This window comes from Phascolarctos cinereus, unplaced genomic scaffold, assembly GCF_003287225.1.
Source record: "Phascolarctos cinereus isolate Bilbo 61053 unplaced genomic scaffold, phaCin_HiC Scaffold_2;HRSCAF=192, whole genome shotgun sequence".
Classification (NCBI taxonomy): Eukaryota; Metazoa; Chordata; class Mammalia; order Diprotodontia; family Phascolarctidae; genus Phascolarctos; species Phascolarctos cinereus.
The window spans coordinates 42,063,868-42,185,763 of NW_027555625.1; the positions used below are offsets into that span (position 1 = coordinate 42,063,868).

General features: G+C 46.7%; 1 protein-coding gene and 1 pseudogene across 8 annotated transcripts; both read left to right on the forward strand.

Annotated features, from left to right (window-relative positions):
• Positions 1 to 10,799: 10,799 nt before the first annotated feature.
• Positions 10,800 to 11,105, forward strand: LOC110192432 (cystatin-B pseudogene; annotated as a pseudogene).
• Positions 11,106 to 49,311: 38,206 nt separating this feature from the next.
• NDRG4 (NDRG family member 4) lies at positions 49,312 to 121,472 on the forward strand. Of its 8 annotated transcripts, none has more exons than XM_020963622.2 (17): positions 49,312 to 49,738; positions 83,190 to 83,281; positions 89,295 to 89,396; positions 105,886 to 105,991; positions 107,275 to 107,395; positions 107,782 to 107,844; positions 108,133 to 108,193; positions 108,677 to 108,763; positions 108,873 to 108,929; positions 110,176 to 110,279; positions 112,219 to 112,275; positions 112,376 to 112,427; positions 113,812 to 113,859; positions 114,454 to 114,489; positions 114,725 to 114,776; positions 116,578 to 116,616; positions 118,344 to 121,472. In XM_020963622.2, the coding sequence occupies exons 2-17, from the start codon at positions 83,213 to 83,215 to the stop codon at positions 118,496 to 118,498; spliced, it is 1,209 nt and encodes a 402-aa protein (XP_020819281.1). In that variant the 5' UTR covers positions 49,312 to 49,738; positions 83,190 to 83,212; the 3' UTR covers positions 118,499 to 121,472. The 8 variants fall into 8 exon arrangements, with proteins under 8 accessions (XP_020819281.1, XP_020819278.1, XP_078005467.1 ...); XM_020963619.2 differs by lacking the exon at positions 49,312 to 49,738 and adding an exon at positions 50,303 to 50,751; XM_078149341.1 differs by lacking the exon at positions 49,312 to 49,738 and adding an exon at positions 79,172 to 79,342.
• The last annotated feature ends 424 nt before the right edge of the window (positions 121,473 to 121,896 follow it).

Here is a 121,896-nt window from a genome sequence, read left to right on the forward strand (position 1 = left end):
ACTCTGTGTCTCCCGGCTTCGGTTTTTCTCTTTTGTAAAATGAGGGAGTTGAACTAGGTGACTGCTTAGGGCCCCTCCCAGCTCAAAGCCCATGAGGCTAAGTCACACTTCTCTCTGTAACATGAGGATGCTTCTTCCTGCCTGCCAGGGTGGCTATGGAGAGGAACCAACTAACTTCAGTAAAGGGTTTTAATCTGCTCTGGGCACTGACTGCGTAATAATTTATTAGCTTTGTTTCGCTTCTCTTCATCTCATCTTTCCTTAGAAAGTCATTCACGCCACTGTCCCGGTTGCCCTTGGGGGGAGCTCTCCAAAGTGGATTAGCATCGATAGCTTCAGGGACTCGTCCTCAGTTTGGGCTGACAGCCAGCAATGCTTCCTACTTCAAACCTAGCTTTCAGAACCTGGCAGCGAACTTGCATTTCTCACATTTCCATCACCCTCCCACTCCAGTTCAAGCAAGCAGACCAAGTGAGTCTTTACCTGGGAGGGCTCCTCACACTGTCAAAACCAAGTCCTTTAACATGCAAATACAAATTGATAATGAGTATGCTGGTAAGAGTTGGATGGTGTTTTCTTTCTGTGAGAGCTGCCTCTTGAAAGACAGCCTAGTGGCTTGGTGTTACTGGGACTTGCTTTTCTTTCAGGAGGAGGAATTGTTATTGTGAGCTATGAATGTAATTCAATTCAACAATTACCTAGTCTGTGCCTGACGCTGTCCTTGGCACTGAGAATAGAAAGACAGCCCCTGCCCCAGTTCACATTTTCCTAGGCGGAAACAAGAGATACGCAGATAAATAAATAAATACAAAATGCAGGAAAAGTCTGAATGCATAGATACTTGCAAAAAAAAAAGGCTTTGTGCAAAATGATTGGCTGGTAACACACCAATGCAAAGCAGAGATTTTCCCATGGAAGTGTATTCAGAGACAATAGGTCATCTGTTGCCATCCGGCTGAACCTCTCACAGTGCCTTGTCTGCCAGGTCCCTTCAGACCCCGAGATTTTGTGATTCTGCGTCATGGCCAATAGGAAAACAAAAAAATCTCCCATAGGCTGAAAGGACTCCCCTAGCAGCAGGTGCCAGATTTTCATCGTAGCACCTAACTCTCGATTGTATTTGCGGGCCAGGCCATTAGAAGAGGCATTAACATCTGCTTTGCCACTGCACCCTAAGAACCTGGGACTTTTCCATCTGACTCGCAGTGGAAACTTTCCATATGTGTTGTCTCCCCTATTCGAATGTGAACTCCTTTAGAGCAGGAACTATCTTATATTTTTATGTGTATATTCAGCTTTGCATAAAGTAAGCTGCTTAGTAAATGCTTTACTCATTCATTCAGGACTCTAGAAATTGGTTGACAACTATTTTCCTTAAGGTTCTAGGGGTAGCCCTGAGGGGCTGGGGTCTCTAGTACTCTACCTCCTAAGTCCCCACCAGTATGCTCATTGATTAACCACCAATGGCACTAATTGGCTTCTAACAATGGTATTTATTAAGGGACTATAATAAGAACACATCTTCAAACTAGGGGTACATAATCCCCTTGTACATTCAAGCTCCTGGGGAGAGTAGGCTCACATTTATAGTAAATTTGTAGTAAATTTATAGTAAAATGATGATACTAGCAAATGTGGTAAAGGGTACCTCACAGCTCCTGGCTACTGGATGCTTTTTTTCCCTCTTCTTTATAGAGTTTGCATGATGCTACCCATTGCACAGTGCCTGGTACATAGTAGGCTCTTAATAGTTGAGTGACTAACTGACTCCCTTTAGGTATAGCTCTCTGCCGGGCCTTTTGTAGGGTCCACTTTTCTCCATCACAAGGGGTCTGGATCCCTGAAGCTGCCACCATCTTTTGGTGACATTCTCCATCTATCTGCTGGTTCTTTCTCTATGGCTGGCCACTGCAACCAGCTTTGATGGACTCTACTACCAACTGCAGTTGCCAGTGGGGGAGGGAAAGAGGAGAAAGAAAATGATTTCCTCTCAGAGGCTTGCCTGGAATTCCTCCACCTCTGAATTGGCTTGTCAGTGACAGATGAACCTTGTAATTCCGTGAACTAACTTTCTGTGTTATACAAAGACTCAAAGGTGTCTCCAAATCTTTCAATCAATCATGAGCTATCTTCTGTGAGGCGTCATCCACCTTTATCAAATGATCAAGGCACCTTATTCCTCTTAAATTAATTAAGGACTTGTTCAAACCTAGATTATAGTTTTGGTTGTTGGATTAATTAATTGATGGAGCCTGTCATGGCTTTCTGTAGTTACATTAATTAGGGTGGGCGTTCCCCACCTCTACATCATTTTAGAAAGGTTATAAAACTCTATTCTCAGTGCTGGGACTCAGGAACAAGGATCACACCTGCATTTTCGACTTCTTCCATGGTGTAACAAGAGGCCACACCGGTCCTTCACGATGGCAGACTCAGGATGTTTTGGATGCTACCCATGGTCCTGTGAAGAGCATAAATGTTCAGAAACAGGCAGGACCTCAGAGGGCATTTGGTCTAATTGATACCAGAATAAGAATCCCCTTTACAACAAATAAATATCCAGTCTTCATTGGAACACTCCCAGTGAGGGGAGAGACATTGCCTCCAGGTCCTTCACTCACCGCTAATTGTAGAAAGCTTTTCCTGATATCAAGCCTGTCCTCTTTGCATCTGTCCACGCATTGCTCCCAGTTCTTTACTCTGGGTCCAAGAAGATAAAAACTAATCCTTCTTCCATGTGACAGCTGTCCAAATATTTGAGGATGGCTGTTATACCTCTGGGACAGCTCGCTGGATAGAGCACTGGCCCTAGAGTCAGGAAGACTCATCTTCCTGAAGTCCTATCAAGCCTCAGAAACTTCCTAGCTGTGTGACCCTGGGAAAGTCACTCAACTCTTTTTGCCTTGATTTCCTCATCTGTAAAGTGAGCTGGAGAAGGAAATGAATGGCAAACCACTCCAGTATCTTTGCCAAGAAAACCCCAAATGGGGTCTTAAAGAGTTGGATACACAACAAGATCCCTTTCCCCCTCTCCAGTCTTCTTTTTTCCCAGCTAAAAATCCCCAGGCCCTTCACCATCCTAGGTGTCCTCTTTTAGAGACCTCTCCAGTTTATCAATGTCCTTGCTAAAATGTGATCCCCAGAGCTTAACACAGTAGTGTTTCAGCTGTGCTACACCCCCCTCTTTTTTTCAACAGAGGAGGAAGCTGATTATTTAACACATAACATAACCAAAGCTACTGCATAGTGCTTGGGTAACAAAGGAGCTGGTGTATTTCCCCACCCCCAGAAAGAGGCTGGAGAGCCTTCTTCTTAAAAGGCATGATGACATGTAATGGAAGTTATCAGAGACAGTACTCAAAGTAACAAGAAGTGCATTACTCAAGATTCATGGAGCTAATGGCATGGTCAGATCAGAAGAGCACTAGATCTGGAGTAAGGAGACCTGTTATTAGCTTTCAGTTACTTTTTCTTTCTTAGCCTCAGCTTCCTTATCTGTAAAAGAGGGGTAATATTGTTTACACTACCTACCTCCCAGAGGTGCTACAAGGAAAGTATTTTGTTTGAGTTGAGTAGCACTGGAGAGAGAGAGAGAGAGACTGAGGCAGAGGCAAAGATTAGAGACAGAACTATTACACAGGAGCTTTGTCAGTCAATCGATCAATGAAGAAGTTTGTATCAGGCATCTACTATGTTAAAGGCTGATGAGGCAAACACAAAAAGTAAATAATCCTATCCTCTGGCCCTGGATTCAGGAGGACCTGAGTTCAAATCCAGTCTCAGACACATAACACTTACTAGCTCTGTGATCCTGGGCAAGTTACTTAACCCCATTGCCTAGACAAAACAAAACAAAACAAAACAAAAAAATAGTTTATCCTAAGGGAGCTTATACGATACTTGGGCAACAGGGCTGATTGTAACATGCAAACAGATAAATACATACAAGGTAGTTCAAGGGAGAAAACACTAACAAGGAAGGTCTGGGAAGGTTTTGTGGAAAAGGTGGCATCAGAACTGAGCCTTGAGGGAAGATCAGGGTGGTGACAGGCAGAGGAGAGAAGGAAGTGCATTTGGGAGAGAGACAGACAGACAGAGACAAAGAGACAGACACAGAGACAGAGAGACAGAGACAGAGACAAAGACAGAGACACACACACAAATAGACAGACAGAGGGAGACAGAGACAGAGAGATAGAGAGACAGAGACAGAAAGAGACAGACAGACAGAGAAACACTGAGACTAAAAGTTGCCATGTTTTCTTGAAGGAATGGTGAGTAGATGAGTTTAGTTGGAACTTAAGAGACTCTGAAGTGGGATAATATGAAATAAAGCTAGAGAGTATCTAGAGCCATCTAGAGGATGGGGCCCCTCTGGAAACTGGCCATCATCCATTTGTGATGATTTGGCAACTAGACTATTTGGTTAATCCCAAACATCCGACCCTTCTGGATGACTGAAAGCTTCCACTATCTCTCCTTATCTAGCGCCTCTCTTTTCTGGAGAGCTCAATGCACTGGATGTACCACAGTATCTCATCCATCCCCATAAGCTTGTTGTCATTTGATGGGAGGACAGAAAGTTTGGCAGGGAATATTTTTTGCCTTTCCTTATAACCCCAGCAGTTAGAACAGTACTTGGTACATAGTAATTTTGTTGACTGACTGACTTGAATGCCTGGTCTCCTTTGGACAGATGGAAAGATGGGGACCCAGAGAAGGGGAAGGTCATTAACAGAGCCTCGGTCTCCTGATGTGTTTTCTAGCTTGTACCCTGAGGCCCAAAGGACACTGTTCTCATAATCATAGCTCATGATGGGCTCTTTGTGGGAGACAGGACATGCATGACCCAGCCCCATTCTTCTCTCCTCCCTACCTCCATCCTCCAGCCTAGTTTCTAAAGTAGCATATCTCAGAGGAGCCAAGTTCTAGGGCAGTGGCAATCATCTCATTAACAGGTCAAGAAAGCAAGCATTCTGTGCCCATTGGAAGGGTGGGGGAAGAAGGCTGCTGGGTTGAAAAGGTAAATTGATAACCCCTGTCTCTAGGGACAAGCAAGCTCAGAGAACATGTCACTCCCCTGGTCTCTGGCTCTCTACATCACATCTCTCCCTAGAAGAATCCTCATAAATCCATTCCCTTCTGGGTGAAGAAAATCACCTTTTGAGTAGCCTCATTGCATTCCATCCACAGACACACTTATTGTTTTGGGAATATCAACTTGTCTGTCCAATGATGAGGAACCTAAAATGACCCCAATTCTTTCCATCCAAAGAAAGTTTTGGCTATTCACATGATGTTAAAAATCACAGAATATCAAAATTAGAAAGGACCTCAGGGAGCCTCTGGTCCCATTTTTATCACTTTACAGAGGGGGAAGCTGAGGACTAATTCCCCCCATGGTTGGGTGATGGAACTGCCTAAGGGCCAGAGCCAGGATCTGGACCCATGTTCTGTTATACAAAAAATAGTCCACTACCTCTTGCTAAGCCTTTTGGAGAAATCTCTTGAGCGGTTCACCTAGGCAAGCTTAAGCTCAGCTTGTGACATTCAGGAGGGGATTCCTGGTCAGGTCTGGATTAGACTGGATGCTCTCTTGGTTGTTGTCCTTGGTGCTGGAAAAAGACCAAAAAACCGACATCACGATGTCCAGGTCAAGTGCAGCGTGTCCGACTGTGGCTGATCAGAACCATATGAGCTTGAGAAGCTCTACCACAGGCTGGGCAGAAATAGCCCACATGAACATGTGGGGTGGAGATGTCTCTAAATCTGCCCATCTCATGTTTCTTCTGAGCTGCTGCAATTCTGCTTGTGGAGCCCAACACCTTCTTTGATGCCGCTGAGCCATGTGCCAATATCCCCTAAGGCCCCTTCCAATTCCAAAATGGCATATTCAGACTCACAAAGTCAGTCCCTCTTTGTTTAGCAGGTTAATGATCATATTAGTTTCTTAGAGAATCTCAACATGTAATGCGGCTAAGGTTCAGAATGTGTGTTTGGTTTTTTTAAAAAAATTTTTATTGCATCATTAAGGTAAGTAGCATATCGTATGGAAAAGAGCACTGAGGGAAATCTCAGATCACAAGACCTTGACCTCAGATTACAAGACCTTGGCCTCAGATCAGAAGACTGATTCCTCTACTGAATAGCTTCAGTGACCTTGGTTGGACAGCTCATCTAAGTCTGAGATTCCCATCTATAAGGTGAGAATAAGAATACCTCCTCTGTTCACTTCCCAGATTTATTGTAAATTACAAATAAGATAATGGATCTGGAAGGGCTTTACAAATTGTATCATGCTATGCAAATGTATTGCATTATTAATAATCATAGCTACTACCATTTATAGAGCATTGCAAGGTTTGCAAAGCACTTAACATACATTATCTCACTGGATCTTCACAACAACCCTGGGAGGGAAGTACTTTTATTATCCCAGTTTTACAGATGAGGAAACTGAGGCTGACAGAAGTCAAGTGACTTGCCCAAGGTCACACTGCTAGTAAGTACCTGAGGCAGGACTTGAATTCAGGTCTCCTGACTCCAAGACCAACAGTCTATCTATGAACTTTACCTCTGAGTTGCCTCAACAGAATTTACTTCTTCAATGGAGATGCTTTACTTTTTTATAAAAATTTAAATTTTATTTATTCCTGGACTTAAAAATCAAACAAAATAAGCAATTCCACATACAGTGTAGTACAGTAGAAAATTGTATATGAAACTGTATATGAATTTGTATATAATATTTGTATATGAAATTATATATGAAAACTGTAAAAAAAAACCTTGCTTTTCTTTTTAAGTACATAATAAATTTAACATGTAACTTTCAAAGTTGCCCTGCTTGTCTACAATTCCTTCTGATCTTCCTTCTTTTCTCTTCTTTTTTTTTATGAGGGAGGGGTGAATAGAAGCTTTCCCTAACCCCTTCTCCTTCCACTGAAAGAGACAGAGACAGACAGAGGCAGAGATAGAGAGAGAGAATCAAATTCTTATCACAAATATCATCATGTAAGATCATCATGTAAAGGATGTATAAATATATCCATATTATTTCATAGTAATCCAGACCTCACTTTAGCTGTATAAAACATATAACGTATAACATATGACTTCCACAGGCACATACCTATGATGGAGGCCACATCTGACATCTCAGAATCCCACTCAGAACTAGCCAGAGACTTTCCTCAACCTCAAGGGTCCATGGTGGCTATGGCTGAACATGGCTTGCTTCTTTCTCCTTGTCATGACAGGGCACTCCACTTCTAAAAAATCCAGAAGCAGGTATCAGGCAGGGGGTTGGACTGGTTGACCTCCAAGGCTCTTTCCAACTCTGAGAGTCTGGGGCTCTTGTGATTGTTGGCAATGATGGCTGATGGGAGCTGGGACTAGCAGGCATTGCTCTTTATCCCCATAAAATGGAGGCCCTGCCAAGGCCACATTAGCTGTAATGTGGGAATTAAACTTCAGAGAGGAGAGTGCCTTTGTGTGGCACATCCATGGATTTCTGTCAAGCCATGGCATGGTGAGCTGCCTAAAACAAAGCAGAGCAAGGGGTCAGGCTATTAGGAGAACACAGGGCTCATACTAAATGGTGAAATCCAGAGGTCTTATGGGATTCTTTTGTCCCTTTTTCTTCTACAGGATCAAGCAATGAGACCTTTTGAATTGTGACTTTAATGACTCAAACCGAGAGGAACATGAAAAGTGGAATAAATGAATTAAAAGCTTTAAAAAAAGGTCTTGAATAAGAACCAAATCCATTAAGGAGAAGAATCCCTAATTCATTGGTTTGGTTTGGGGAAAGTTTCTGCTGCCAGGATGGAAAATTACAGGCAGCTCTTTCTGGGAGAGGTGTAGAAATGACACAGGACAATTGGCTGCCTTCCTGCTGAGGCACATGGTACATTGAGAGGCTGCTGGGGAGGGAAGGAGCAAGAGGAGCAATACTCCTTGGGGAGCGTTGGTCAGGAGACCTCAGTGAGGAGAGCAGATGTTCAGGACACGAGGCCACAAGGTGATTCTGAGGGGCTTAGGACCATGGCCACTCCCCTCCCCTCTCTGATTCTGAAAAAGCCTGAGAAGCCCAGGTCAGTCCTTGGGTCACTGGATAAAAGCCCCGGTGAACTCTGGAGGAGTTTGATGAGATGGAAAGAGTGCTGGGTTTTTGGAATCAGAAAACTCGAGTTTAAGTCCCGAGTTGCCTTGACCTTAGGCCAATCTTCTAGACTATATCTATATCTATATCTATATCTATATCTATATCTATATCTATATCTATATCTATATCTATATCTATATCTATATCTATATCTATATCTATATCTATATCTATATCTATATCTATAATCTATATCTATGTCTATATCTGTATATGTATATATATATGTATGTATGTATATAGGCATGTATATACATATGTGTGTCTCTGTATATATGTATATTTGTGTGTGTGTGTGTGTGTGTGTGTGTGTGTGTGTGTGTGTGTGTGTGTATAACATGGGGATTTGAATACTTATAGCACAATATCATGCAGCCAGGTGGCACCATCGTGGATATAGCACCAGGCCTGGAGTCAGGAAGACTCATTTTCCAGAGTTCAAATCTGGCCTCAGACACTTACTATCTGTGTGACCCTGGGCAAGTCACTTAACCCTATTTGCCTCAGTTTCCTTATCTGTAAAATGAGCTGGAGAAGGAAATAGCAAACCGCTGTAGTGTGACTACCTGGAAGATCCCAAATAGGATCACAGAGATCACAGCCAAATGCAGACATGACTAAAATGACTGAAAAAAGCACAATATCAGAGCTAGCCTGCTACTCTTGAGGTGAAGAAGACCTAGTTTCAAGTCCCACCCAGGATACATACTGGCTATGTGACCCCAGACAAGTCATTGAAGCTATCAGAGTCCCAGGTGCTGGGGTTCTGGAGCCAGGAAGAATTGAGTTCAAATCCAGCCTCAGACATTTGCTAACTGTGTTAGCAAGTCACTTAACCTCTGTTTGTCTCAATTTACTGAACTGTAACATGGAGTTAATAATATTACCAACCCCCCAGAGTTAGTGTGATACTCAAATGAGATAATATTTATAATTGTCATGGTACCTGGTACATAATAAGCACTTAACAACTGCTAGCTATTATTACATTATTATTTGAAGAACAGTGGTTGACCTGAAAGGTAGAGGGACCCTCCTCACTGGAAGATCACCAAGCCAATTAAATCACAGCTCCAAACCCAGAATAACACAAAATACTTGTACTACGACCCTTACCAGGTTGTTGGGAGGTTCAAGTGGCACACGCTGCCTACAGAGGGCTTTGTAACTCTGGAGGGCTACAGAAATGTCTGCTATTTAAACTATCTGTCTTCCAAAGATGGCACTGGGGGCACTGGCCATGCCCATGTCCCTGTCAATTTCAGATACAGGTAGCAATAGCCACTTCTGCTCTTCCCAAGTTTGAATAAAGCCACTTTTGTTTTAGAAAGCCATCCCTAAGAAAGCCGCAATCTTTGAACTTCAGGGATTCCAAACTGTATTCCAGAATCCCAATCATACCTGCAAAATGACCCTAAAAATGGAATGAGGTATAATGAAAGGACTAGGACGAGGAGTCGGAAGACCCAAGTTCTAGTCCTGGCTTTAGCAGTGATTCTGCTATGTGACCACTCACCTGCTCTGTGTCTCAGTATTCTTGTCAGCCAAATGCAGATAACAGATAATAATGATAGCTAACACTTATACAGAACTTTAAGGTTTACAATGAGGTGTTGTTGTTTGTTTCCAAGGCAATTTTGATTGCAAAGCAATCAGGGTTAAGTGACTTGCCCAGGATCACACAGCTAGTAAGTGTCAAATGTTGGATTTGAACTCAGGTCTTCCTGACTCCAGGGCCAGCGCTCTATCCACTGTACCACCTAGCTGCCCCTTACAATGAGTTTTATATATGGTATCTCATGTGATCCTCACAATAACCCTATGAGGTAGGTTTTATTATTATCCCCATTTTACAGATGGAGAAACTGGGGATGAGAAAGGTCAGGTGTCTTCTATTCGCATTATTTCAGCCATTTGTATATTGTCTCCCTGCTTCTGCTTACTTCTTCCTACCAAGGTTCACTAGCCACCCCCACCCCACCTCCACCCCAAAAGATTTTGTCATAGAAACAAGGAAGAAGCAAAGGTATACACACACACACACACACACACACACACACACACACACACCCCACTTCTCTCAATTCTTCATGTGTTGCTTCTTAAAGCATAGTAAGATTCTTTCACATTCATGTGCCCCAATCGATTTAGCCTTTCCCCGTTTGATGGGCATCTACATCACTTCCAGTGGCCTTGTAGAAGTAGCATGGATTTTGGAGGCAGAGGACTTGAGCCTAGCTCTCAGCTCACTGCTGCTCACTACAGCTCCCTATGTGACCTTGAGTAAGACATGGAACCTTTATAGGCCTCATCTCCTCTTCTACAAAAGGAAGAATTCGAGCTATGATACCTCTAAGGTCTTTCCCTTATTGGGAGATCAGTGTCACAAGGGTAAGAGCTCTGGAGGCAGAGGAATGAGATTCAAATAAACCTTCTGAGGGGCAGCTCCGTGGCTCCGTGGATAGAGCACTGGCCCTAAAGTCAGGAGGACCTGAGTTCAAATGTGGTCTCAGATCAAACACTTGACACTTACTAGCTGTGTGACCCTGGGCAAGTCACTTAACCCCAATTGCCTTTTAAAAAATGCTTATCAAGATCCCCTCACTGAGTCTTTGCCACCGGACTTGCAAGGATGATGCTCGGAGGAGTTTCAGCCTCCAAACTGGCCACAACTGAGACGCAGCAGATTGCGGACAAGGTAAAGGCACAGCTTGAAGAGAGAAAATAGGAAGTTTCCAGTCTTTAAGACTATGGAGTTTAAAAGTCAAGTGGTTGCTGGAACAGCTACTTTATTAAGGTTCGTGTTGGTGAAAAGGAATCTGTACGTATGCGAGTGTTCCAAAGTCTCCCTCATGAAAACAAGCCATTGGTTCTATCTAGTTATCAAACCAAGAAAACCAAGAATGATAAATGGTCTGTTTTTAATGTGCCATTTTGAATAGTGGCCCTTTGTTCTTTTATATGGGCACATTATATATGGGCAGGTATTAAAATTTGGGACAATCAAAGAAATCTGATATTTAATTTAAAAAAATGCTTATCAAATAAAACTTCCAATGTACACTCTGCGTCCCCCAGTGAATCACTTAAGGTCCCTGGCCTCAGTTTCCTCCTCTGTAAAATGAGGAATTGAACTCGCTGGCTTCCAAGATCCCTTCTAGATCTGTGGGCCTTTGAGGACTCATCTGTTCGAATTGAGATGTGCCCTGATTTACCCTTTACATAAGAAGGTAAAGGTTCATAGGCAGAAACTTCAATTCAGTAAAGAGACAGTAGTTAAAAGCCTACTTAGTGCATGGCCCCATATTAGGGGCTGCCAGGGGGAGGGGGTTGGTTTAGTCCTGCCATTCCAAAGTGCTAGGCAGCAGCAGCAAATACTGTCTTATGTCAAGAGGAGCAGGACCCAATGACAGGATAGAAATGGCCCAAATTTGCCTGTATTGGGGGCACATGAAGGGGTCCACCTTTCAGCTATGATCTCTGCAGAACTTTCCAAATTAAAGGCAATTGGAAACTCAGTTCAGAAACTCACCAAAATACTTCTTTTTCATTTTAAGAGCTGATTCTGAATCAAAGGAAACCTTGGCTGAGGCTAAGCCAGGTACCTGGGATCAAACCAGAACACCTAGAGCCAGAAGAGGGTAGCTAAGTGGCACAGTAGATAGAGTGCTGGGCATGGAGTCAGGAGAATCTGAGTTCAAATCCAGCCTCAGATACTTATTAGCTGTGTGACCCTGGGCAAGTCACTTAACCCTGCCTGCCTCAGTTTCCTCATGTGTAAAATGAGCTGGAGAAGGAAATTGCAAACCACTCCAGTAACTTTGCCAAGAAAACCCCAAATGAGATCACAAAGAATCAGACACAATTAATTGAGTAGGCAAGAAGGCCAGAAAGCCAATTTACTCTCCTTGATTGATGAAAACCCCTCTCATATGATCAAAAGAAAACTCCCTCAGTATGTAGAATTGATGAAGGGGAAGTTAGGAAGGACTCCAAATGGAGGCCAAGATCCCAGGGGATGGGAGATTTCTGGAGAAAAAAGGCCTGACAGAGAGGTGGGAAGGGAGCCCCAACTCTCACTGCTCGGGTTAGCAGAAATATAATAGACATACATCTTCTGAGTTCAAATCCTGCCTCACTCACTTACTCTCTGTGTGACCTTTAATAAGTCACTTTACTTCTCTTAGACTCAGTTTCCTCATTTATAAATTTGGGAGTTGGACACGAGGTCCCTTCCAGCTCTAAATCTCTGGTCCTGCTAGTCCACTGTGGACAATTTTGAAAGTTTTCCTCCCTTTTTCCATCTGCTTTGGCCCTTTGGTTCTCTGTTGGAATAATTCTATGGGATGACAAATGACATTGAGAAAACAGACTTTCTCTTTTGTCCTTCAGGCTCCCATCAGAGGGGCTGTTAAAGAAATCACAAGCCAAGTCATATAAATGTGTGGTTTGTGACTGTCACCCTGAGACCCAGCACGCTGATGTTGTAGCTGAGGCGTTAATAGCACAGATGCACAGGGCTTTGTGACTTACAAAATGTTTTCCTCTTAACAACCAGGGAAATGGGAGTATTACTGTCTCCATTTTAGAGATGAGGAACCTGAGGATGGGGGTGGGGGCCAGAGATGTCTTGTCCAAGGTGACTTGTCCAAGAATGCTAGAGCTTCAATTCAAATCCAGTTCCAGTGATATTAACACTTCCGCCTAGTTCTCTTCAGATTTGGTTTAGTTTCACACCTAGTGACTTCATCCATGTAGGGAACTCCAGGTGTGGAAAGCTCCAGGTGTATAGCTCATATGCCTATCAGCCAACGGTCTGTAATTTATAGCTTTAAGGAGTTTGTTAAGTAACTTACCCAGGGGAGTGTTGCTGTGTGGTACAGGGGATAGAGCACTGCGCTTGGAGTCAGTAAGGAAGACTTGAGTTCAAAGCCTACCTCAGTCACTTATTCACTCTACAACTCTGGACAAGTCACTTAAACCCTCTTAGCCTCAGTTTCCTCATCTGTAAAATGAGGGGGGTTGGCTCTGATGGCCTCTAAGGTACCTTCCAACTCTAAATCTCTCATCTGAGGATCCTGGGTTGGAGATAAGGCTTAAACCTAGGACTTCTTGATTCTAAAGCTAGTCTTCTATCCACTATACCACACTACTTCTCCATGTTTAATCTGTCATGTTATATTTTTTATCCCTTAAAGGGCTACTGGAGGAGAGGCTATCCCCATTCCCTGAACAGGAGACTGAGCAACAGAGGAATGAAGAAACTTGTTCGTTAAGTGGCAAAGCTATCCGTCATTCAAATTTTGACCCGTACTGTCCATCTATGCTCCATTGCTAACCCCAACCAATACATAAGCAGGTCTGGATTGCTTCCAAGGTACCCAAGTGAAGGAGGTGGCCAGATGAGAAATGGGCTGCTGTCCTAAAGGATGCTGGGAAAGTTCCATTGTTGGTACTATGGTACAGGAGTGAAGAAGGTACTTATTATCAACTTAATAAATAAATTAATAAAACAACTTTTGCAGATTGTACTTTCTTTTCAACTCAGTGAAAGTGCATTTAGCATTCTAAAGTTATACATATTCTATATATTCTAAACTTATAACATTTCTTATTTATGTTTATAACAAACATCCAATTCTTTTTTTTACCTGCTTCCTCCTTTCTGCTCTCACAGGCATATTTCTAGAACCTCTTCTGTATGCTGGTTCCATGTGTTCCTCTTAATTCTCCTTATTATTGAGAGATATTGAAAAGTAGAACAGTAAATTAGCCTTTTAGTAATCATCAGAGATTTCAGTCCAATTTTAATTTATTAATATTCTTCTATCATCCCTTTAGAAAAGCAATGAAGAGCCAGATGTCATACCATTAGCAACAAATCAAATTACCAAATATATATAAATAAATGTTACTGCATCACGGCCCTCCATTTTAATGCACTCCATTTGCAAGAACCAGTTCTTATTCCTATTGGCCCCTCTCTTTGATTAGTGAAGTCATGCAAATCCTGCCTAAAAAATCAGATAGCTATGAATACAAGAGGTCCTCCAGATGTGCAATTCATTCCTTCCTTACCTCTACCTCACAGCATCTTTCAAAACATAGCTCAGGTGTCATCTCCTACACATCCTTCTCTTACTTATTAGCATTGTCTTCCCCTTGACCCATGTGGGAGAACTCCCATAGAAACTCCCTCCACTGATAAAGATTGGCCGCTGGTCTATAACTTATAGCCTTAGAGAGTTGCCTGTGACAACGAGAGAGGAAGTGATTTGTCAGTGACCACACAGCTGGTATGTATAGGAGGCAAGATCTGAGCCACATCTTCACGTATATGTCTTGACATTATATAACTTTTCTCTCAGCTACGCTCCAACTTATTCTTGTTCTTCAGAGTTGGGTTTCCAGAGGGTAGTTACTACTTTGGATTCTTGGGGTAACTCAGTGGGACTATACTACTATCATTCACAAGCCTCCATCAGTGTATTCCTAATTAACAATCAGCCACAACACACAATTGGCTTGTGGGGTTTTTTTGTTGTTCTGGTAGTTGTTTAGTTGTTTTCAGCTGTGTCATGGCCCCACTTCGGGTTTTCTTGGCAGAAATACTGGAGTGGTTTGCCATTTCCTTCTTCAGCTCGTTTTACAGATGAGGAAACTGACCCAAACAGGGTTAAGTGACTTGCGCTGGGTCACAAAGCTAGTAAGTATTTGAGGCCAGATTTGAACTAAGGAAGATGAGTCTTCCTGACTTCAGGCTGGCACTCTGTCCACTGTCCCACCTAGCTGCCCTAATTAGCTATTAGCTAAAACATTTACTAAAATGGCATTTGAAAATAGTAGGTATAAAACATTCTCTCCATAAACTTGGGGCTCACCCTCATTTACATGGTGTCTATTGGGAGAGTGGACTCAAACGATAATAATGAGACATATCATAGGACACACATATGGCAAAGTCAATTCACAATTCCTGGTGCTATAAAACCTAGAAGCCCCTCTCCTCTTTACAGAGTCCTCACATTCTACCTTGGTTGTAATGTCTCTCCTGGGTAGGATCCCCCTCCTTGGGTTCTCAGGGTCCACTATTCTACATGGTCCAACTCTCTTGTCTGCTGCTTAACAGTGCTGACTCTTAGTTGACTGTCTCTTCCAAATCCTTGTCTGTTTGGATTGTGTCTCTGCCCCCTGTAGGATGCAGTATCTCCTATTGGTCCAGCAGTTTCCTTTCAGAACTCCCATAGAAACTCCCTCCACTAATGAAGATTGGCCACTGGTCTGTAACTTGCAGTCTAAGAGAGCTGTTAATGGAGAGGTGATGGAGAGGGAGTGAGGGAAAGAAGAGAAAGACATTCCCTTCTCCTTTATTGCAGGGGTTTCCTTCATAGGTAGCTCCCAACTTGCAATATCTCCCATTCTTGAACTCTGGAAATGTCCAGAGCTTAGCTACTTAAATCCCTCAGAAGGGTGGTCAACAGATTTGTTTCCTTCTGGATTCAATCCATACAATGATTCGCTCCAGGAGGTCCATCTATTTTCCTTATCACGTCTCCCCATTGATAACTTCTTTACCACTTTCTTTGCACAATTCTTAATTGGCAATAGGTTGTAGTCTACCCATGCCCACTGTGAATCTCTCCATGTTCCATCAGGTCACTGACAACATTAATTTTTTGGAAAGTATGATATTCCAAGATTTACAGTCATATAGCATCACTGGATGAAGATTAATAATTGTACTTCCACCATTACCTATTTGACCTTGTTCAAATCATTCAACCTAGGCAGCAGGATGGTACAGTGGACAGAATGCTGGACTTGGATTCAGGAAGACCTGGGTTCAAATCTTGCCTCAGACACTTTCAGCTATGTCACCCTTGGTAAGGAATTTAACCTCTCTCAGCCTCTGCTACCTCAAGCCATAAAATAAAGGGTAATTAATAATTCAATTACCTTTAAGCTCTACCAGCTCTAAATCTGTGATCTACAGACCTTTCTGGGTCTCAGTTTCCTTAAATGTAAAATGAGGCATTTGGACTGCTTTGGGTTCAATGTTTCTGCTGTTCAAGTTGTTCAGATCTGCTCCTCTCCATTGTCCAACTCTCTCCTTTGCTACTGGGGGGGTCAAACTCCTTGAAGCTGCTCCTTCCTTGTGAGACTGTCCCTTCCAGCTTTACATCCATGACCCTTTGGTCCCATGACACTATGTATGATCTTAACAAGAAGGGCCTTTGGGCTTATTAAAGTCCAGCTTATTTTCCTAGCTCTCTCTGTCTCTCTCTCTCTCTGTCTCTCTCTCTCTCTGTCTCTCTCTCTCTCTGTCTCTCTGTCTCTCTGTCTCTCTCTCTCTCTCTCTCTCTCTCTCTGTCTCTCTCTCTCTGTCTCTCTCTCTCTGTCTCTCTCTCTCTCTCTCTCTCTCTCTCTCTCTCTCTCTGTCTCTCTCTCTCTCTGTCTCTCTCTCTCTCTGTCTCTCTCCCTCTCTCTCTCTCTGTCTCTCTCTCTCTCTCTGTCTCTCTGTCTCTCTGTCTCTCTGTCTCTCTCTCTTACACGTACTGTAAGTATATCTAGCCATGTCAACATGCATGCATTATGTACCAACAACTACTATAATTTCATGTGTAGTTTTAAATTTATTTTTAACATTCTTTTTTAATTAATTAATTTATTTTTCATTTTCAACATTCACTTTTTATAAGATCTGAGTTCTAAATTTTTCCCCCTTCCTCTCCACCCCCTCCACAAGATAGCATGTAATCTGATACAGGCTATGCATGTACAATCATATTAAACATATTTCCACATTAGTCATGTTGTAAAGAAGAATCAAAACTATAGGGGAAAACCACAAGAAAGAAAAAAGAGAGAGAGCAAATAGTATGCTTCAATCTGCATTCAGACTCCATAGTTCTTTCTCTGGATGTCAATAGCATTTCTATCATGAGTCTTTTGGAATTGTCTTAGGTTATTGCATTGCTGAGAAGAGCTAAGTCTATCAAAGTTGGTCATTGCACAATGTGGCTGTTACTGTGTAAATATTCTGGTTCTGCTCGCTTCGCTCAGCATCAGCTCATGTAAATCTTTCCAGGTTTTTCTGAAATCCTCCTGCTCATCATTTCTTATGGAACAATAGTATTCCATTACATTCATATACCACAACTTGTTCGGCCATTCTCCAATTGATGGGCATCCTCTCAATGACCAATTCTTTGCTACCATAAAAAGAGCTGCTGTAAATATTTTTGTACATCTGGGTCCTTTTCCCATTTTTATGATCTCTTTGGGATATAGACCTAGAAATAATATTGCTGGATCAAAGGGTATACACAGCCCTTTAGGCATAGTTCCAAATTGTTTTCCAGAATGGCTGGATCAGTTCACAACTCCACCAACAATGCATTGGTGTTCCAATTTTCCAACATCTGCTCCAACATTTATCATTTTCCTGTTTAACATTCTTTTGTTTTAATTTTGAGTTCCAAATTCTTTTTCTCCCTCTCTTCCCTCCCCTACCCATTGAAAAGGCAAGCATTTTGATATCAATTGTAGTATAATTCTATTATAGCATATGTATGTATATAAAATTTGGAACCAAAACTTTTTTAAAGAATATTTAAAATAAATAATAAAAAACTATACATAAAATTATAGTAGTTGGTACATATACACAATGCATACATATAGACATATATGGATATACTTGTAGTGTATATGTACTCATGTATATGCATGAGGCAGCTAAGATGGTGCAATGGATAGCATGCTGGGCCTGGAGTCAGGAAGACTCATCTTCTTCATGAATTCGAATCCAGCATCAGACACTTACTAGCAGTGTGACCCTGGGCAAGTCAGTTAACCCTGTTTGCCTCAGTTCTTCCTCTGCAAAATGAGCTGGAGAAGGAAATGGCAAACCACTCCAGTGTCTTTGCCCGGAAATGGGGTCATGAAGAGTCAGGCATCACTGAAATGACTCAACAAGAACAAATACATCACATATAGTGTTAAACTGTGATTCTTAGCCCCCTTTGCCCTCATGTAGCCCCTCTGCTGCCATTGCTACAGAGATGAAAGGGAGTCTACATAGGACTAAGAACCATTTTGTAGGAAAAGGACCCACATGTACAAAAATATTCACAGCAGCTCTTTTTATGGTGGCAAAGAATTGGAAATTGAGAGGCATGGCTGAGCAAGTTGTGGTCTATGAATGTAATGGAATGCTATTTAATAGTTCCATGAGAAATGATGAGCAGGAGGATTTCCAAAAAACCTGGAAAAACTTACATGAACTTATGCTGAGTGAAGTGAGCAGAACCAGGACAACGTTGTACACAATGTTGACTAATACTGACAGCCTTAACACTTCTCAGCAATACAAGGATCTAAGACATCTCCAAAGGCCTCATGATGGAAAATGCTATCCACAGCCAAAGAAAGAACTATGGAGTTTGAAGGCAGATCAAAGCATACTATTTGCTATTTTTTTCTTCTGTTGTGTTTTGTTTCCTCTTTCTGGTAGTTCCTCCTATTGGTTCTAATTCTTCCTTACAACATGACTAATGTGAAAATATGTTTAATAGAAATGTATATAGAGAGCCTATATCAGATTGTGCGCCATCTTGGGGAGGGAGGTGGGGAGGGAGGAAGAGAAAAATATAAAACTGAAAAGCTTATGGAAGTGATTGTTGATAATTCAAAATAAATTAGTAATAATTTTAAAAAGGACCATTTTATACTTGAGTTTGTTTTATGGATTGCCCTGGCCAAAGAAGGCATCACCTAGTGGCAGGTCTACAGGTGATGGATGGGGCCCTCGGAAGGCAGGCATAGTCTGTTCTCTGGATGCACTCAAAGCCTTTCCATTATTTCAAATGAGATAATGAATTCAAAATTCCCTGCAAATGTCTGGCCACTAAATAAATGTCAGTTAATATTGTTGTTGTTATTGTAATTATGGTAATTATTTTAGCACAGTGGAATTGGTCAGAGTTTATTCTCTGTCAGCATAGTGAACTGAAGGTCACCTCCTTGGCATGATGAGGCATTAGAGTAGGACCCTGCACGTGTATGCTGTTCATACCTGTTCACAGAAGGGTCACCTCTATGACATGAGTCATTACAGTAGGACCCTGTGTGTGCATGTGTGTTCACAGGAGGAAATGATACTAGAAAACACCAACAGTGAAACCAGAAGTGACAGGCAGAAGAAGCTTTGAAGACCACCCTCCATTCTTTACAAACAGAATTAGCCAATTATCCAAAAGGAAAAAATGGCACTTATATAGCAGAGTCACATTTCAAAAAAGCTTTTGTTCGAGTGCCTCATAAAATTCCATTTTAAAAATTAATTCGGAGTGGCTAAAATTTGAGCACGGTCACTGCTGCTGGAAACAGACTCATGAAATGTCAAAAACAGAGATCAGGGGAGCAGGATTGAGGTTGGGGAAAGTATCTTGTGGAGAGATGAGGAGGGTTAATGAAGTCTGTATTGCTGGGTATATCCTTCACTGATGAACTGAAAGAAAGAGGAAGAGAAGTGTGTTAATGAAATCCACAGATGAGCCAGATCACAAGGACTGTGACCACCAAGGCTCAGGCAGGCACTCCGGGGACCTTGGGGCAGACAGTTACATTCTGTGATTCATTTGTCAAGAAATAACAAAATAAGGTTTAACCAGCAAAAAACCAAGAGAACAAGTGAGCAACAGACCTCTAGACTGAAACTAGGAAAGGAGTCATTCCATTCAGAATAACTCAGTTTTCATAAATTACCTGAGTGTGGAGCATGGTACAAGAGGGATAAAATTTTTTTTTTTGCTTTTTTTGGTGAGGCAATTAGGATTAAGTGACTTGTACAGGGTCACGCAGTTAGTGAAAGGGATACAATTTAACAGTCATGTCCAGGGCCGTGCTGGAGCTAGCTCAAAGTGGCTCAGAAGAGTTGATGGTTCAATTTTCAGGGTGAGCATTTATACCTCAATTGTTGTTTTCCAATTGTGTTGGACTCTTCATGACCTACTTATGGGTTTTCTTGGCAAAGATACTGGAGTGGTTTGCCATTTCCTTCTCCAGCTCATTTTACAAATGAGGAAACTGAGGCAAACAGGGTGAAGGGACTTGCCCAGGGTCACACAGTTAGTGTGTGTCTGAGGCTGGATTTGAACTCAGGTCTTCTTGACTCCAGGCCCAGTACTCTATCTATTGCAATACCTAGCAGCAAATGCCACAAAAATCAACGGCTGACTCACTGTTTTGTTGATTGCCTAGATTTAAGAAAATGATGGAGAAATGTTAAAATGGCAATTAAATGTGAAAGTGTGTTGTACATATGTTATTTTTTCTTGGAGAGCTGGTTGTGAAATATTTCCCAGCATACACCTGGTCATGCCCCTGTCTCAGGTAGGGAGCTTATGTTGAATCATCTGCATGTGTTATCTTGTGATTATTAAAGTGCTTTTTTTGGTGTTTTTTTTAACATTCACTTAAAAATTTTAAATTCCAAGTTCTCTTCCTCCTTGAAGCCCCTTCCCTACATACTGAGAAGGCAACCAACATGAGGCCCACCGCACATACGAAGAAGGATGTGATTTGTTTAGATACTTAGCCAAGCACAGAGTGGAGTTTGAGACTGGGGGGCCAAATCTTTGTAATATAATAGAAAGGGTACTATATAGAGTTAGGAAGGATTGGGGATCGAATTCCGCCTTTGATACTTACTAGCTTTTCATGACCATCAGGATGAGGATGAGGATGATGAGGATGATGATAGCTAACACTTATATAGCATCTACTCTGTGCCAGGCACTGTTCTAAGCCCTTTACAATTATTGTCTCATTTGACCTTCACAACAACCTTGCGAGGTAGGTAATATATCCCCATTTTACAGATAAAGAAACTGAAGCAGACAGCATTTAAGTGACTTGCCTCGTGTCCCATAGCTAGTAATTATCTGAGGCCAGATCTCCCTGCACTGTGGGGCCCCTAGCTGCCAGTTAACTTCTCCAAACTTCATTTTCACACCTGTAAAATGGGAACAATAATATCTCATACCTCAGAGGGTTGCTATGAGGATTAAAAGAGGTAATTTTGTAAAATGCTCTGTAAGTTCAAGTGCCACCTCTGACCCAGGCCAGCTGAACGACCCTGGGCAAGTCATTAGCCTCTCAGGACTTTAATCCACTCTCTAGAACAGCGATTCTCAAATTGTGGCCCAGAGCCCCCAGGGATTCCTTAAACCTTTTGAGGGGTCCATAAGGTCAAAACTGTATTCATAATAGCACTAAGGTGTTTTGATATCGAATACAGTAAATACCTAATAAGCAGATATAACCTATATAAATGAAACTATTTTCATAATAGTACTAAGATGTTTTAATATCTGATACATTAGATATTTAACATAGTAGATATAACCCACATTAACAAAAGTTCTTTGGGAGGGTTCCTCAATAATTTTTAAATGGTCCTGAGACCAAAAATGTGGGAACCACTGCTCTAAGATGACAAGTTGCCAAGAAGAGGCTGATGTATTGGTAGAGGAAATTTCCACTCCTGGATGTTACTCATACTTATACATTCTAGTCCCTATCCCAATCCTATTGTTAATGAAAACAGATAACTATAATATATGTTAAATAGATGAGAGAAGAGAAAACAAAATGTTATATGAGGTCCTTGGGAGAAAAGTCATTAGCACCTAGGGGAAGGAGGGATTAGCAAAGACTTCCTGGAGGAGGTGTCATCTGTATTGTCCTTGAAAGGATGAGTACAAATTCACCAGGCAGAGCAGGCAGGAGATGAGGAGGTCACTCGAGGTATAAAGAACAGTGTGAGTGAACATAGCTAAGTAGGGAAGTGAAGAGTGCCAAGGCTTAAGAATTCAGAAGCAGAGCCAAATGAACAATGTAGACAATGACTGCAGTAATCAAATAAATAAACATCAAAGGGCAACAATGCGTGGGTCAAAGGCAACGGACAGCTGCCGGCCGAACAACCAAAGCTAAACACGTGATTCTGTCCACGAAAAGCCAGCAAGAGCCCAAAGTGGAAACTGACGGGTGTTTTTGCTTAATTGTTCTGAGGGTCGGAATCTGTCTGCTGAGTAGGATCTGGGGTATCAAAAAACAAATGTGATCGATAGATAGACAGACAGACAGAGAGATAGCTGTGCATATGTACGTATGAATGTTTATTGTATTTGTGTGAACATGTGTATATATGTATGTGTATATGTGCAATATAGAACCCACCTATATGTCACGTATCACATTCATTCATATATAATTGTTCTGAAGGGTTGCAATTTGTTTGGGCTTTGGTAACAAAAAGCAATTGTTTACACATAATATAGAAAACATGTATACATATACATTTGTTTCTTGCTCTATGCTTTCTTCATATATATAATATATGAATGTACGTGTATGTGTGTATGTAACTGTTCTGAAGAGTTGTAATTTGTAAATTGAAGGGTTGTAATGTATATATGTATGTATATATATAAACAATTATTTTTTGTTACCACAGATACTACCCAACAAATATCCAAACAAATTACAACCCTTTAGAACAATTACACACACACACACACACACACACACACACACACACACTCATACATTATCTATATGAAGAAAGCATTAAGCATCTTCAAGGACTAGAAACTACTGACAAGAGGAGAAATGTTCTAGCCTGTTGACTCTGTTTATAAATCCAACATCCTTTTTCTGTGGGGATAACATTAATGAAGGGAGAAGGGACAGCCAATGAATGTGTTGCCCTTGATAATTACAAAGAGTTTTATGCAAGTACAGTGGATAGAATGTTGAACTTGGGTTAAGAAGATCTGAGTTCAAAATTTGTCTCAGATATTTATTTATCTGAGTGATCCTGGGCAAGTCCCTTAACATCTCTAAACCTCAGTTTTCCTTATCTGCAAAATGGGAATAATGATAATGGTCCCCATCTCCCAGGTGAAGCTCAAATAAGGTAATATTTATAAAGTTCTTTCCCAACCCTAAAGTGCTACATGGTGATTCCCATAATGACCCTGTGAGGTAGATAATACAAGTGTTGTTACAGCCATTTCACAGATGAAGAAATCAAACCATGGAGGTTCCTGGAGGTTGTGACTTGTCCAAGGTTACAGGTGTGGTACTGAAGCTCGGGTCTTTGGACTCTAAGCCTAGACTGATTTCTCCTCTGCCTCCCTGTCTCCTGCTCCCTCATTGGAGCAGGCTGGAGCTGTCCTTCTGGTTATCAGGGATGGGATTGGTATTGAATCATCTATCCTTCCTCACCTGGCCCTTCCCCATGCCCCACAACGTGCATTTCTGGGATGGCTGGCCAGGATGGGGTACAGTCCGTGGCTGTCCCTGGGCAAAGCTGACAAGCAGGGTCATAGCCTAAGTGAGGCCACGGCCTCAGCCTCATCACCACGGTTTAACCACGTCAACAGCTCAACAAACACCCATGCATGACCATAGCTGTGCGTTTGTGTGGATGCTGTGGCCTTAGGATTGGTGGTACCCTGGTTTGCTTATCTCTGCTGGGAGGTCCAGTCTGAAGCCTGGCAGTTCTAGAAACTCAATTTGATCAGAAACCTCAAGAGCGACCAGGGCTTAAGTAAGTGACTCATGACACCCAGGCTTCCAGAGACCAATGTATGTTTGAGAATAGCCGCTTATTGCCTCCTCTTTCACGGCAGAGAGGTAGAGGAAGACTAACCCAGATTATGATGGGCTTTGTCAGACAGAGCCACCATATTGGATATTTGCTCATCTTTGTTTTCGCTTGTTACAAGGTAGGGTTCATCCTGGAAAAAGAGTGAAGTAGGACTCTGGTAGAAAGACAAAAGGCATACACACATACATAATTTTATATATATACATTTTTATATGTATATATACATGTATATACATATATATACATATATTTACACATATCATATAATTTTAATTTAGTAATTTAATTAATAATAACATTCAGTTAAATTCATTTAATATAATTTTTTAAAAAGAATGACAATAACAGCTCTGTCATATGGACCAGACACTCATGTAATTCAGTTAGCACAGTCTCTTCCCCAAAGGGGAAAACTCCTTGGGAAGTCAAATGAAAACTTCAAATTTGGTTCAGTTTAATTCAGTAAGCATTTATTAAGTGCCTACTGTGTATAAAGAGGAGAGGAAGGAGTGAATTACAGGCATGAGCTTGGAGGGAGGGGAAGCTTGCAAGAAGGAGCAGCCCCAGGAAATGGAATGTTCTGGGTCAGAAAACAATAAGATAAGTATTCATTGGAATGTAAAGTGCATAGGGTGGTGGTGGTGGTGAAGAAGCCTAAGTCTGGAAAGGTAGGTTAGATTCAGATGATGGATAACTTTGAACAACAAACTGTGGAGTGTGTACTTCATCCTTGAGGCAAAGGGGAGCCATGGATGATTCTTGGTCAGGGGAGGAGTGACATGATCATTGTAATGTAGGAAAAGTGTTCAGATGGCTGTCTGGAAGACGACTAGGAGAGGGGAGGTACTAGAAGAAGGGAGACCAGCTCAGAAGCTATTGAAATGAGAGATGGTGAGGGTCTGAACTGGGGGCTGGCTGTGTAACTGGATGGATGTGAGGGGCACAGAGGTAAAATTGAAAAGATATGGCAACTGACTGAACATGGGGTGAGGTTTAAAGGAGAGTGAAAAGTCAAGGATACTTCTAAGTCTGCAAATGTGGCTGACCTGGATAATGGTAGCCTGATAAAAAAAATAAGGGAATTTGGAAGAGGGGTGCACCGGTTCGGGCTGATCCTTAATGACTCAAAAACCACTTGGTGTGAGAGGGTGGGTGAGATTTATCATTCCCTCCCTCCCTGACCTTGGGCAGGTCCCCTCACCTTTTCAGGGACTGTTTCCTGACGGGATTGAGCTAAATGGTCAATAACACCCCTCCTAATGTTGACGTTCTAGGATTCTGCCTCCGATTATTCTCTTAGTGTTACATCCACTGGTACACTTCAGAGGGTATATTTTCTCCATTAAATTCCTGTACATAAAATGAGTACATGGTGAATCTGGGACAAGAATCCAAGTGTCTTATCAGCTGCTCCCATTTTCCTTCCACTTCCCTGCAAAGCCTTGCAGGAATCATTGAAGAATTCCAACCTCAAAAGCAGAAAAAGGCCCACTTTGTGGCGTTGTAGTGATCTGAGAAGCTGGCAGCAGTGGTCTCAGTCATGTTATATCAACTGCACAATTGAATGTGGATTAGCTCAAACTCAGTTCATTGAAGTTTCATTTTTCTGCTACTTCATCCTCCACTCCCCTTTCCCCAACTAGTGACTTTCAGTTCATTAAGGTTCATCTGTGTACGTACTGGGCACATTTTTGTCTTCTAATATGAAAGAATTTGTATAAACACCACTCTCACTTAACCCTTATACCACCTAAAGAGGGAGTCATTGACCCAAGTGCAAGTTGCAGATGAGTAAATTGAGGCAGAGAGGCATAATGTTCTGTCGGTCTAAATGACATGGTCCATCTTGAGCAGCAGAGTTAGGAATCAAACAAGAAGAATGGTCTCCTCAAGCTTCCAGTCTTCATCACAGGAAAACATGTCTCCTCCATGATCTAGAAGCTTAGGACCAACTTTAGGTGATATCTACACATACAGCTGTTTTGATGGGAGGTCAAGACAATTTTTTTCTTTCTTTCTTTTTTTTTTTAGGCGATTGGTGTTAAGTGACTTGCCCAGGGTCACACAGCTAAGTAAGTGTCAAGTGTTTGGTCTGAGGCTGGATTTGAACTCAGGTCCTCCTGACTTCAGGGCCGGTGCTCTATCCATTGTGCCACCTAGCTGCCCCCGAAGACAATTTTTTTAAAAAAATCTATTAGTAGGGAGCAGATTTCTTTTTTTTTTCTTCAATTTTACAGACATTCATTCAGCCTTTATTGTGCATTGCTCTAGAGGAGACACAGAGTTTATACAAGACAGTCATTGACCTCTTGAAGACTGTAGTCCAAGTCAAAGTCATCACTTAATTCCATGGATTTTTTGGATTGATACGACCATCAAAGCAATCATAGCTCTAGACACAGTCTAGTTGGATACATGCGGCTGTTTGCACTTTCATCAACGATTCAGTAATATCTCAGAAGATTTCAAACACTTGGTTCTTCCAGGATGTGAGGAGATGATATAATCTCAAAAGAGGATTGGGAGACAGGTCTCTAGAGTTAAATTCCTTTCTTCTCCCTGATAGCATGATCTAGCAGAAAGAATAGTGTACTGGGGCAGGGGGAGAGGGGGGTGATCAGAGACTCGGGATTCAGTCTCAGCTCTGCCATTAACTACCTGCGTGACCTTGCAAGTCACTCTCCACAGCAGAGTCTTAGTTTCCATCTCTGTAAAAGGAACTGTTGCAGAGTTTGTGTTTTAGAAGCAACTGGGAGCCCATGAAGGTCATTAAGCATGGGAGTAGTGTGATAAGGTCTGTGCTTTTGGACTAATCTCTCAGACCAGGGGTGTACTGTTAAATGTTTAACAACCAGCTTAGGAGGAAGCACCTATGATATACTTTTAAATTTAATTTATGTTGTTAGCTTTTTCTTTAATAACATTTCCTCCATCATTTTCTTAAGTCTAGACAATTAACAAAGCAAGAAATCGAGCCTTGATTTGTAGCGTTTGCCTTTCCAAGGTGTAAACACTTACACTGAATATTTAACAAGTCTCTCCCCAGTCAGAGTCAGCTTCAGCTGGTACCAGTGTCCCTCTTTCCCAATCTGAATGTAAGATTTCATGACATCCCTTCTGCCTTAGAATCTATTTTCCCATATTGGAAAGGGGAAAAAGCATAGAGGGGCTGTGCCCTCCGGGGCAGTCTGACCCTGGATTCAGAGCTACCATGAATCAAATGCATCTGCCCATTTGGGGAAAGGATTATAACACTACATTATGGGTTGTTTCTCTGCCACAAGGCATTTTCTGATTCAGTCGTTCAGAGTCAATGCAAAAAATTACCATCTGGAACCAAAGGAAGAATTTGAAAGTGTTACTCTATGAATTTAGATACTCCCCACAGGACACCAATTACTGGCTTGGTGGTTTCTACTGAAAGCAGCCGCTAGAGGATTCTTTTGCTCGTCCATCTACTCTAGAACAGACTAGTGTCATAAATCTGCTCTTCTTCTCTCTAAATGTCAGCCCTTTTCTCTGATGTCTCCTTCAGGGAGAAAAGACTCATGGTTGGGTCATAGTATCATGTATTAAGAGCTGAAAAGGACCTTAGAATCATCTAATTCAAATCCCTCATTTTACAGATGAGGAAACTGAGGGTCAAAGAGGTTAAGGGATATGCATAAGGTCCAATAAGAAAGAAGTGGCCAAAGTCCCGGGTCTTCTTATTCCAAATTGAATGTTCTTTCCATTATAGCCTCTGCCTTTCTGCCTTTCTTGTGGATGTGAACTCCTGTGTTCATGTGCCATCTATCCAATGCCATGTGAATGGTTTGGGTGGGGCCATGTGAATCCTTTCACCCACAGTCAGTCAACAAGCATTTAGTCAGCATTTAGTATATGTGTCAGGCACTGTGCTAAGTGGTGGGGATACCAAGAAAGGTAAAAACCCGGTCTCTCTCTCTCCTCAGAGACTATCAAGGTACGTACAGGATAGACAATAAGTAAATGGAAGATACTTTCACAGGGAAGTCATAGTCTCCAAACAAGGCAGCCCGAGGAAAGAAAGCAGGATACACAGAAGTCATAAACTGTACAATAAAACAGCCAAGAGAACTCCATCTTTGGTAGCACCAAGAGCTTGTCTATGGACGATTACCTTAGTGGCTACGGCCATGGTTCCGTCCTTGGATGGCCCAGTCAAGCAGATTACAAGTCACCAGTCACAAGGGAGTGTCTATGGGAGGGACATTCTGCTAGGCAAAAAAAAAAATCAATTTACAGAGTGTCCCTAAAGTCTCAGTGCGATTGTAAGCTACTAAAGCTTAAGTGTGCACCAAGACTTTTAGGACACCCTTTATATGCCTTTATCATCTTCCTTTACTCCAGTCTGTACCTGAGATGTTCTTTTATCATCTTGTTTCCAATATGTGTAATTCCCTCTAAGGTTGCTTTTCATCTATTCTGTATCTGTCTTGTGGATGTAGTTATTTGTATGTTGTCTTTCCACCACCACCCCCCCATTAGAATGTGAACTCCTTGAGGGCAGGGCTTGTTTTCTCCTTTCTTTGTATTTCCAGTGCTTAGAAGAGTGCCTGGCCCATAGTAGTGCTTAGCAATGCTATGTTGACTGACTAGTATCTCATAGCTTATTGGAGAGTTCATCTGTTCATTCAATAGCTTTGCATGAAGTGCCAAGGCTTTACACTAGGCACTTAGAGGCATTGTGGGGCGGTTGGGTTTGAATCCTGGTGGTTCTACCACTCTTTAGCGGGCTGACCCTGGACAGATCCTTGAACCCCTATGGAAAGGCTTCCCTGTCTGGCAAGTGTCAATGATACTTGCTTTATCAGACTTATAGGATCATGATGAGGGTTGGACAAATCACAGAATCAGAAGATGCACAGAGGAGGAGCATTGGGTGAAGACTGAATTCCAACAATTGCCTCCAAGCCAGATCCAATAGGCTTGAAGAAATAGGGGGAGGAATAACCCAGTATCTGAGATAATGCAGGTAGCATACTCGTAACTATAATATTACAAATAGATATCAACTATTATCCCATGAAAGAATCTGAAAATACTTTAGAAGCAATCTCAGCTATTGCCTTTCTTTGAATCCCCAGCCCTTAGCTTACTGTCTGGCACCTAGTAAGTGTTTAACAAATGCTCATTGACTGACTGACACCCAAACTCTTCCGTGTTTGAGGTCATCATCAACCGATCAATGAATCAACATTTATTAAGCACCTATTATGTGCCAGGCTTAGCTGGCATCAGAATATTTAGAATTGGAGAGTTGATCTTAGACATTGTCTAGTCTCCGCATCTTTTTTTTCTGAAGGGAATCAGGGTTAAGTGACTTGCCCAGAGTCACACAGCTAATAAGTATCTGAGGTCAGATTTGAACTCAGGTCCTCCTGACTCCAGGGCTGGTGCTGTATCCACTTTGCCATCTAGCTTCCCCAAGTCCCCTTCTTTTAAAGATGAGGAGGAAACTGAGACCCAGAGGATTAAGTGACTTAGCCAAAGCCACCTGCGTAATAAGTGACAGAAGAAGGATTTGAATCAGGTGTTTTGTTTCCAAATCCAGGGCCCTTTCTGCTTTACGAATATCTTGGGTGCTTCCCTCAAATAAGGGAAGGATGACCCTCATGTGTCAACAAGTTACCTGAATTTCCAGCATTGCAGGCCAGTATCTCTAACCCTAGAAAAGTGAAGTAAAGATAGGTCGTCCCATGAGTCACTGGGTGCATTCTCAGTCGCGAGTGCCCACTATAATTTTGAATACCGTGGCCATCTGCCCCTCCCCCACAAAGAGGACTGAGAGGCAAATCACCTGTGTAACCCTGGACAGCTTACTTCCTCACCATAAGCCTCACCTGCAAAATAAAGGAATTGTATGAAAACAGAGGGTTTTAACCTGGAGCCTGCGGACTTTTTAAAAAAATGCTTTTATGTGTTTTATTTTGTGCATGTAAAAATAATGGTTCTGAGGAGTCTGTAGGTTCACCAGACTGCCCAAGAGGGTCCAAGACAAAGAAAAGATGAGGAACTCAAGGGTCTCTAAGGTAGCTTCCAGCTCTGAAATTACCGTGGTGTGGTTCCAAAATGCTTTGCAAGATGGTGCCCATCCTTGGCATAGAATCTAGAGCCTGGAGGAAGAAGTAAGCCTCTCACCTCTGCCTCTATTCAACTGGGAGAAGTCATGGGGAGGGTGATTCCACAGCCCTTCCAAGAACATTGACAGATCCTTCTCCAAGGTTACACAGTGAGTCAGAGCTAGTACTGATGGCACAACCTAGGGATTCTGCGTCTCCTACCCTTTGGACTTTGCCAGTGTTTCTTCTGCCCAGTCCTACCAGGTGGCTGTCTGCTAATGCTGCTGTCTCCCTGTCACCTTCTGTTTTCTTCAATAAGAGAAACAGTTTGGCCTTGGACGATCTAGCAGGGAGCATCTCTTTCCCCAGCACAGGATGCCCATCTCTAAGTTAGGCCCCAGGAAAACCAAGTCCACAGGAAGCCCACAGGCTGTGCTGCAGAAGATTACGTTAGCCCAGGACAAGGAGAGAGGGCAAGGAGCTGGCTTAGGTGGATTAGGGAGGATGGCCAAAAGAAAGACCTGAAAGAAAATGTCCTTTCTTGTTAATTTGTGGAATAGGCAAGTAAATACCTCAATGGAAAAATACTTCCTAGCTGTATGACCCTGGGTGAGTCACTTTACCTCTGTCTGCCTCAGTTTCCTCATCTGTAAAATGGGGATAATAACAGCCCTTACCTCCTAGTGTTGTTTTGAGGGTCAAATGAGATAATACACGTAAAGTGCTTGGCACAATGCCTGGCATATAGTAAGGACTAAGCAAATGTTGGTTGTTATTACTGTTGTGGTCATCGCTATCTTTATAGAAAGCTGGAAATGCCAAACAAAGCTACAAAGAAATGGTATATTCAAGAGACCCCAGAAAAAAGTAGGAGAGTTCAGAATTGAGTGTGAAAGCCTCAGAATTTTTATAACATTCATGCCTTTGCAGCCTGGTTAGAGACAGAGCTCTCTCTTACACAGATGCATACCCACACCAGTGTGAGATGATCTTCCATTTACACTGTGTATCTCTCATGGATGTCCATGTCTCTCCCGTTAGAATGTAAGCTCCTGCCTTGAGGGCAGGAACCAGGCTTCTGCCTCTTTTTGTAGCTGCAGAACTTAACACGATTCCTGGTATATAGTAAGTGCTTCATAAACGCTTGTGACCTGAGTGGTCATACACATAGCTGTCCACAGAGGCAGCTAGGTGGCATAGTAGAGAGAGCCTTGCACTTGGAGAGTTGAGGTCAAATCTAGCCTCAGGCACTTACTAGCTGTGTTTCCCTGGGTAAGGTTCTCAGCCTCAGTTTCTCCATCTGCAAAATGGGAATGATAATAACACCTCCCATGCAAGGAGTTGTGTGTTGTTGTGAGAATCAAATGAAATGATATAGGCACTTTGCAAACCTTCAAAGAGCTGGGTAAAGTCAGCAATTAATCACAGAGTTTTAGAATTAGGAGAAACTTCATGGGCAGTGTATACAACTCAAACCTGAAAGAATTCGCCACCATGATACAGCCACCCTCCACTTAAAGACCTGCACTGAGGGAAACCCACAGCTTCTTAGGCAACTGTTCCTCTTCTGGAGAGTTCTCATTGCTATCAAGACTAATGCTGGCTTTTTACAGCTGCCACCCATGGCTCCTTGTCATGCCCTCTAGGGCAAGTGGTACAAATCTCATGTCCCTTTGACCGACAATCCTTCTAATGCCTGAAGACAGCTATGGTGTCCTCCCTAAGTATTCTCGTCTAGCTAAACTGCCCAGTTCCTTAAATTAATCCTCACATAGCATATACTGGAGGCCCTTCACATCCTGGGTGCCCTCTTCCTGACACTCCAGCTGGGCAATGTCCTTCCTAAACTGTGGTGGCCAGAACTGAATACAAAACTCCAGGTATGGTCTGATCAGGGCAGAATGCAGTGGGATCATTCCCTTCTGTATTAATGAAAGCTGTTCCTCTCTTAATGAAGACCAGATAAGCTGAACGCTCGCTCTCTCTCTCTCTCTCTCTCTCTCTCTCTCTCTCTCTCTCTCTCTCTCCTCTCTCTCTCTGTCTCTCCCTCTCCCTCTCCCCTCTCCCTCTCCCTCTCCTCTCTCCCTCTCCTCTCTGTCTGTCTCTGTCTGTCTGTCTCTCTCTTCCCCCTACTCCTTCTCTATCTGCATGAATCTCTGATCTTTGTGTTGACAGAATCACAGATTTGAAACTGAAATTGAACCATCAGGCCACACCTGGTATAGTGGGTTCCCCTAGAACACTATAATTCCATTAGATTGTGAAGTCTTTTATGAGGACAGATTGTCTTTTGCCTTTCTTTGCAACCTTCCTCCGATGCTTAGCACAGTGCCTGACCTTAATAGATACTTATTGACTGGCTCACTATAAACACGGGCTAGGGTGTTTTTTCACAGTGGATAAAGTGCCAGACTTGGAGTCAAAAAGACTCAGGAAGACCCAAGTGCAAATTTTTGCCTCAGACACTTACTAGCTGTGTGACCCTGGGCAAGTCATCTAACCTTTCTGTGCCTCAGTTTTCTCACCCCTAAAATAGGTATGCTAATAATAGCACCCTACCTCCCAGAGATGTTTTGAGGGTCAAATGAGATAATATGTAAAATCTGCTTTGCAGATCTTAAATCAGTCTTTAAAGGCAAGCTATTATGATTTTTACCCTCCTGTCTCCAGCATGCAGCACAGTGCCCTGCTCATAAATGTTTGGGGAATCGAATGGGCAGTCATGATGACACTGCCTTTGGGAGGAAGTCTACAAGAGTCTTTGCTTGGAGTGGGGGAACACCTGTGGGCCCTGGAGGAGGCACAGGAAGGCTGAGAGAACCCCATGTCTCCTGGCTTGATTCAGAGTGGGCAGAGTAAAGTCACACCCTTGGGCAGGCAGCATATATGTCACTGCAGGGGACCCATCTGCTCCATAATGTGGGGCCAATTGCAAGGCAGGGAGCTCGCAGAGAGGGCTGGAGGCTTGGAGGATGAGGCTGGTTAAGGATCAGAGAGCTGTGCTTCCTTGTCAGCTGGGCAGATCATCTTCCTCCTTCAGCCCCTGCCTTCCACCCCTGGGTGTCACCGTCGCTGGCCCCTGGGGAGCACAAAGACTCAGTTTTGTTCCTGTTCTTCTCCCTTGGCAGCCACATCCAGGTACCATGGACAGAAGTTCAGAGTTGACATTGCTGAATCAATGGAGAGAGCTCGAGTCTTATGACTAAATCTTGAATCACCTGGAGCCATTTCAGTCCTCTCCTCTCCCGCCCCCACACTGGGAGCCCTTCCCTCCTCCTAAGGAACAACGTCAATGCCAGCCAACATGAGAACTAAATTATGTTTGATCTGCTTCTGACTTTGCCGAGTCATCTCAGAGCCAGAGTCTGGGTTGAATCCCACGGACCTTCAAGTAGCATCTTTATGGCTTATGTGCCCTAAGGGACAGAATCATCTACCTTTAATGCCAAAGGATTTGGGTTTTTATTGCTATCGATTGACCCTCAAGATAATATTGAAGATGGCCAGGGAAATAGAGGCTTGGGCCCAAAACACTCTTGTGTCCTCTGTCTTGCTCTGAGAATCTGATTTCTGAGACTCTCCCCCAGTAAAATAGCTTTGTGCTGTTGCTGAGCAGGATTTTGTTCAGGGCAGGTGGCCAGCGAGGGACTGGAGATTGGAGATGGCCAGGATGAGAGCCTGAAAATACCTAGAGAGGGCTTCATGGAGAGAAGATGGAAAAAGAATCCCCTTCCTGCCCCAAACGTCTCATTCCTTTCCACTTTCAAATCTGGTTTAATGAAACAGAGCAAATAGCAGGCAGCCAAGAGGAAATATGGCTTCTAATCTTGGCTCTGTTACTTATCACCTGTGTGACCTTGGGCAAGTCTCTCTCAGCCTCAGTTTCCCCCTCTGTAAGAGGAGAAGGTTGGACCAGAAGATCTTTAGGGTCCCTTTAAATTCTAAATCTTATGAACCACCACTTAATAGAGCCTTCCCTATTACTGTTGGGGTCACACAGATTCTTCCAGTCACTCACGGATCACAGATCACAATTTCAGTTGTGAAGTAGAGATTGGTTTGGAAGTAGGGGTTGGTACATTCATTCATTTGTTTATTTGTGTGTTTGTATTTCTCGCCCCCCCCCCAACCTAGCACATGGTAGGAGCTTGGAAAAGCTTGTTAAACAGATAATTCCTGGATCCTCGGCTCCACTCAGGTCATTAGCCCCACATGTCCAATCAGGATATGCCAAATCTTGTCATTTCTTTCTCTACAAAGTCCCCAGCAAGCATCCCTTCTTCTTTACTCACACAATCAACACCCTAGTTGTGGCCCTTTCTCTCCAGGATGATTGAAATACTTTATAACTGGTTTTCCCGACTCAAGCCTCTCCCCACTTCAGCCCATTCTCCACACAGCTGCCCAGCCCGTCCCTCTCTTTGTGGCCTTCAGAACCTTGCCTTCCTTGCTGCTGCCTCACCCTGGAACTTCCCTCAATGCCTGGGATCTCCCGGCCCTGAAATAGTCTACTATCCTTTTGGCCTTCTCAGCTAGAATGTTCTTGCATAAGGCCCATTGCCCTAACTCCCACTGGTGGGCTCCTCCTGGAGCCTCCATTTTGTGGAAGAGCCCAGGCTGGTCTGCCCTCCCTTTCCTCTTGGCCCTGTTCCTGACTTTCTAGACTTCAGAATCACATCCGTGCACCTTCTTCTCCCTACCCCAACCTTTTGGCTCCTTTTGATGTCTAGCCTTCCCCCAGGAAGGCTTCTATTTGTATCTTCAGGGCTTAGCACAGTGCCTGGTACATTGTAAGTGCTTAATAATGTTTCCTTCCTTCCTTCCCTCTTTCCCTTCCTCCCTTCCTCCCTCCCTCCCTTCCTTTCCTCCCTTTCTTCCTTCCTTCCCTCCTTCCTTCCTTCCCTCCTTCCCTTCCTCCCTTCCTTCCTTCCTTTCCTACTTTTCTTCCTTCCCTCCTTCCCTTCTTCCCTTTCTTCCTTCCTTCCCTTCCTTCCTTCCTTTCCTCCTCCCTACCTCCCTTCCTTCCCTCCTTTCCTCCCTCCCTCCCTTCATCCCTCCCTCCCTTCCTTCCTTCCTCCTTTCCTTCCTCCCTCCCTCTCTTCCTTCCTTCTTCTTCCCTCCCTCCTTCCCTTCCTTCCTTCCTACCTTCTTTTCTTCCTTCTTCCTCAAAAACATCCTAGTTATGTGACCCTGGCCAAGTTACTTAATCTCTGTCAGCCTTAATTTCTTCAATTATAAAATAAGGATAATAATAGCACCTACCTCACTGGGTTGTTGTGAGAATCAAATGAGATAATCTTTGTGAAGTTATTTGTGCTAGATAAACACTGGCTATTATTATTGTTATACTCTGATACATCTAATAGATGATAGCAAACATTTATATGGCTCATTAAAGTTTGCAAAGTGCTTTGCAAATATTATCTCATTTGATCCTCACAACAACCCTGCAAGGTGGGTGCTATCATATCCGCATTTAACAGTTGAGATAACTGAGGCAGACAGAGGTTAAGTGACTTGCCCAGGGTCACACAGCTAGTAAGTGTCTGAGGCTGGATTTGAGTGAGTATATGAACTAGGAAGTGCATGAGGCAGGATTTGAACTCACATCCTTCTGACTCCAAGGCCAGTGCACCACCTAGCTGCCTCTAATTCTGCCGTCTTAGGCGATAGGTCCTGCCTCCAATGATACAGACTGAAAGCTTGTCCCTGCCTTTTCCTCCCACTAAACTGTGAGCTCCTCCAGGGCAGGGACCGTCTTTGACCTTTCTTTGTGTCCCCAGTGCTTAGCACAGTGTCTCACATATAGTAGCTGCTTAAAAATGCCAGTCGACTGACAGTGATTCTTGTCCACATCCTCCCATAAATCGGCCCCCAATGGAGGAGGAGAAAGATCTATATCTAAAACATTCCAGTTTTCTGGCCATTCTACAGGTATCGATGGAGCACAATGGTTGTCTATTTGTTTTCTGTTACCGATCAATTCATCAACAAGTTTTTATTAAGCATTTACTGGGTGCCAGGCATTATGTGGCCATCCTTTCCTCTCACTACATGACCTTTCCCTTTCCTGGTTGTACATTTCTTTGGTGCTATCCATGGTACTACTTAGGTTTGCATTCCTCTGTTGGTAATCAACTACAACCCACTCACACCCCCCACACATCTCTCCTTCACCCTCTGAGTGGCCCAAAGTTTGATTCTCCAAAGACTGTGGTATTCTGATTTGCAGCCAATGCACAGTCACATGTCTCTGAATGCTAGCGCCTTCCGTCTGAGATTTATCCTGTCTATAGCTTGTTTGTACATAGCTGTTTGCGTGTTGTCTTCCCCATTAGGCTGTAAGCTTCTCGAGGGCAGAGACTTGGGTTTTTGTCAGCATGGTGCCTGACACATAGTAAGCACCTAAAAATGCTTGTTGACTTGTTGATATAGCATCATTGGAAGGATGGATTTTTATGGCAGGGAAAAAGCTAGGGGTCACTAAATGCACCCCATTAGTTTCCTAAGTACATTCTAGGGGCTTCAGCAAGGTATACATACCAATGGACCAACTCTAGGGGTTTCCATTCAACTGCATATCATAGTCAGACCAAAAAGCATTCTTTATCCACTTGTTTTTTGCTGTGTGACTAGTCGAGCTGAACTCTTATGAGTGATTATGGATCTTATTAAGGTAGCTCTCCAATATTCTGGTGTTTGATCTAATCAGTATGATGTCATCTGCCAACAGGAAAATTTGGAAGATTTTCTCATAGCCTAGCAGTTAGAGCACTGGACTTGAAGTCAGAGAGACCTGGATTCAAATTCCATCTCAGCCACTCACTAATGGGACAGCCTTGGGCAAGTCATTTAAGCTTTGTATGCCTCAGTTTCCTCAAATATAAAAGAAGAGGGTTGAACTTGAACTTGAGGCTCAACCTCTTTCATTAGAGGGACCTGGAATCAGGAATACCTAAGTATAAAGTGCTTTGCAAACCTTAAAATGTTTTTAAAATGCTAGCTCTTTTATGATTACTACTATGTCATGAATGCTTTATTCAAGAAAAGAATTGGTGGTCAATAAATATGGTGAATGGTGAATAACAGTGCCAAAAAAACCGAAATCGATTATGTTTTAAGAGATGGGAAATGACTCATTAATGATGTAGAAGTTATTCCTGAATCAGTCATCTGTGCAGAGCCAGAACACTGATTTGTTTGAGCAAAGAAGCCAGAAGAAAGAATAGAAATGAACACGAGGACATGGAGCGCCATTGAAACAATTTGCTGCTGTTGTTGTCAGTCACATCCAACTCTTTGTGACCCTATTTGGGGGTTTTCGTGGCAGAGACACTGGAGAGGTTTGCTGCTTCCTTCTCCAGCTCATCTGACAGATGAGGAAACTGAGGTAAACAAGGTTCGGCGACTTGTCTAGGGGTAACACAACTAGTAAGTGTCTGAGGCCAAATTTGAACTCAGGTCTTCTTGATTCCAAGCCCCGGCACTCTATCTACTGCACCACATAACTGCCCCCTGAAACAACTTTAGCCTGACCTATTCAGAGTATTTATGGAACATAGATGAAGTAAAGGACATAAACACAGACTAAAATAATTCCCTGTAGGGGCAGCTAGGTGGTGTAGTGGGTAGAGAGAGCATCAGCCTTGAAGGCAGGAGGGCCTGAGTTCAAATCTGGCCTCAGACCAAACACTTGACACTTACTAGCTGTGTGACCCTGGGCAAGTCACTTAACCCCAATTGCCTAAAAAAAAATAATAACAATTCCATGTAGAGGTTTAACTGATATAAGTCAATTTTCCTAGTAAAGAGACCAAAAGAGCCTAAAAAACACCAAGGTCAGTAGACATTTGACTTATTTGCCAAGCAGAGAGGTATGGTGGCCAACGATGACAACAGCTTAGAATATAAACTTGTTGGTAAAATCTTAAGAGAATAATGATGGAAGGTTATGGGAAATATCACATACCAGACTGAGAAGCAGTAAAGGAAAAAAAATCAGCTTAAAGTAAGCCTGATGAAAGGTCCAATTAAAAAGAAAGGGCTTTTAAGGACAAAAATGGATGACAAAAAACAGAAGAACAGATAAAATCTGCGAAGACTTTTTTTTATCATCTAGGACAATAAAACCTCCGTTATTGGACTCTAACAACATAGTCCTCAATGTGCTTACACACACACACACACACACACACACACACACGCACACACGCAGTATTGTGTATGTATATATATATACATATTTGCATGTATTTGTGTATGTACAGAGTTCCTTTTTTAAAAAAAATTAATCTATCCTCACTCTCCCTTTGCATTGAACAAATTTTTAAAACCTGAAAAATAAAGCCCTTACTCCATAGCTGTATAGCCCAGCAAAACAAATTCCCACATTGGCCATGTCTGCAATGATGTATCAGTCTAGTTCCTCACCCCTCTCTCTCTTTGGGAGGTAAATGGTATCTTTCATCTTCATTCTTTCGGATTCATGGTTTATGATTATGCTGATTGGAGTTCTCAAGATGTTCAAAGTTATTTTACTGTATGATTTTGTTATCACTGGATAAATTGTTCTCCTAATTCCACTCACTTCCTTCTATGTCCATTCACTAGAGGTTTCATAGTTTCCTCTGAAACTGTCCAATTCATCATTTCTTATGGAACAATAATTGTTCATTACATCCACATAATACCACAGTTTGTTTAGCCATTCTCCAACAGGACATCACTTTAACTTCCTTTTCTTTAAAAATTTAAGTTTTTGTTACATTTTAAGTTCTGAAGTGTCTCCCTCTGTCCCTTCCTCCCCACCCCACACTAGAGGTTACCATTAAACATAGACCTATGTGTGTGCATGTGTGTGTGTGTGCATGTATGTATGTGTGTATATAAAATCATATTATGCATACTTCTGTTTATCAATTCTTTCTCTAGAGGTGGATAGTATCTTCCTTTATTGGTCATTTGTAGTTAATCTAGATGCTTATAATACTCAAAATAACTTAGTTGTTCACAATTATTCTTTGAATAATGTTGTTACTGTATACAATGTTCTGTCAGTCCTGCTCATTTCACTCTTCATTATTTCATGCAAATCTTTCCATGATTTCCTAAAAATCAAACTGCTTTGTCATTTCTTACAGCACAATACTATTCCATCACAATCATATACCACAACTTGTTTAGCCTTTCTCCAGACACCCCTTTTATTTCCAATAGTTTGCTACCACAAAAAGAGCTAATATAACTATTTTCACACATATAGAACTTTTCCCTCTTTCTTTGATTTCTTTAGGGGCACAGGTCTTGTAATGGCACATCTGAGTCAAAGGCTACATATGCACATTTTAGTAACTTTGGGGGCACCATTCTAAACTGCTCCCCATAATAGCTGGATGAAATCCCAACTGCACCAACAGCATCCTGATGTACCTGTTTTCCTACAGCCCTGCCAACATTCATCATGTTCCTCTTTGATTATAGTTGCAAGTCTAATAGGTATGAGGTGGAACCTCAGTGTTACTTTAATTTGCATTTCTGCAGTGATTAATGATTTAGAGCATTTTTCATGTGGTTATTGATAGTATTGATTTCTTCTTTTGAAAATTGCCTACTCATATCCTTTGACCACTTTTCTATTGGGGAATGAAGGGAGACATAGATAGATAGATAGATAGATAGATAGATGGATGTACACACATATATATACATATACATATATGTATATACAAACATACATGTACATACATAGATACATGTATATGTATATGTATCTATATCTATATATCTATATATGGGGCAACTAGGTGGCATGCAGTGGATAGAGTGCCAGGCCTGGAGTCAGGAAGACTCATCTTCCTGAATTCAGATCTAGCCTTAGACATTTACTAGCTGTGTGACCCTAGGTAAGTCACTTAACCCCGCTTGCCTCAGTTTCTTCATCTGTAAAACAAGCTAGAGAAGGAAATGGTAAATCAATCCATTATCTTTGCCAAGAAAACCCCAAAAGGAATCATAAAGAGCTAGACATGACTGAAACAATGACACAACAACAAAATACACATACATGCACACACACATTTATATTTCGTATATATATACACATAGACGGTAACATTCTGAACAAACAAAGGTCCATCTTTTTAATACCAATACTTTGTCAGTGTTGTTGCCTAACTATGAATCATGGGATCCCACAAGGCCTGCAGAAATGAAAATAAGTCTCACACAGAAGGTGATGGAATGGCTCCTGGTAGATGCGAGAGCGTGCTGCCACGTAAAAATATTAGGGAACTTTGAAGAAGAATGGAAGTGAGGGATATTATCGCAGACTGATTAGATAGCAAGAGCAAGGACTTATGGGCATTCTACGTGCTTTCTTCACGTCTTTGATATCTCAAGGGAAAGTGAAGAAGGGCCCCGGCACATTGGGTGGATCCTTTGTAGGAGACTCATGGGAGGTCATGGATAGGAGCCCAGCCATGGGAAGGGTGGGATCTGCACTGTCAGGAGGCACATCCACAACCATGAAATCCTAGATTCACTTGAGACCTCTGTTGTCTGATCCCTAGCAAGTACTACACAGCCAAAGCTCTAAGAACACTCAGGTCCTGGGCCCTGAGTTACTGCTTTACTCTTAATCCTTTCCTGGGCCTGGGAATGTATTAACTCAGGAGATGTAATCTGCAAAATGGCAGCCTGTGATCTCCCTCCATTCAGGCATTTGAAAAGGCTCTTGGCCAAATCACTCAGAGTACAACAGGAAGAGCACAGCAGATTCCGGGAATTACTAAAAGGGAGATCAAGTGTGGTCAAAGAACAGATTGTCTCCCCACCAGGGCAATTCCTTGAGAGACTGTGAAGAGCCCTGGGGCTGATGAGTGTCTATTAAAGAGAACAAGTTCATCATGTACCCGGAGTAATTTATACTTGGAATGGGGCAGCCTGATAAAAGAATGAACTCGCTGTATGGCTTAGCTGAAGTCCAGGGAACCCACCATTCCTGCCCGTCCCCCAGCACCCTCTCAGCCAGAGACCAAGCCTGAGGGGGAAGAGAATGAAGGGACTTCCCAGAGAGTGTCACTTTGTACACACTGACTTAGGGAATGGGGTTAGCTTAGGTACAGGCAGAGAGCACATCTGGAGTTGTGGGCTTTCTTAGAACATTAAATTGTTCGAAACAAGGAAGGTTCTCCACAGGGCCCAAGCCATTCCCTCCTAGTCAAATGGGTGACTGTGGGAGAGATTGATATGTTGGCTTTTTCATCCCAAATTTTCTTCAATGGAGAGAGAATCTCAGGATCAGAGACTTAGGGCTGGAAGGGATGCTAGAGGTCATCTGGTCTGACCCCATCCTTTTACATATGAGGAAACTCACTTGACTTGCCCAAAGTCACATAGTTAATAAGGCACAGGCAAGATTCAAATCCAGTTCTTTTGACTCCAGACCCAACACACTTTCTACTGGCTGTTCTGCCAAGTAGCCTTTCTGACCAGTTCAATCCTCTTCCTTTAGGAGCAGGTAACAACAGGGCATGTGGCTGATTGAACCAGGCATGGGGACGTGGGCACATGTGGTATGGATATCTGTGGTTGTGTGTCCTTCATTCTCAAAGAGGACCATGACATCAGGGAGGTGATGCCATGACTTGCAAGTGAATTGGATTTCAGTGAGGGAGGGCTGTGCAAAGTCACCAGCCTCACTCTCTCCTCTGGAGCCATCTGGGTCCAGTAGCCAGATATATCTAGGGAAGTCTAGAATACCCCTATTCCAAGGGAAACTGTGGTTTCTGTCTTTGTGGAAGAAGATAACCATGACTTGGTGAACACTGCCTGTCTTCCATGCTTATAGCAGTATCTGAGAATGTCAGGACTGAGAATCAAAGGATTGTTGGGGTGACAGCTTTCTCCACGTGCTTGTTGGAGGGGGCAAGTGGAGGGAGATATCCAGGGATGTGCTGGAGCCAGCTCCAACAGCTTCCAGAGTTGATTGTTAAATTTTTAAAGTGGGCATTTACGCCTCAGAAATTGGCTATTGCTACAAATCAGGGCTTGATTTACTATTTTGCTTGTCTAATGTTAATAATGCAAATTAAACTGAAAAGTCTTATACTTCCTTACCTCAATTAGACGTTTACCAGTACACCCCTGTATTGCTCTATAAACATTGCTTAAGCTCATCCAGAGTCAATAGTCAATGAATATTGACTAAGCACCTACTGTGTGCTAATCACTGAAGAAACACCCCAAAAAAGAAAGACAGTGTCTGTCCTCAAGGAGCTTAGAATTTAATGGATATGGCGGAAAGCAACACACAAAAGAAAGCCCAAAAGTGGGGGAAGGGGAGGGGAGGGCCCAAAATGAGTGAAGCCAGGTGGGAAATGAGATGTTAGTCCTATTCTCTTTAAACGGAGAAGTTCATAGCTCCAGGAGGGGCAGAGAGTATTGACCAGGTGGGAGTAACAAGGTTGATTGGATCTTGTAAGATGAGAGATTTCCCTGTGATAAGTTGACTGGGGCCATGGTGGAGAAGGCAGAGAAATCCAAAATGAGGAAAAGCAGTACAGTAGAAGGCTTGGAGACTTAAGTCATCACCAGATCGGAGGCCTGGCAACTGGAGGCTAAAAACAATAACAATAATAGTAAAAACAGGTATTTATATGGTGGGCAGCTAGGTGGCACAGTGGAGAGAACTCTAGGCTCAAAATCAGGAATACCTGAGTGCAAATCTGACCTTGGACATTCACTAGCAACAACAAAAAATATATTCATTATCTCGTTTGAGCCTCATAACATTCCTGGGGATGTTTTCTATTCTGCATTCAAAATACTAGCCTTCTCTCTCTCTCTGTCTCTCTGTCTCTCTCTGTCTCTCTGTCTCTCTCTGTCTCTCCTATTCAACAGTAACCAGGTGGGGCTACATAAAGAACAACTTTCTAACAATTAATCTGCCCTAGAATGGAAAGGGTTAACACAAATTGTGCGCCATCTCTTCACTCCCCATCCCATCACCATCCCTATCACTTTATCTTCAGGTTGAGGCTGGACAGCCATTTACCAAGGATATTGTAGAAGACTTTCATGCTTTGGGTTGGGAGTGGTCCAGGCCTCTGGGTTCCCTTCTAGCCCTAAGAATCTATGAGTATTGTTTAATATATTTCACAATATTGAACTATAGACAAGGCTCTAATGCTAGCCACAGCTGAGTTCTGATGCCCACTGTCATCTCCAGTGTTCTCTCATGATAATAATGATAATAACCAGCATTTATATAGCACTTTAAAGTTTGCAAAGCATTTTATAAATGTGATCTCATTTTATCCTCACAACATCCCCGCGAAATAGGTGCTTTTATTATCCCATTTTATAGATGAGGAAACTGAGCCTGAGAGCGATTACATGATTTGCTCAGTCACAAAACTGGTTAAGTATCTGAGGCAGGATTTGAATTCAGGTCTTCCTGATTCTAAGTCTAGCACTCTATTTGCTGTGCCACAAAGTTGAGTATGATTGTCAATGCCATAGGTCATAGGGGCAGGCAGTGGCATGGAGAGGGAGCAAATGGACCATTCAGACAGTGATGTCCACACTTTCTTTTTTTCTGTTCCCCTTCCATCTCCCTGGGAAGTAGCACAGAGACATGACAGATTCTTATTTATAAAACCCTTTTCACTGGGAAAAGATGACATGGAATTATCTCCATTTTACAGGCATAAAAACCAAAGCACAGGAGTCAACCAATGAGCTCAAATTCCTGCAATAAGTTGAAGATCTAGCAGTATGGCTACTGACTCCCACGGCAAAGTATTTCATGCCCCGTATGAAGTTATTTCTTTGTCTTTGTTTTTTTTTTTTTAATGTATGGCTACATGCCTAAAATATGATCATCCTGAGCGTGGTAGAAAGAATGCTAGACTGGGAGGTAAGGAGACGTGGGTCCTAGACCTGGCTTTACCAACAACTACCCATGTAATCTTGGGCAATCCCCCTTTCTGGGCCTCAGTCTCCTCCTTCGTAGAATGAGAAATGGGCTATATGACTCCTAAGTTCCCAGCCAGCTCTGACATTTGATGGGCACATTCTCTGTGTCTTTTCCATGGTCTCCAAGGGATCTCCCCCTGAAAAGCACAGCCTGACCTCCTGGAAGACACTCACTGCTTAGTCATGATGATGGAGGAGGGGAGGCTGTCAATCACACCGAGAATGACACACAAAAGGGCTGAAACAGGTGCAAAGATGATGCAGGGATGGTTCAAGCAGATGGCTTTGTCACAACTGTGCCTGTACACAGTGATTTGTTTCCATTCTCTGGAGGTGGGGGAGGGGAAGAATAAGCGTTTGGGAGAGAGGAGTAGTTAAGAGTCACTGAGGCCAGAATGTTGGGGGCAAAGGGGTTGGGGAAGGTCAAGGCCTTGAATGGAACAGCAAAAGGTTCAGGGAAAGGAGGATTCAGAGGAGACAGGCAAGGTGATCTAGTGTCAGGCATTCCTGGGTTCAGATCCCACCTCCAACACTTATTATCTGTGTGAACCTAGGCAATTCACCCAACTTTGCCAAGCCTCAGTTTCCCCATCTGTAAAATGAGGGGTTCCACCTCTATGACACTGTGATAGGAAGAGACCTAAAAACGTATAAGAACCATCTTCCTGCCTTCATGCACTTCCAACGTGAGAAGTGATCGTATTTTTAAAGACCTTCAAGACAGGTGTGGAATAGGATATGACACTGTGCTAGCTTCTCAGTGTTCTTTAAGTTTTCATAACTCTTGAATGAGGTCGTTGGACTAGATGTGCTTGAAGACCTCCATATAACTCTAAATCTTTGATTCTGCATCTTAAAAGGGGAGGAGCAGAGAGGGGGCAATTCCTTTAACTGGGACAGAAAAAGAGTGAGAGTCTGCCCTTATCAGGAAGAAAAGGACTAGCTATTGTCATGAGAAGAGAGGTTTTATACATTACAAAACTGAAAGAGGCCAACAAAATTTGGTCAAACATAAGCCAGGAGCAGAAGAGGCTGATCCCAAATTAAGCTGAAGACCGAGAAATAGAAAAGAAAACAACAGTCTTTTACTGTTCCAGATTCTTGTCTGACACACAGATAGATGGATAGATAGACAGATAAACAGACAGACAGAGAGTCAGAAAGACAAAGAGATAGCTAGTTTGACAGAAAGACAGAGACAGAAAGGCAGACAGATAGAAAGACTGATAGACACACAGATAGATAGAGTCAGAAAGACAGAGATAGACAGAAAGGTAGATGGATGGAGAAACAGACAGAAAGACAGAGACAGACAGACAGATGGATGGGTAGACAGACAGTAGGATGACTAGACAGACAGAAAGATAGATGTATGGGTAGAAAGAAACAGAAAGACAGATATACAGAAGGATAGATGGATAGACAGACATATACAGATAGACAAACAAGCAGACAGACAGACAAAAAGACAGACAGTTGGATGGATAGACAAATAGAAAAATAGACATGTGGGTAGACAGACAGAAACAGAAAGAAAGCTAGATGGAGAGAGATAGAAAGACAGATAGACAAATAGACATATATAGACAGACAGACTGATATGCACAAGGACAGACAGAAAGATGACATAAAGAGAGAGATAGATGATGAGAGAGACAGAGAGAAAGAGAGACAGAGATCATATACTAAGCTCTTACCATACGCCAGACACAGGGCTAAGCACTGGGGATACAAATGCAAGCCAGTCATTCTTTGCTCTCAGCGAACTTATATTCTAAAGGAGGAAGATGAGAAGTGTTGGGAAATGGGGGAAGGGAACTGGAAGTTTTCAGGGGTGAGTCCACAGCAGGAAGGATGAGAACAGAAGGCCCAGCATGGAGACAGCTGGTTTGACTAGCTCAGCTGATCAGTACTTAGAGAGGGCTAAGGACACAATTTCTATCCCCTGAAAGTTATCCAGGTAACCACAAAGATTCTGACTCTTCCGAAGTCATACATTCACTTGACTGCACTCCTGACCTTGGAGAGTTAGGTGGAACAGTGGATGGACCACTAGTTCTAGAGTCAGGAAGACCTGAATTCTAATCCTCCATCAGTCACTTACTAGCTGGGTGACCCTGGGCAAATCAACAACATCTCTCAACCTGCCTTCTTCTCTGCAAAATAAAGGAGTTGAACTTGATGGCTCCTAAGGTCCCTTCCAGTTCTAAATCCCATGATGAGTTGGGGGGGGGAATGAAATGACTTACCCAAACCTAACAATGGGTTGGCATTGCATCACCACATTGATTTTTTGTTTTTCACCTGGATAAATAAAAGGCAGAAGCTTGATAGGCATTATTGGCTAACATTTTCATCAAAAGGAGGCGTAGTTCCTTTCTACTGGCAGGATACTTACTGTTTTCCTCTCTTCCCCTTCTAAGCCAAACTTGAGAAAGTTGTCTACACTAGGTGCTTCTGCTTCTTACTTGCTTCTAAACCCTCTTCAAACTGGTTTGTGATCTCAGGTTCTTAATATTTTTGGGTTATAGAGTCCTTTGCCAGTGCAGGGAAATTTTTTTAAATGCCTACAATAAAATGCATAGGATTAAAAAGGAAACCAATTAAACTGAAATAGTCATCAACGTATTAAGAAATAATAAAAACAAGTTCATGGGCTGGAGGTTGAGAACCCCACAACCTGAGCGCCTGTGAGGACCCGTCCAGCTCCAAAGTTGGCCAGCTTCCTCCACTTCATTTTACAGTTTAAGAAATAGAGGCAAGTGGCCTCCAGACATCACCCTTGTGAAGGACAAACTAGAACAGCAATCAGAAGCCAGAGTAGGCTAAGACTTCTGGGGCCAGTGAGTGCTAGCCAACAGCTTGGCCTTCTGACTAGGGCTGTTTTTCCTTTGCTGTTACTTGCCAGTGAAAACAAAACAAAAGCTGCCAAAGGATCTACTCCTCCTCTGCCTCATATTTCAAAGGAGGACGTCCAGGACAACAGAAGAAAAGTCATTAACTTGGACTATTGGAAAGACATCAATTAACAATGGCTTTCTTCCTGCCCAGAGCACTACTACTTACTGAAGCCTCAAAAGTGGGAGACAGTCCAGGTCAGCATTATCAAGTGTCCTCCTTGACTGGGGTGAGTTATTCTAAATCCAAACTATTTCATTGTACCAAAAAGCTCCTTGGCAGTATTCTAGGTGATCTTTTTTAAGTTCCACCTTTGCAGATTGAAGCATACATTTTTACGCTTTATTTTTCTTGTTTGTGTGAGTGTGTTTTCTTTAGCAACATGGCTGATGTGGAAATACGTTTTGCATGACTTCACATGTATAATTGATATCAAGTTGCTTGCCTTCTCAAGGAGGAGGAAGAAAGAGAATTTGGGACTCAAAAAATTTAAATAATATTTTATTTTTTTTTCCAATTACATGTAAAGGAAGTTTTTAACATTCACTTTTATAAGATTTTGAGTTCCAAACTTTTTTCTCCCTCCCTCCCCAGGATGACAAGCATCTGATATAGGTTATACATGTACAATCATATTAAACATATTTCCACATCAGTCGTGTTGTGCAAGAAGAATCAAAACAAAAGGGAAAAACTAAGAAAAAGAAAAAACAAAACAAAAAAAGTGAAAATAGTATGCTTTGATTTGCATTCAGACTCCATTCTTTCTCTGGATGTGAATAATATTTTCCATCATGGGACTCAAAAATTTTTCAAATAAATGTTAAAATTTTTACATGTAATTAATTTGAAAATATTTAATGAAATATATACATATATGTATATATTTTTAAAATTCCACCTTTGAAACCTGCCATTTGGGGGATATCCCAGAGGTCATTAGTGCAAATTTATAACATTCTTCCCAAACCTGTGAGAAGTGGGTGAATTAGCCCAGTCTGCTAGATTATGGGAAAGCAAACAAAGCCGAATTCTACATCTCACAGACACACACTTATAACACAAACGGAATCATTTTCATTATTAGTGTTATTATTCTTCCTTGGAAAACAATTCAGCACAGCAGTCTCTCCAGTGAGCCTGAAGGAACAGTGTGACCTTGCCAACGATGTTTATACAGTACTACAATAAGGATTTTTAAAAGATAAATAAAAGCATGAAATTGCCCAAAGTCACAACCGTAGTAGAGACTCAGATACATAATGAACCTGAAGCGGTTTTTTGCCGGGATGTTAAATAGTCCCATTAATGCCTGGGAAATACTGGGGAGCCTGAAGACTGTGGAAAGAGCTTCTGAATAGAACCCGGGTGTGGGCTAAGAGCCTACCTTTCTCGGCCCTCACGTGGTGTTATTTTTAATGAGAACGCCTGATAAATAAACAGGCAGCATGGCGTGTTTGTTGTGACATTTAAGGGTTGAGCTGATTTCAGGCAGGGAGCGGCGATAGTGGGATCTTGGCACTAACTTCACTATCATTTGGCCAGACAGTGCAATAAACTTCATCGAGGGCCGGGAGCCCGGACGCTGATGGGAAAGCCAGGCCCTGGAAACAAAGACAGCTGTGTTCATTTTGCCCAGAGTTAGCAGAAGGCAGATGGGCGGCCACTCCAGGGAGCTCAAGAGTTAGACCTTCTGCGTTCGGGAGCTGCCTTTTATTTAGGACGACTCCCTGAATGGCTTTACCGATTTCCCTGTCTCCAAATCACAAGAACATCCGTTCTCTGGACGGGGCTTTTCTCAGGCTTTCAGGCAAGCACTGAGTGACACTCGGAAACAGGGTGAGCTCAGGGTAAAAGTGATGATGTGTGAGTGTTTTTCCCCCAGATCATATCTCTATAAAACGACTCCGAGGCCTTGAAACAGCCCCCAGCCCCACCCCTAAGGAGGGCCTTTGGGGATGAGGACACCCCTGAAGGATTCTCTCATCCCCGGAAGAAATAAATCACTGAGGAAAACCCTAATGGCCTGAAACAAAGGCTGAATGGACGTGGGTCCCCTCGGATCCCATCTCTCGCCCCCACCCCTATTCCCTACTCTCTTTTTTTAGGACTTTCCACCCGGCAGGCTACTCCACAGAAAGAAGAGGAGCGGGGGAGGGCAGGATCTGGGGGGGTGGATCCTAAGTCTCCAACCATCCAGTAAGACACATCCACCCCCGCCCACCCTGGGCTTCTAAACAAAGACAGCAGGCGTGGGCGTCCCCCCAGAGGCGATCCGACGGCACCCGCAGGCTGCTCCCCCGGGATCAGAAGGGCGGGCCAGGCTGAGGCAGGGAACAGACTCAGCCCCGAAACGCCCCGATCTGGGACGAGGAAGGGAGACTAGACCCCTCCCCTTGCCGTGTCTAAAGGCAAATATCCCAGCAGTCCCCAGCTCGGGGAGGAGTATGGCCAGGAGGGGAGGGGAATGAAAAAGGGGTGGGAAAGGGGGGGGGGTCTCGGATTTGGGTTCCTGTGACCCAGGGTTGCCCCGCTGGTGGCCGCATTTGATTAGTCCGTAGCCCGGGGAGCCTCCTTCTCCCCTGCCCCCTCCCCACCCTGACGCAGTGGTGCAGCCCCCATTTAAACCGGCCACGTAGCCGCCTCTCTCCCCCAGGCCCCAAGCCTTCCCCGAGCCCGCCTAGCACCGGAGGAGCCAGAGGAGGCTCCGGGAGCCCGACAGCCCCAGGGGCGTCCAGACCAGACCCAGCCCCTGAGCCCTCCACCCCCCGCGGTCAGCTGCGGCCCCCTCACACACCTGGATTGCTCCGCCCTCGCCCCTAACCCTAGGGAAAAAAGGGAGCCTCCGAGAGCGGGGACCAGGGGGCTCCCCTAGTGGGCTGGCACCTGCGAGGAGGAGGAGGGCGGCGGCGGCTAAGGGGCAGTGAGCGGGTAAGTCTGTAGCTGTCCCCTCTTCCCCCAGAATCCCCACTCGGACACCCCGGTTTTCTCCGCCTCTCCTAAGGAAACTCGGCTCCCGGCAGTGAATCCCTCCCCTTCTTCTTGGACCTCGGGAGGAGATGCCCAGCCCTGCCTCGCCCTCCCCGATCTCCCTCCAGCAGCCCCGTATGTTAGCGCCGCCCAGCCAGTAGGCTGGGAGTTTTCCCGCCGCCTCGCGTTTAACTCCGCTTGTCAGCCTGAGGGCTCTAGCCCCTCACCCCGACCCCGCGCGCCCGCCCGCGCCAGCCCGACGGGGCTAGCATCTCCTTAGCTCTCTCTGTTTAGCTGGCCCCAGCCCCGCTCCGCACCCCCTCCCCTGCTATTGTTCTCCTGGAGAGAAGGCACCCATCTGGTTTGGGGGCGGTGGCGACGGGGGCGGGGTGGGGCCGGCGCTAGCTCGGGTTTGCCTGGGTGACATTGCGCGGACGCCACGCGCGGCTGCTCCTCGGGTGCGGACGCCAGGGACAGGACGCACAAGAGAAGTCTCCTCCTTTGTTTCGGGTGGGGAGGGTGCGGGGGTTGGTTTCCTGGGCTGCAGCTGAGGTTGCTTAGTCTTCAACCCCACCCCCCCCCTAGTTCACCCCATTTACGGGGCCAGGTTACAGCCGCCTTTTGTGGGTTCGCATTCTTGCGATTGGCGGATTCTTTTTGGAAAGCCCACGAGGCGGCTACTTATCTGCATTGACTAGTCAGGCAGCCAGCTTCACTCTCTTCTCGCTCGCTCGCGGCGCTCCCGGTTGTACCTGCCGCCTCGCCTCGGGCTGGGCATCGCTGGGCATCTCTGGGCACTTCTGCTCGCTCCCTCCTTCCTCTCTGCCTGGCTGCCCGAGGCGTCTCTCCCTCTCTGTCTTCCGAGACTCCGCTGGCTTTCCTCTGTAGCTTTGCTCCTGACGCTTTTGGGCACCTGTTGTGGGCAGGGAAAGCAAAGATGAAGGTCCTGGGACATAAGATAGAGTTGTTAACAGGTAAATGTTACAGTTCGTGTGTGTGTGTGTGTGTGTGTGTGTGTGTGTGTGTGTGTGTGTGTGTGTGTGTGCGCGCGCGCGCGCTCCACCTCAATTTCTTATTGACCCTAACCGTGGTCTCTTTCAGGGTTTGGGAAAGGTTGTTTATTACTTTCCCATCGAACTTACTAGTTTCACTAGTCCGGTGCCAGCCAAGGTTGGGTTCGTGGCCAGACAAGCCCTGTCCTAGGTGCCGGCTGGCCCTTAGTGTCTAACGGCTAGTGTGCCTTTTTTTGGGGGGGGGGGGAGGCCGGTAGGGGAAGGGAGAAAGTGTGTTATGTTTGCCCTAAGGTTGGGGGCCGTGAGGCAGAGGATGGATTGGGGAAATGAAGGCTGGTAACTAGCGGAAAGATCCTTCACTGATGGCAATTGTATTGAGGAGCCGGTGAGGCAGATTAACTCTATAGTCCCTGAGGACTTGACTTTTTCCAGTTTTCCTTCATCCTCCCTTTTGTATTTATTTAAATTCAATTCGAACGTTAAGTGGCTCCTGCAGGAGAACTTGGGCACAAAAGTGAAAAATGAAATAGGCTGTACCCTGAGGAACCCTACGTTCCAGTATGTGTGCACATAAAAATAACGATAATAATAATAATAATAAACCATACTAACTAGCATTTTATGTCACTTAAAACGTTCTACATTTATCATCTTATTTGATGCTCACAAAAACCCTGGCAGATAGTATTATCCCCACCTTACATATGAGGAAACCGGCACAGAGAAATTAAGTAATTAGCTCAGGATTCCACAAGTAAGTCAGGATTTGAATTTAGGTCTTCCTGACTCCTCAGCCAACATGTCACCAACATGGAAAAGCCAAGATGAATAAGATCCTCAGCTGGCCCCTGGCTAGTCAGATCCCTGAAAAGCAAGGATCCAATGTCTCTGACACTCCAGTTACTGTTAGGATCCTTCACAAGTATATTACCTGTCCCCTCCCTTCCCCTGGAGGCTTCTGGGTTCTGAGCCCTTTCCACAGGTAGCCTTTATCTAGTACTTTAAAAATTTGCAAACGACTTTACAAATATTATTCTGAGCACTATCTTTCTTGGGCAAAAAGTTTCTTCCTGCATAACTGAATCCTAACTAACTCCAGGGAAATAGGATTTGGCTGGCCATGGGAGACAGTGACTTGGTGGGCACCACCAATGACGGAGTTGTTAGGCCCTGGTAATTGAGGACTTCTACACACCACCCTCCAGGAGCCTCCTGGTCCCCTCCCCTAGGTACTCACACAAGTATGCCCACTAGCCCAAGATTTCAAACTCAAGAACCAAGTGGCTGGGCTGGAGAAATCCAAACAAAAAACCTCCAGGACCTTTAGCAGCTCTAGGGATTTTGATCACTGATGCTAGCTAGTCCTTCTATGAGGGCAGAAATAGTAAAGACACTTGTTCTGGTGCCCTTTCTCCTCTTCTCCCTCCCCTCCTCCCCCCAAGGAAGGAGTCTTTGGTTATTGAAATTAAAGGGAGTGTAAACAAGCAAGCTATAAGAATTGGAGAGAGAGGGAACAGAGTTGAACACTGAGAGCCCTGGCAATGCCTGTTCCCTTTTCCCTAGGCTGACCTAGAGAAGATCTCTCTGGCAGAGAAACACCCCCCACCACACACACACACACACACACACACACACACACACACACACACACACACGAAATTCAAAAATGGGAGAAGTTCAAGCAATCCTTTTGAAACAAAAAGAGTTGAAGGAAGGTTCATGAGCAATTTCTCTAGTTTTTAGGTGATCTTCAAAGGCAGGAGGACTGGAAAAGGGGGGCCCTGGGGCTCTCCAAAGATGAGCAAGGCAGCCTTCTTGGAACTGGGGTTGGTGATGGAGAAGGATGTTCTCCCTGGCTACTAATGGTTTAGTTATTGCAGGCTATTCCATTTTCAAGAATTAATACTTTGGAGACTAAATGTCTGCATTGGACTGTAGCAACTGGAGGGAGAAGGACCTTCTGCTTATTTTTAAAACCATTGTACTGGGAGCCAGAGCTCCTGGGTCCTGATTCTACCTTGGGGATCCAAAAAGTACAGCTAGGTCCTGAAGAGTATGAATAATAAATCCCCTGAAGTGTTCACATTATTAGAATTTACACTGCATATTTCCATTGGGCTGGAACCAATTATCGTATTTTACCAAATTGTAACTTCAAATAGTACAAAATTGAATACATTTGACCACTTCAGGGAATTCATTATTCCCAGCCATGGGGACCTAGCTGTATTTCTTTCCTTCCTCCTTAAGGGGGTGGTGGTGGTGGTGAGAAATGTCTCTAAAGTTCATTGTGTACTTGAAGTGAGTATCTTTATGAGATGCAAAGCCTAAAGGAACCCTTCTATGTTGCTGGTTTGGGAGAGGACACACATTGAGGGAGAGACTTTCAAGCCATCAACATTTTACTGAGTGCTGTTCATACCAGGACAAAAGCAAAAATAGTCCTTGCCCTCAAGGGGCTTGCGTTCTAATGGATTGTATATTTGTAGTATAGGAGTAGGAATGATGCTTTTTGGAGTCTGAGGACCTGAGTCTGAATCCTGACTTGGGCACTAAATGTTTGAGTGATGCCAGGCAGCTCACTTAACTTTTCTTGGCCCTTACTTCATTTGTAAAATGAGGAGATGAGATTAGAAGGTCTCTAAGGTCTCTTATGGTTTGAGTGATGTGGCAGAAAGGACACTGGGCCAGAAATCAGGGGGCCTTTGGTTTGAGTTCCAGCTCCGGGTGACCCTGGGCAAGTCATTTTAAATCTCACCTCTGCCTCTTAGCACTTTTGTAACCTTGGCAACCTTTCTGGGCCTCAGTTTCCTCATTTGTAAAATGAGGGGAGTGTCTAGCTGGGCTCTAAGATCCCTCCCAACTCTGATCCTATGAACTCTGAGCCTCAGTTTCCTCATTTGTAAAATGAGAGATAGTAATGTCTGCCTCCCTGGGCTGGTGGACATAAGGTACTTTGTCAGCCTTTCAAATACTACATAATTGGGCTCTTCTTTATTATATACCTTAGGGGATAACTGAATTTTATCTGGTTTTTTATCATATTTGTTGAGAAATGTAATTTAACCCTCAGTTAGTGTTATTATGGGGGCATGCTATGTTATTGTATATGCCATAGAAATTGAAAAGAGTACTGTTGCCTTGGGGACCTGTCAGCTTGAAACTTGGGAGCCCAGGCATGCTCCCTTTCCCTCTCCCTCCCTCCCAGCCCCCTTCTCTCTGTGTGCATATCTCTCTTCCCTTCTCCTTCCTCTCTCTTTCCCCCTTCTCTTTCTTTCTGTCTCTGTCTCTCTCCCCCCCTATTATTCCCTCTCTCACCCTACCTCTCCCTCCCCACTTCCTCTTCCTTCCTATCTCTGTCTCTCTCTGTCAGTCTCTCCCCCTCCCTCCTTCTATTTCCCCTCCCTCTCTCTTATTCTTCCTTTCTCTCCCTGCTCCCTCTCCCCCATCTCTCAATTCCACTCTCCCTATCCCTCTTTCTGTCTCTCCCCCTCTCCTTCCTCCTCTTTATCTCTCTTCCCCCTCTCCTTTTTCCCTCTTTTCTCCCCCATTTTCCCTGCTCTTCCCCCCTTTTGCCCTTTCTCACTCTGTCTCTCTCTTCCCCTTTCCCTTTCCCTCTCTCTTTCCTCCATCTCCCTCCTCTCTATCTCTCTTCCCCCTTTTTTCTCTCTACCTCCCCCTCCCCTTTTTCTCTCCCCCACCCCACTCTTTCTCTCTCTCTATCCATGTTCTAATGGTCTGACCAATCTCTGATTCTTTATCCTCTCAACACTTTTTTTCCCTCCGACATCTCACATTACTGTCCAGAGTCCAATCAGCTCTCTCACTAACCCCTTCCCAGGCTGGTGGCTGGGCACAGTGGACATGTGCCCCACATGGGTTATTTGGGATAAAGTCAGCTAGGAGGTGCAGTGGATAGAGTGCTGGGCCTGGAGTCAGGGAGACCTAAGTTCAAATGTAGCCTCAGACATGTACTAGCTGTGTGGTCTTGGGCAAGTACTTCATTTCTGCCTCCATTTCCATATTTGTAAAATGGGTTATAAGAATAGCACATACCTCCCAGGGTTGTTTTGAGGATAAAATGAGTTAACATTTGTAAAGTGCTTTAAGGAAACAATGAACATGGACTTGGATAGACTCCAAGAGATAGTGGAGGACAGAGGGCCTGGCCTGGCGTACTCTGGCCCTGGGGGTCACGAAAAGTTGAACATGACTGACACCACCACCAAGATAAGCTGGCTCTCCCCTGCTGGCTTTTCTGAATGCCCAGTCCATAGCAGGCAACTGGCCCCAGGTTCAGCTACCATTTCTTTTTTCTTCATCCCTTTAGGGTTGGTAGGGGTCTAAGTGATCATCTGGTCCAACGGCCTGCTTTTATAGTTGAGGAAACTGAATCCCAGTTAGGGAAAGTGATTTGTACTTGGTCTCTGCTGCGGTAAATAGCCAAGGTGAAATTCAAACCCAGGTCCTCTCACCTCCAAACCCAACGCTCTTTCCATTGGATTTTCCTTAGAGTAGGAACCTTCTGGCCTCTACCATCCTAACTATACGCTAACCCTGCAGAGAGTGGGAGACTGAGCCCGCGTTAATAATCCAACTTAGGTTTATTTCTGTGTCCCGTTGAACTTTCCTCAAGACCAGCTCTTGGAGGTAAGACAGCACAACATTATCATTCTAGTTTTGCAGATGAGGAAACTGAGACTCGGAGAGGTAGATGAAATAACTCATCCTTGACTACAGAACTCATAAGCATCAGAACCAGGATTTAAAGCTAGCCAGTCTTAGTACAAGCCCGACACTTTTCTCAATATTCCAAATTATCACATTCAGGGCCTTGGAAACCTGATGGGAGGCAGATGGTACCAGAGAGCTTGGGTTGTTCTGGCCCAATCAGGGAAGCCTTTGAGGCACAGTGTTACAGTGGAAAATATCCTAGGTTTAGAGTCAGGGCCTGGGTTTGAATCTCAGCTTTCCGACTTACTACCTGTGTGACCTTGGAGAAGTCACTTAACCTCCTCATTCTATAAATTGAAGGGTTTAGACTGGGTGGTCTCTGAGGACACTTCCAGATCTAAAACTCTGGTCATAGATAAGGATTTCTTTCTAGAACAAGGAAAGCTCCTCAAAAATCATTTGTGAACATCTTAGCCTTTAAATTAGGGAGTAAATTTGTTGCCTGAGGGTTCTTAACCCTCTGTCTTAACTGTGATAACAGAACCACCCAGCTTCCCACAGAATGCTGGTCAAACTCTGTATTCAGAAACAGAAATACTAGCAAAGCCTGGTTTCACCCAATTAATATCATAAAGGAATTCTACCGCACACCACCCTTTGTTCCTGTCTGTCTTTGATCCTTTACTCTGCGATCCTATTTGCTTCTCTCTCTTGTATCATCCCACCTCTAGCTTTCTCTGGAGCCTGGCATCTTGGGGGGAGATCTATTTATGGTAAGGTAAAGTTCTGAAAGATAACTGTGGGTTACTTAAGAGTCAGGTTAGCTCCCCACCATTCTGTGGCCCTCTCCTCATTCCTAGACACCTGCTCTACTATGAATGTCCCTGCTCATGACCAATTAAAACTATAAGCCTGGTGTGACATCATGGCCTACTGGAAAAGGCACAACCACTCTTGGAGACTAATCCTTTGGGTCTTTGATACTCTGATGAACTTTTCAGCACAGGGAAATGCTGGAGAATTTGTGCTTCTCCTCTTTGACTCTTTCCAGTGGTTAGAAACCAAGGCTAGCTTGGGAGTTTACAATGACAGTATGGGGAATTATCACTCTTGGTGGTGGTAGGAAACTGATGAGACATGGATTCTAGCCCTGGAAGGTCATAGGCTCGTGGAATCAGAGCTGGTGGAACTACAGAGGCCACCAGCCAATACTTGAGCATTACCTTTTCAAGATGTTTTGGGAGCAGAAAGAACTCAAGAGGGGCAGCTAGGTGGCACAGTGGATAAAGCACCTGCCCTGGATTCAGGAGGACCTGAGTTCAAATCCGGCCTCACACACATAACACTTACTAGCTGTGTGACCCTGGGCAAGTCACTTAACCCCATTGCCTAGTTAAAAAAAAACCTCAAGAATGGCAGATTTGGGGTTCCATAATGGTCCATTAGAGCAGGGAGGTGATGCTGTGGGTAAAGCGTGGGCGCTGGAGTCAGGAAGACCTGAATTCAAATCCAGCCTCAGACACTTACTAGCTGTGTGACTCTGGGCAAGTCACTTCACCCTGTTTGCCTCTGTTCCTCGTCTGTTAAATCAGCTGGAGAAGGAAATGGCAAACCACTCCAGTATCTTTGCCAAGAACACCCCAAGTGGGGTCATGAAGAGTTGGACAGGACTGAAATGACTGAACAGCAGTAATCCCCTGGGAACCTATGGATAGACAGTTGGAAATGTTTTTTTTTTAAATGAGCTTGACATGTGATAATAAACCTGCTTTCCCAGGGTTTGTTTGGAACACAGACTTCATTTTAACTTGTGTGACTTCCCCTCTGGAGACTGAGTGTGGAGCCCTAGGGCAGCCTCACAAGCAGCATCCAAACCATATTTGGCTGGGACCTGGGATGTTTGGGAATGTACTATTTTGAAACTCTAGGTTAAGGGAAAAATGTTTGGGTTTTTTTTAATACAATTAAATTTTTTTCTAGGCAATTAAGGTTGGAGAAAACACTAGATATGGGTTCAGAGGGCCTGGATTCGAATCCCAGTTTAATTACTATGTGTGTGACCTTGGGCAAAGCATTTAATTTCTCTGGGCCTTGGTCTTTTTTTATGAGTGAAGGGAGAGAATTGGACCAGATGCTCTCTAAGTTTCCATCTTATCTCCAAATCATGCAAGTCTAGTACTAAGGACTCCAAAGCCAGGATATAAAAATAACGATATTTTGCTGGAAATAGCATTTTTTAAAAAACCTGGAAAAACTGCCCTCCTCTCTTCTCACATTTGCCTCTTCTCTCAACTTCTCTATTTCTATTGATAGTCTGAGCATGGTACAAGCAGGCACCCAAGTTCCAGACTTTGGAGCCAGCCTCAGTTCTGCCCTGGTCATCCTCTCCACACCCAGTCAGTCCCCGGGTCTTGTCAGTTGTATCTCTACACTATCTACTGAACCTTTCCCCCCCCACGTGACTACCACCCAGTGTCTCCCTTCATTATGTGGACTGTTGCCTCGTAGCCAATCTCCCCAAAGCCTAGCCTTACCTGGCCAACCCATCATTCTCCCAATTGCCAAAATATCCTTTCTAGTGCGCCTGGTCTCAGCACTCCCCTGCTCTAACATCTTCAGAGGCTCCCTATTGTCTATAGGATAAGATCAGTTCTCTTTAGTTTAGTGTTTAAGACCCTCCCCAGTCTGGCTCTGCCCTCATTTCCTACTCGCCTCTACACACTTTACATTACATTACTGCACACTGCTCCCTGTACTCAGAATAGAATTCTGCCTCCCATCATTGTCCATTGCACACCATCCCCATCAAAAAAAAAATATATATATATACACACACATACGTATACACACACACACATATATATCTATACACATATATAATGTGTGTATATGTATAGGGTTGTATACATATGTGTATGTGTGGTATATACAGATATATACCACACATATAATGTATGTCTATATATTATAATCTAGATGCATATATATACATGTACATATATGTACATATGTTACATATATACACACTTGCCCTCCCTCCTCCATATCACCTTTTAGAATACTTCTCTTCCTATAGGTTCAGTCAAGATACTTCCTCCTTCATGAAGCCTCCTCTGATTCTTCACTCATATACACACACGCACCCCTGAAATCATTCACCCCCTCCTCAATTGTCTTTGAGGGTTTTGTGTCTGGATCTCTCCTTTGTCCCTGTCCAATGTTTGTGTTCTAGAGGCCTGGAGGTGAATCAGGAGATGGAGTATTGGGGTTGGAGTCAGGAAGACCCGAGTTGGAATCCCAACTCAGACACTTAATCCTGTTTGCCTCAGTTTCCTCATCTGTAAAATGAACCGAAGAAGGAAATGGCAAACCACTCTAGTATCTCTGCCAAGAAAATCCCCAGTGGGGTCACAAAGAGACTGAACAACAACAATAATTCTCTATCTTAAATGTTCTGACTTGTATATATGATTTATACATGCTATTGCCTTTCTTCATATACCTGCAACGTCTTAGCACTGCGTGTTGATGGATCAGTTGATTTTGTGGTCCTCTTTCCCTCACTTTACAAATGAGAAAATCGAGGTCTGGAGAGGGGAAAGAGGTTTTGCCTGCCATCACACGGCTGAGACTTCTCTGTTGGCGCTGCTTTGCTAAGTAGACTGAAGATTGGTAAACCCAATGCTGACATAGGCCATGCTCCATATCAGTCAGAGAGACCAGACTGGTTCTGAGCCTTCTGGGTCCTTGTGAGTCACAGGATCACAGTGCTTTGAAGGCCAAGGTTACTGCTACAGTCCCCACAGAGGCTACTATTTCACTCCTGGGTTTGTCATCTCTGAGCACGTCTTGCTCCTGTGAGCGAGTGGAGTCTGAGTGTGTTTCCCAGCATCCTCCAGGGCACAAACCAACTGTTTTCATCCTTTTGGCACCTTCCTTCTAGTGCCTAGTACAAAATCTCTGCCTAATAAATATTTGTTCAATCAACAATTCAGTGAATAAATGACATGACTGAAATGACTGAATAAGAACAACACTGGACCAGTCTCTGACAATCCCCCAAAGTTGTTCAATGAGGCTATCATGGAGTCCTAAGACTGGATCTGGAAAAGACCAGGAATATCTAAGAGCTGGAACATACACATAGAATACTTATATACAGCTAGAACACATAGAACACACAGGGCCACGTGTGATATTTTGAGATGGCAAAGTACTTTATAAATGCTATAATAATGATGATGGTTGATGATCATTATAATTAACATTTGTATAGTGCAGTAAGGTTTGTAAAGTACTTTGCATATGTTATCTCATCTGAGCTTTCCCCAAACCCTAGCAGGTGGATGCTGTCGTTCTGTCCCCATTTTACAGATAAGGAAACTGAGGCTGAGAGGTTAAGATAGACTTGCCCAGGATCACATAGCTAGGAAGAATATGAGGCAGAATTTAAATTGAGATCTTCCTTAGTCTATCTGTGTGATCTGGCTGCCCCATAAAAAAAGGGATAGGGACCAGATGTGTGACTTTACTGGTATCGGGAATTGCTCCTTCCACCAGTGCAGGTCGCCACTTTCCCAGCCAGGTGTGGTCCTAAAGAGGTACCTGGAAACTCAGAGGCTAAGTCACTAGTCCTGTATGAGAGGTGAGACTTGAATCCAGCTCTTCCTGCCCATAAAGGCAGCTATCTATCCACTATGCTATATACTACCTCTCAGTTAAGTGACTTTTTTAAGGTCACATAGATAGTAAGTGCCAAAGCCAGGATTTGAACTCGGATCCCTGACTCCAAATTCATTGCTCTTTCCATTATACCGTATTTGCCTCTCTGAGACTCTTTTGTTATTTTGTTATTCAGTCATTTTTCGGTCATGTCCAACTCTTCATGACCCTATTTAGGATTTTCTCGGTAGAGATATTGGAGAGTGGTTAGCCATTTCTTTCTCTAGCTCTTTTTACTGATGAAAAAAGCTGAGGCAAAACAGGGTGAAGTGACTTGTCCAGGGTCACACAGCTACTAAAGTGTCTGATGCCAGATTTGAACTTGGGTCCTCCTGACTCCAAGCCTGCTGTCTACCCACTGCACCACCCAGCTGCCCTCTGAGACACCAGCTATGCAAAAATGTGTGTTATTCTTTTCCATCAGTCAATCCACAAACACATTAAGCACCTGCTATGTGCCAGACATTGAGCCAGTCACTGAGGTTACAAAGACCAAAAAATGAGACCGTCTCCACCCTGAAGAAGCTAACATTGACTTGGATGTAGTTGAAGTATTAATTACCACCACAAACGAGCATTTTTAAAATGTAGCCCCAATAAGGGTTAATTGCATATGTGCAAACAAAATTGTATTTTGTTGAGTGAGGTTTGGGGAATCTTTTGTTTAGGGTTTTCTTTGGGCTCCGCAGAAGGATTGGGGGCGGGGGGGTGTTCTGGCCAGGCTGATGTCAGCTATAAAATGGGAAGCCTGAGGAATGTGGGTGAGCCGACGATGTAGCAGTTTAGATGATAGGAGGGTCCAAAGTTCGAGACTCAGGCTCTGCAGCTCACGAGATGCTTTCGGTGCGTGTGTCCTTGGACGCCCCTTCAGCCGTCCTTGACTTTTGGGGAGAGGTGGTGAAGGAGGCATGCCACGGCCAAGCCAAGCACGTAGGTTTTCCTCCTCTAAAGTGATTAAAAGCCTTGGCTATAAATAGACCGGGAGAGCATCTGGGAAGTGTTGAGTGGGACTGCTCACTTTGCCAACTAAAAGCACAGGAGCTGCCCAACCTGAAATTCGTTTTCAAAAAATACCAACATTTCAGCCCCTGCCAGCCACTCCAGACTACCCCTGGGCCCGCAAACGGCTTCTCAGGCAATTGGGCCAGGAGAAGCGGAAAAGGGAGCCAAGATACCAACTAGTTCAACGCCACCATTTTACAGAAGAGCAAACTGAATCCTAGGGGAGGAGATGGTGCTGCCTGGGGTCTCGTAGCTAAACCAGAGGCAGGGCCTGGACTTTTCTGATTCCCACACCCAATGTGATTACTTACTGTGATGAAGCTCGGAGGTGTTAAAGCCAGGGAGAGGAATTATGATCATGCCAATGGGCTGTGTGCCTGGAAGTCCAGCATGGGGCATGAACTTTGTGATAAATAAGTTTACATATATGGACGGGCATTCAAGTGAGAAGTTGGTCAGCCTTTATTGGAGATCTTATGGTGCAAGAGATTAAAAAAAAATAGAAAATACAGTCTGTGACTTTGAGAAACCTCTCTAGTCACAGGTCATTGGACACGGGAGTTAAACCAAAGGGCCCTTGGCCTTCTTATAGTCTTTTGGACATGAGAAGTGTTCGATGGCGAGCACAGCAATATACTAGAAGGTGACTTTGCTTCTCACCAACTGCTTCATGCCCTTGGCCATTTCCAAAAGATGAAAGTGACAGTGCCATGCCCTCCCCCACATCATGGTCCACCTGAAAGGTTATCAAGTCAGTAAGCATTAATTAAGCACCTTTGGTGTGCCAGGGCTGGGCTAAAGGCTGGGAATATAAAGAAAGGCAAATATGCAAAATAAGACAAGGACAGATAAGTGTCAGACTGAGAGCAGCAATGTCCAGAAACTGATCAACGTAAAGGTTGAGGCCTCTTTGGAAAGAGCTTTTAAAAAATGGAATATAGTGGTTCGTTATGTCCAGTTACTATCATTGTAACAATGACCGCTCAGGTTTAAACGCTAGTTACATTTTACCTTATTTTTTGAGTTTTTGATCCAAATATATTTATAGAGACATTTTACTTTGGTGGGGAAAAAGTCTGAGCAACTTAGAAAAAGGGACTATAGGTAAAGGTATAGATAAAGCCAAGATGGGAGTGTACCTGAGCAAGGCTGGCTGAAGAATTGGGGGGCAGCAAGGAGATTTTTTTAGATTATTTGTTTATTTTTTGGTGAGGCAATTGGGGTTAAGTGACTCACCCAGAGTCACACAGCTAGTTATTGTTATGTGTCTGAGGCCGAATTTGAACTCAGGTCCTCCTGAATCCAGGGCTGGTGCTTTATCCACTGAGCCACCTAGCTGCCCCTAGCTAGGAGATTTTTAAACTTAATGAAGGAGCCCTGCCCATACAATTTGGCTAGCTCCAAGTATGTCCTTGATGCGAATTTATTAAGTGCTAACTGTTTGCCTAAGCTAAGCACTAGAGCTACAAAGAAAAGCAAAAACAGTCTGCCCTCTAAGAAACTGCATTCTAACAGAGGCGATAGTATGCAGATTGCTGCATACAGACAAAATGGGTACATGCAGTGGGACGGAGCCCACTTGGGGTCAAGAAGACCCAAGTTCCAATCTTGTCTTAGGTGCTTACTAGCTGTGTGAGTCAAGTCACTTAACAATTCTGTGCCTCAGTTTCCTCATCTGTAAAATGATATAATAATAGGGTAAGATGGCTATAATAACTACTTCACAGGGCTGCTGTGAGGATCAACTGAGCTAATATCTATAAAAGCACTTTGCACACCTTAAAGTACTTTGTATTATTATTGATTATTATATACTGAATAAATGGGAGACAATCTGAGAGGAATGGAGAAGATCAGGAAAGACCTATCAAAGGTAAGATTTGAACTGAGTCTTGAAGGAAGCCAGGGAGGCCAGGAGGCCAAGGTGAGGAAGGAGAGGGGAAGGAGGCTGACTGAAAAAGCTTTTGAATTTGAATTTCCCCAAGTGTCTGTATATGATCAAAGGAACATGGAAACGATAACTGATAGATCAGTATGGAGCCCGTTTTCAGATAAGACATATGGATTGCTTGAAATGTACAGTCATAAGAAAATCCCTTCATCAGTCGTTGGATTTGACCAGGTTTCTGATCAGCGTAACCGGGTCCTTAGTTGGGGTCTCCAAGCAGCAGATAGAGGTGGTCCAGCTTCCTAGACACACGGGGTTAGGTTCAAACGATGCAATAAGGTTTTCTCCAGTCCCCGCAGTTGAATAAAGTTTTTTCACTGGACAGAATTTGGACCAGACTCATAATCGAGTAGAAAGGGAACTGAGCTAGCTCCAGGACTGAGTCACAAGATGGAGTCGGTGTGGTTCACTCAGTTCCCACCACCAACCACTTGCTGTTCTAGTCCCCTCAATCCCCTCAGCCTCCAAGGTCACTGTCCTACTCGGTATGGATCTTGTATGTACCTATTGTTTACAGGTTGTCTCCCCCATTAAAATGTAAGATCCTTGAGGGCAGAGACTGGTTTGAGTTTTTTCCCTTCTTTATACCCGCAATGTGTCTTAATAAATGCTTGGTGATTGATTGAGTTCCCTGGAGATCATTGCTTGCCCCGTGCTGTTTAACATAACAATGATAATGATGTGAAATAACAGCTAGTGTTTCTGCTAACTCATTAGATCCTCATGACAACCCTGTGAGGTAGATGACTCTTCTCTCCATTTCACAGATAAGGAAACCCAGGTCAAAAGAGGAGATAAGACCCCATTTGGGATTTTCTTGGTGAAGAAACTGAGTGGTTTGCTGTTTCCTTCTCCAGCTCATTTTACAGATGAAGAAACTGAGGCCGTCAGGGTTAGGTGACTTGCCCAGGGTCACACAACTAGTCTGAGGCAGGATTTGACTCCTGCCTCCCAAGTCTAGTATTCTCTAGCCACCAGGCTGCCTAGCTCCATCAATGACTTAAATAAAGACTTAAAAGGTCTGATTATCACATTTGCAGATGACACAGAACTGGGAGGGATTCAAAAAGATGTTCGCAGATCGGGATATTGGTCTGGTTCTAAGGAGATGAAACTTAATAGAAATGAATGTAAAGACTCATACTTGGGCTCACAAAAATCAACTTTATGAACATAAGATGAAGGAGGCGTGGCTGGACCACAGTTGATTGTTGGGAGTTTTTTCCAGTTGATATTTCAGTAGGAGTCTATGGCAGGATTATGGCAACCAAGTCAACTCATGCAAACCCAGGTTCCTTTAAAAGAGATAGAAGTGGGGCAGCTAGGTGGTGCAGTGGATAGAGCACTGGCCCTGAATTCAGGAGGACCTGAGTTCAAATCTGGCCTCAGACCAAACACTTGACACTTACTAGCTGTGTGACCCTGGGCAAGTCACTTAACCCCAATTGCCAAAATGAATGAATGAATGAATGAATGAATGAATGAATGAATGAATGAAAATAAAAGAGATAGAAGGTCTGGGACTAGGGAGATGATAGTGCCATTGTGCTATGCCCTGCTCAGGTCCCATCTAATCACTGAACCCTGTTGGCCTCAGTTTCCTCATCTGTAAAATGAACTGGAGGAGGAAATGGCAAACCACTCCAGTATCTCTGCCAAGAAAACCCCAGATGGGGCCGTGGAGCATTGGCCATGACTGAATAACAACAACAGAAGCAGGAGTTCTTAACATGGGGCCAAAGAGAGATTTCAGAGGGTCTGTGAACATGAATGAACTTGTGAGCTCCTTGAGGGCAGGACTGTCTGACCTGCATGTATTAGGAAGAATGTTGCCAATTTGGAGAGGGCCTGGGGAGAGCAGCCATGTGATGAGAGGCCTGCAGTTCATGCCATAAGAAGGTGTGTTGAGAGAATTGGGAAACTTTTGGCCTGGAGAGTATATAAATGGCCATCAAATGGAAATATTAGACTGACTCAGGGCCATGGGATAGATCCAGGAACAATGGAGGGGGGAGATTGCAAAGAGGTAAATTTGGACTGGCTATTGGGAAAAACTTCTGACCATCCAAGGTAAACACTCAGAATAATAACATAGCTTCCAGAGTTGTGGGGAGAAGCTGTGGGAGGAGACGGGAAAGGGAGAGAGAGAGAGGGAAGGAAGGGGAGGGAGAGGGAGGGAAGGAGAGAGGGAGGGGGATGGCGAGAGAGATTGTGTATAATAAATCCAGCTCTGGTTTGGGGCCACAGACTACAAGACTATGTATACGAGAGTTCAGGCTGTCAAAGGAGGAGTGTGTCTGAATTCTGTGATGCATGAAGATTTTTGTACTCTGAGGCCCCAGCAAGGCAAAATTACATCATTATTTTTTTTTTACTAAGCATTCATTTTAGTAAAGCAAATAGCACTGTGTTTCCATCCATCATACCTCTCTGTCTCCCAGGTAGAATCCCCAGAAGTCCTAAGAGGAGAGTGTGGATGCCTGTAGCCAGATCAGAAGTGGTCTAGTAGGGGAGTGGGGGGATGTACTTTTAGAGTGCACTGTTTTATGCCTAATGATGCTGAAGGTCCTTCCCCAGAGGGTACCACACAGCAGCCTGGGCATCTGTAGCATCCTGAGATGGAGTAGATATGAGCCAGTAATATATCCCTGCCCTTATCTGCAGGGTTCAACAGGAGTAGAGCATTCTGGGAGGATGCCACTTAAAAAGTGTCCTGGGAGACATCCGGACATTGCAAGGAGAACAATTCCCTCCTTCAGATTAAGGAGGATGGCTCTGGTGTTCCCAGGAGGGGATGAGGGCACAAGATGGCAGACAGCCATCTTCCCAAAGGGGATGGAATATTAACCCACCTTTCAGGAGGCGGTGAAATCCATCACCTTGTGGGGCCACTGAGGCAGGCAGACCTGTGCTGAAATCTTTTGTAGAGCCTGCAACTCATTATTCTTCCTGACTGACCCTTCTCCTCTGGCCTCCAGAGCCTCAGGCTGGGGGGTGGTATTATTATGGAAAAATAAAATTGGTTTCCTTTTACTCATATATTTTATGCATTTTAAGATCTGATTCAGAGAAGGGGTCCCTATGCCTCCCCAGACCACCAAAAGAGTCCAGAACACAAAAACGGTCAAGAACCCTTGATCTAGTCCAATCTCCTCATTTTACAGATGAGGCAACTGAGGCTGAGAGAGATGAAATTATGTACCCAAGGTCACACGAATAGTAATTGTCAGAGGTGAGATTTGAACCTGGATTCATTTATTTCCTGAGCTAATGCTCTTTCCACTGTACTTTTCCTCATCTCTAAAATAGTGACTTGAAATTTAGTAATATCTGATGTCTTTTTGAAGGGCTAATATTTTAGGAAATGTTGAAGAGGTTCATACCTAGTTAGAGTCAAGGCAAGGAATGTGAGTGGATGATTCACAAAGAGGCCAGAGGCAGGAGGATTATAGAATTGATACTGGAAGGGGCCTCGGCAGCCAGCCTAGTTCATTTGTGTGACCACACACACACACACACACACACACACACACACACACTTCTTCATTTTACAGATGAGGAAACTGAGGTTAAATGACTTACCAAAAAAGAAAATATAAAAATTAAAATAAATAAAAATAATATAATAATAAAAATTAAAACTAAATAAATAAATAAAAATAAAGCTAGCGACAGAGGTGAGATATAGGAGAGTAATGCAGAAATGGCCCTTCATATTTGCAAGGCATCAATAAAAATTATTTTTGAAAAGCAAAAAGGCATGATATGATTTTTAAATTTTTATTTATATATAAAGATATAAACTTTTTTTATATATCTATATATATTTATACATTATGCTTATTAAATATGTATTTTATATATACTATATAAAACAGTGATTTATAATATAAAACTTTACAAACACACCTATTTGGAGAGAGAAATTGTCTGCAGTGTTAGCCTGTACACTGTGTTTTCCATCCAAAAATTCAGTGCTTTGAAACTGTCCCAGGATTTCCAAGCTCCACGCCCATTTATTGAAGCAATATTTTATGCATCAAAATTCAAGTAAAATTATTTTAACCAAAGCTGGCTCTTCCCTTTCTCCATTTCCTGGTCCTTGAAGGAATCACATAAGTGTTAGTAGAAAGAGAATGGTGGGTCAAGAATCGAAGGATTTGGTTTCAAATCCTGCCTTTGCTACAAATGTCCTGTGTGGCCTCTGTGGGCCTCAGTTTTCTCACCTGTAAAATGAGGATGTTGGACTGAAGTCACCTTAAATCCCCCTTCCAGCTCTTAACCCTATAACTTTCTGTGGATCTGAGGAAGTGTTTTCAGGGAATTGTCCTGCTGGCCACAGGCCACCCAAACCTCAGGGAGGCCCCCACTAGGAGGGGTTAGAGTCCCTGGAAGTCCCAAGGCTAAAGTCCCTTCAGCCAGGCTAGAGTGAGGATGAGGCAGCCACACACAGGTGACCCTCAAGGAAGAACAGTCACTGGGAAGGGAATATGCTCAGTCCCTGGCATTCTCAGGTGTGTCACAGATAGACGGAAAAGAGAGAACCCAAATAAGGGACTTTGCAAAAGAAAGTCCTTCTTCCTGCCCCAGACCAGTCATCAGACCAATCTGTGCCTGTGCTTGGGCTGTTTCCATGGAGACAGAACCTTCGCTCAGAGGGACTGGACCGCCTTCTCCTGCTCACGGCCATGGCTTCAGCCTGCTTTGGACGCCTTATATCCCTGGGCTCTCATCGCTCAGAGATGAGTAAGAGTCCCTTCCCCCTCCTGAAAAGAGGTAGGACCAGGCTCCAGGCCCCTCTCGCTGCCCCCTCCCCAATCAGGGATGTGACAGTTAACTGGCAGTTGGTATCTCCAATGCCCCATCCACCTCCATGTTCTTCTCCTTCCGGTTCCTGTCCAGAGACTCGGGGGAAGCTCTCAGCAGTGGGCAGTGTGGCCTCTCCCTCTTCATACCCATCCACTTCCACCATGGTGATGAGGGCAGGGAACTGGTTTAGGGAACCTGGCCTTGTGCTAATCAGTTGTGTGTGATCCTGGGGAAGTCCCATGACCCCTCTGAACTTTAGTCTCCTTATCTATCAAGTGAGGAAAGTCAAACCTATCCATCTAGCTGATGGGACTATCTAGCTTGCTTTGTATGTATTTGTTTACATGCTGTCTTCCCCATTAGATTGTAAGTCCTTGAGGGCAGGTTCTGTCTTTGGACTCTTTTTGTATCCCCAATGCTTAGCACACAGTAGGTGCTTAATCAATATTTCTTGAATTAAATTGAACAAGATGGTTGTGAGGAGAAAATTCAATTCAACAAACATTAGGCACCTACCATGTGCTGAGTGTCATGCTAGTAGTAGGCGGGTGGTTGAAAACTCTCATGGAACTTAGAGTGGAGTGGAGAACAAAGGGGAAAGTATATGGTAAGCCAGGGGTGAAAAAAACAAACAAACCTGCAATAGACTTGCAGACTAGTAAGAATAGCTAGAATTTATATGTGTGTCCCTTTAATCAATCAATAAACATACATTAAGTGCCTACTGTGTGCTAAGTACAAGGGGATACAAAAAGAGGCAAAAGACAGTCCCTGCCCTCAAGGAGCTCACAATTTAAGACCTTTGAGGTTTCCAAGGTGCTTTACATGTGTTCATCTCCCTTGATTCTCTTGACAACCCGAGAGGCAGATGCTATTATTATCTTCCCTTTACTGATGAGGAAACAGCAACTCTGTTCTTGCCTCCCAGCCCAGCCCTCTATACACACATGGTACCACCCAGCTGCCTCATGCCTCTGCATCAGACCTAAGGACGTAGATACTGCGGATTTTAGAGACAAGAGCCTTTCCCAATCCAGGCACTCCACCAGCCCAGCACCCGTGGCTGTTTCCCACAGAAGAATCCCTCTGAGTAACCATTGTGGTTCATTGCCAGTTGAGCTGCTGGTCCCTGGTGGTCAAACATTTGGTAGTGTAAGAAACCATCCACCCCATGGGTTTAGGCACCAGCAGCTTCCCCCGACTTCACCATCCACCAAAGCGCCTTGGAGCAGAGTTGCCCACATCATCTAGGAGCATCCTCACCTTCCTTGCTAGGAATTGTATAAGAGAGCTGACCACTGCTCTGGGCAGTGAGTTCTCAGGGACCATGTCCGTCTCCTTTCTCCACCAGCATGGTTCTCGGAGCTAAGCTTCTGGGGAGGCACCAAGCCCATCCAGACTGGTCACAGCTCCTAAACCCACTTCTCCAATCTCCAAAGGAGACTGTCTTTGTGTGTCTGACAGAAAAGGAGAGAGGAGGCAAGGAGGAGAAGAGAGCTTCTTCCTATAGTCTCAGACAGCTGGGATGTGAAGGAGGCTGATACCATCACACTAGGGTGTTAGGAACATAGGCATTTCTATGAGAGCTGGGCTTGTATAGTCTTAATAGGGAGTCCATCCATCGCCATGGTTATAAATGCCATTTATAACATGCTTACTGCACGCTAGGTGCCATGCTAGCTATGTCTCCCTCACAGGCGAGTCACTCAATAAAAATTATAGCAACTCTAACACTCAATTCATGTTTTAAGGCTTTCAGAGCACTCTGTACCTGAGTTATTTTACTCAATCACCTCATTATCATCTCTGTTCTCCAGATAAGAAAACTACAGCTCAGAGTGGTTACTGGAGTTAGTAGACAAGCCTTTCCATATAGGCCAAGCTCTATGCTAAGTGCCAGAGATTCCAAGAAAGGCAAAAAAACCAACAGCAGCAAAAAAAAAAGCCATCCCCGTCCTCAAGGCGCTTGCCTTCTAATGGAGACGTCAGCCACTAAGTGCATGCAAGATAAATACATTGAGTAGATGGGAAGGGAAGATGTTCATGATAGGGGAGATCAGGAGAAATGGGGTTTGAGCTGAGGCTAGGAAGCTATTGGGGACAGTTGATGTGAAGACACAGGGTAGGAGATGGAATGATCTACAAGGTGTCCATTGTAGAGTTCATAGAGGGTCAGGTAGGCAGAACCTGCCCACATCAATCAGTTGGGAAGTGGCATGAGATAGCAAAGAGGAGGCCAAACTGAGTGTCATCCAAAGCTACTGTCTTTGGTGTAGACAAGAGCAGCCATGCATGGTCTGGAAGGAGAAATCAACATTGGACAGAATCCTTGGGACAGCTTCTAGTTGGGTGCTCCATCATCAGAGGCAGCCTGATGTAGAGAGAGCTGGCCACAAGGTCAGGGAACCTGGGTTCTAGTCCTGCCCCAGCACACACTGGGTGTGTCCTCCAGGACCAGATCCTGGGGCAGTCTCTCATTGGCTTCTCTTCCCCCCTCACTCTTAGCCTACAAAGTTGGGAACTATTGCCAGTCTGCATCGGTGGAGGGAGTTTCTAAAAAGGGAGTGGTCTGTACTGATGCAATTGCATTCTGTGGATTTCTGCAGTAATTTTCTTCTGAGAAGCTCCAAGTCCTTCAATAGACTATCCTGTCCTTCATCCTTATGGGGTCCCCATCAGGTGTCCACCCGCTCAATTGAAGGGCCAGGGAGGTTAAGTCATTTTCCTAAGGGTGGATAATTCGTAGCAAAACTTTGTCCTGTGTTATCTTAACACATGGCAGCTAGGTGGCACAGTGGACAGAGCACCAGGCCTAGAGCCAGGAAGATTCCTCTTCCTGAGTTCAAATCCAGCCTCAGACACTTCTTAACTGTGTGACCCTGGGCGAGTCACTTAACCCTGTTTACCTCAGTTTGTTCAACTATAAAATGAGCTGGAGAAGGAAATGGCAAACTACTATAGTATCTCTGCCTAGATTCCTCTCCCAAATGGAATCACGGAAGAGTCGGACACCTGAAACGACTAAACAACGATCCTATGTAGTCCAACACCTTACTATGAGAAACCTTCAACCTCTTTCACCCTGAGTGCCATCGATGGCAACCATAGGTGGGCTTTAGGGCAGCTCAGCAGAGGAGGACGAGATGAGAAGAGGAATAAGGAATGGAAAATCCCTTCTCTTGGTAGATTTTGGGGACAGAATGCCGCATACTGTGTCAGACTCTGTTGCTTTCTTAGCTATTTTTCTTTACAAGAAGGGAGAGTTCTCTGGGATATGGGGAGGGAATATGGGGAAATGAATCTGGTATAAAAAAAAACCCAACTGACAAGAGAAAGCATCAATAAAATTTTAGAACAAAAAAATAATAAAACTCATTTAATAAAATAATAGAAAAGGAGAAAAGAATTGGAAAAGATGGTCTCCTAGCCCTCCAGCTCTCCCACTCATATTCAATCTATTCTTAGCCATTACTGCACCTCCTGGTCCCTTGAACCATCCCTCTTCACACAGTCTGTCTCCCCCACATGGGTGTGGTGTTATAGAACAATCCTTCAATTTGTCTTGGAGGTGGGGGCCTGGGTTCTAAATCTGGCTCTGCCACTCACCATCTCTGTGGCCTGGAGCAAGTCAGCTGACCCCTTTGGACCCTAGTTTTATCTGTAAGATGAGAGGGTTAGACTAGAAGTCTTTTAAGGTCCCTTTTAGCTCTCAAGCTGCAGTCCTCTCACTGGGGGTGTGCTTCATCCAGGGCCCAGCCTTGACCCCATGGTTGGGCATTTGGTGTCAGTCATTGCCATGGGATCCTCTGCCCTCTGACATCTTTCCATTCCCAACCTGAGCTTCTCCATCATTGGGTTCCCCTCACCACCCCTTCCTCCAGTCCTCAGCATCTTTGTCCAGCCCATTAATGTGTGTGTTCTCCAAAGCTCTGTCCCTGTCCCTCTTGTCTCTGTTTCCTCCCTTGGCTATCTTGTTCACTCCCACATTTTCAGCTACCACTTGTAGGCAGATGACTCCAAGATGGGCATCTCAAACCCTGACCCTCTTATGAACCCCAGAGCTTATTTCCACCGGCTTCCAGGATATCATCACTTAGATGTCACTGCCAGAGCCTAAAACTCAACAAGTCCCACACTGAGCCTATGATCTTTTCCCTAGTTCAAATTCAGCCTCGGATACTTATTAGCTGTGTAACGTTGGGCCAGTTACATAACTTCTCTCAGTCTCAGTTTCCTCATCTGTAAAAAGGGAAACTAATAGCACCACAGGATTGTTTGTATTTTTAGCACACTGCCTGGCACATAGTAGATGCTTAGTAAATGCTTGTTTCCCTCCTTTTTTCCTTCTCTTTTTGAACGTGTTCCTCTTCCCTCTTCCTTTCAAAGGCCCCTCCATTCGCCCAGTCTATCTGGTTCAAATCCTTAGAGATATCTTTGCCTCCTCCTTCCTCATCTCTTCTGTGTCCAATGTTGCTCTCAATTCCACCTCCTTTCCTCCGTTTCCACATTTTTGCCCCATTTTAACGTAGACACCTAACAAATCTTCATACTTTTATTCTTCTGTCTCCAATTGGATTATTGTACCAATGGCAATTGACAACTGTTCTGCACATTGAGGTCTCAGATAATTGCCTGAAGACCAGAGATGGAATGACCAGCTTGGATGTGTCATAGGAGAGACTCCAACTCGGGTCTTCTTGACTTTCCACTGAGAGGCTGGCCATCGCCCTCCTGAGTCATGGCATCTCTTGCCCTTCAAATGACTGCTCAAATGATGTTCATTTATGGCCTTGATTAGCCTGAAGTACACTAAGACTTTGGAATACCCTTGGGAGGGAACTGGTCCTAGCTCGCCAATGCTCCCAAATCATCATCTTCCTATTAGCCGTCATGTAAAAGTCAAACTCTTTTGTCTGGCATTCAGTGCCCTCCGTAATCTAATGCCACCCTACTTTTCCTGCCTTGCCTATATAATCCTATCTTTGCCACTCAGCTGTGTGACTATGGAAGAGGGATGGAATCTTGGTTGGTCCCATTTTGGTCATCTGTAAGATGAGATGGTTCGACTAGATATCCACTAAGATGTCTTCAAGCTCTAAGAGCTTAGAAACTCGGGGCAGCTAGGTGGTACAGTGGATAAAGCACCGGCCCTGAAGTCAGGAGGACCTGAGTTCAAATCCAGCCTCAGACCAAACACTTGACACTTACTAGCTGTGTGACCCCGGGCAAGTCACTTAACCCCAATTGCCAAAAAAAAAAAAAAAGAGAGAGAGAGCTTAGCACCTCATGGTCCTGTCCTCTCGCAATACTCCTCCTTCAAAATTTTTTCACGTCCCTTGAAAAATCCTCTGTACTTTCCCACCTCCCTGTCTTGGTTCATACTGTGTACTATGCCTGAAATGCCCTCCCTCCCTTTTCCACCTGTGGAATGGCTTCCTCTCCTTTAGAGTCCATTTCAAATGCCACTTCCTCCAGGCAGCTTTGCAGAAGCCTGCCCTCCATTGCTGGCCACCATTTTCTCCCTCAGAACTCATGTAATTGTTTGTTTTGCAACTCCCTGATTCTCTTGTCATGGAGAGGCGTGTATTATGGCTACATCTCTGTGCTAGTGTCATCCTTCTTACAGTCCAGTATGCTCCTTAGCAGGAATAATGTCTATTCTTTTGTATCTCCCTTGGCACAGTATGGTGGGTGCCGAATAAGTGTTTGTTGAATAAATGAGAGAATGAATGAATAAATGAAAGGTGAGTGGAAGAGTAAGAAAAAAGGTGAGGGCAGAGCCAAGATGGCAGAGTAAAAGCAGTGACTTGCTTGAGCTCTCCCCCAAACCCCTCCAAAGAAAAAAGGTGGAAGAAGAGGTATAAGGTGTGTGTAGGGAGGGGATAAAGTAGGGTGACACCTACCAGAAATTGCCTTAGGTACACCGAATGGCGCTTCCCTTTGCACTCATCTGTGCCTGCTTGACTCTCTGTTGACCATAACTGATTGGGGTAAGAATGACTTTGTTTATATTTGGCCTTAGAATATCAGACTGTCAGCAGCAAGGGACCTCAGAGGTTAGTCCCAATAAGTAGATTATCTAACCTTTCATTCATCCATTCAAACACCTTTCCCTGCCCCCATGAGGAAAAACCCACTACCTCCTAAGGCAGCACATTGTACTTTAGGTAGGGGGAATTGTCTAAGTGTGCATCAACACCACTCAGTTTTTATCCATTGGTCCTCAGTATACCCCAAGAGGCTAAGGAGAATAAGCTTGATCCCTCTTCCACATGCTAATTAACCCTTTAAATATTTGAATGAATGGACAAGTACTTACCAAAAGCCTACTATGTATCAGGCACATGCTAGGCCCTGGGGATAAAAAGACAGAAATGAAAGTCTCTGCCTCCCAAGGATCTTACATTTGACTTTTTCCTTCCTTTTTTGACTAGGCAATGGGGTTAAGTGATCTGCCCAGGGTCACACAGCTAGTAAGTGTTATGTGTCTAAGGCCAGATTTGAACTCAGGTTCTCCTGAATCCAGGACCGGCGCTCTATCCACTGCGCCACTTAGCTGCCCCCTTACATTTGACTTTAAGAGAGCTAGCGTCTCTTCTCCTCACCCTCCACAAGTCATCTTTTCTTCTTCAAGCTAAACACCCCTATTCATTTGAATGTGCCTCCTGTGGAAGGATTTCCGGATTCCTTGCCATCCTGGTTGTCCTTCTCTTATTATTTTGTCAATATCCTTCCTAAAATGTGGTTTCCAGATGTGATCCCAATATTCTACATGGGCCTGGTGGTTAAATTGGTCTTTCACAATGACTTCATGAAGGAAAATACTCTTAGTCATCTTCTGGCAGATCTGTTGCTACCACCCTGAGCACCACCACCCCCATCCCTCAGGCAAACATGGAACTCCATTCTAAATTCCCAGAGCCCTCAATGGAAGCTCCACCACGTCCTTCTCTACTCCCATTCTCCCATAGCCTGTGACATCTATGGTCCTACCAATGAGCTTTCTCTTCTAACATTCATCTTCCCCACTCTGGGCCATCTGTCTTGACACTGCCCACTCTCTATACTTTTTTATAGCACCCACCCCAGTGTGGTTACACAATCGAATTGGTCAGAAGGGGATTGGTATTGTATCACCAGGTGGTTATTTGAAGTGGGTATTGGAAGAGGCAGCTAGCTAAGCCGTCATGGGGGAGAGCTTTACAAGGAAGTAACTCTTGCCTTCTCTCTAGAGAGGCCGTCTTTTCTGTTGTGGGTGTGTTCATGTGTGATGGCTTTTCGTAAAGCCACATGTCAGAAAGGGTGGGAGAGGGGAGAGAATGGGCTTCTAAAAATATGTCCCATCTGCCTTGTGTTATCCAGTTTCCAAGGAAACCGTCAGGGGACATCAGGAGCTTGGCCACGCCCCCAGGATAGAGCAGGGGCGCCTGACTGTTCCCCAGGGCGGCGGAGCAGACTGAGCGCGCCCAGGTGCCAGGCTGTCCATGTGGGCGGAATAAGCCAGAAGGGCGAGTTCCCACCAGTAGGGATTGGGCCTCAACTCTCAGGAGGCTTGACTGAGATAGAGCCAGGAACGACCCTCGTGTAGGACCCGGTGTTTTTCATTCATAAAACCGTTCTTAGGACACGCGGCTGAAGAAAGGAGATGGTCACGTAGTAAGAAAAAGGGATAGTGGAAGGAGAACCCAAGAAACTATGGATAAAACCAAGAAGCCGGCCTCCAGTGAGGTGGGCAGATTCTGTAAATGGCTTGTGGAAGGATGTGAAGAATAACACGGGATGAGGCAGGCTGGACAATTTACCTTCATCTACGGCAAGAGAGCCCACATTCATGCAACTGTAAACCCACTGAAGAATCAAATATCCTCACAGCACCCCAGATGTTTGGTCCTCCCTGCTTCACAAGAGTGGACGGCTTTGCGCCAGGCCCCATAGCAGGCAGTGAGCACCTCTTGCCCCGTGGATAGGAGACTTTCCCACAGCAGATCTCCTTCTGAAGACGCACCTCCTCCTTCCCCAGTCCTGGAACATTCAGGAGCATTCTTAAGTTCCTCTGTGAGGGGAGAGGTTAAAGGTGGTGGGCGCATTAGAATGAGGGCATTCCGGTATCATTTGGCCCCTTCTAGTTACTCAGACGGATTTACTTTTCAACCTTTCTCTTGTCGCCTGTGTTTGCCTTTCAGCAGTTGTATGTAGCACTGGTCTTTTCCTCAGGAATGTCTGAAGATCCTCTATTCTATTAAAGGTCTGTTTTTCCACCAGTAAGATTATAAGGACAAATTATTCTTGACTGCAAGCTTTTTCCTTTCAGAATATCATATGACAAGATTTCCTCTCCTTTATAGTAACTGCTGAACTGGCTGTGGTTTTCAGCTTTCTTTCTTATAGTTTGCAGTATTTTTTTCTTTGGCCTGGAAGAGCCGAATTTGCGCTGTGAAATTCCTAGTTGTTTCTAGTTTTCAGTTTCTTTCAGAAAGAGACTAGCCGATTCCCCCCACCCCAATTTCGCTCTGCCTTATGGTACTAATAACTGTCGACAGTTTCCTTTTGTGATTTGTTAAAATAAGTCTATCGGCTCTCCTTTTGTTCAATATTTCTTAAATGATCTCTCCTGGATCTTTTTTTCTAGGTCAGTTGTTTGTAACAGTAAATCAAAACCTTTTATATTTTTCTAAATTCTTAATATTTTGGTGTTGTTGTGATATTTCTTGTCTCCTAGAATCACTGCATTCTATTTGCCCCATTCTGTTTTTCAGGGAGTCTATTTCTTGGGCAAACTTCCCAACCTTGTATTATATTAATTCTCTTCCCATTTTTTTCCTCCTGAACTTTAATTTCATTTTTAATGTCAATTATTGGTTATCTCTTGCTTCATTTTTTCCAGCCATCCTGGTAGTCCTTGAGGTCAAGCCTGTTTTTCTTCTGAGGTTCTGCTTATAGTTCTTATGGGGTTACTCTGGGTCTACCCCTTGGGCTTCTCTTTCCCACAGTATTGGTTGTCATTTTCTTCTATTTACTTGTATTTGCAGCCTCAGCTCCTGATTTGAGACTTTGTGGCGGGGCCAGAATCTGCCCCTTCCCATGCTCTTGGATGGGGTGGGTGGGAAGACCCTGTTTGATCCTGTCCCCTCTGTAGTCAGAATGCCCCTGCTGCTACACTTTTGGATGGGGGGGTAGTTGGGATTAGCCCTGCCACCCCCTTTTCTACCATAAGTCCTGGCTTGCCCTGCTGGCCTCAGCCTGTCTCTGTTCCTTTCTTCCATAGTCCACAGCTGGGAGTTTGGCTACATCCTCTGCTGTGGCACTGTAAGACTCCACATGGACCTTGGATATCAGGCTGGTCCCTAGCCCACTAGAAGCATCATATTTCTCCCCTGCCCTCACCATCCTTCACCAGCACTTAGGATGCCCAGCTGCTGTGCTGGCCTCATCTTCTACTGTGGTTCTGAGTTTGGGCCTCTTGCGATACCCTGGAGCGTGCCTATGTTGCCTGGCCCTGTCTGTGACCCATGAGGGCTGGCTAGGCCCCTGCTTCCCACATCTAACAGGCCAGAGCCAAGATCCTGCTTGCCTTCATCTCGCCTGGCAGACCTCCTGGCCATCTCCCTCTGTACTGGATGGAGAAGCTTACTTGTACCTGGCATGGGTCATCTTGACCCGTCTTCCGGCTCTTTGCTGGGATGTTGGTCAGAAGAGCTGATCTCCCATGGACCTCTCCCATAGCCTTGTCCACAGATGCCTTCACCTTGTAAAGACTAGTCCTGTCCACATTCACATCTCTTAGAATACCACTAATAAATGGTTGGCGTTTTTACAACACTTTAAGGTTTACAAAACTCTTTTTTACCCCGTAACCTGGTAGGTTACAGGGTGGAGCAGGGTTACATTAGTGTGGGTGCCCCTTCACCAACATAGTCCGCCCATCTATAACTGATAAACCAATTGATTGATTGAAAGTCTTAAGTGAGTTGCCCAAAGGTCAAAGAAGTTAAGTTACTTGACCATTGTCACAAAGCTCATACCAAAGACAGTTTTTGGACCCAGGTCTCCCTGACCCCTGGTCCAACTCTCTCTCCACCCCACCAAAGAGCCTTTCAATAGAAATGTTTCATTTCTTTCAAGGGAAGGAAGAATGCTTACATATAAGCATTTATATAGCCCCTACTATGCGTGAGGGACTAGGCTAAGCTCTTTACAAATATCTCATTTGAGCCTCAACAACAGCCCTGGGAGGAAGACGCTATTATTGTCCCCATTTTACAGTGGAGGAAATTGAGGCAAGCAGAGGTTAAGTAACTTGCCCAAGGTCACGCAGACAGTAAGTCTAAGGCTGAATTTGAACTCAGGTCTCCCAGACTCTAGGTCCAGTGCTCTATCGACTGCCCCCCTTCCCCCTTCCATTTTTCAGGTGAGGATCCTTTGATAAGAAAAGACCCGGATTATTGTCAAAAAGCATCTGGGCAGAAGCTTTGAGAGGTTACGTAACCTTCCCAAGAGCACAGACCATCATAGGTTGTGACCTTGAGATGACCTTAAATCATACAGTCTGGGGAGCTGTGCATCGCGTTGGGTTTGGTTTTTTTCCTTCAGTTGGTACATAGGAGGAGGGACAGAGGAGTGAAAAATGCTTAGGGGGCAGCCATGTGGCTCAGTGGATAGAACACTGGCCTTGGAGTGAGGAAGCCCTGAGTTCAAATCTGGCCTCAGACTCTTGACACGTACTAGCTGTGTGACCCTGGTCAAGTCACTTGTCCCTATTGCCTAGACAAATAACAACAACAAAAATGCTTATTGATTGGAAAAAATAAAATAATAAGCTTTTAAAAAAAGAAATCCTAAAGGCCAACCCTCTCATTTATGGAGGTGGAAAGTAAGACTCAGAAAAGTACTTGCCAACCACTGCGCTAATTACAGAGGCGAGATTTGAACCCAGGTTTTCTGGCTCCAGAGTCATCATTCCCCCCCCCACCCCCATTCCCCCACCATCCCAGTATGGTGGGAAAAGGGTTGATAGGATCACGTTCCTTCTTTTTTTTTTAAAGCTAGATTTCATGGATTCCCACTTCTTCTGCTGGTTTGTCAAGTCAGCAAACATTTATTAAGTGCCTACTGTATGCAAGGCACCATGCTAAGGACTAGGTGTGTTCTCTTTCATTGCTCCCTTGAGCCTTCTAGGTCAAGTTCTCTCTGGACTGGCTGGCATGGACTAGAGTCGACTGCCCAGGAGAGAAGAGGCGTTCATGTGCCCATGGCATAGTATGACCACAGGCAAACAGAGGCCAGAAAAGACAGCTGCTAACGAACAACAAAATAAAGAGTGACCTCCAATGTCCTTCCAAAACCTAAATCCTGGCTCTTCCAAAGTCAGTTCGGTCTCCTTGCCTGTAAAATGGAAAGGTGAGACCAGATGAGTTGTGGTACCTCTGTCTCAATCGGTAGCCTTCTGATTCACTGTAGAGGCATGGCCTTTCCCCAAAGGCTCGGTAGGCCCAGCCTCTCGCCTGGTGTTGCTCAGCCCTTCCTGCTGCCCCAGCTGGGACTGAAAACACAGATTCAGTCCGGTAGGTTCACTGGGCTGCAGATCAAACGATCTTTCCTGCCCATTTATTCCCAGAATCTTTCCACACACACGCAGGTCATCTCCCACTCACTAGAAATCCACTAAGCCCCTTCATTTCCTTCTTTTGAATCCCTTCTTATGGTAGGTTTTTTTTCAGTAAAGTCATTTCTGAATCCCTTAGGCCTGCAGAGACAAGAAGAGTCACATCAGAAACGTGCCTTCCTAAGAGATCTATGAAATAGGAACTCTCCCTTGGAGTCCCACCATCTCCCCTCAGAACATTCCACCCACTTGGAACATAGGTTTGGGCCATTTCTAATTCTGTGGTCCATACCCTGCTGGCTCTTAGCAATTTAAAAAAAAAAAACACCAGAAGTAAATGGACTGGCCTTGCCAGGCCTTTCCAGCCAGTCACTTTGGGTGACTGATGATTCATGAGAAGCTGTGAAAAATAGCAGCACGTCATTCACTTTGACCTCATGGAGAGAAGAGGATTAGCCAGAGAAGGTCCTGTCATTATGTACAAAGTCAACATGAACATTCCCATGATCCTCTGCACTATGTCTGCCCCAAAGGGATCACTGAGCTCCATTCTAGCCAGAAGTGGAATGTTAAGAGTATTCTACCAGGGTCTGACCGTTAGTCTCCTGACATCGCATTAATCTACTGCTGTTGTGTCACCTAACCATACTTCTACCCAGAGAGTACAAGGTGTTAATTCAAAAAAGAGAAAGGGAGGGAGGGAGGGAAAGAGGAAGGATGCCTTCTCTCTGTTAATTATTTCCTATTTATCCTGTATGTAGCTTCTCTGTATATTTGTGTGTATGTTGTTTCCTCTATTAGACAGTAACAAGCTCCTTGAGGGCAGGGATTGTCTTTTGCCTCTTCTTTCATCCCCCATTCTTAGCACAATGCCTGGCACAAAGTAGACACTTAATAAATGTTTATTGATTGATTAAAGAAGAAAAATGAAGGAAAGAAGAAGAAAAACAAAAGAAGGAAGAAAATCAAAGAAAAGCAAATGAAGAAGGAAGAGAAAGAAGGAAAGGAAGGAAGGAAGGAACAAAGGAAGGAAGGAAGGAAGGAAGGAAGGAAGGAAGGAAGGAAGGAAGGAAGGAAGGAAGGAAGGAAGGAAGGAAGGAAGGAAGGAAGGAAGGAAGGAAGAAGGAAGAAGAAGGAAGGAAGAGGGAAGGAGGGAAGGAGGGAAGGAGGAAGGAAGGAAGGAAGGAAGGAAGAAAGGAAGGAAGGAAGTGGGGAAGGAAGGAAGTAAGGAAGAAAGAAAGAAAGAAGAAAGAAAGAAAGAAAGAAAGAAAGAAAGAAAGAAAGAAAGAAAGAAAGAAAGAAAGAAAGAAAGAAAGAAAAAGAGAGAGAGAGAAGGAGAGAGAGAGAGAGAGAGAGAGAAAAGAAGAAGGTTGAGCAGACCTGGATGAAGAGCCCCATACTAATAGAATCCCCGATTTCCTTCAAAATTCAGCGGCAATGCCAGCACCTCCCAGAGGCCTTTGATAGGCTCCCCAGGTCCTAGGACTTCCTTTCTATGGTTACTTTCCCTCTACTCTGCATTTATTTTCTGCGTACCTATTGATGGACACGCTTTCTCCCTCGTTAAACTGCAAGCTCCTTGAAGGCAGGCAGGGACTGTCTCTTGCCCTCCTAGTTATCCTCAGTGCTTAATGCCGTGCCTGTCACATAACGCCTGACTGGTTGAGTCCTCTGACACAGATGCCGTATTCCATCTAAGCCAGTTGCTTCCCACTCGTTCTCCCTTCCTCCTGGCCTTTGCCCTGGCTCCCTTTTCCTGCAGTGCCTTCTGCCCTGTGCTCAGGGCCGTGATGATCCTCATTCCTTCACATCCCAGCTGCAGAGTCCTGCTTTCTTCCTTAAGCCTTCCCTGACCATTCCTGACTGGCTTCCAACACCTATGACCAGGGCACACGGTCCAACATTAACTAGCCTCTCTCCTTGATCTGTTAACATGGGTTAATCTTGTCTCTCTACATGCATATTTCCCTCATTGAGCACAGGTATAATGGCTTTGCACTTCTCCTGTGTGACCTGACCCCAACCCCAGCCCTCGGTACCACATAGTAAATACTCAAACACCTATTTGGAGGTTTTGGAGCCATCCCACAACCCTTTCTATTGACTCTGGGCCTGTAGCAAGACCATCCCAGTTCCTTAAATTTCTACTTGAATGAATGTATTTAGCACAGTGCGCGGCACATCATATGTGCTTAATAAATGTTTATTGACTGAGTGACTGAATACATAAACCATGCTTCTGCCTCTTCCTCCTCCCCTCTGCATCACAGGCTGACCCAGGGCTCCAAGCCCAGAGAGGATCATGAGCCGGCAAGGCTTGGCTGGGGAACTTTACTTACAGATTATGCTGGAGTGTTTAGGGGCCAACCAGCTTAGGACATACTTCAGTATGTTATCTTTTCACTTAAGAAAAACAAAACCCAGAGCACACATCCTACTGGTTTGGAGGAGGGGCAGAGGGGTGAGCACCAGCATTAGCTCCAGAGATTGGGGGAAGGGGTAGAGATTCTGGATGAAGCCAAGAAGGAAAGCGTTCAGGAAGGTGTCCAGGTGGGGCTCAGTGTCCATGGTAAGCACAGAAAGGCCTTTCCTAGTCCCTTGGCCATGGGAACTTTCTCCTTTGAAGAGCTCTGTATCTCCTCTACCGCTATGGAATGCAAGCTCCTTGAGAGCAGGAACTGGTTTTGCTTTTTCCTTGTCTGGCACAGTGCTTTGCTCACAGTAAGTGCTTAATAAATACTTGTTGATTGAGAAACTAGTCAATAGTGAAAGCCCTGGGGCCACAAGATCCCCGTTTCCCAGCTAAAGAGTGGTGGTGCCTTTGACCCAGCAATAGCACTTCTAGGGCTGTATCCCAAAGAGACCATGCAAATGGGAAAAGGACCCACATGTACAAAAATATTCACAGCAGCTCTTTTTGTGGGGGCAAAGAATTGGTGACTAAGGGAATGCCCATCAACTGGGGAATGGCTGAGCAAGTTGGGGTACATGAATGTAATGGAATGCTATTGTGCTATAAGAAATGATGAACAGGCTGACTTCAGAAAAACCTGGGAAGACTTGTATGGTCTGATGCTGAGTGAAGTGAGCAGAACCAAGAGAACTTTGTACACAGTTAACAGCCGCCTTGTGTGATGATCAACTATGATAGACTTAGCTCTTCTCATAAGACATCTCCAAAAGACTCATGATGGAAAATGCTATCCATATCCAGAGAAAGAACTTTGGATTCTGAATGCATATGGAAGCATACTATTTGCTCTCCTTTTTTTTGTTGCTTTGGTTTTTTTCTTCTTTTTTGTGGTTCCTCCCATTGACTCTAATTCTTCTTTACATCATGACTAATATTAAAAATGTTTAATATGAACGTATATGTAGAGCCATCTTGGGGAAGGGGAAGGAAAGGGAGGGGGAGAAAATTTAAAACTCAAAATCTTCTGGAAGTAAACGTTGAAAACTAAACATAAATAATTTAAAAATAATGAAGAGCGGGTGCCTGGGGAAGCTGATTCTGGGTAGGGGCCCAAGGCCAGGGCTGGGTGCCTTCCATGAGTTCTTGACCCAAGGGTCAGTTTTCCTCTTTGGCCCCCTTCTCTGGCTCTTCACTGTCCCTAACCAAGATGTTTCTTTCTCCCCACTCAGGGCTGCTGCTCCAGGAGGTGACCATGGCTGGGCTCCATGAGCTACGATTCACTGAAGAGAAGCCGCTGCTCAGAGGGCAAGACACTGAGCTGGTGAGTTCCTCCTAGGGGCTGCCACTTAGCTTCCCCTGGGTCTAGCTCCCAAGCAGCGCTAGTGACATCATGTGGCCAGAGAAAGAAACTCCAGCTGCCCTTCACCTGCTCAGTTAAAGAAAGAAGACTTGGGCCCCTTTGCTCTTCTCCTTCCCCTCCATAGCTCCCCACATCCCTCTTTCAAAAATTGTCTTTTTGTCTTTACTCAAGTACCCCTAAATCCCTCCTTTTGAGAAGAAAATGACCCAATAATTCATTCATGCTAGGTTAGCAAGCCATTTGTCAACTTAACTTCCTCACCTGTAAAATGAGGGGACTGATTCGATTAGCTGATATGCATATATTAGGCTCACTGATCTAGAGCTAGAAGAGGGGCCCTTAGAGGCCATCTAGCCCACCCAGCCTCATGCCTCATTTTTTGCATATAAGGTTCATAAAAGTTAAAAGCCTTGCCCATGGTCCCCAAGGTAGTAAGCACAGAGAAAAGATTTGAACTCATTTCTTTGATTCTAGGGCTAATTCTCTTTCCACTGTCCTCATCTCCAAAGTCCCTCCCTGGCTCTAACATTTTGTGGGTCTCTGTGATTTAATGTTATATAACACGTTAAAGGGATTTGGTGTGTGTGTTTTTTTTTTAAGACACCTGGAGAGACATTGTTTACCATGTAGAATGATTGAACCTCAGAAAAAGTGGGAGAAGTTAGCTAGTCCAAACTCGGCATGAAGCCCCTCTTACATTCTCTCAGGAGCACCATGGCATAGCAGACAGGGCACTGGACCTAGAGTCGTGGAATTATTCTTGTTCAGTCATTTCAATCATATCTGACCCCATTTGGGGTTTTCCTGGTAAAGATACTGGAGTGGTTTGCCATTTCTTTCTCCAGCTCATTTTACAGATGAGGAAACTGAGGCAAACAGGGTGAAGTAACTTGCCAAGGGTCACACAGCTAGTAAGTGTCTGAGGTCAGATTTGAACTCAGGTTTTCCAGACTCCAGGCCCAGTGTTCCATCCACTAAGCCAGTTTAAATATGGACTGAGGTACCTACTGGTTGTGTGGCCCTGGACAAGTCACTTAATTTCTTGGTATCTCAGTTTCCTCATCTATAAAAATGAAGGGGATGGCCTTGATGGCCTCTAAGGCACCCCCTCACTCCCCACGCCAGCTCTAAATCTATGTATAGTCTCCACTGATGGTCTCCTATGATCTGAAACGCATGTCCTCCTGAGTCAGGGTTTTTTAAGCTGAAATCCACCTCCCTACAACTTCTACCCAGTGATCCCTCTGGGGCCAAGTAGAATGTCTGCTTTCTCTTCCATACGATCCCACACTTCAAATACTCCGAAGAACAGGAATCATGCCCAGCCCCCTAAATCTTAAACTACCCCCCCCCAGTTCCTGTGGGGATCTTTCCTCACCACGGCGGCTGCTCTCTCACGCATGGATGGGCTCCAGCTTGTCAAAGGTCCCCTTAGCCTTAGCTAGGATGTGGTCTCCAGAACTGGACTCCGACCTGGACATTCACGCCTCTCTTGCTCTGGGCTTAGAACATAGAACCTGGAGGAATGAATCCCAAATGAAGGGTTTTGACACTGACATGTGTTCTGGGGATGAGGAGCCAGAGACTTTTTTTTTTAATTTTGGGGTTGAGGATCCCCTGCCAACCTCCCTGTCCTGCCTCTTGGAAGACTAGCTTGGCTTTGGGGCAAATTGGTGCTCTGGTTCCCTTAAGCCTGTAGTTTCTCTCAAGAGCTTGGTTACACATGAGGAAACAAAAAGAGAATGTGTTTGGAGGGCAAATGGTTAGCTCCAAGAAAGCAGTAAAATGTGAAGAATTCAAACAGAAAGTGAAATGAAAGCCCAAATTCAGTTGCTAATGGTCAGTATCGCCTGGCTTATAATCAAGGCTTAGCCCCTTAGGTACATATACAATAGACTCCTTTGTTAAAGGAATCCTAAGTCTTCCCTTAGCTCCCAGTTTGCCCTTTCCTGCTATGGCTGGCTGTTCTTTCTTGCCTCGCCAGCACCACTAACTCTATTGACCTTAAATCTCTAGTTTCTGATTTACCCTGGGTTCTGTCATCAGTACTGAGGGCTGAAGGCCAAATATGCCCTCGCCTGTCAGTTACCTACCCCTGAGCCAGGCTTGCTGGACAACTGGACCCCCTCCCTTCTTTCTCTTCAGTTCTGTGCCCAGCTTTCTATTCCTTTCATTGTAAAGTTTGGGGTCCCATGTATGCATCATTGGGCCAACCACCCCCATTAGCCAATCTCTGTAATGCAGCCCTCACAAGGGGTTTTGTAGCCCACATTCAAGTGCCTGGCACTTGTGTCGGGGGCTCACCCTCTCCCATGGGAGCTTGGAATCATGAGTGCTTTCCCCCAAACTCAATTATTTTCCATTCCTCCTCCCTCTAGTGGCGTTCAGCCTAACCCTGCTGTTCTTTGCATTCTCCTGCCTAAAGTTTCTCGATGTTCCAACTTTGCTTCCCTTTTCTCTGGCCTGGTGGATAGAAGGGAACCTAGCCGGATGCTGCTTACGTTCACGGGTTTTGCTGAAGTCCCATGAGCCACCTTCCCCCTCCTCCGCACCCTAAGCCAAAGGGCTGCGTTTTCCTTTATTTCTCCTTTCTCAGGTGGAGAAACGTCCCGGTCCAGCCCTCTCATCTTACAAATCAGGAAACAGGGCACACAGCTGGTGTTTAATAAATGCTTGGGTGGCTATTGTTTAGTGTGTATAACCCAGGTCCCTGGTGACAGAAGGCAGGATGTCTCTGAGTTGCCTCGGATGTTTGGCTCACCCTTAACTAACGGAACCCTCCCCCCGATTCTCCCAGCCCTCATCTGAGCAAAGAGCTTGGTACCAATGTGAAGAGTCATGGCATCCCACAAAGAGACCTTAGGGGCCGGCCAAGCCGACCCCTTCATTTTACAGAGGAGGAAACTGAGGTCCAGGAAGGCCGAGTGACTTGGTCCTCCAGGGTCACGCAGCTAGCATGTGCTTGAGGTAGTATTTGAAGCTGGGTCTGTGTGACTGCTGATACCGGTGCTGCTGCCCTGTTCTCTCCTAGCTGGCCACGGGCAGGGCTGCTGCTGGGGTGGTGCGTAAGCTGCCAGCTGTCACCACCATAGTTTCTTTGGCTCTTGATGTGTTGAGGGGTGAGGGCACTTCTGGGTCAGGAAGCAGTGGAACAGCACACAGTCAAACAGCAAGCATATATGAAGCACTTACTATGTTCAAAGTGCTAGATATACAAAGAAAATGTGAAAATAGCCCCTGCCCTCACACTTTGATGGCAGAGATGGTGTGTAAAGAACTAGGTACATACATAGACAAGATAATCTCAGAAGGGAAAACACCAGCGGGGGGGGGCAGGGAGAGCTGCGCCAGGTGGGCTTTGGGCCGAGTCTCAGAGTCAGCCAGGGAGGACCTGAGTTCAAATGTGGCCTCAGACACATAATGCTCACTAGCTGTGTGGCTTTGGGCAAGTCACTTAACCCCAATTGCCTCACCAAAAAAAAAGAAAAGAAAAGGAGAAGCCATTCTCTCACTCAGTAATCTCTATAATCAGTATTCTCTCTTGCGCAGTGGATAGAACACTGGCCCTGAAGTCAAGACGACCTGAGTTCAAGTCCAGTCTCAGACCTAACACTTGACACTTACTAGCTGTGTGATCCTGGGCAAGTCACTTAACCCTAATTGCCTAAAAAAAAAAAAAGTGAGCCAGGGAAGCCAAAAGGAGTAGGTGAGATTGGAGAGCATTACAGGCATGGGCACAGTCATTGCCAAGGCACGGAATCAGGAGATAAAGCACTGGACTTGGAATCAAGAAGACTTGAGTTCAAATTCAGCCTCCAATGCTTCCTAGCTGCGTGACCCTGGACAAGTCCCTCAACCTCTCTCAGCCTCAGTTTCCTCATCTGTAAAATGGGTATAATAAAAGCACCTACCTCCCAGGCTGGTTGTGAGGATCGAATGAAATCGTTGTAAAATGTTTTGCAGACCTTAGAATGCCATGTAAATGCTAAAAATAGTAGCATCCCTGACAAGTGCTCCTCCAGCCTCTCTGCCTGAGGGATCTCCAAGGAGAGGGACCCCACCACCGCTCTAGGCAGCCCATTCCATTTTGGGCCTGCTCAGATGCTTAGGAAGTGTCTCCTCAAGCCCAACGTCTACCCATTGCTCTGGCCTAGGTCAGGGCAAGACTGATCCCTGTTCCACAGATGATTAGAAAACAGCTACTATGCCCCCCCACACCCTCAAGTCTTCTGTAGGATAAGCATGCCCCCTTCCTTCAGCCTGTCCTCAGGTGACAAGCACTCAGGCCTCTCGCAGACCTGTTGTACCTCCTCTGGACTCCCTCCAGCCCAGCAGCGTCCTTCTTAAACCGGGGCCCCTCAAAATGAGCACAGTGGGGTCTGATGAGAGCAGATGACAGTGGCGTTCTCACCCACCTCTCCTGGAAGCTCTGCCAGTCTTAGCATGGCCTGACACGCATTCACTAAAGCCCCTAGCCCTTTTCAGACCCTGCCTCCCCTGTACCATTCTGGTGAAAAGCGATTTTGTTTTTGTACCCATACGCCAGCCTTCACATCTCTCCCTCCTAAAGTTCCTCATTAGGTTCCCCTATGCTCCAGCAGGACGTCACCCGCCCCCCCCACCTGATTCTCTCATCTAGGTGTTAGCCATCCCTCTCAGCTGGGAAGGACACTAACAGAAGCAGCTCTGTGCTGGTCCCTCGGCTCCCTATTACTGGGGATCCCAGAGGAGTCGCCATCTCTGTCCCCCTCCTGATCTGGGTCTGGCTGCAGTGCTCTCCCATCCCCAGCCCTGATGGTGAGTCACTGGCCAAGCTCAGCCCAGCCCGACCCTTAGGTCCTGGAGCTCCTTGCCCACTTTTGACCTGTGCCCCTTGCCTGCTTCCCTCTCCAAGGTTTCCACTGTCCCAGGTGCTGAATCCTTTGCACAACATACATAGTTTTTCAGGGAGTCTGGTTCCAGCCTGGAGCACATCCCAATGCAGGCCCCCAAGGCCAGAATGAAGGTTCTTCTAGGATGTCTGGAGTCATGTACCCATCAAGGTTTACAGAGAGCTCTGCCTCTGTTGTCGCATTGGCTCTTGGGAGCTCACACAGTGTCTTCCTGCCCCCAACCCCATGGCAGATGCCTCTCCCCTGGAGTCAGCTCCAACTTAGGGTTGGGGCTTGCTCTAGTCCTCCCTCCTAATGATTCTCTATTCTCCCTTCCCTCTCAAATCAAGCCAAGAAACATTTTTTTCTGAGGTGACTTACCGGGTGTGTACGCTAAATATTGACCTCTCTCCTCCCCAACCTCGTCCCAGGGTTGACAATCTACTTCTAGAGGGGAAACTGAGGAAGGGAAGGAAGGATGGATACCATCGATAATAATAATGATAGCTAGCATTGATATGGCGCCAAATGTATATTACCTCATGTAAGCCTCACAACGACCCTGGGAGGAAAGTGCTATTATTATCCCTATTTCATGGATGAGGAAATTGAGGCAAACATACGTTTCTCAAAATTGCACAGCTAGCAAGTCTGGATTTGAACTCAAGTCTTCCTAACTTCAATTCCCACATTCTGTGAGGGCCCCATGGTCACCAGAAGGCACCAGGAAGGAGCCCTCCAAGTTAGTTTGCCTGGGCACTCAACCTGGAAAAAGGGATGGAATCAGCCCCATTTGAGCCAAAAAGATAGGTTCCTATAGATAGCATTAATATAGCGCTTTAAGGTTTGCCGAGAGCTTAATATGGGTTAACTCACATGAAGTGAGGTGGATGCCAATATCCCCATTTTATAGATGAGGAAACTGAGGCTTACAAAGGTTAAGGGACTTGCCTGGGGGCACATTTCAGGATTTGAACTCGGGTTTTCTCTACTGTGTCACCAAGCATTACCCCAAGCTTAGCGGAAGGGACTCTCCCCCTTTTTGGGTGACCCAGGTCAGCATGAACCTTCACATCCTATTCTTCTATTTGTTATCTCTCCAGGAGAACTCTGATGCCTTCCTCTCAGCTGTGGACACGGACTGGAAGGTAGGGCCATCCAGAGGGGGGCATTTCTTGACATCTCTCACATCCCGGCTTGCCGAGGTTGGTCCTTAAGCAAGGCCTGGGAATGTTAAGAGGAGGGGAAGGGATGGGCTCTGTCCACAAAGAAGGGCTATGGCCTTCCTGACTACCCTGCCCACTGTAGGCTTGGGGATGGAGGGGTGGGGGGTGGGTAGAGGCCCAGGTGGCAGACTCTGATCTGAGCTGCCCAGACTGGGAGGCAGCTCAGCCCCTCTGGTCCTCTCCTCTGCAGGAGGAGTGTGGAAGGATGCCCTGGTTGGGTTGCTAGACCCTGTCTTTCTCAGACAGGGAAGGGCAGGAGGAGGTGAGGAGAGAGGGCTGTGGATGCCTCCGGCAGAGGGGAGAGGGACGGCTCACCGAGAGGTGGGGGAGCCCTGCTGTCATCTGAATCAGCGCTTTCTACCAATGAAAACCAGGCTGACTTTCAGAAATAGCTGCTGTTTCTATGGCAGCTGTTGTCTTGGCAACCCTGGCCTCCTTAGTTTGATGACAGATTATCTGCTAACCCTGAAAAGGTTCGGGGGTTTTTCTGCCTCTTTCAAAATACGATTCTGCCCTCTTCCCCAGTCCTGTTCTCCACTGGAGAGGGACGACCTCCAGTCAGGGGCATGCCCATGGTCCATCTCTGGGCCTCTGAATGTTTGCTCTGGTCTTCTGTCCAGCCCCTGTCCACAAAGGAGACCTGCAGCCTTCCTAGCACGTCCTCCCATTCAGTGACCCTGCCTACAGTGGGCATGAAGGGCTCTCAGGTCAGGATACTCTGACCCAAGCTGACAAAGGAGTCCTTAAATCAGGGTGAGGCTCATCCTGGGCTCCTCCACCTGAGGGATGCCAAGGGGAGAGAAATACCAAAATACTACCACTCCAAAGGGTTAAGCAAACCCAGATTTGGATATGGGAAAGGGGAGGGGGAGGAGGGAGCCGTATACCTTGACATTTTCTTCCCAGCTTTGTGGATCAGCACTGGTGTGATTTCACACACCCAGGCCAGACCTGCAAGTCCTTGATTTGGTGCGGAGCTTGTCCCAGGGATTTGGATGCTGGGGTACGGCAGGGGCGTGGTCCCCAGGGGAGTAGGTACTGTCAGGCATCTGTGCTCCTGGAGAACTGATGAGCCCCGTAACCTAGGTGACAAGCTGTCTCAAGGTTCCGTGGCTTAAAAGCTTACAAACCACGTCGTGTGCTCGTGGTATGTCAAGGATGGCAAGGGGTGCAGATCCACAGACTGCTAGAACCAGGGACCCCTTAGTTTACAGATCAGGAAACTGAGGCCCAGATAAGGAGTGACTTGCCCAGGATGACCAAACAAGTAAGTGGGACTCCATGTCAGATCTTCTGCCCCATAGCTAGCCCCCCACCTCCCCTTGTGCTGATCTTTTCAGCCCATTCTAAACACACACAGATTGACCACAGGGCGTCACCAGCAAGTCTCAGACACTTCCCAGCTCTGTGACCTTGGGCGAGTCACTTAACCACTGTTCCTCATATGTAAACCGGGGAAAATAACAGCACCCACTTCCCGGGTTGGCAGGAGGATGCAGCCAGAGGGGCCCAGGGGACCAGTGGGCTCTGGCAAGGTGAGATAATATTTGCAAGAGGTTTTGCAAACTTTAAAGACAAGCCTAGACATGTCTATATAAATGTCACAAATAGGGATGTGGGAATGAAAGGAAAGGGACTGAACTACGTAGGTACAGTGAGGGGGAGGGCTGCTCTGTTAGGAGGTAGAAGGTTGGACCAGGAGTCAGAAGGTCCTAACTCTGAATCCTGCCTCAGACCCTTACTAGCTGTGAGACCTTGGGGAAGTCATTTAACCTCATTTAGAAAATGGGGATAAGACTAGCACTTACCTCCCAGGGTTGCTATTGGGATCAAATGAGATACTATGTGTACTGTGCTTTACAAACCTTAAGCTGACGTATAAATGCTATTATAACCAAAGGAGAAATTGGAAATTAGGTAATGTTAAAAGGTCAGTGCCAGCAACAAGAGAATGGGGTGGGCAGTGGCAGGGTTGGGAAGGAGCTTGGCTACATATCAGGAAGAGCTGGTACAGATGCTCTGATTTGTTTTGTCTATGCTAAGTAGCACCTGAAGGAGAGCGTTGATGTTGTCTGTATTTAAGGCACGTGAGAGACTGTTTGGGTATATGCTAAGAGAGTATGTCCTTGGTACAAAGGAAAGGAAGACAGTGGCTTCTGAAGAAGGTTAGGTTAGTGAAGAATCAGTGATCGTCATGTAGCAAGCATTGATTAAGTGCGTACTGTGTGCCAGGCGCTGGGTTGGGTGCTGGGAGATACCAGTACAAAGGAGAGAAAGTCCTCAGGGAGCTCGCATTCAGAAAAGTGAGTAGCAAACTCTGACCTCCCTCCCACCGCCTCCAGCTTGGACACTCAGGCCCATGAAGGACGCATTTAATGCAAACACTGCTGATTTCCACCAGTTCCCAAGCACAGCCCACCTGGACCTCCTGCCTACAGGGCTCGGGCGTTTGAAAGGAGCTGGCTCTGAGCCCAACCTGGCATGAACATTCTGACTAATAAGATGTATTACTTAAGCATTTGGAGAAAGATCCTTCCTGCCAGCTCAGCACTTTCAACCCCATCGTTCCTGATGGCCTCCTTCCCCATATGCCCTAGACACGTGTCTTCTCCAAATACCAGAGCAGGATGAGAAAAGTTCTTAGTGTGAGCTCAACGTGGACCGGAGAAGCCCCTGTGGTTTCATGAGACTTGGGAGTGTAAGAATGGTATTTTCTAAAGCAGTGGGTCTGGGGCTCCTGAAAGTCTTCCGGGTGGTCTAAAGGAAAGTCAGAAAGTAACTCATGGTGAGTATTTTAATGTTCCTCCCTGTAGAATTCAATCTGTCCTGAAAAACACAAAAGGAAACTTTGGGGGAGATATAAGAGTAGCTGATTACCCAGGCCACGGGGACCTTTTTTTCCCCAGAGACAAGGGGGAGCAAACGTTGCTTCTGAGAGGTGGTTCCAAGGACCTGAGAGGTCCAAAATGTTTAAGGATTAAGCACCCTCCAGTTCACTGCTATAGATTTCTAAGGTAGATGGTTGGAATGAGTGCAGCAATTCATCCTGGGATGCTTGAAGCTTAACTGGTGGGTTCATCAGCTGCCATCTTGGAGGTGAGAAGGGTTTCTGGCACTTTCTTGTGACTCAGCAGTCTGGTGACCATCACTGGTTGGGGAACTGGAGGGGGGAGGCCCTCCTTCTAGCACTAGGTTGAATCTACTGTGTGAAAACCAATCATAGATTCATGAGCTGGAAGGGACTCCAGATGGGAAGACTGAGGCCTGGAGGGCTTTGAGTACTTGTCTAAGGAGCAGAGTTAGGAGTCAGTTCTCCGTCTTTTGACTCCAAATCTAAGGCTCTTTTTTCCAACCTGGGGGAGACACACACACACACCAAAAGCAGGCTTCTGAAAAATAGTCCAGGAGATAGAGATGGTAGTTGGATTTCTGCCCCTGCAGCCACTAAAAGCTAGAGGCTGTGCTGCCTGTTCTACCAAAGCATGGACTCCCGATCCTCAGGAAGGATGGGTGACACCTACCCAGTCCTGTTCTAGCGTCTGGGATCCGAGGCCCCAGGCCTGGGGCAGTGTAGGAGGAGGATGGGAGTCGGCAGCCCTACGGAACGCCCCAGGACAAGCACGAGGACGCAGCTCTGACCCTGAGAAGTGTTGGGGACAGGTGACCCTGCAGCCAGAGGGGCCCAGGGGACCAGTGGGCTCTGGCAAGGTGAGTCATGTCGGCGTGGCATGACAGTGGTGTCCTGGGCTCCCTCCCTCAAGCCTGAGTGGCTCCTCAGCTCTACCCAGCGACGTCAGCCAGGCAGTGGGCTGATTCTGAGCCTTCTTATGCATCTCTGACCATGCTTTGTACTAATAACTCCTGGCCAAAGGTAGAAAATGAAGACTCAGCAATTAATCCATTCTGCCCTCTGAGCTGTTTAGTGCCTTTGGCCCATCACCATGGTCCATTTCAGAAAAGGGGAAACAAAGCAGAGTGTGTGGATGACCACAACCTTCAGAGGAGCTGGTGCAGAAAGGGTAGAGCTGGCCAGCCCTTTACCTCCCCCAGGAAACACTCGGCAACCACGGGCTCCTTCCACCATCGTAGAGGCCTTGAGTCACAGAACTGCTCACAGATTACATAGCAGCCCGGCAGGAAGAGCCTGTCCTTCTGTGCTGGGCTTCCCCCCTGTGGTCGGCTCCTGCCTCCTCTAGATTGGGAACCTTTGATCCCGAGATGAGGGTCTCCAGGGGGACCTGGATGCCAATAACTGGTATTGCTCACGTAGCTTTAAGGACTTGCCACCCTTTCTTTTCTTCTTTTCAGATGTGGTTCTGAAACCAAATGATGGAGACCCAGGGACTTGGGGAGCAGAAGCACCAAACTGCCAGACCCTAAAGCTAGGAATTAAAGAGGGATGCTGGAGCATCATCCGTCCCATCTCCCTTCCCCTGGCTGGTGGCCACATTCTCTGAAAAATCTCGAGCACTGCCCTGTAGGGCTCTGGGCCCCTGGGGGACATCCTCATGATATGTGGCAGAAAACCACTGGCCTGGAGACCAGGGGTCTGGGCTTCTAATTCTGAGTCTGCCTACACCTAGGTGATCATGGGGAGGTTACTTCCTTCTGGGCCTCAGTTTCTCCATCTTTTAAATGAAGGTAGGATTTCATAATGGCAAAGGCCTCCACATTTGGAGTCCCAAGATGCAGGTTCCAATCCTACTTACTGTCTACGTGATAGTGGACAAGTCACTCTGAGCCTCTATTTCCTCATCTGTACCCCAGTAAAGAGGCAGCTAGGTGGTGCAGTAGATGTAGCTTGGGGTCAGGAAGACCCGAGTTCAAATGTGACCCAGATACTTCTAGCTGTGTGACCCTGAGCAAAAATCACTTAACCCCTGTTTGCCTCAGTTTCCTCATCGATAAAATGAGCTGGAGAAGGAAATAGCAAACTGCTCTAGTATCTTTGCCAAGAAAACCTCAGATGGGGTCATGAAGAGTCAGACATCACTGAAAAATGACTGAACAAGAGCAAAAACCTCCATGAACATGATCTCTAAGGATGCTTGCTCCCAGCTCTTCCAGCTTGAGGGGACCAGATAGGACAATCTCTAAGCTCCCTTCCAACCCTGGAGTGTGGTCATGTGCGATCCTGGCCTGCTGACCCGAAAGCAAGATCTCTCCAGTCAGTGTTTTGACACTGGAGTCGGATGAGCATTGAGATTTTAGCATCAATTGAACATTTACACCTACAAACCCAAAACCACCACGGTTGTGAGAATCCGGGGACTGGGAGGAAATTAACCTGGAATTGAGAGTACAGGGGTCATGCTTACACTGCCCCAGAGATGTACTTGCGGCCTGGGGCCACCCTCTGGTCAGTCAGTCACCACCCATTTATGAAGGGCCTGTTGTGTGCCAGGCACTGTGCTAAGCACCAGGGATACGGAGAAAGGGAAAAGACAGACCCTGCCCTCAAGGGCTTACCGTTTCCCCAAGGAGACAAACTGCTAACAACTCTGTACAAACAAGGCATAGACAGGATAAATTGGGAAGGCCAACCCTGTGCCCGGAAGGTGGTCACCTTGGTCCCAGAGGAATCTGGTGAGTTAGGGTCACTTTAGGGCTCATCCAACCTCGGGAGAGAGGTGCTATTATTATCCCTACTTTACAGATGAGGAAACTGAGGCAGAAGTGACTGACCCAGGGTCACACAGTGGCTGGATTTGAACTCAGGTCTTCTGAGTCTAGCTTTCTGTATGCTGTGCCAGCTAAGCTAAGACCTAGCAGCTCTTGCCTGTATTTGGCAGTGGCAGGGAGGGGGCGGGAAATGGGAAGACAGTATTTATCCCCCTGGCTGGCTCCGTGCTGATGGCTGTTTAGAGGAGCAGGGAACAGAATAGTGAGAGTGTGTGTGTGTGTGTGTGTGTGTGTGTGTGTGTGTGTGTGTGTGTGAGAGAGAGAGACAGAGAGAGAGAGAGAGAAAGACCCTTAATGTCACGCTCCCAGTGCCAAGGGAAGCGGTGCACGCTCTGTGTGTGGTCAGTAAGACCCCAGGAACCAGAGTTGTCAGCGACCTTAAAGGTTGGCCAGTCCAACCCATTTATCTTCCAGAGCAAGCAACTGAGGCCCAGAATAGAGACACAGCCTGCCCAGGGTCATGCAGGTAGTGAGACGCCCAGGGGAGATTCAAACCCAGGTCCTCGGGCTCCAAATCAGGGCCTTCCCAAATGCTTTGCCTCGCAGTTAGCTCTTCAGATTTCTGACTCACAGTGCTAACATGACCTCAAAGGAAGCAGTGGCAAGGATGAGAGCCAACTCCACAGCCAGAGCCAAGGAGAAAGGATAACTCCAACCTCAGCTCCTTCCTGGCTGCATGACCCTGGGCGAGTCACTTCATCCTCAGCTGTGAAGATCAGATACTGTTTGTAAAGCACTTAGCACGGTGCCTGGCACACAGCAGGTGCTTAATAAATGCTTGCTCCTTTCCCTTCTCTGCCAGAAGGGGATCCCCACCATGAACTTTCCCCACGGTCTAGACCAAGGCAATCCTAGCTGTTATGACCACATGCAGCTTAGCGTCTGCGTGCGGCTCGCTCCATGGAATCCCCTCTGGTTGCCCTGGATGAGTGGAGGTGGACATCTAGAATTCAGGCTGGGCCGGTTCCCCGGCAGCAGATGCTAGCAACAGCCCTTGTTTCCAGGACCCTGTGAGGTGGCTTAGTTTCGTTGTAGTGTGCCCATTTTACAAGTAGGCAAATGAGGCCTGAAGTGGGAAAGTGACTTGCCTAGTTGTCAGAGCCAGGGTCAGAACTGCGGTCTCTCCTGAATTTGGGTTGTTTCCTTTCTGCTCTACTACACTTCCAGTCTTGGTCCTGGGGAGCATGTCCTTGCGGGCAGCCCTCAGATCTAGGTTGGAGGGTAGGGCAGGCGTTGCAGTTTTCTGTAAGTGTTGGGCAGGCGGGCATGGGTGCCCAGGGCAGGCTGGGCTTTGGGGAAGCCCTGACCTCTCACATCCAGGAGGCGGTCTCCTGAGCCCTTCAGGCTTCAGGCAGGAAGGAGCAGGAGGAGGAGAAGATAAGTCAGCAAGGAAGGGGGGGGGGCACTACCTGGACCCTGCAGTTCTTCCTTCCGCCTGGCACCTGCCTGTGTGCCAACCCTTCTTAGCTCTGTAGAAAAGCAGGAGACAGGAAAGGGTCCGGATTCACCCCAAAGTTGAGCAGGCAGCCTCTGATCCCCACCAATCTGCCCCTGCTTAACATCCTGCCCTTCTGAAATGGGGGTAAGCCAGGAGCTGCAGGCGCCTCTGAACTGCATCCCGGGCGGCTGGCGGCTGCAAGATCTGCATTCCCTGCCTGCGGAGCCATCCAGACGTCAGCAGACACACTGGGTAGAAGGCTATCACGGAGCTTGTCTGCAGCCCGGGACGGGAGGAGGCGACTCCTTGGGCCAGCACAGATGAGAACCTGGCAGCCAATGCTGCAGAGCAGTCAGGTGGAGGGGAGGGCAGCGCCTCTCCAGGGCTCTGGCCTCTCCCTCCCCCCTCCCTCACTCAGCATCTCTGCCTCTCCAGCCTGCACATATCGCACATATCCCTTCCCTCTCTCCCCTGCACATATCGCATCCCTCTCATGCTTTGGCATCGCCTCACCTAGTCCTTGGGTGTCTAGGAATCATACTTAATGCTCTTAAGCAATTAGCAAGGCTTCTTTGGGGCTCCTCACACCCTCCCCCCCCAGACCCCTGCCTCCTGATAGGAGAGAAAGGAGGGTAAAAACAAGAATCAGAGATGGACCGCACCAGCCATCCTAGCAGAGCTGGAAAGCGCCCAGTCTAGGGGTCCTTGACCTTGTCTGGGTCACAGATCCCTTTGACTGGTGAAGCCCATGGGCTGCTTCTGCTCAGAATCACATTTTTAAATGCAGGGGAGTAGAAAGGAAGCCAATTCTGTTGAAATATTTTATCAAAATATTTTTCAAAAAGAAGTTCATGGCCTCCAGGTAGAGAACCCCAAATCTTGTCCAGCGCCCTATTTTTCAAGTCAACAAGCTTCTCATAAGTGCCTACTATGTGCACCGTTCTAAGGGCTGGAGATAAGTAAAAGGACCGTCCCTGCCTAGAACAACCTCACGTTCTAATAGGGGAGATAGCATTCGGATAACTATGTACATACAAGATGCATACAGTGTGGCTGGAGCAAGGAAGGAAACAGAAGCACAGAGAACAAGAGGGATTTGCTCATAGCCACGTTGTGAGCTGGGTTCCCAGGCTTGCTGCCTTCCCAGGGAAAGTCCAGTTACCTGGAAAATGAGTTTGGAAGTCTAAAGCTAAAAGGAACGTCAGAGGCCAGTCTAACTCCTCTCCCATTTTATAGATGAGGAAGCTGAGGCCCAAGGTCACACAGGGTGTGGTCCCCACATCCTTCCCCTTGAAATCCATCCTCTCCAAGGCCCTTTTTTCCAGGAAGTCTTCCTTGATCTTCCCCTTTCCTCCTGTGAGCCTTCAGGGGATGACCCTATTCTAGCTGAAAGTTCCTCCCCCTGATTCCAGGTTTCCTCTCCCTGATCTTTCAAAAAGGCAAAGGAGAAAGGGCAGTAGTTTTCTTCTCTCCCGGCCCGTTCTTGGAATGGCCAGATCCCTCTTGAATCTCAGCCTCCTTCACCCCCTTTGTGCCGGCACTGGGACAGAGGGAGGTTTCCAGGTGACCAGTTGTCTTGGCCGGTAGAAGACTTTCTTTTGGAACGACAGGGATGGCCAGGCCCAGGGCTGGGGGCCACGCCAGCCTTGCCCAGCACGTGGCCATTAGAACCGGGGAAGGGCATTCTCTGCCCCATCTCTGTGCCGGTTTCTGAGAGACTCGGGAAAACTCCCGATCCTGCCCCCACCCAAGTGGGAGCCGAGATTGGGCTGTGGCAAACCTTTCCGCGGTCCCTCCACTCACTGCAGCATCAGGCTCCACGAGGCTTGAAACCCTCCCTCTCTCTCCAGAAGCCGTCCTGGCTCTTTTTCCTTCTTTCTCTCTGTTGGACCCTCTCCCGCGATCTGTCTCATCGTTCTGATGCATGTGTCCTCTCTCTCCTAGGAGGGAGGCTCCCTGCAGGCAGGGGCTATATCTCGGCTCACCTTTGTGCCCTCGCTTTATCACAGAGTTCCTTCTGTGTAGTCTGCTCTCAGTAAACATTTGTTCAATTAAAGTGGGGGAAAAACCCCTAGTGATTCCGGGCTGGCCTTTGGGGTACAGGGAAGCCTGTCTCTTTGGGCCGGCGGAATGTTCCAGTTTCTGGGGAGGCTGGTATGGGCACGGTAGGGAGGCAGCTGGGGAAAGCAGCCGTGGTCCGGGTGGGCCTCTGCTGCTCTGTGGTCACCGGGCTGGCTCTGGTGAGAGTTCCTCTGTGTGCCGTGGCTTGCGTGCACTGCTTTGTGTGTGTGATACATATGTGTTCTGGTGAATAGAGAGGCAGTGAGCACATGCATGTCCATCTGCGTCGAAGCCCCAGGTACGGTGAGTTTGTTCATATGTGTTGTGGGAGGAAGGAATATGGAGGAGGAAGAAAACATCAGTAACGATTTTTTTTTTTGGTTTTTTTAACGAAAGGAGGAAAAAAAAAGACCAGGGAAAGGGGATGGTTTGAGCCAATGGGAGTGTGAATAATTCCCCCAGCAGCCAATCAGGGAGCTCTGGGCCTCCATCTCAGCAAGTGACTGCATCCCTCCCCTCCCCCCTCCCCCCCCCCGGCAGAGAAGGGGGAGGGGTTAAGTCGGGGGCCGAGCTGGTGTATAAATCACACGCAGAGAGGACAACTCTGTACTGCGCTGCTGCCAATCCGCTCCGTCTGAGCCGGGCACTCCTGCTGGGGCTGCCGGTGACTAAGGCGTTTAGCATCATCTCTTCTCGGTCCTCCCGAGGGACCGGCCCGGCATAGACTCTTCAAGATGCCGGAGTGTTGGGATGGGGTAGGTACCTCGGCCGGCCGCGCACCCAGAGCTGAGCAAACCCCCGCAGGTGGGGGAGGGGGCTGAGGCAGCTGGCGGCCAACACCAGCTGTGTCCCACGGCCCGGGGAGCTGACTGGGGTCTCGGGGATGGACAGGCACTCTCTACCCAGCAGAGCGGGCTGAGCCAGAGACGTGCCGATCAACCGTGGCATCGGGTGGGAGGGCAGGATGCTTGGTGCAATCAACCCCAGGAGAAGAGAGTTGGAGAGCAGGGGCGGAGGAAGCATCGCCAGAGAAAACCTCAGGCTGTGTGTCTGTGCTGTGTTGGTGCGAGAGGCAGACAGACAGACGAGACAGAGAGGAGACAGAGAAGTCTGCCTGTTTGTCTCTACGGCTGCATGTAATTTGTCTCTCAGGGCACAAGGCACTGAATAGATGGTGCAGCGTGGGGGGTGGGGTGGGGAGATGCAGCCACTTTTCTCTCCTCTTGAATTCTTTGCATGTTACTCTGCCCTCGAGTCTGTCTTCCCCCACCCCTCCAGCACCGCAGTGGACAGGGAAGCCGGCAGCCTGCTTTGCTGCAAGAAGCTGCTCCTGCGGTGGGGAGGGGGTTGGGGGTGCATCCACCCTTCCGTGTGCATTGTCTGAAGGTGAAACCATAGGGCATGGTGCACTGGCACGGACAGTGGGTCTTGCCGACATGCCTGCTGGCAGCCCAGGGTAGATGACTGGCAAATTGTGGCTGGTGTATCCCTGTAAGGTGATGTGGAAAACAGCTTTCTGGGGTGTGTGTGTGTGTGTGTGTGTGTGTGTGTGTGTGTGTGTGTGTGTGAAGGGCACCAGGCTGGGTCTCTACCACCACCCCTCTTGTTCCCGGGCCAGCAGCAAGGGCTCTGTGCCCCTTTTCCAGGACTTGGGGCCTGCAGAAAGCAGAAACAGAGGCCAAGGACAGAGAAGGACATGGAACCCCCTCAGCCCTGGGTGGAAAGGCTAGAATTCCACGGGGTGGCATGCACTAGGCCTGGCTGCATTCTGTGGGTACATCATGGTGGGGGGTGTTTGTGCCCCTGTGGCTGTCCTTGGGGTAGAAGAGTTCTACCACTCCCTGCCCAGGCCTCAGCAGCCCTTTGCAGCCAGCCTGTAGGGGAGACATTGGCTGCCTCAAGGGACAGATGTCTGTGCCGCAGAGATGCTCCCTCCCTGTCTGCAGCTGGGTGAGGTTGGCTTGCATTATTAATGGCAATGGCTCTGACCTCACTTCTCCTCCCATCTGTCCCCCTTAGGCCCGGTTGGCCTGGCTCAGTAAACCACACATGTCTTCTCCCACCTCTTCCTCATCCCTTGGGGGTGTGAAGAGCATGCAATGTGTCTGTCCTCCAAGATGCTCACTCAGAGAGGTAGAATGACTGATGGAGCTTGGAAGGCTAGGACACATCTCAAGGTCAAGAGCCAGAGGAGAGGAGAGGAGAGACTGGGCCAGTTGGGAAGGCAAGGGGAGGGCCCTCAGCCATCCCTCCCTCCTCCCCCATAGCCAGGCTGGGGCTGTCAAAGAGCCTGGCGGGGAACATGTCACACCCACCACAGTTGCAGTGCCTAACAGGACACAACAGAATCATTTGCCCGCCAGGAAGAGGACAGGCAGTCACCGGGGACCGAGGCAGGGTTCTGACATCACCAGGAGCCAATGGGAACAGCCGGAGCCTGTGTGGGCAGCTGTGGCAGCAGGGCTGTGATTGTTTCCATTTGCCTGACGGCTGCCGAGCTGTCCCCACTCCTGGCAAAGGGAGAGCGCTCTGCCCCCGAGTATCCAGGGCCCTGGCCAGGCCGCAGCTAAGTAGCCACAGTGGGGCCTCCGAGGCGAGGCTGTCTAACCACTTGTCAGGGAGAGTCAGAGGGAGCTCCCAGGCAGATACAAGGTGGCTGGACGGAGCAGCCAGGAGCTCCCTTCCAGCTCTGAGATGCTGTGACCAGAACAAGCCAGCCCAGTTGAGTCATCACAGGAGCCTAGATTTGGAGCTGAACAAGACCAGAGGTCATCAGGCCCAACCCCTTCATTTGATAGATGAGAAGTGATTTGCATAAGGTCACACACCAAGGAACAGGGTGGGATTTGAACTCGGGGCTTTCTGCTCCGCCAGTTTGCCATGGTCCACTCCATTGTCCTCTTTCTTCCTCTCCTTCAGGAGCTCTCAACCTTGTTTGTGTCATGGTGGCCCTCTGGTGAAGCCCAGGGACCTTTTGTAGAACCACATTCTTCAAGGCGTAAAGTAAAATGTGCAGGATTGCAAAGGAGACTAGTTGTGTGGCATAAAGAAATATTTTCTCCATCCGAGTTCAGGTGTGCACTTCAAGCCAAATGTCAGGGATGGTGAGGGGCGTGAGTGAAGAGGGGAGGCTGGGGGAGCCCAGAGTCCTCATCCTGGTCACTGTGGTTAAGACGGTGACTTCTCCCCCCGCTCTCCTCGGGGCTGTGGCCTGGCTGGAGCCCCCGGTGTCTGTGAGAGGACAGAGGCAGGTCCCTAATGCTTTGAGACCTAAAGGACACCATGCCCAAGACGTCCAGATGACCTCTGGTGGAGGTCTAACTCTGAGATTCGGTCCTTCTGCTCTGAGTCAGAAGAGGGCCGTGGCCCCATCCTGCGCTGCCATCTTGGGCAGGAAAGAGGAGGCAGGAAGTACTTGGCTGAGAAACTGAGGGGCAAAGAAAGAACATGACAGAGCCAGCCAAGGTCATTGAGACAGGCTTCCTTCTAAATGGGGCCAGCTTTCCTCTGGCTCTCCTCCCTACCCTTAGTGCCCTGATGCAACCCTGCTCCCTTGGGGGACAGTAGTGTTCCAACCTCAGGCAGCTCCTTGGAGGTAGTCTAGACGAGATGCCCCGGGGACTAGACTAGCCCTACAGAACCAGTCTGGTATCAAGAGAGGTGACTTGGAAGAGTGGAAAGAGAACAGCTAACATTTGTGTCTTTTGGAGGCTAGAGGCAGAGGTTAAGTCTTTGTAAGAGCCTGGGGAGGAGGGTGAGACGGCAGCAGCTATGGAGGTGAAGGGACCGGGAGAAGAGATGGAGGGTGCTGAGGACCTGATTGATGATGCTACATAGGATCTGGTCTCCTTCATTCCTCTTCTATGTGACCAGGAAGCTTCACAAAACCTTTGCAAATCGCCCCTTCCCTGCCCTCCCATGAATGCTCGGTGCTCATGGTTCCAGATTGGAGGGTCTGGGTTTAAGCCCTGATTCTGCCCCCTGTGAGCTGTGTGACTTTGGTAGAATCCCCTGCCCTTTCTGAGCCTGGACTTCCTCATCTGTAAAATGAGGGTTCTGGGACACCTGGCCTCTGTATTCCCCTTCAGACAGGGTGGTTGGGGGAAAGCACTTTGGAAACCTTCGAGCCCTGCAGAAATGTGCCCTCTTAGCATTACCCCACGGGCAGTATTGGGAAAGGGTGCGTGGAGCTTCCTCCTTGGTAAGTTCCGCCGGGTGCTCCAGGGCTGTAGCCTGGGACCCTTGCTCCTAACTTTGTCCTCTCAAAGGCTGGGACCCCCAGCAGCATGGTAGAACAGCCTTGGTTTGTGAGTAAGAAGGCCTCCTGGGCAGACGACCCGTAGTGACTCAGTGCCCAGGGCATTCAATCTCTGCTCTGCTACCCCGAGCCCCAGGCCCGGCGCACCTTCCCTGGACGCCTGGGTCTGGTGTGCGCTCTCAGCCCCCGTTTCTTCCTCTATGGAATAGGAAACAATGGCAAGAACACTGGATGTGGAGATAGGGGATCTGGCTGTGGGACCTTGGTCAAGAGTCTGGTGCTGTCTGGGTTGTCTGTAGAATGAGTCGGCTGGGCTGCGTGGTTCTACCTCCTGAGCCCCCAGACCCTGCGGGCCAGGGAGCAGGCAGGGGGATGGGGGATGCAGTGACTCTGGCTGGTGGCCTCATTGTCACTTCCCTGTGGTGCCAGGAGGGGGGCCGGGCCCTTGGGTGTCATCTGTTGGCCTACAAGCCCCGCATCGGCCCCCGGGGAAGACACTGCCCTGGCCTGTTTTCTGCCGGGGTGGCCTGGTGCGGTAGCTGCAGCCTGACATCAGCTCTCACTGACGTCACTGCCCGAGCTGGAGCTGCGGCCGCTGTTCACACCGATCGATCCGGGGTCTAGGCCAGGAAACGTTGACAGAGGCGGTCCCCATGCCTGGAAGGAGGGACGGTGACAGAAGTGCAGTTTGCTGGAGTCCTGAGGAGTCGTGGTCCTTTATCCTCTCTATAACTCGTCCACAGTTGTTCATTATCTCCAATCTCTCCTGTCTACACTTGATTGTCAGTAGCTTCTTTGCGTCTCATCTCTCCCATCCGACTAGAGCAGGGACTTGTCTTTTGCCTCCCTCGTATCCACAGCGCTTAGCAGCGTCTGGCACACTGTAAGCACTTAATAAATGTTTATAGACTGACTGGCTCGGGGGAGGAACCTTCCCGGAGGAGGTGGTTTTTGGAAATGAACCTTGAGGAAAACATTGGCACTCAGATGTAGGGAAGGGGGACACATTCTAGGCACAAGGAATAGTACAGGGACCACCCAGCATAGGACGAGTTGGGGGAAATTATGAGTAGTCCCATTTGGCTAGAGTATAGGTATGTGAAAGGGGATAGTGAAAGTGGGATCATTCGGGACAGTTAAATCAGGATCATTGTGGACAGTGTTGAGTATCTGTATAAATACAGGGGGTCTTCTCCTGATTTGTGTCATGGACTCCTTCTAGGGAAGCCCAGAGACCCCTTCTCAGAATCAGGTATTTAAAGGCACAAAATCAAATACATGAGATTATAAAGAAAACCAATTGTGTTGAGAGACAGTTATCAAAACATTTTTTAAACCAAGTTCACAGCCCCCCCCCGGTTCAAACTCTTGGACTGAGAAATGTGGGCTTTATTTGGTAGGCAATTGAGACAGTGAAGCTGGTCCCCGAGTCCCTGGGATAGGTGATGAGGCCTTGACTTACAGCTGTGGCAGTGAGGATGCAAAGAAAGGGGTGGAGAGGAAATGAAGTGTGAAGAGAGGCTACCCAGGACGGGCAAGGGAACAGAGGGGAGGTGGAAATGACCCAGCCGTTAGTGGGGTCACAGCTGAGGGAAGAGGGTCTTTTCTTTCCAGATGCTATCTCTGTCCTCCTTGCGTTTTGCTCATCCTGGAACAGTCCTGGTCTGGCCGACTTCTCTGAGTTTATGGCACATTTGCCTTCTGGGTCCTCAAAGGCTGCTGCTCCAACAGGGTTTGATATGATTTGGATTAGAAATAGAAAACCTCTCTTGGTGTTCCAGTTCATGGCCAGGAAGACAGTGTTTTCTTCCATGACTGTAAGTGGTGGTCTGGAATGGAAGGCTTTTCCTCTTTCTGCATAGTAAGGGCCATGCTTACACTTCTAGTTGGGGCAGGGAATTATAGATGGGTAAAAATAGATGGGTCTAATTATTCTTTTTTTAATAGGAAAGGGAGTAAGTATTTATAAGGCATGTACTATGTGCCAGGCACCGCGCTGGGCAGTGTAAATATCTCATTTGGTCCTCACGACAACCCTGAGCCTCGGGTGTTGTTATTATCCCCATTTTCCAACTGAGGAAACTGAGGCAAACAGAGGTTAAGTGACTTGACCAGGGTCACACACCTAGTAAGTGTCTGAGGCTGGATTTGAACTCCGGTCTTCTCGATTCCAGGCCAGGCTAGACCACCCACCTTCCTCAAAGTTTTTAGGCAACAAAAAACAATGCATCCAGCATCAAAAAGAGAGAAAAGGATTGGGGAGGAAAAGGTTTTCCATAACTATTTCTGATGAAATTCTGAAATCTGTGGCTATAAGGAATGGGTGCAGATTTATAAGGGTGAGCTCCATTCCCCAGCAGATCAGTGGTCAAAAGTCACGAGCAGGCAGCTCTCAAAAAAAGAATCACCAATCATCAGTAACTACTTTTTAAAAAACATTAATCAGCAGAGAAATATAAATGACAATAACTCTGAGATTCCACCCTCTGCCCACCGAACCATTGAATTCAGTTTAAAATTCTAAGATTCCGTGCTGGCTATGGAGACACGGGCACTGCCAACAGAGCTGCAGATTGTGCAGATTCAAAAGCAGTCCAGCATTGTGCGGGAAGAGCGAGGGCTCCATGTGTATCCCAGTGATTCCATACTAAGATGGCTCCCTGAGGATGTCATTGAGTCACAGTAACAGCAGCAAAGATCTGGGTCTATGTATGATTATGTTATACATAATACACACATATACACATGCAATATGTGTACATAATACATATACACAGTGTGTATGTACATGATACACATAAATATATTTTTATATGTAGATATGAATATTATGCATAAATAAATAATGCTTTTACATTTTAAAATTTGTACATTGGGACGTTGGCTTAGGTTAACAAATTAACTCATTAACCCAATTTAAGAAGTTAAGTTTAGAAAAAAATATAAAGGCTTGAGGAAGAGGATTAGGGTTAGTCGTTTGGGTGCAGGAGAACGCTTGGATGAATTGTAACTGTCTTTTCATTTTCTAGGAACATGACATAGAGACCCCATATGGCCTTCTCCATGTGGTGATCCGGGGCTCTCCTAAGGGAAACCGCCCTGCCATCCTCACCTACCATGATGTGGGGCTCAATCGTAAGTAGAACCTGTCTTCTGCCCCTCCAGTAAAAGCCTCTGGCTTTGATTCACTTTCATCTGTCTCCTGGGCCTCAGTTTCCTTATCTGTAAAATGAAATGGTTAGGCCAGATGATCTGAGTTCTTTCCCAGCTTTACAGCTGGTTGGAGTTCAGTTCAGTACCAGAACAGGGAAGCGTAAGAGGGAGATAAAACCAGGAAGGGACATCTGCAATGTTCCTTTCACCTTCATAACAACTCTAGAAATTGGTGGGTTGAGCTTGAATATATCATGGCCTTAAGGACGTTGAGCTCCTTCTGTTTCCCAAGGATTAATTAAAACTTATTATAATCCCTGACATGTATATAGCGCTTTCAGGTTTGCAAAGCACCTTTCATCCATGATCTCCTTTAAGCATCACATCAGCCCTATGAGGCAAACCCGCCAGTATCTGCGGAGAAAACCCCAAGTGGGGCCACAGAGAGTCAGATGTAACTGAAACGACCGAACAGCAGCATAAAATGCTAGTATTTCTTGTTATTTTATTATTCGTTTCCTTGCATCTAAGTTTAGGCCAGCATGGAATCATTCTGGAGTTGAGGCCTGAGGAGGAAGGATCAATTAGAGGGAGTAAGAAAGTGCAGAGAGCAGTCACAGGAAGCAAGAGGAGGAGAGGAGACAGGACGCCCCCTCCCCCATCAGGAAGCCACAGTCTGCCCCGTCCAAGGGTGGCCTTGGCTGCCTCAGGAGGCAGTGGGCTCCCCTCTGCTTTAGGTCTTCAAAGGGAAGCTGCGTGACCACTTGAGTATGTTATAGAAGGCTTCTTATTCAGGTGTGAGTTGGTTGGACTACCTGACCCCCTGAGGTCACTTCCAACTCTTAGAGTCAGAGGCCCTGGGTTCAAATACCGGTCCTGACACTTCCAGTGGGGCCCAGGACCTCAGTTTCCTCATCTGTAAAAAAAAAAATGGAGTGGTTGGTCCCCAGACCCCTGATGTCCATTTCAGCTCCAAACTATGGTCCTGAGCATGAGGCTGGGAGTTGGGGCGGGGAAGGGGGGCGGATTTGGCAGGTAAAGTCAGAGAGGGTGAAGGAAGGTTGGGAAAGTGAGGCCAGGACCAGGGCTCTGGTGCCAGGATGACTCTGTGAACACCCACCACAGTCCAGCTGTGATCCCGGCACTTAGCACAATGCCTGGCACATAATAAATGCTTATTGAACTGAAGGGGCAGGAAGGGGCCTTAGTAGGCTCCTCGAGGCCCCCCACTTCATCCCACCAAGAGCTCACTTGCCTCTTTCCAGACAAGCTCTGCTTCAGCACTTTCTTCAACTTTGAAGACATGCAGGAGATCACCAAGCACTTTGTGGTGTGCCACGTGGATGCCCCCGGGCAGCAGGCGGGGGCATCACAGTTCCCTCAGGGGTACGTACTCCTCCTGGCCACCCCCACCCCCAGGGCGAGTGGCCCCTCGCCATCTGCCTGGTATGAGTAAGGGGTGAGCATCCAGGTGGGATGGGGAGTTCAGCAGGTCCACTACCCTTCGGTCTCCCTGCCACATGCTGCCTAGACACCTGGAAGTGGTCGGGGTAGAAATCCTGAATCAGTGTAAAGAGATTCCCCCCACCCCACCCCCCAAAGCCCTCAAGGGCAGGTTCCCAGTGGGCCAGACTCTCCATCCCTCCCCCTCCCCTTCCCCCTCCTCCAGACCACCAACCCAGGCCCGCCCTACCCAGCCAGGTCCCACCCTCCATCCCAGGCTCCCCGTCACTCCCCTTACTGATGCCTCTTCCTCACTGCGTGTCTCCCAGGTATCAGTTTCCCTCAATGGAGCAGCTTGCTGCAATGGTCCCCAGCGTGATCCAGCACTTTGGGTGAGTCTCTCTGCCCCAGGTGGCTGTTGCTGCTTAGTACCTGGGGGAAGCCGGCACGGGGCGAGGGGAGATTGGCACGGGGTGGGGGAGGCTGGCACGGGGGGAGGGGAGGCTGGCACGGGGGGAGGGCGCAGGCTGCAGGTGGCCCTGCTTTTCTCTTGAGCCGGGCCGGGAAGCTTGTGACCTTCCAGCCTGATGGAGGGGCCTAGCCCAGGGCCGCTCGTCCCAGGGGCTCCATGGAAGTACTCCCCAGTCTCTCCTGGGCTCTTACCGCTGTGGTCCCCTCAGGTTCAAGTACGTGATTGGCATTGGGGTTGGAGCCGGAGCCTACGTGCTGGCCAAGTTTGCCGTGAGTACCTGTGGCCTTTGGGAGGGAGGGAGCAGGCGGGGGCAGAACCTCCTGGGGCGATGCTGCACGTTGCCCCCCCCCTTGCTTCTGGCTCTCCCTGCCTCCTCCTGAGGTTGCTAGCATCACTATCGCCATCTTCCTCTTCACACTTGTCACACCTCCTGTTTGCAGTACCCTTTTCACATCTGTTATTTCACCTTATCTTCACAGCCACCCAGTACAGTGGGGGAGAGAAAGATTTTTAACCCCATTTTACAGATGGGGAAACTGAGGTCTAGGGACTCAGTCACAGCCAGGCAGTGGCAAGATCCAAGAGTGAACTTGGATCTGCCAACTGTGGTCCCTCCACGGTAAATATTGCCTGGGAACAGCCTGCAACTGGGCGTTGTCTGGCATCCACCCCCAAATACTCCTCAGAGACCTCAGCCCTCACACTGCCCCTTCCCGGAGGGGCCCTCTAACCTCCACCACTCCTGTCCACAGCTGATCTTCCCTGACCTCGTGGAGGGCCTGGTGCTCATGAACATTGACCCCAATGGCAAAGGATGGATTGACTGGGCAGCCACCAAGGTGAGAAGTGGGTTGGGATAACGGAGATCGGGGGGGAAGGGCAAAGGACAAGGCCGGCATTGCCCCCTCCCTTGGCCCCTCACACCTGCCTCCCTCTCTTTACTTTCAGCTCTCAGGCCTGACAAGCACTTTACCTGACACAGTTCTTTCTCACCTGTTCAGCCAGGTAAGGGAAAGGTCTAATGTCCACATGCTCCCCTTGGGCCTGGGAGCAGGGGTTTGGTGGAACTCTAGGGCCTATGGGGATCTGAAAATACTAGTCATTCCACTAGAAACAGGGCCTACTCTGGCACCCAGCCATCCTCAAAGGGAAGGAAAGGAGGGAGGAAGGAAAGAAATAGAAATAAGCATTCATTAATCACCTTCTGTGTACCAGGCACTTTACAAATTAGGATCTCACAACAACCCTGGGAGGTGGGTGCTCTTATTGTCCCTGCTTTACAGTTGAGGAAACTGAGGCAGACAGTGGCTAAGTGACTTACCCAGAGTCTCAGAGCTAGCAAGTGTCTGAGGCTGGATTTAAACTCGGGTCTTCCTGACTCCAGGCCCAGTGTTTTATCCCTGGCACCATCTATGAGCCAGGACCCCCAAGTCTTACTCTCAGATCTTTCTGAGGCCAAGTTTCACCCCCTCTCCCCTCCATCCCTCAACCTCATTTAGACATACCTCAAGTTTCCAAGTCACCCAAGAGAAGGCTATGGCACTCCCCCTATAAACAGTCAAGTCATGAAAGGGAGCATTTATTAAGAACCTACTCTATGCCAGGCACTTGCTAAGTGCTGAGGATACAAAAAAAGGACAAAAGACAAACTGCCTGATCCCTGCTCTTGAGGAGCTCACAGTATGACAGGGGAGATGGCCGGCAGACAACCTTGTGCAAAGGAGATGAAAACAGGATGGGCAGCCCTGGGGGTGCATGTGCAGACTTCTCAAGGCTTCTCACTTCTCTGACATCTCCTTCCTGCTCGTCCCTCTCATCCCTGAACTGACACCTTTCTAGGAACCTAGGAACAGCCAGGAGACAGTTGGCGGAGGGGCAGAGCTTTTTATTTTTTCTTTAAAAACAATTTCTAGGGGGGCAGCTAGGTGGTGCAGTGGATAGAGCACCAGCCCTGGAGTCAGGAGGACCTGAGTTCAAATCCGGCCTCAGACACATAACACTCACTAGCTGTGTGACTCTAGGCACGTCACTTAACCCCAGTTGCCTCACACCACAAAAAAAAACAAAAATAATTTCTATAGCCTGGTATTTTATAAACACCAATAATACATATGCGTATACAAATGGCTCTGAAAACCAGGGGTGTAACTCTCCATTTGGGGACCTTGGGGCTAGAGCCAAGGGTTCATTCAGCCTCATGCCTCCCTAGCCCCCACCCCCAATCACTCTTGCCCATTTCTTGGGGTCCCAGGAGGAGCTGGTGAACAACACGGAGTTGGTGCAAAGCTACCGTCAGCAGATCAGCAATACGGTGAATCAGTTCAACCTTCAGCTCTTCTGGAACATGTACAACAGGTTGGATCAGAGTGGGACCGAGGCTGCATACGGGGGTTCTTCTACTTACCACCCTCCCCCACCCCAGCCCTTTCCTCACCTCCTACCCCATCCCTACCACTGTCCCTGTCCTAATTCCCCTGCCATCCTCTGCTCCCATTCACACCCCTACCCCTGTGCTCATCCCCATCCATCTCTACCACCATCCCAACCCATCCCCATCCCCATCCCTATCCCCATCTTCAGGGCCAGCTATATCGGGAAGAGCTAGAGTTGGCACAGCTTGGCAATGTGGCAGATTCTACCCCACTAGGACTGCTGCTGGGCTCTTAGGCCATTCTCCCCTCTGACTGCTTTGGAGTCAGGACAGGAGCCTCCCTGGAGGCAGGACTCACCTAAGGACAGAACAGAGCTGTCCCTGCTGGGGTAGAGGTGTACTAACCCTGCCAATGCCATGGGCTAGCCCTATTTCTTAGCTTGGAACTTGGCTTCCCTGGCTCCGCCCTGCCCCACTTAGACACACTAAGCTATGGGGCAAATATGATCAGGTTGACTGCGTCCTCTGGCTGGGTGCAGAAATGCTGGCCCCAAAAGGCTAGCATTGTACTGAAGGGTTTTCTTCTGAGATTTCCATGGCTCAGTTGAAAGCTATCTAAAATGTGACTAGCCCCAATCATCTCCTTTTGTCTCTTCTTCCTAAAAATGGAAAGAGTACTGGGGCCAGTTCACAGGATAAGTCACTTTCCTTCTCTATGAAATGGTGGTGCTGAACTAGATGAACTTGGAAGAAAGATGGCTGGAGACACAGAAACTAGTCAGTATCACAGTTTGGTGCATTTGAAACTGGTTAATGTCAGCACCCAAGGAGAAGCCATAATTTAATGGCTTGATGGCATCTTGGAAGAGGAGTCTCCAGTGGAGTACTCTAGGAATCTGTTGGCCCTTCACTCATTGACATTTTCTGTCAGTGACTCAGCTATGGATAGTATGCTTATCACATTTGAAGCTCATAGGCAAAATGCTAGGGGAGGTAGTGAATATGTTGACAGCAGTCTGGGTCCAAAAAGAGCTAGAAAAGCGAGAACGGCAGGCTGAGTCTAATAAGATGAAATTTAATAGGAACAAATGCAAAGTCTTGCACTTTGGTTCAAGAAATCAGCTTTGCAAACATAAGACACAGGAAAAGAGGTGAGGGGTTTAGTGGCTCATAAAGCTCAACACAACTCAACAGTGTGATGTAGCAGCCCTGCAGAGCTAGGACTGTCTTTGGCTGTGTCAAGAGAAGCATGATGTTCAAGTCTAGGGCAGCAGTGGACCCACAGTATTCTGCCCTCACAGACCACAGATGGAATGTTGTGTCCAGCTCTGGCCGCTGCATTTGAGGATGGATGTTGGTAGGAGCAGGGATTGTCTGGAAGCGTTCAAGCAGGATGGCCAAGGGCCTCAAGATTGTGTTCTGCGAGCTTTGATTGAAGGGACTGGCTAGTGCCTAGAAGCCTAGAGAAGAGGCTTCGGGGAGGACATGAGCCCACTGTCAAGGATTTGAAGAGCTGATATGGGGGAGGGAACTGGACTTGTTCACTGCCCAGAGTGTAGAACAATGGGTAGAAATTGAAAAGGGGTAAACTTAAGCTTAGGACAAAACTTGCTAACAGCTAGCGTTATCTAAAAGCAGAGTGGACAGCCTTGGGAACTGGCTGGTTGGCTGTCCCTAGAGGTCTTTATGCAAAAGAACCTACTTGTTGGGTGTGTTCTTAGGGGGTGGATGCTTGTTCAGGGTGCTTGGGGTGTCTTTGAACTCTTCTGGCTCTGAACTGTAGGGCTGTGACTCCTCCCCTCACCAAAGCCATGGGGAGGGCAGTGTGCTAGGTTCAGAAATGCAGTCCTGGGGCAGGCTCAGCAATGATCTGTAAAAGCATCTCTTTCACCCTCTTCTCCCACTCATTCTCCCCTTGCCTAGCCGCAGGGATCTGGACATAAACCGGCCTGGGACAGTCCCCAACGCCAAGACCCTTCGGTGAGTGGTCCTGCCTCTGCTTCCTGTGCCCAGCCCCAGCCCCGACCCAGTTCTCAAAGGCCTCCTCATGTTCTTTTCCCCCCTCCCTTTTGTGTTTCAGCTGCCCAGTGATGCTCGTGGTTGGGGACAACGCTCCTGCAGAGGATGGGGTGGTGAGTACAGTGCAAATGTCAAACCCACCTAGTGGGAGGGACCAGAGAAATCAGAGAGAGATCAGACCCTGGCACAAGGCCAGCAAGGAATATACATCCTGCATCCCAGGGTCTGAGAGCCCTGTATTCAACTGTGGGCTTTCCAGGCTAATGTGTCCTGAGGAAATGTTCCCCCCACCTTGGGATGCAGATAGTGTCTGCAGCTCACCTCTCTGGAATACGCTAAGGCCTGGATCCATTTAGGAGAGGCTTAGATAGGAGGCACTGTCTGGCCCATCTCGTATATAGACGTTTTCAGAGGCTTCCCCTGTAGATATTCCCGAGACCCTGCCCCGTCACCTAGAGCACTGTGCACCCCTGCCACCCCTGGCCCTTCTTTCTGTCTGTTCCCCCTCAGGAACCAAGCCCCAGGAGCCCTTCTCCCACCCTCCCCTTCTTAGGTCATTGTTCCCTAACCTGTGTTTCTCCCCCCGCTCCTATCCCCCTCAGCCTCAGGTGGACCCAGGTATCTCTAGGCCAGGAAGAAAGCCAGACCGGGGGCTCTGGGTGATGTCACTGCTCTTTGTCTCTGACGCCCTTCCACCTCCTTCCTTCCTTCCTTTTCTCAGGCTTGGGATCTCACTCTCACTCCTAGCTGGCTGTCTGGTAATAGGTTAACTGGAGGTGAAGCTGTGTTAGCTGAGGCTGGTTCAGGCATAGATACTAGAATTTGTCAAAGAGTCCTCTCAAAGCTTAACTGGCCTCCTTTCCCATCTGCTTCTTGGTGGGGCATGTTGGGAGAGTGACCCTGCTCTCATCTTGAAAGAGGGCCCCCCTATCCCCAGGACAGCAGTGTGGTACAGTGGGTAGAACGCCGTACATGGAAGACAGAAAGACTTTAGGTTCAGCTGGCTTGCTGAGCCTTTCTCAGCATCCTTCAGAGGCATATTGAAAAGTACCTGGGGAACTCTCCAGCTCTAAAGAAACCAGGTCTGTTCCTCCTGTCCCCTCCTTCCCAGGAGGAAGTCACCGTAGCCAGCCTCAGGGGTTAACCTGCCTGGGGATGGCCAGGCAACTAGGTGACACAGTGGAGACCAGAACACCCGAATTCAAATCCCACCTCAGAATCTTACCCCAGGGGTGGCCCTAGGCAAGTCACTTAACCTGTTTACCTCTGTTTTCCCATCAATAAAATGGGGACAATCATAGCACCTGCGTCCCAGTGAAATATAGGAGAATCAAATGCAGTAACGTATGTAAAGAAAGCATGCTGCAAACCTTGTATAAGTGCTGGCTGCTGTTATTATCGTTCCTAGAGGGTAGGACAAGACTACTTGGGCCACACACCCGAGTGGGTGTCTCATTTGACTTTCTAACAGCCTGAAACTCTTACTTTTCTCCCCAGGTCGAGTGTAACTCCAAGCTGGACCCAACCAATACCACCTTCCTGAAGGTAATGCGTCCCCAAGGCCTCCTCTGTTCAGGTCTCAGGGACACCTGCCCTCCCCCTCGCTCCATGCACAGAGGGATCTCACCTGAACAGTCTGGCCAATGTCTTAGCGCTAACTCAAGAACACACTGACAGAGCTGTGAGACTCGAGTTCCTGCATGTGTGTGTGTGTGCACGTGCACACATGCACGCATGCTTATTATGTGGAAAGAGCAGAGCTTGTGTTCAAATCAAGCTGGACTTGGGTTCAAATGCCACCTCTGACGTCTCCTAGCAGTATAGACCGTGCTTCTCTCTCAGCCTCAACTGTATAATGAGGGGATTGGTTTCTGTGACCTTTGAAGCCCCTCCCAGCCCTACAGCCAGGATCCTAAGACTTCCCTGGGCCCCAGTTTTCCCCTAATTGAGAAGAATTTGTAACACTTGCACCACTGACCTTACAAAGGGGTCAAGTGAAATAATGTAAGTAAAGGGTTTTTAAAACCTTAAAATGCTGTGTAAATTCAGCTCTTATTATCACGGAGGGGTAGGATGATAAAGCCTTGGCGTTCAGTGGAGCAGGTGACCCTCATCTTGTCCTGTCGCTTCCCTCTGCAGATGGCCGACTCTGGTGGACTTCCCCAGGTCACACAGGTGAGTTCCTTTCTCCAGAAGGTGGGTAAGAGGGCCCCCTGGCACATGTCAAGGCCTTTCCCAGGGCACCTTCTCTAAGCTGTCAGACAGCACAGGGCAATGACTACCGGCCCAGCCAATGGTGGCCGGGCTGCCCCTCCTTTGGTGGAAAGGGCAGGGCAGAGACCCAGGGATCCTGTGGAATGGGTCCATTCCTGGCTCTTGACTGATGCATTTCTGTCTTCCTCTCCTACAGCCCGGGAAACTGACTGAAGCCTTTAAGTACTTCCTTCAAGGCATGGGTTACAGTAAGTGTCAACTCCGTAGAGACAGCTCGGCCAGTAAGGCTGAGGTGGCAATAGTGACCCCTGAGACCCGGGAGGAGGGAGCATCGGGGCCCGTGGAGAGACAGAATGGAGGGCGTCTGACTTTGGAATACCTCTTTGAGCTTGGGTATGCACACGTGCAGTGACTGTGCAAATCTGTGCCATGGGAGAAGAGTCTGTGTGGGAGAGCTGAGGTCTCTCCCTTGATAGGGACACGCATGTGGACAAGCACAGGCGAGCCTGGTGGGCCATCCCAATGGGTCATTGACAGGTGACCTCACCTGCTTTCCCACTAGCCTGGGCTGAAAGAACCCGTTGTGATTACCCAAAATGCATTGGTACATCATGAGACCAACAGCCATGTTTCCCTTGTACAGCAAGGTGTAGAGGCTTTGAAGGCTGAGACACCCCTAGGGAGGTATACATCCCATGGCCTGGGGGCAGAGGGAGAAGAGGGGAACGCTTACCTTTGGCCCACTGGGTTGTGGGTTGAAGGACCGGGAACAGACGGGTCCCACGCTCTTGGAAACCACATGGTGACCTCGGCAGCCCAAGTGATTGTCTGCCCTGTTTTCTGTAGGGTGTACAGTCCCGAGGTTTGTTTCTTTCCGTCCTGGGGAAGGAACCAGAGCAGGTAGGCAGGACTTGATTAAGACAGTCCTGATGCAATAGTCTTGGCCATCTAGGCCCTAATTTCCTGGGTGACCAATGCAATTGGCTGCATCAGACCTTTGAAGCCAGGTCCTGCTCCCAGGTGGGTTCTGGGTCCCCAAGCCCAGTATGTCAGTGTTGTTCAGGAAACAGGAAAAAGGCTGCGGAGGGATCAGGAGGTCCTTGACCAGGCATGGGGAACCTGCAGCCTGGAGGCCACATGTGGCCCTCGAGGTCCTCAAGGGCAACCCTTTGACTAAATCCAAACTTCACAGAACAAACCTTTTCATTAAGACCTATTCCTGGCTTGTTGCCTGTGACCAAATATACCAAAGGGGCAGGGCTGGAAGTGAGGGGAGAGGCAGAGGAATGGGTTGATTATTGTGCTCACTGGAGAAATAATCCTGGCAGTGGGCTTATCTAGAAGCCCAGATTGGAAGGCTCCCTGCTGCCCTCATCCTGCCTCCCTGTTACCTTCTCCCACTACAAGGGAGGAAAGAAACGTGGTGGTCCTGGTCACCACATGTCGTCTTTCCCTTCAAACATCTATTACCACCACAGAACATCCGATGTGTCCCTTGAGTCACACACACACACACACACACACACACACACACACACACACATACACACGCGCGCGGGCCCCAGTGTGCTCAGTCCAGCCATACCCTCCCAGACATCTGCGCAAATGTCTTCACTCAGGAGAACGCCCATCTTGAAACCAGTAATCTGCCAGCTTACTTTCTAGACACTGGCTCCTGTATTCTCAGAGACCAGCCAGAGGGCAGATGGAAAGTCATTAATAAGATCACAGTACAGGGATCTAGAATTCAGGTCTCTGAGTTCCCCACCCGTCCACTCAACCGGGCTGCTTCATTCAAGAAGAATTGCATTAGTTGTAAAAAAAGCAAAGTGATGCGGCCAGGGAAAAGAGAAGCTCAGTCCGCCAGATGCTTGGGGGAAAGGCGGAGCCTCCTGCCCGTCCCAAGCTGCTCTCCATCGGTGTGTCTTCCTCTCTCTGTCTCCATCTGTGCTGTGACATTGACTCCCCCTGCCCTGGGGAGACACAATTCTTCAACCCCTGTTTTCTATCCCCCCGCCCCTTCTCTTGCTCTCTTATCTTCTCTCTTAGTTGCATACTTGAAGGACCGAAGGCTGAGTGGAGGCGCAGGTATCCCCTTCACATTTGTCTCACCCCCTCCACCTACTGCATGGACCCCCTCCCCTTTCTGTATGCATCACTGCAGGAAAGTTACACTCGCTCTGGTTTGGATCCCTACCTGCTTTGTACTTCACCGTCCCTCTGCCCCAAGGAGTGACAGCTAATCCCACCCTGAGGAGGGACCTCTGATGCCAGGAATGCGAGGAAAGCCTCAGCCTGGTCACCCGATTCCTACTTCTTGAGTAATTAGTGTTCTAGAGCCCTGAGAATTCCAAACCAGGGAGCATAGTCAGTGAAGGCAAGAGGGCCTGCACCTGACTGGGTACAGAGTCTTGACCCACGTACACACTGTCCAGCCCGGAAGATGTTTAAGAAGAAATTATCTATGGATAGATGAGGTACGAGACGGCCTGAGTTTGTCTGTGCTTCTCAGGCTTCTGAGCTTTGAATGGGTTAGCTGTCAATGCAGTGTGAATTCTCAAGATCTCAGGTTCTCCCTTTTGGGCTTTTGAAGAGGGGAGTCCTCCCTACTCTGCACCCTTCACTGTGAGCCATTGGTTCTCTGCTCCTATAGTCTGCAAACTGGGGAGTGTTTGGTGAGCTCCTCCAAAGGTAGGGCCCGAGAAAGCACCACCTTCCCTCCTTGTATAGACATGGTCTTGAATCCAGCACATCCAAGTGGGATTCTGAGGTAACCTGGCACACTGCGACGCATCGATGCATGACTAGATCATCCCTGATCCCCTACACTGGACCCTCCCCCAATTTGCCCCCAGACCCTTCTCTACCCCAGAAGTTGCCCTTGAAGGGCATTGACATCAATGCTGAGGCGAGTCCCTGTGTGAGCTGGCCACGCTGTGCCCCAGCACCATGCCCTCCTCGGCTATCATTAGCTTGGCAGTGACTCTCCCTCCCCCGCCCTTACCGCATGCTTCAAGCCTAGAGTGAGTGAGCTGCAAACATTGTCCTCACATGGGGCCCAGCGGCCAGGAGGAGGGCCTGGTTCCTCAGACAGCTGGATGAAGCAGGAACAGTGCTGCTGGCTGCTTTGCTTGTGTGCTGTGTCCTCCCACCCACTGGTCTCCTGGCCCCTGCTACCAGGCCTAATGCTGCTCTTTCTCGCTCTCTTTCTCTCTCTCCCTCCCTCTCTCTTATTTGTCTCTCTGTTTCCCTTTCTTTCTTTCCCATCTCTCCCTCTTTCTCTTGCCCCTTATCCCTTTTCTCCCCTCCTACCTTCTTTCTCCCCCTTTCCTCTCTCTGTCTCTGTCCTATCTCTGTTTTTCTCTCCCCCTCTTTCTCCTTCCCTTTTCCTCTCTGTCCCATCTGTTTTTCTCTCTCCCCCTTTCTCCTTCCCTTTCCCTCTCCTCATTGCCCCCTCCCCATCTCTCTCCCCCTATCTTGTCCTCTTTCTCCCCCTTTCCTCTCTCTCTCTCTCCCATCTGTTTCTCTCTCCCCCATTCTTCTTCCCTTTTCCTCTCCCCATTGACCCCTCCCCCATCCTTCTCTCCCCCCCTTGTCCTCTTTCTCCCCCTATCCTCTCTCTCTCTCCCATCTGTTTCTCTCTCCCCCTTTCTCCTTCCCTTTTCCTCTCCCCATTTCCCCCTCCCCCTATCTTTCTCTCTCCCCCCTTGTCCTCTTTCTCCCCCTCTCCCCTCTCTTTCCTCCTCCCTCTTTTCCCTCTTGCTCCTCCCCATTCTCTCTGTCCCTCTCTCTTTCTGTTCACCCATTTTCCACAGTGCCATCAGCCAGCATGACCCGTCTGGCCCGGTCCCGTACTGCCTCCCTCACCAGTGCCAGCTCAGTAGATGGCTCCCGCCCCCGGGCCTGCACCCACTCGGAGAGCAGCGAGGCCCTGGGCCAGATCAACCATACCATGGAGGTGTCCTGCTGAGGCCCCTGTTGCCTCCCTGGAGATGCCTCACTCTTCTCCCATCGTCAACGAATCACCACCCGGCTGCCGTCCCTGTTGCCTGCCCACACTTCCTTGGTTTTATTTGGGGGGAGGGGGAAGAGGGGTTTACTTCTTTGGTTTTGTTTTGTTTTGTTTTTTTAAAAAAAGGGAAAAAAAGAGCAAAGATAACTATTCCAAGAAGGAGGAGAACCACCCTAAGAAGCCACAGCCCACCAGTCTCCAAAGTGTTCAGGGAGTTGAGTGACCCCATTTGTCATCACCTCCCAGGTCAGGAACCTTTCCTTCCTCCCCGATGCTTCAGCTGCAGGCATTTGGGGGCCTCCCTGGGGAAAGCTGGGCCCATTCCTTGGGTGGAGACTGGTCCACCTTAGGACTTTGCCCCTTCACCCAGCCCACAGATGTTCCCCCAGGCTGAGGAAGTCACGCACAAGATTGGACCTTCAGTCCTGCCTAACGGTGCCCTCCCATATCTGCTTGGGCCTTTGGATCCAGGAGCCTGGGGAAACATCCCCTGGCACAGTTTGCTGAGCTGTGTTAAGATCCGTTTCCCTAGCCTGGTTCTGGTCGCACATCAGTAAAACTTTTCACAAAGGGTCTGTAGAAGTGGGAGAAAGCTCAGCAAAGTCACTTCCTTTTGCCCTGCTGTTTCCTCTTTCCCCACCCCCAATCTTGGACCTTCTCTCAAACTGGAAGTGAGATTGTTGAACTATCAGCCCACCCCGGGGCAGCATTTGGGTCTCCACAGTACTGAGTAGAAAAGAGGAAATCTCGTCCTAGTTGGGAAAAGCACCGGCCCAAAGAGCCTGGAATGATTCGGCAGCAGAGGAGTGTTCTAAGAGGAGATAGGCGATCCACCGCCCAAAGCCATCAGCAGAGAGCCCAGGAGCCTTTATGTCCCTTCCATGTACTTCGAGATACATAGATAGATAGATGTTTAAGTCTCATTGCGTATGTGACAATCAGCGATAACAGCCCAGAGTTTGAATTGCGCCTCAACACCCTCTTTCCGCCTAAGGGCGCCATTGCAAGGATGGCCCGGGGCCCTATCCCAAGAGGCTGCTGGGCCCCTGTGGACTCGGGGCCTGTGCTAGCATGCCAGTAGTTTTTGACTTGGATAGTCAAGTCCCATTCCCTGGACAGATGGGCCCCAGGATAGGAGGTGGAAGTTTCATTTCTGCCCCAAAAGTGGCTTGGGATCAGTAGACCTGGGGCACCTAATCAGATAAGAAAGTCTTTAGAGGCCTGGCTTGTCTGTGGGAAGGGTGCCAAGAGCTTCAGGCCTGGTGGGAGTGCTTCCAATGCTTGGGAGGAGGAGGAGGAAGAGGAAGTGAGCTGGAGTCAGCCCGACCTGCTGAGACCAGCCAGATCCTCTGGCTGAGGGGCTTGCTCTCGCCTGAGTCTTCTGTCTCCTGCCTTCCCTTTCCCCTAGTTTTCTTTTGGGCTAGGTTGGTGCTGCTGCACTAATTACTCCTCATGTCTGATTCCCCTTGGTTCTGGTAGAAGGATGCAGCTCGCTCCCACGTGAGCTCCTTTGCTGAAATGGGCATGAGGTGTTATGTAGAGGGCTGGTAATGTCAGAGAACAGTAAGCGCTGAAAAGATTATTCTTTTGCCCAGGTCATACCATGATTAGGGAGGGTCCTGAGGGAAGGATTCCCTGTGAACAGCCTTTCACTTCCTGCCTAATGATCAGTCTCGGGCCAGGTGTCCCCTAAGGGACGTGCAGTCTTCGCTGAGTAGCGCACCACTCTCTTCATGATCTGGACGGCTCTTCTTCCCTATGCCATCCAGAGATCGAGAAGGCACTGACCAGGATTCCATGGGGGTGGAGGATGGGGTCAGTGTGCGGTAAAGAGACCCTGCTCGTCTTACACCAAGTAGATCACCCTAAAGTTTGTCCTCACAGAGAGGCATCAGGAAGGACATGCTTTCTGCACAAGATGAGTGATTTTTCTCAATACCCCTTCATCCTATGTCTGGCTAGAGATAGAACCATGATGTCTGTCTACAGCTGGCCCAAGCTCCTGAGGTCATGACCCCACATCTTATCCCAAACTCCCAGGGTTGGTCCAGGTGGATGGCTTGTGTCATGGAAACAGGAACTACAAAGGAGTGGTTTCTGAGCAGAATAAGGAAGGGGAGAGATAGAGCCTGGTCGTGGGCAGATCCTTTCCCAGCTCTTGAAGCTGGTAGTCTGAGGCCTGCCTTAGCAGGAGGGAAGCAGAAAGGGGAGCTAAACACTTAAGCTCGTTTTACCGGAAGCCTAAGGAAATGACACTGAAGATCCCACAGGCCACTAATGGTGAGAAGGGACGGGAGACGGTAGTAAAAAACGAGAGGGCCTTGGACCCTGGGTCTCTCCCCTGGTTCTAGGAGAGCCAGGGTTTGTGTGCATCAGAAAGCACACACCCAGTTCCACTTTACACACAATCTGGTTTAAATAACGTTAAGCCATCTTCATAACCACCCTAGAAACTGCAAATATGCTACTGTGTTCCCAGCTCCCTTCTCCCGCGTGCTTCCTTTGAACATTAAATGTGAATGTTTGAAAAGCTGGTAGAAATAATCCTTTTTACTGTAGCTAGTGCTGCAATTTTCCTTGGGTTCTTGGTGCGTTCTTTAAGACGAGATATCTATAAATATCTATACATATTATATATATATATATATATATATATATACATAGGGTCTCTCTGTGTGGCTTTCTGTTGGAGGTGGTCTGATTATATGTTAGTTTGCTCTCCCCCCCCTTTGGTTGAGGTAAAATTTAATGGACTTCCTACTTCTCTGTACAAGGTGAAAAACCTATTTTTGTGCATTATGGTGGCTGATGCTAATATCTGCATCGATGCCATGAGACTCTGAGATGACCACAAATGTAAAATGAATACAAACCCTTGTTGTAGAAAGAATTAACTGTGTTGAAAAACTAATAAACTAAGAGTGTCAGTGTGGTTGTGCCCATGTGCCCCAGTCCAGAATGCCTTTCGGACGGTGCCCAGGACGATGGCCACTGAGGCAGCGTCTACTGCCTGTCCCCAGCATGGGTGACACTGATGCCTCTCTGGCCTGGACCTGCTGGTGCTGTTCTGGATGCTTTACACTTGTCCAGAAATACTCGAGGCTTAAAACGGGATCGATGTCGATGATATCACATATGCCAGGGGTGACTCACTGTCAGGATCCGGGGAATGCTCGGTCCCAGGACTGGCCACGCCAACAGAGCACATCAGCCTCACCACATTCCCAAACTCTCCCGGTAGCCACAGCCAAAGGCCCAAAATGTTTCTTCAAGATGCCCAAGGATAGGGGGCGGCTAGGTGGTGCAGTGGATAGAGCACAGGCCCTGGAGACAGGAGGACCTGAGTTCAAATCTAG

Excerpts from the sequence above, each read along its gene's own strand:
- NDRG4 (XM_078149341.1), top strand. The coding sequence starts at position 79,273 with ATGTCCTTCCAAAACCTAAATCCTGGCTCTTCCAAAGTCAGTTCGGTC. Across the intron at positions 83,282-89,294 it reads GAGGGCAAGACACTGAGCTG|GAGAACTCTGATGCCTTCCT; the intron begins GTGAGTTCCTCC and ends TTATCTCTCCAG. Across the intron at positions 114,777-116,577 it reads CCTTCAAGGCATGGGTTACA|TTGCATACTTGAAGGACCGA; the intron begins GTAAGTGTCAAC and ends CTTCTCTCTTAG.